This window comes from Anolis sagrei, chromosome 4, assembly GCF_037176765.1.
Source record: "Anolis sagrei isolate rAnoSag1 chromosome 4, rAnoSag1.mat, whole genome shotgun sequence".
NCBI lineage: Eukaryota > Metazoa > Chordata > Lepidosauria > Squamata > Dactyloidae > Anolis > Anolis sagrei.
In genome coordinates this window covers 128,580,686-128,724,864 of record NC_090024.1, presented here as the reverse complement: position 1 = coordinate 128,724,864, position 144,179 = coordinate 128,580,686, and the positions used below count along the sequence as shown (strand labels likewise).

At 39.6% G+C, this 144,179-nt stretch overlaps 1 protein-coding gene across 2 annotated transcripts; it reads right to left on the bottom strand.

Moving 5' to 3' along the window:
• Nucleotides 1–62,375: 62,375 nt before the first annotated feature.
• On the bottom strand, nt 62,376–141,539 carry COP1 (COP1 E3 ubiquitin ligase). 2 transcript variants are annotated; one of them, XM_060774409.2, is made up of 20 exons: nt 141,077–141,539; nt 129,517–129,576; nt 126,756–126,853; nt 123,809–123,885; nt 121,205–121,324; nt 120,901–120,969; nt 117,007–117,066; nt 115,852–115,928; nt 114,769–114,826; nt 110,302–110,416; nt 108,009–108,144; nt 103,397–103,540; nt 100,161–100,269; nt 98,898–98,979; nt 97,319–97,435; nt 83,206–83,323; nt 81,431–81,555; nt 79,432–79,592; nt 66,383–66,427; nt 62,376–63,485 (listed from the first exon to the last, which is right to left on the bottom strand). In XM_060774409.2, exons 1-20 carry the CDS (start codon nt 141,439–141,441, stop codon nt 63,468–63,470), a joined length of 2,154 nt encoding a protein of 717 aa, XP_060630392.2. In that variant the 5' UTR covers nt 141,442–141,539; the 3' UTR covers nt 62,376–63,467. The 2 variants fall into 2 exon arrangements, with proteins under 2 accessions (XP_060630392.2, XP_060630393.2); XM_060774410.2 differs by having other exon boundaries at nt 123,821–123,885.
• Nucleotides 141,540–144,179: the final 2,640 nt, after the last annotated feature.

Genomic DNA, 144,179 nt, shown 5'->3' with positions numbered 1-144,179 from the left:
TTTCTGGATATAATGAGCTAGCCTTGGGACTGATCTTTGGGAGAAAAGTATTTGTCTTATCTTGGTGGTAGATGCTGCTGGTTTTCCCCCAGGTTTGTGGATTTTTGGTGTCCTGATTTGTCTCCTGAACTTTGAAATCCTGGAACCTTGAATCTCTGGACTGGCTTTTGACTACGGTATTGACTCTTGATCCCTGGACTTCGCTCATTGAACTCTCGGCGTTTGACCATTGGACTGGACATTTTAACTACAGTGTTTGCTGTCAGGTTTTGTTTTATATTCTGTGGCTGAGTGCTATCTTAATGTTTTATATTTTAGACTATTAAAACAGCCAGAAAGTAAGTGCTGTTTTAATTAAATTGTTTAACTCAAATTGGGAATTTGTTTGGTTCATCTCTACCTGAATACGGCAGAGCCCTGGCAACATGACAGGTTGGCCATTCCAAGTCTTGGGGTGTCTGATTAAAAGAGTCTCCAGATGGCGGTTGCCAGTCAGGTTCTGGCTGTTTGGAGTAGTCGTCCCACCAGACAACCTAAGTAAGCGATGTGGATTGTACAGGAGAAAGTAATCCTGTAGAACAGGAGTCCTCAAACTTTTAAAACAGAGAGCCAAGTCACAGTCCCTCAAACTGTTGGAGGGCCGGATTATAATTTTTTAAAAACCATGAATGAATTGAGTTGTTGTAGGTTTTTTGGGCTGTATAGTCATGTTCTAGAAGCATTCTCTCCCGATGTTTCACCTGCATCTATAGCAGGCATCCTCAGAAGTTGTGAGGTATAACCTCTGAGATGCAGGTGAAACATCAGGAGAGAATGCTTCTAGAACATGGCCACACAGCTTGAAAAACCTACAACAGCCCAGTGATTCCGGCCATGAAAGCCTTCAACAATACAATGAATTCCGATGCACACTGCACATATCTTATTTGTAGTGCAAGAAACACTTAAAATAATACAATAATTAAAATGAAGAACAATTTTAACAAATATAAACTTATTAATATTTCAATGGGAAGTGTGGGCCTGCTTATGATTGATAAGATAGGATTGTTGTTGTTGTGTGTGCTTTCAAGTCATTTTAGACTTAGGTTGACCCTGAGAGAGGGCTGGTTAAATGACCTTGGAGGGCCGTATCCGGCCCCCGGGCCTTAGTTTGAGGACCCCTGCTGTCAAGCCCGTAGCCAGGATTTCGTTTCGGGGGGGGGGTGAATTTTTTTCAGGGCGGAGTTCAGGGGGGGCTGAGTTTTGGAGGGGGGCTGAGTCTGAGTGAAAGAGGGTCTACCCTAGCAAACCTTTTGTATCATTACCCCAATACACCCATGCATATGGGATATATTGAGTATGGTGATCAGATCATGATATGAATAAACATAGTTTAAATAATGCACCAGTAAGGCCTTCTCGCGGACCACCATGAGAATTTCGGGGGGGAGGGTGAAGCCCCTCAAGCTCTCCCCCCCCCCCCCCCCCCGGCTACATGCCTGCCTGCTGTAGAACTTCCTTATGGTAGGTTTGCAAGATTTTTAACATTACATGTTCAAGTACGTTTTTGCCTAGCTTCTGGGATTGTCTTTTATATATTAGATGCCAGTAGTCTGAAGCCACTCCTGTTATCTCTGTGTGTGTGAACACACATAAACACAGAGTGGGTCCTTGCTATCCACTAGAGCAGTGGTTCTCAACCTGGGGTGCCCAAATGTTTTTGGCCTACAACTCCCAGAAATTCCAGCCAGTTTACCAGCTGTTAGGATTTCTGGGAGTTGAAGGCCAAAAACATCTGGGAACCCCAGGTTGAGAACTACTGCACTAGAGTTTGACTCCAGGACTCCACCTCCCTCCCAAAGATAACAAAAAAATGGATTCTCAAGTTCCAAAATAGCACCCCCTATTAATATTAAAGTTTGCTTCTTGATATTTTTAAATATATATATATTTTCAAGCTGTGGATGGTTAGATCTGTGGATACAGAATTTATTAATGTGGAGGGTTCACTTATATGTTTGGATGCATATATCACATGATACTAATGCTGTAAGATACTGAAAGAGCAGGTATGCTTACTGAGGACAGAAAGGAGCTTTCATCTCATGAGAAATTATTTTTTCTATCGCTAATGGAGTTGAAATTTCATTGCCTGGATTTTATGTCTGTTTGTCTCCCAGGGCCCATTTGGCCAAAGAGCAGAGTGACCTTTGCATTCATTTATATCCCTCCAAACAACAACAACAACAAAGTGTCAGAAACAGTTTAGATCTATTATTCTAATATTATCATTTTTCTTCGGTATGATTTTAACATCTTTACCTGATGAAGAGAACATCAGGGTTTCAAAAGCTTGCCTGATGTATTTTGTGCATTTTTGGTTGACTCAATAAAGGTATTACTGTTTTGTCAAGTTTGGAAATACTATAACAATGTTCCATGTGATACGAAATGCCATTAAGGCTGCATCTTGTTCAAAAAATACATAAAGGGCAATGAACAGACCTAGACCAAGGTCTCATTTATATTCATGTAGTAAATAGTGTCTGTCTTTCTGTGATTCCTCTGCTGTATATGAGCATGTTGTTAAAAAGAACAGCAAAAGAGATTCTGCCCCTGAAAGGCTTAGACTCTAAAACCAATTCATAGACAGAACAATGGAAGGGACAACAGAGGCATGGGAACACAGATATCAGTCCAGACTCTATCCAGACCACAGAAAGTCTTCATGGCAGAATGTTCCTGCATACCCAGAAGAATCCCACCACAGAGAAAATTAAAGAGAATGCTTACCCTAGCCTTCTTTTGGATATTAATGATTTCCTTTGAGCACATCTTAGTAGGAGACCATTTCATCCTCTTATGTCCACCAGCTGCTTTTTGGGCTGCAGGTGTAGCTCATGATTGAAGCCCCAGGCAGGTGCTTAACCTGCTCACTCAGGGACTCAGTGTGGAAGCAGGGAATGTGGACATAGGCAAGCACTGCTGTGGTTTCTTTCCCTCAACCTTCCAGTACTGATAAGAGGTTTCTGAGAGGAAGAATCTGTCCACATTTTCTGGAATGCAAGTAGAAGTCTCCACATGACAATGAGCCTCATTAAAGCAAGGATGGACACAAGTCTTCTTACTACTTCTCAATGTGGGACAGACAAGAATGGAATGGGTGAGGAGATGGTACATCCTTACTTCTATGACTTCATCATATGTGTCTGCAGCAGCATTGTAGGATGATTTCACTCCAGTTTATCGACGGAGCCCAACGCCACTCATCAAACAATGCAGACTCACTTTCAGTGGGGTTCCATGGATGAACTGAGGTGACAGCATCCTATGATGCTGCACCCAGAACATAGGAAGCTTCCTGTGTTCTGTTCAGAACAATGGGGTCAGTGTTGAGGGACCCACTCAGCAACACTTCCCCATGTGTGATGGGGAAGCATCGCTGCGGGGAAGGTAGGGTTGACAAATCGTCCTACAGGACCTCATCAATGTGATTAGGTCGTTTATTCTCACAAGTGGGTGCTAGAAACAATATCACACGAAAGCTGACTGGCACAACCTGGGGATCACAACCAGATACAGTGAAGATATCTGCCCTTGCGCTGTGCTACTCTGCTGCTGAGTATGCATGCCCAGTGTGGAACACATCTCACCACACTAAAACAGTGGATGTGGCTCTTAATGAAACATGTCGCATTATCACGGGGTGTCTGCGTCCTACACCACAGGAGAAATTACACTGCTTAGCCGGCATTGCACCACCTGACATCCGCCGGGAAATAGCAGCCAATAGTGAAAGGACCAATGCAGAGACATTTCCAGCCCATCCCCTGTTTGGGTATCAGCCAGCACGTCAACAACTTAAATCTAGAAATAGTTTTCTAAGATCTACAGAGACACTCGCTGGAACACCCCAGCAAGCGAGAGTCCAAAAGTGGCAGGCTCAAACCCAGAACCTCAACCAATGGCTGATACCAAATGAGAGACTCCCCCCAGGGCACACAGAGGACTGGGCGACTTGGATGGCGCTGAACAGACTGCGCTCTGGCACCACAAGATGCAGAGCCAACCTTAAGAAATGGGGCTACAAAGTGGAATCCTCGACATGTGAGTGTGGAGAGGAGCAAACAACTGACCACCTGCTGCAATGCAACCTGAGCCCTGCCACATACACAATGGAGGACCTTCTTGCAGCAACACCAGAAGCACTCCAAGTGGCCAGATACTGGTCAAAGGAGATTTAATCAACTACCAAACTCTCAAATTTTGTATTTTGTCTGTTTGTTTGCTTTGTTCTGTTAGAAATGTAATATAATTGACTGGTTGCCCTGACACAACAAATAAAATAAATTCTCACACCAGTTAACTAAATACCTTGTTGCCAGTTCAGGAATTGGGCTGAAGAAGCAGAATTTTCCTGGATATGGCTGTAGAAAAAAAGACAACTTATAGCCCCGATCTACATCACTGAAGTATCTGCTGACTCCCCCTATTTTCTTCTTTTTTGCTTTTTCTGTTCGCCCTTTAAACATCTCAAGTTTAAAAAATGTAACATCATAGATCATTTTAAACACTTTTTGCAAACAAGATGGAACATTTGCTTGTGTTACCTTGAATTTTATGTGGGATTCACGTAAGCACCACCCACAGCAACATCAACCCAATCTCAACACCTGACAAATGTGTGGATTTAATAAATCCCAGTACTATGAGCAAATCAGTCCCATGTCTGTGCAGAAGGCTAAAAGGGGCAATTTAAAAAGCTGAATTGGACTTTGGGGACATGGCATGGGGTAAAAGTTTTCTTTCCCCTCATCTTGTTGTGAGAAAGAAGCTATTATCGGAGGAAAAGCTGGCTTGGGGGCTCCAAAACTGGAGCCCCCAATTTTAGGTATAAAAGATGTCAGAGGGTAATTTTCTTTGATATTGGAAGTGGGACTCTTCCATTTGGACTGACCCTAAATCCAATTGTATTGCTTCATGAGTTCTGTCTCAGAAAGCTGCATATTTCAACCCAAAAGTTGACACCTTTACTTATGGGCAAAAACTCTATGGTTAGACTTGACAAGAATATAGTTGTGTCTGTGTCTGACTTACCTGACCTTTTTTTTTTTTTTTTTTTTGGAAAATGAAAATGCTGAACATTTCAGCTCAAAATTTACAATGAAGATTTTGTGGTCTATGCGAGGAAACTTGGAATTTTAAAAAATTAACATTTGAGTTTTAGCCCTGAATCCAACATTTGCTACTGTATGCAAACCAACACTCAGGAAAGTTACTTGTCTGGACTACTAGTCCCAAGCTCTCACAACCAGCTCTAAATATACCTTCCAATATTGCATAGATCAGTGGTTCTCAACCTGGGGTCTCCAGATGTTTTTGGCCTTCAACTCCCAGAAATCCCAGCCAGTTTACCAGCGGTTAGGATTTCTGGGAGTTGAAGGCCAAGAACATCTGGGGACCCCAGGTTGAGACCCACTGGCATAGATGATAACATGTTGCTATGCATAATCAGAAAGGTATAGCCAGACAACAAGAGACTAAAAGTTTTCAATTATGAAGAGCACACAATACTACTATTTTAAGCAAATACATCCTAGAGTTTAAGTGTTTAGTTTAAAACAGCCTGAAAAAAAGGGGGAGCACAAATGAGACTAGTAGGAAAGGGGAAAAAAACTGGTCCCTACTTCTAGCTGAATTAACTGATTGGAAGTTAGAAAAACAAAAGGAAGAAACAATTTAAAAGCTGAGAAAATGGGACAGCAGAGAAAATACTAGTTTTGTCCCTGATAAACTGGAGCAGTTGGAACTCGTGCCAGCAGATAAAGTGCCCTACATTGGCTGGGTGATCCTGAAAACTGCATTTTCCTTGTTTTACTGTTGAAACACAGAGTCCATTCGTAGGGAGGAAAATCAGCCAGCTGTCACACTTAACTCATCGGACTTCTCCATAAAGAGACTCTCCCTCTGGTTCATTGGCCTGAGTAACTTTTGTTTCAGCATTTCATGCACAGCCGGCTTCAAAACTAGGACTGAGCCCAGCCAGGATGGCACTGGCAGGGAAAAATGGCTCATGGTGGGAAGGAATTTTCCATGTTCTCTTGTTTCTTATTATGTCAGCAAACATGGAAGTGTGCGGAGGCAGAGCAGGCTCTTACTTTGTTGAGAAAATGTCAAATTTGCTATGAAGAATTTGGAATTTGAAGAGGTGTGGCATTGCTCTAAACTTTAACTGGAATAATTCTGTTGTTGTGACAGCGCGAGTGGCGCCACCTATGTGTAGAACTGTTAGTTGCAAGATTTAAACTGTTGTATCATGCTTAATCCTGTCTTTTTACCCTGCTTATGTATAGTTGGATTGATTGGTTATTTATAGCTATCAATCAGTGTTGTTTGCACCAGTTGAATTGCTTTCTCAAGCTCAATTGTTTGGCTCCACCTCTTCCTGGAGGAGGAGAGTGCTTCCCTTTTTTCATTCTGCCATCAGAGTTTCTATCGGATGGACGTGAGTAAGAGACTTGGCTCTAAAAGCCCCTGCTTAAATTACCTCTCAGCACCAATTCTAAGGTTTTTTACCCTTGGGGCTCATGTTTTATGTCCAGATCGTCCTGGACAACATTGAGGAGACCCAAGCGCCATCAAACAGGTTCTTTGGCTCCAGAGGAAGGTCTTGTCCCTTCAACAAAGGCCATAGTACTGGGGTTGTGTTTATTCCAATATTCACAGCCATTGAGGAAAGAGGAAACAGGAAAAGCTTCTCAGCTGCAAACTCCTTGGACTTCAGAGATTGTAAAGTATATTTCCTTTATCCCTGTTGAAACATCAAGCTTATGCCTGAGAAAGATAACTCATTGTGAACAATAAATACAATTTCGAGTTATCTGTTGTGTTTTGGTCTTTGGGAGTTCCAGTTTCCTATAGGAGGGAAAGCAATCCCCTGGGGAAAAATGTCACGTCCACTACTCTTTCACTAAGAGCTATAGCCCCGTGGCGCGACGGCACAGTTGTTTTAGTCTAATTTGTAAAGTATTTACTGTAGCAAGAAAACAGTGATGTGATAAGGTAATTTTCAATCATGGACTTAAAAGGTTGCCTCCTCTATAGAAAGCCACCTGTACTCTTTGGCTTATTTCAAAATGTGTCCAAGGATACATACTGTGTGAAGCCAGAGAAAAGTAGACAATATTAGGGTTGTAATTGGATCCACTTAAAAAAAGATATTTGCCTTATTCGTCTTATTCGGACACCTGTAACAACAAGGGCTCTGCAGCCATTTTTTTTCCAACCTAATAGAACAGTGGCTGCTGGAAAATGGCTGCTTTTGGTTTCTTTCAGCTACACGTGGAGTGTGGGGGGGGGGATGCAGCTACTAGAAGGGAAAGGATTTCAGAAAGTGTGTTTTCATAAGCCTTTACCTTAAATCCAGATCTCCTTGAAATACTGTAGGGAAAGGATCCCAGGAAATGGTGTTTTCTTAAGCAGTTGCCTTACATCCAGATCTCCTTGAAAGACAGAAGGGGAAGGATCCTAGGACTGAGGGTTTCTTACCTGAAATCTGGGGGCCCTTCCACACAGTCCTATATCCCAGAATATCAAGGCAGGAAATCCCATATTGTCTAGGTGTGGACTCAGATAACTCAGTTCAAAGAAGATATTGTGGGATTTTCTGTCTTGGGCTGTGTGGAAGGGCCCCAGGTCTCATTAAAAGACAGCAGGGAAAGGATCTCAGGAAACCCTTACCTTAAATCCAGATCTCCTTGAAAGACAGAAGGGAAAGGATCGCAGAAACGAGGGTTTCTTAAGCCCTTGTCTTATATCCAGTTCTCCTTGAAAGACAGAAGGAAAAGGATAGCAGAAAGAGTGGTATCTTAACTCTGGTGCTTTGAAACCAGGGCCCTTCCACATAGTCATATAACCTAGAATATCAAGGCAAATAATCCCCAATATTGAAATGGGTTATTTGAGTCCACACTGTCATATAACCTAGTTCAAAGCAAATAATGTGGGATATTATACAGCCGTGTGGAAGGGGCCCAGATCTTAATGAAGGATATAAGGACAAATGATCCCAGAAAGAGTGGTATCTTAACTCTGGTGCTTTTAATCCAGTTCTTAATTAAGGATATAAGGACAAAAAATGCCTAAAATGACAGGAAGGGGAGCCTGGGAAGTCTCCCCCATTGCCACCAATGGGCAGGATCAAAAGCAAATCTTTTGGCTTCCCGGATTGAAAATGGATTTTTGTCCTCTCATATTCGGGAGGCTCCTGAAAAACAGATTGGAGACCCCACTGAAATCCCAGGCACGAAAATGGATCACGGTTTACCCGAATTCCACATCCCTAGTAGGCATAACCTTTTGAGCTTTCATTTGGAGGATGTTTTTGTACAGTCCTCAAGTCCAGTTCTGTGAAAGATACTGATGCATTCACAAATGAAAAGAACAAATTTATTTATTACAGTATTTATATTCCTCCCTTCTCAGCCTGCAGGGGACTCAGGACGGATTACAATGTACATATACGAGGGGTATTTTTTAAGTAAGGCCCGTTTTGTTGTAGACACTAGTAGTTCGCGCGCATACCGCAACGAGCATGTGCGTTGTGTACCGGTATGCCTCGGGAACAACTGTGCTCAGTTTCCGCTCTGTAGCTAACCTGTACGGTTCTGTTCTGTGCTTTAAAAATGTTTAAGACTATCAACTCACCCGCCGCATGTGAGGTTCGCTCAGTGATACGATTTTTGTCAGCAAGGAACCTGCTTGCTGCAGAAATTCATGGACAGATTTGTGAAGTGTACGGTGATACTGTTATGAGTGAAAGCAAAGTGTGTAAGTCGGTACGACAATTCAAAGATGGCTGTGACAACGTCCATGATGAGGACTGCTCCAGTCGCCCTTCTTTGATTACGGTGAACTCTTTGTTATAAGAGCAGGCAACAAGTTTTTATGAAGAGGGTATTTTAAAATTGGTTCAGAGGTATGAACAAACTTGGCAACTATGTCAAAAAATAGAGTGAAGTATGTACTTTCTGAAAATAAATTTACTATTTTGAAATAAACTTTTGTTGTGTACTTATGTTCAAACGGACCTTACTTAAAAAATACCCCTCGTACATGGCAAACATTCATTGCAATAGACACACAACATATATAGACAGACACTCAGAGGCTATTAACTGTCCAGCTTCTGGCCACCAGGGGAGCTGTCGCTTCCTCATTCTTTGCATATTTGCAAACTTCCTGGAGATTTTTATGGCCTCGTAAATCAGTTAATTTAGCCTCCCCACAAAGTGGTACCTAATTTTCCTACTTGACAGATGCAACTATCTTTCGGATTGCAAAGGTCGACAACAAGCTACACAATTTTGGTTGGGAGCTCACTCCGACCCGGGCTGGCTTCGAACTCATGACCTTTTGGTCAGTAGTGATCTTAATGCAGCTGACTCCCAGCCGGCTGCACCACAGTCCCGGTGCTAGGAAAGACAGGTTTCTGAAAGGCACCGTCAGTGGTTTAATACCTATCTGGAAGTGGCTAAAATCAGACACTGGAATCAAGCACTTCATTGGAATACTTTTAAATATTCTCCTTTTGCTCCACCACTTTTCTTCTAGACTTCTCTGAATCCCATCAGTTATCTCTACGCAAATCACTTGGGGATATAAAAGAGGCATTTTCAGAATGCAAACAAGATAGACTGATTAAAAAAGTCACCCATGCTGCTTTCCAAAGAACACATTTAAAGTGAGAAATTCAAAATGAAGATTTGAGTGCTGACAAACTAGGCTTTCCCCTGATCTTTAATATAATTTATCTTCTTTGATAATGTCAGCTTTTTTAATATCCACTTCTTCAAGTCTTGGGAATAGCAGTATGTGTGGGTGCGGAGGGAGGAGGGAGTCAACAGTAACTTCTTCAGAATGCATACAGGAAAATGGGCCTGCCCACCACTGAAATGAGTGTTCATTTATTCAAGCCACGGCAGTTGGATGCGCTGATAAACAAACAAACAAACAAACAAAGGAGGGGGCACAAAGATCTAAGGAGCAAATCAGAAAGATAGCTAGAAAGAAAGGAGTGATTGCTGAAATTCCTGATTAGCCCATTGCCAGAAAAAAAGAGCTTGTTGAATGGAGTCTTGCTGTGAGGAAAGAAGAGATATAAAATCAATTGCAGACAGGCTCTCTAGTCTCATTCTTACAAATAAGATGGTATACCTGTGTTTAGGCACCAAATTCTTCTTCTTTGTGTTATAAGAAAAATCATCCACGAGAAGAGCTCATCCTAAGAGTTAGAGTCATAGATCTTTGATTATCTTGGTTATTGTTCTCGGGACATGTCCCAGTTTATCCTAGATACAATATTCCAGTTCAGGTCTAATGAAGGCAGAATATAGTAGTACTTCCCTTGATCTGGACACTAATGACACCCAGAATTGCATTGGTTTTTGGGGCGCTGCACCACACTGTTGACCAGGGGTGGCTCAACCCATTACACAAAGTAAACATATGCAGTATAGTCGATTTTGCCCAGGGGCGCTCTTGAGGCGCCCTTTGGGAAAATAGACCTTGACATATGCGAGTTGTAGTTACTGGGATGTATAGTTCACCTACAATCAAAGAGCATTCTGGACATGGAAGCCTTCGACAACACATCAAAAGAAACCTATTTATTACTTATTATTATTATTATTTACCTTTTCTCAACCCTCAGGTGACTCAAAGCGGTTAACAACAGCAAAATTCAATGCAAAAACATCACAAAACGAATATGGCACAGTTAAAAACAGTAGCATCATCAACGATTAAACATCAGCTTCAATTGGTCCAGCGTGCGGCAGCCATGTTACTAACAGGAGCGGGATGCAGGGAGCATACAACGCCCTTGTTGTACCAGCTCCATTGGCTGCCGATTTGTTACCGGGCTCAATTCAAGGTGCTGGCGTTGGCCTATAAAGCCCTAAACGGTTCCGGCCCAAGATACCTATCTGACCGCATCTCGGCCTATGAGCCCACGAGGACTTTGAGATCGTCCAGGGAGGCCCTGCTCTCGATCCCGCCTGCCTCACAGGCATGCCTGGCGGGGACGAGAGACAGGGCTTTCTCGGTGGTGGCTCCTCGGCTGTGGAACACCCTTCCTGTGGACATCAGACTGGCTCCTTCCCTGATGATATTCCGCAGGAAACTAAAAACTTGGCTATTCAAGAAGGTGTTCGAACAAGAAGTGCAATAATTGGTAATGACGACAGGAACGGAACAATGGAAAATGATACTGGATTGTGGTTTAATGATGAGACGACGCGAATGGCTTTTTGTATTTTTGCATTACTGATATTGTGATGGTTTTGATGACAATTTTTTTGGTTATTGCTAGATTGATTTTAGATTGTGTCCTGTAATTTGTACCCTGTCCTTTCTATGTTGTACACCGCTGTGAGTCGCCGCCGGGCTGAGAACAGCGGTATAGAAGCACAGTAAATAAATAAATAAATAAATAACAATCATTAGCGTCTCATCAGTAAAATCAGAATCCAATCTCATCATCCATTATTCCGTATTCCTATATTCAATTACACTGCTTAATCGAATGCTTGTTCGAACAGCTACTTTCCTCCGAAATGCCAACAGGGAGGGGGCCAATCTGATATCTGTAGGAAGGGCATTCCACAGCTGAGGGGCCACCACTGCGAAGGCCCTGTCTCTCGTCCCCACTAGGCGTGCCTGTGATGCAGGCGGGATCGAGAACAGGGCCTCCCCAGATGATCTTAATGTCCTAGTTGGTTCATAGGAGGAGATGCGTTCGGAGAGGTAAGTAGGGCCAGAACCTTTTAGGGCTTTATAAGCTAATGCCAGCACTTTGAATTGTACCCAGTAGCAAACTGGCAGCCAGTGGAGCTGGCGCAACAGGGAGTAGTATGCTCCCTGAGTGCCGCTCCTGTTAACAACCTGGCTGCCGAATGCTGGACCATTTGAAGCTTCCGAGCAGTCTTCAAAGGCAACCCCACGTAGAGAGCATTGCAGTAGTCTATACAGGATGTAACCAGAGTGTGCACTACCGTGGCCAAGTCAGACTTCCCAAGGTACGGGCGCAGCTGGCGCACAAGTTTTAACTGTGCGAATGCTCCCCTGGTCACCGCTGAAACCTGGGGTTCCAGGCTCAGCAACGAGTCCAAGATCACACCCAAGCTGCGAACCTGCGTCTTCAGTGGGAGTGTTTACTTCCGAGTCTTTTTTTCATTCTCCAGTGGCTTCAACCATCATTATGTTTCTAAGATTTATTTATTGTACATCTAAAAATTAAAAATGTGAATTTGACTAAGCAAAAATTTGGAAAAAAAAGGATGTGACAAAACATGAGATTGTCAGAGCGTTATGTCTGGCTAAAACTCTTTCTCTGTAAATTCTCTGTATGGTGTACAGACCTCAATATTCTCCAATGGCAGTGTGTGAGAAAACGTTAGAAATTTTCAGCTCAGATCTTAGCTAAGGCCCCAATTATGCAGATATCTTGCCTTCAATATCAGGTCAGCATCCTCATTTCTATTCCTCGCCTCCATCCCAAAATGTTTTTTTTAAAGTTTGCTTGATGAAGAGATCTGGAGATCTTGCGGCTTGTCAGCTTTGCAATATTTTTGGAGCTGGCCTCATAAAGGTATTACACTGATACTAATTTTGAACTATGTTAAGCTAATATCAGATTCCAAGCTAAAATGCATAAAATTCAGACAACAACTAGGGGAGATCGAGGTGCGGAAGCAAAGGGCACTGGAGAAAGGACAAGAAAAATTTTATGTTCCTTCTCAGTGGTGGGTAGTGCCAATGTTAATGATACAAAATTATAGCATCAGGGATGCAGTGGTAATTTATGGTAAAGCAGAGGATGGCCAGCTTTGACACCCACAAAGAGGAGATGTCAGCTCGACATCTGTTCCTGACACTTCAACAACTAATTATTTCTCCACACGCTGCGTTCAGGTTGCTGGAAAAGCCCTGGGGTGGTCTCCACTCTGTCAATAAATCCACATTGGACTTGCTAAAACAAAAATAATAAAAGGCTTCACGACTGACATCAAACAATCAATTGAACTTTCTGAAGGTCACCCACAGCCAGAAGGAAGGAGAGGGGAGGGCGGGGGGGGGGGGGTCGCTTTGGAGAGATTTGGCTTAGTCAAGGGAAAATCCAGAGCCAAAATGCATATAGCTCAAACTGGAGTATCCTCAGAGAAGTGGCCTTGAAAAGATGAATAGTCAGAGAGCTTAATTTGTAAGTGAAATTGAAGGAAGAAATTATTATAATAATTATACTGAATTTATTAGAAAGAGGAAATGTAACAAAAACCAGGAGATGGAAAACATAAAACCACCCACTGAATTATCCTCAACCACTAAAGATATAATTGACGTCTGATGCCCAGATTCAGAGTCATATGAGCTAAGCATTTAAATTACTTCAGGGTCTGGAGACAAAGGCCCCTTCTACACTGCCACATAAAATCCAGATTATCTACTTTGAACTGAATTATATGGCAGTGTAGACTCATGTAATTCAGTCCAGGGCAACACAATATGGATTATCTAATTTGATGACCTGGATTATGTGGCAGTGTAGAAGGGGCCTAAGGTTCAAACGTCCACTTGGCCATAGAAACCTACTGTGAAGGAGGCTTCAAGGGTCTCTGAGTGAAATTAAGTAAGGGGCTTTGAATGAAATTAACAGCAAAAGAGAGACATACCCTTTCTCTGTAAAAAAAAAGAGCAATGCAGAAGAAAATGTTTTTAAGATGTGACATATAGAGGTACTTTTCTGACACAGGATGTGTTGTGGTTAACTTCAAAGGTTGTTTTTTGAAGCGCAGAGGCCGCATGTACAAGGAGGTACTTTCCATCAAAAGGTCAAGAGAGGGGGCTGGAAAGAGAGTACTTTCCATGACAAAAAATGTTCTTGTTTATTTGAGGTTATATATTTGGTGGTCAAAGGCCAAGGGGACGGCAGTCACTTGAAGGGTAACATCTGCGCATGTTGCCTGGCTGTCCGTCTTCTTCATGAAGAAACTAAAATAAAACCTTGGTTTTTTTATCTTTCATTGGGACTGTCTCCTTCCTTTCGTGCTCCCATGACATGGACCTAAGAAGACCCAATTTAGGGTCTCTAACAACTGGGCAAGTCACTCTCACACAGCCTCAAAGGAAGACAAAGGCAATCTCCTTCTGAACAAGTCTCACCAAGATGATAGGCTTGCCATAGGTCAGAAATAATGCGAAGGAACCTAACAACAACAAACATCATGCAAGTTGCATTTCCTAAGGCAGAGTACAACAGTTCTTCAGCCTATGAGAGAGACCCCAAGTTACATGTGTACATGTAAACACAATATATTTTTAGTTTTTTCACATATCTACAGCTTTATATATAAAATCTCGGTCTGTGTATGTTTGTGCTCACAAAACTTGAAAAGTAGTCAGTTGACTGACTTGACATTTTGACACAAGATTGCATTCCAATACGCACGTGTTTCAATAGTAAAATGAAATTATGACACAGCATTGCATTTGAATACATGAGTGTATTCAGAGTAAAACTAGCAGTCTTGGAATAGACAAAGTGGAATCTGTGATGCACAAAGCCACCACTCACAGCCTAGCTTTCATTTTACCTCAGCAGTATTAGAAATGAAATTGAGCTCAAGCAACCAATCACTACGCTGTTTTCCTTTTACCTCAGCAGTAAAAGAAATAACAGCCTTACACAGAGCAGCTATCATTTCACCTCAGCAGTAAAAGAAATAATCACAGCACAGCTTTCCTTTTACCTCAGCAGTATTAAAAACACTAACAAATTGAGGAGGAGCCCTTAATATGCATCAATGCTCTATGATTTGTGTAATCACTATCCAGGCTTCAACTGGTTCCAGGATTTCCTATGTAATCATCTGCACAGCAAAACTACATTCTTCAATGGCTAGTGTAGATGGGGCCTTAGAGAAAGAAAAGCCTAAGGCTCAAAATATACTAATACTGTAATGTGGCTTTGAGACGACTTAAATGCACAGCTGCCACAAAATGCATGTTGCTAATGCACACTTGCCACATGCATTTAAGAGTATACAATGCATTTTTAAAATCACAGGAAAGTCCAAGTTCAGCCTAATAATGTGCTGTAGTAGAAGCCAGGGTATTCCATATCCATGGGGAAATTGCCTCCAGAAAATGTGGAGTACATTGTAGACTCTCACTTCTGCTAAAGCACATCCATAGCTTCCAGAACAAGAGCTGCCAAAAAGTGCCCCGGGATTATGGCTGGGAAGTAGGATACTAATTGACCTCCTGGGAGGAGGTCAATTAGGAGGTCAATTACCTCTGTTATGATTGCCTGTAACTTTCTCCTTATCCCCCCTGCAACCCAGACCCCTGCATTCTTCCAGAGTGTTGATGTGCCTCTCTCCTGGAAAGAAGGGGACCCTGTAGAGCAGTTTGAAGCTAAGCTCTGTGCTCAATGTAATCACCCCACTGGCATCAAAGCAGTTCCAGACCTGTTAATCTAGTCACCTCCAAAGCTAAACCAAACTGCTTCCCAAACTGCTTCTAAACTGCATTATAAAGTGTAAAAAGGATGAGAGAGGACCCAGACTTTGGGAAGGACAAGAAGATTTAGTGGTGGACTGTCACGATGTCAGGGCTCTGCCTTATTCAGGTAGAGATGAACCAAACAAATACCCAGTTTGTATCAAGCAGTTTAATTAAAACAGCACTTACTTTCTGGCTGTTTAATAGTCCAAAATATAAAACATAAAGATTGCACTCAGCCACAGAATATAAAACAAAAACAGCAAACACAGTTGCAGGTTCAAGATAACTCCGTAGTCAAGAGTTCCAGTTCAGTGGTCAAATGCTGAGAGTTCAATAAACAAAGTCCAGCGATCAAGAGTCTATACCATAGTTAAAAGCTAGTCCAAAGATTCAAGGTTCCAGGATTCCAAAGGTTCAGGAGACAGGACACCGAAAATCCACAAACCTGGGGGAAAACCAGCAGCCTCTACCACCAAGACAAAACAATACTTTTCTCCCAAAGATCAGTCCCAAAGCTAGCTCCTTATATCAGTGGTTCTCAACCTGTGGGTCCCCAGGTGTTTTGGCCTACAACTCCCAGAAATCCCAGTCAGTTTACCAGCTGTTAGGATTTCTGGGAGTTGAAGGCCAAGAACATCTGGGGACCCCAGGTTGAGAACCACTGCCTTATATTCAGAAACACCCAGCTGCAACCTATCTCTTGCATACCTCCAGCCTTAATTGCTTTCACCCATGAACTCTTACTTACAGATTACTCAACCCTTTAGAACAGTGGTTCTCAACCTGGGGGTCGGGACCCCTGGAGGGGTCGTGAGGGGGTGTAAGAGGGGTCGCCAAAGACCATCACAGATAGTATTTTTTGTTGGTCATGGGGGTTCTGTGTGGAAAATTTAGCCTAATTCTATCGTTGGTGGGCTTCTGAATGCTCTTTGGTTGTAGGTGAACTATAAATCCCAGCAACTACAACTTCCAAATGTCAAGGTCTATTTCCCCCAAACTCCACCAGTGTTCACATTTGGGCATATTGAATATTCGTGCCAAGTTTGATCCAGATCCATCATTGTTTGAATCCACAGTGCTCTCTGGGTGTAGGCAAACTACAACTCCCAAACTCAAGGTCAATGCCCACCAAACCCTTCCAGTATTTTCCGTTGGTCATGGGAGTTCTGTGTGCCAAATTTGGTCCAATTCCATCATTGGTATAGTTCAGAATGCTCTTTGAATGTAGGTGAACTATAAATCCCAGCAACTTCAACTCCCAAATGACAAAATCAATCCTCCCATCCCAACCCCACCAGTATTCAAATTAGGGCATATTGGGTATTTGTGCCAAATTTGGTCCAGTGAATAAGAATACATCCTGCATATCAGATATTTACATAACGATTCATAACAGTAGCAAAATTACAATTATGAAGTAGCAATGAAAATAATTTAATGGCTGGGGGTCACCACAACATGAGGAACGGTATTAAGGGGTCGCGGCATTCGGAAGGTTGAGAACCACTGCTTTAGAACTAAGATTTACATTAACCCTTCCATCACCAACTGCTAGGCCTACCACCACCAACCACCATCAACTGCAGAACATGATACATGACATGGACAAAAATAAAGAAAAAGTGGCTGGCTTTAAAATGATTTACATCCTTTTCACTGTTGGAGCCAACATTAATTTGTGTTAGTCAAAAGTGGTACTGAGAAATAAATACACAAAAAAAGTAAACAGTTGTTTCCCAGAAGAGGTAAAGTATTTGATGCCTTATAGTAGTGAATGTTAAGTACAGTCCCAAAGTTATCATGCAGATCAATTGAACTTGTGCAGGAGATCTTCCTAATGAATTATACTTACTGCTTTTAATTTTGTAGAGTTCTATTTCAACATTCCACGGACGTGCCAAGATGAAGCCCTGTCTGAAAACTATTAAATGACTGAAACTCAGCTTTGTAGCATTTCTAAGCAATGACTTCATATAAAATGATGGCTGAAAGGAACAGGTTCACACTTCACTCAAATTCCCCACAGCGCTATCAATATTCAGCAGGGTGTGATAAATTCATTTCCAAAAGTACTTGCATACCCTTTTAGTGCTGCTATTATCCAGAGCAATTCATTGAAATGTTACCACATTATTAAAGGGCATATTAGAGCAATTAAAACCTGCATTCAGATCCTGAATCCAATATTAAGAAATGAAAAATTGACAATCCCGGATGGGTGAAGTTAGAAATGCATTCTTCAGGCATAAGGATAGTGGCATCACAGATAAGACCAGGCAGTGAGTCAATGACGCATATAACAACAGATAGTGCCAACTTACCTAGCCTGGCACTGTCTACTTGTGGTTTCCCAGATGGTTTCTCAGAATGGGTGTTAGGTCAGCCACACAAGATACTTAATACAACAATCAACACAAACACCTGCCGTATTAAAAACATTTTAAATATCCATTGTATTTCATATTCATCATTATCTTAAGGGTCTTTATAAACGACTTGAAAAGTTATTTTTTTGAACCACAAGTCCCAGATTCCCACAGCAATTACGCAGCCCAACAAAAAAGAGCAAGTGCTTCTATATAGCTTGACTAGGGCAGGCAAAGTGAAGGCTTGTTTACTTGTATTAGGACAGAATACAGGTGGGTTTATTTCCCTAAAGGTCAGAATAGTCTAGAGGAAACCTAGATACTCTGGAAGACAGCCAGGGGCGGCTGGTCGAAGAAACGCACTGTTACATATTACAGGATAGTGTGAGGAAAGTAGCTCATGTTAAGGAAAAGTTACTCCTTCTAAAGAAACCATTTGCTTCATAAGTCTGTGCTTCAGAAACAAATTATGCGTATGTACCTCTCAGTAGTCAGTTGTTTGCTTCAAATATTTCAATAAACCTGTTCTCTAGTTTACTGTTAATCTGCCTCAGCCTTGTTTCATCATATAAGTTTAGATCCAATAAGCCTTCACATCTCTACAGTTCAGTCACCAGAAAAGGAGCCAAAAGGAAGAACCGGTGTATAGGGACATTTTACCTCAAGTACAACAACAAGACAATTCCTCAAACTGTAATTTGGGGTGGTGGCAGCAAACCTACCATTACACACACACCGTTCTCTCTCATCACCTGTAATTCCCTCGTATATTTCTTTATATTTTGTTACAGTGGTGGCAGCGGTGGGATTGAAAAGAAAGGTTCCCCCCTGTCACATGCGATAACAGACCACTTATTACCCTTACAACTGTTTATGTTTGTAACTTCATCAAGCTGTGCCAAGTCTGTCAAGGACTTTGAAAAATAAATGTTCTGTTTGATGTTCAAATCTGGACTGGCCTCAGTTGCTGAGAATCGTGAGCTTCTAAGGAAGGCACCAGATAAAGAGAGAAGCACATCTTAGTTTTGACTTTATGGTGTCTGGGTGTGATGGCACAGGAGGTGCAAAGTCATGTGGCAAAATTGCCCAAGCAGAGGTGACTGAACCCCTGGTGAGGGCTCAATCGTTAGCTGGAAATTCCAACTGAGGAAGTTTATGTGCTGCTCCTCCTTCATTTTACCCTGCAAATGTGCCATGATCACGAGCAATCACTTGTGATTGATTGTCTTCCAAAGGTAGAGTCTTAGCAGTGCAACCACACATGGTCTTTCACATTTATAGATTTCCAGATGGAAGACAGTCACAACAAGGATTTGCTTGACATGTCTTCTTCTTGGCCTGTTTCTTCCTTTTGCTCTGTATTCATGCCTCTTAAAAATCCATAGCAACATAACAGTGCTGCTCCTCTCCCCTTTCACCCATTTTCAAGAGGCTGGTTCCCTGCAGAGGTGCCATGGGTGAAAGTTTCCCCAGAAATTCAGCCAGGTCTATCATGACATCAGGGGATGATGGCACAGTCTGATGATCATCTAACCCAGGGGTCCTCAAACTTTTTAAACCGGGGGCCAGTTCACTGTCCCTCAGACCGTTGGAGGGCCGGACTATAGTTTTTTTTTAAAAAAAAAATCAATTAAAAAAATTCCTATGCGGATTGCACATATCTTATTTTGCTGTGTGGAAGGGCCCTTAGAGGGGTTTTTTTCTAGCCCTCTTTAGGCAGTAATTCCAGGAGCAGAGAATGGGAAATCTTCCCATTTCTAGTCTGAACAAAATCTGGCTACCAGTATTAAAAAATCTCTAAAATTATAACTGTAAATAAAGAACAACACTCAAACACAGGGGAACTCCAGACAAGAAACAATCAGGGCCAACTAATCACCTCTCAACAAAGGATTCTCCCTAAAAACTGTCAGGCTATGAAATGTTAATCAAGGTGGCCAATTGAAACATTCATACCTACCTCTAACAGACAAGAGTTCTTTCTCCCACCCTGGATCTTCCACAGTTTTCCTAGTTAAAGGTTTTCCTCTGACATGAAGTCCAGTCGTGTCTGACTCTGGGGTGTGGTGCTCATCTGCATTTCTAAGTTGAAGAGCCGGCGTTGTCCGTAGACACCTCCAAGGTCATGTGGCCGGCATGACTGCATGGAGCGCCGGGGCAGCCTCCCTTGGCTGGCTCACGCTGTCCATCTGGCCCAATGAGCAGTGTCAGCCTGCCAAGGGAGGACCAGCACCGCGTGGCCTACTCACACATAAAGCACCTCGCGAGGTGCTTTATGCACGAGTAGGCTGCGCAAAGCAGCTGCCCTTGGCTGGCTCATGCTGCCCATTGGGCCCGATGGGCAGTGTGAGCCTGCCAAGGGAGGAGCAGCCCCGCGCGGCCTACTCGCGTGTAAAGCACCTTGCGAGGTGCTTTACGCGCGAGTAGGACACGCGGAGCAGCTGCCCTTGGCTGGCTCATGCTGCCCATCAGGCCTGACGGATAACATGAGCCAGCCAAGGGAGGGGCACTGTGTGTGGGGGGGGCGCTCCTCCTCCGTGGGCCGGATAAGTGCCCTTGGCGGGCCGGAAGTGGCCCGTGGGCCGTAGTTTGAAGACCCCCTGGTCTAACCTGTAAGAAACAGATGCAATGAAAGGTTGCTACCACAGTCTGCATATTTTGCAAGATATATGTCTGCTCCAGTAATTGCTAGTTGCTCCTTGAATCCTGAAATAGGAAACTGCTCACTACAGCTCTAAAGATGTTTTATACAACTGCATAAGAACTCCTACCTGTTTGCATAACCACTTATTCTGATGAGAGAGAAAAAAGGCTGGAAAACTGTAATAATCATTGATCTCTTGTCTTTGCTTTCAGCTTCTTTCCCAGCTACTGAATAACATTTTGTAAACTGTATGAATAAAATTGAAGTCAGTCTCCTCAGAATAACGAATTGTGTACAACACACACCCAAGGGAATGTAATAGTCATTTCATAAATAACAAAACAGTAGAGAGGTTAAAAATCCCTCTGGGATGTTTTGATTGGTACAGTCTTTCGGCACAGCAGCCAGCTACAGTCCTCCTTTGATAATATGGCATTCCCTTTTCCCTCTATGGGGAAGATTAAGGGTGCTTCTAAAAGAACACGTGTTATGCAACTGCTTTGCTTCATCTCTAGGATTTTTCTGGGTCAGAGTGGTATGTTTGTGTGATGCATCCTGATAATCTTACTCTCATAATCTGCCTTTGCTTTCCAGTCACTTCTTCCATCTTTCCTTCCCTACTAGTTGAGGGAAAAAAGTAAAGCACTACAACTGTCATTTGAACTGTATTCGTAGTACCTTTCTATATGATGGCACCAAGGAAGAGTTTGCAAAAGTTTAATTTTTGTATTATAAGGCACACTGCCATATTGATCAGGTGATTCTGGGAATTGCAATTCCCAAAGTCTGACAACGATCTGTATTCAAAACATTTGCTGAATGTAAGGCAATTGTCAAAAGTGAATAATGTTGTGTACAGGGCACTAGCATTAGATTTCAATTTCAGAGTAATATAGTATGGCTATAAATAGGGACAGATTTAATGGGGGGCCAGGGTTCGACAGGGTTGGGTTGTTGTAGGTTTTCCAGGCTATATGGCCACGTTCTAGAGGCATTTTCTCCTGACGTTTCGCCTGCGTCTGTGGCAAGCATCCTCAGAGGTAGTGAGGTCTGTTGGAAGTAGGAAAATGGGTGGAAAGACCAGGGTGGGACAAAGGACTTTTGTCTGCAGGAGCTAGGTGTGAATGTTTCAACTGACCACCTTGGTTAGCATTTAATGGCTTGGAAGTGCCTGGGGGAATCTTTCTTTGAGAAGTGATTTGATGTGCCTGATTGTTTCCTCTCTGTTGTTTTGCTGTTGTAATTTTTGAGTTTTTTTAATACTGGTAGCCAGATTTTGTTCATTTTCATGGTTTCTTCCTTTCTGTAGAAATTGTCCACATGCTTGCGGATTTCAATGGCTTCTCTGTGTAGTCTGACATGGTGGTTGTGAGAGAGGTCCAGCATTTCTGTGTTCTCAAATAATATGCTGTGTCCAGGTTGGTTCATCAGGTGCTCTGCTATGGCTGACTTCTCTGGTTGGAGTAGTCAGGGTTGTTAGTTGTGTGTCCTGCATTTGTGAGTTCTCTTGAAACCCTTAGCCATTAGTAACATCAGTAATGGACATCTATTTCTGATTCACAGGGGTCTTTTCATATCCATAATGTCTGCTACCTTGGCAGCCACCTCTCCACAAAAGTCAACATTGACACTGAAATGCAACACCGCCTGAGCTCTGTGAGTGCAGCATTTTTCTGAATGAAGCACAGAGTGTTTGAGGACCAGGACATCTGGGGGGATACCAAGGTTCTTGTTGATAAAGCTATTGTCCTCCCAACCCTGCTATATGCCTGCGAGACGTAGGCAGTCTACAGACGTCACATGCAACTCCTAGAACGATTCCATCAGCATTGCCTCCGAAAAATCCTGCAAATCTCTTACAAAGACAAGCAGACAAATGTCAGCATGCTGGAAGAAGCAAAGACCACCAGCACTGAAGTGATGGTCCTCCGCCATCAACTCCACTGGACCGGCCACGTTGTCCAGATGCCTGACCACCATCTCCCTAAGCAGTTGCTCTACTCTGAACTCAAGAACGGAAAACGGAATGTTGGTGGACAGGAAAAGAGATTTAAAGATGGGCTCAAAGCCAACCTTAAAAACTCTGGCATAGACACTGAGAACTGGGAAGCCCTGGCCCTTGAGTGCTCCAGTTGGAGGTCAGCTGTGACCAGCAGTGCTATAGATTTTTTAAATGATTTTTATTGAAGGTATTTACAGTGAGAGTTAAAAAGAGGGAGGGGGTTGAGGTGGGAAGGTGTGAGGTAGGAAGGGAGAGGTGTAGAGGGGGAGGTTTGGATCGAGGTGAGTGGGGCGGGTTTATGGGGAAGGAAGGGGGGAAAGGAGTAGGGAGAGGGGTAGTGGTGGTAGGACGGGGGAGGTTGGGGGTGGTGGAGGAAAGAAAGATGCTGGCTTCCAGTCGTCTCCATCTTGACTTCAAGTTTCTTGTTTCTTGTTCAAAGGTAGATGGCCAACCCGCTTAGGTCATGTCCAGTTGTAGTATATTAGTCTTTTGTCTTGTTATTTATGTTATTATTATCCAGTTGTAATTTTTTTGAATAAAATAGTCTCTTACTGGGGACCAATCTGTTCTTATTATATTCATCTTTTGATTCGCCTTCATCAGTTGGGTCAGTCTGTCCATATTCATGATGTCTGCTATCTTAAGTAACCAGAGTTCTTGTGTTGGGGTCTCCTTGGTTCTCCAATATCTCGCATAGCAGATTCAGGCAGCAGTTATTAGATAATTGAGAAGTTTATCTTTGTTAATTTCCAGGTCTGCCTCTGTGATTCCTAGTAGAAAAAGTTCTGGTTTGAACTCTATCTTTGTTACCAGTATCTTTTCAATTCTTCCATGTATTTCTTTCCAGAAAGCTTTCGCAACTCTGCATGACCACCACATGTGGAAAAAGGAGCCTTGTTGTTCTTCACATTTCCAACACCGGTCTCTTACATTTGGATAGCATATAGCCAGTGCTATACAATTTGAAGAGGTATGAATGGAGGGCAAAAAAGAGAAATGTGCCAAGAGGAAGGTGCATCAAGCCAACCCCGACCAGGACCGCCTTCCAACTCGAAACCAATGTCCTCACTGCGGGAGAAGATGCGGATCAAGAATAGGGCTCCACAGTCACCTACGGACCCACCACCAGTACACCGATCTTAGAAGACAATCCTACTTGGACAACAAGGGATGATGAAAATGAATGAATGTCAGCTGTAAATATTAAATAGCTGTGGTGGTTGAATAACTCCACAAACTTCCTATAGGTGTTTCTGCATGATTCCTGCAGAATTACATTTTTATTCATGCTTCTGATATAAAAATGCCCCCTTTCCTGGTACCCATTTTCACTGTAACAATCCTATTCCCCTTCAGGTCAGTATTAGCACCTTTTAGCACTACATACAACAATACCAGGCACCATTCTCTTTGCATTTGGTTTGGAGCAAGAACCGGGGCTGCTTTCCCCAGCTATCCAGTTGACTGATGAAAACACCACTGAGGATTTCTTGCCTAAGAAAACCTTAGGCAACCCAGTGAAATTAATGGGATTGCCAAAAGTCAACAGGCAACTTGAAGGCATACACACACACGCACGCACAGAAAGGCAGGCGAGGGGAAGAGCAAGAAAGACAAATAGGAGGGAGTCATCCATGGTAGCACCTGCTCCATCACTCCTGCCCACCCCGCTTTTGTCCCTAAGCAGATCAAATTATAACCTGAAATCACCGAATACATATTTTATTAGGCAGGTAATTTAAAGGATGAGGCCGAGTTAGGGAATTCATAAAACACAGTCATATCAGAAGACAAAGTATCGCCATTAATCTCTTAAGGTAGAAATGAAAGCAGAGAGAAAGGAGGACAGCAATAATAATAATAATAATAAATGCTCCCCTCTCTCCCTCCCCTCTTTGCAGGCTCCTGAAGGATGCTTACAAACACGACAGGCTGCAGCTCCAAATAAACCTCATTTGCATTGCATATTTTGCTCAGGAAATTCTCCCTCCTCTGTCCTTTCCAGCAAGCAAATGTGTACTTAAGATACATAGTTCTGCCAAAGTATTGTATAAATAATTCTGACCAATTTGTCATCCCACTTCAAAGCCCTTTAAAGTACCCCTAGACCAGAGGAATGGAAGTGTACCCCAACTTTCCACCCTTCAGACTGCATGGCCGCACCACGCTCCTCCTTGTTCACTATTCCTCTCTGTAAGATGGCTCAGGCAGCAAAATATTGGCAGCTTTTGCAAAACTTCAGGCTGGAGGTGGAGATGTGTTCAGTTTAGGACTTGTGTGTGTGGAGGGTCTATGGCAAAGCTTTTAAAACTGTAGGTTGCAACCACATTTCATAGAATCATAGAGTTGGAAGAGACCTCATGGGCCATCCAGTCCAACCCCCTGCCAAGAAGCAGGAAAATTGCATTCAAAGCACCCCCGACAGATGGCCATCCAGCCTCTGTTTAAAAGCCTCCAAAGAAGGAGCCTCCACCACACTCTGGGGCAGAGAGTTCCACAGCTGAACAGCTCTCACAGTCAGGAAGTTTTTCCAAATTTTCAGGTCGAATCTCCTTTCTTGTAGTTTGAAGCCATTGTTCCGCATCCTAGTCTTCAGGACAGCAGAAAACAAGCTTGCTCCCTCCTCCCTATGTCTTCCTTTCACATACTTATGCATGGCTTTCATGTCTCTTCCTAGCCTTCTCTTCTTCAGGCTAAACATGCCCAGCTCTTTAAGCCGCTCCACATAGGGTTTGTTCTCCAGACCCTTGATCATTTTAGTTGCCCTCCTTTGAACACATTCCAGCTTGTCATCATCTCCCTTCTATTGTGATGCCCAGGTAAATAAACAACATACAACAACAATAAAATATGAAAATAAAAAAAATAAAATACAAGAAACAATATAAATACACTTCAAGGAATGTAAAATCACAATAATTTAAACACAGAAATAAATCACAGTGGGCAGGACCGATAGCAAGGATTAAAAAGTTTAAAACACTGGGTGAGAAGGCAATGTATTGTCAGAGGGATCAGAGGGACGAAAATAGGGTTTAATTGCACTAGTAGTTAGAAAATAAAGTGCTTCCGAGGACATTTTTTGCAAGGTTTGGTCAGGTCAGAGGTTATAGTTCAGTTCATCATTCCTTGAAGGCACACTGGAACAGCCAAGTTTTCAAGCTCTTCCTAAAAACTACCAGGGTGGGGGCTTGCCTAATTTCTCTGGGGAGCGAATTCCAGAGCTGAGGGGTCACCACAGAGAAGGCCCTCTCCCTCGTCCCCACAAGTCGCACTTGCGATGGAGGCGGGAACGCGAGAAGGGCCTCTCTGGAAGATCAAAGGGATCGTGTAAGTTCATAAAAGGAAATGCGGTCACGAAGGTAGGTGGGTCTCAAACCATTCAGGGCTTTGTAGGTAAGTACCTGCACCTTGAATTAGGACTGGAATATAAACAGCAGACAATGGAGCTCCTTAAACAGGAGAGTAGACAGCTCCCTGTAATTTGCACCAGTTAGGAGTCTTATGGTGGCCCTCTTTTAGGATTTTCTTGGCAAGATGTGTTACACTGTGCTGTCGTACGCTGGGCCTGTGCATAAAACTGTAGACAGGACATAAATTCTGTGTGCCCAACGGGACGCCGGGGCTGCCTCAGATTAAAGGCCCTTGGATTTCCTTAAAACAGAGTCTTTAGATTGCTTAAAGGTTCAACAAAGTTCTTTATTAATGAAAACAAACAGATACTTTAAGGCTTTCTTAACAGTCTATTGGCTCTCTCTCAATCTTGTCCACAGGGAACAGGCACTATCTTCATAACTGTAGCTAATGGGGAAATCCTTAATTTCTAATCTGGGCAGTCTGTCTTTGCCTCTGTTGGCGTGGAGCCCCTACACCCGGTACCAACTGCTTCTGGCTTACTCGAGTGACCCTTACCAAGCAGAGCTTTGTAAACTTCCAGGGGAAAAGGAGTTCAGGTTTCAGTGATGGCTGACTGAAGTCCCTCAGCAAAGGAGCTGTAAGGTTGTATGATCCTCGGCCAAGCTGTGGGCTGTATAACCCCGGTCAAGCTATGGGGCCTTTTCTCCCCGGCCAAGCTGTAGAAGACGAAGCTTTCTACAGGAGCTCTTGGTATTATGTCCTGCATGAAAAGCTTCTCTGTGTGGACTGAACTCAAAATGGCTCCTATTCCCTCTAAAACCCAAAAAGGGGGCAGGACCAGGGAACCTAACTATAATTAACAGGTGGTTTGCCCTATGATTGCAGCCAAAAGAAGCCACCTATCTGCAGAGTCCCTGAAACTTAGGACTATAGCAAACATTAAATGCAAAGCAAACAAAATTGGAACTCCTGGTGCAGTTGTACCTGCACATACACAGAGGGTTCCTATTGCCTTCCTCAAATATGTCAAAAGATCACAGTGTGCCCAAGGTCACCCAATAGATTTCTTTCGGTGGGTGGGGGAGGGGGTCCCTATTTGCTCTCTTGTTTGGGGTTAACTGCTACAAGGCCAGTAAATCTAGAGTTTAAAATTACCAAAATGCACAATTGATGGAATTGAAAGGTAGGAGGCATTCCTGAGGAAAGAAAACTACAGTGTCAAAGAGAAAGTTTTGGTTTTTTCTTCACCAAAGGGATAATTGCTTTTCTTTAGTTTTTAATAGGTTGGTAGAGACGCTATGGGCAAATTGTTCTGCTATGGCTCTGCATCTAGAGGAGCGGACTGATCCACTCCAAAGCCACTGTGGAGCTAGAATTGAATGCCCTATGGCAGATGATTACAAGACAAGGACAAGGAAGTGAATTCATACAGCAGTGTATCGGAAAGCCCCTTCTCTGGGTTGCAAATTTAGTTCCATGAGAGCATTTCATAAATTTATCGAGCATAGCTGACTAGCAATTCCCTCAGAACACATTGATGTGCTCTAGCCTACAGTCTGGAAATTATTGCCCAAAGGATACCAAATTCTAGCTTTGAATTCTTTATGGCAACTTTTCCCAGCTCTCTATTAAAACTATTTTTGAACCCCCTGATTAATTGAAGGAGGGGAATGATGTTTTCAGTCCATGACATAAATCAACATCAGCAAGTTTTGAATTGAAAAAGAAAATGGAAGAGGAAAATAAGGAAAATATGTAGTCCTTCACGGGTTACTCAAGGGTTTGGCTACTATGTCTTAAGGGGAACTGAGACAATGATGTGAAGAATGTGTTGGCTTTTACAAAATGCAGGAGCTCACCTTTGCAATCGATTAACATGAGTAAATCTGGCCTGCCCAGGGCTAGATCTGATGACTTCTGAGCATTGGAAGTCCAAGGCCATTTTTTAAACAGCCAGGAAGGAAAGGAAGCATTGCCTACCCTTATCCGTACAGACATCCAAGAAAAATATCCAAAGGAAGGGCAATGCCTTGGTAGTAAATTGCCACCTTTGAGATGTTGTCCAGCCACAGCACTTCCCCTCTCCAAAAGTTTAAAGAACAATAAGAGGATTTCAAGCAAGAAATGCATTATTTCTTTATTTTAAAATATTTTAAGCTGTTTTGTTTTTCCTTTATTTTAAAACTAGCTGTTCCCCGCCATGCGTTGCTATGGCCCAGTCTGATGATCTGGAAAATAAAGTAATGAGAAAGTGTTGGTTTCTAATATATGTAGTTTATTTATCCTTGTGGGTAAACAGTATTTCTTGTTTTTTTCTTTGTTAGTGTTGATGTGGAGATTGTCTGATTTGCCTACTCTGGAACATGCAACATATAATTGCCCTTCTTTAGGGGTCCCTTTCAAATCTATAATACTATATGTGTGTGTGTGAACTACAATTCCCAAACTCAAGGTCAATGCCCAGCAAACACTTCTAGTATTTTCTGTTGGTCATGGGAGTGCTGTGTGCCACGTTTGGTTCAATAGCATCATTGAGTTCAGAATGCTCTTTGATTGTAGGTTACCTATAAATCCCAACAATTACAACTCCCAAATGACAAAATTCATATGTGTGTGTGAATCATATCTATCTATATCTATGGCTGGACGGCTTTTGTCAGGAGGGCTTTGATTATGTTTTCTTGCCTTGGTGAAGGAAGTTGGACTGGATGACCTTATGGCAGCACCCTTTGTCAGAAGGGTCACCAAAGACCACCAGAAAACACAGTATTTACTGTTGGTCAGGGGGGTTCTGTGTGGGAGGTTTGGCCCAATTCTATCATTGGTGGGGTTCAGAATGCTCTTTGATTGTAGGTGAATTGTAAATCTCAGCAACTACAACTCCCAAATGACAAAATCCATGTTTTTTTACTGATAGTCACTCCTTGGAGTAGTAGGTGTATTGTGTCCAAATTTGGTAGCAATTCGTCCAGTGGTTTTTGAGTTATGTTAATCCCACAAATGAACATTGCATTTTATTCATATAGATTACTAGCCATCCCATACCATGCGCTGCTGTGGCCCACATAGGGTTCTGTGTGGGAGGTTTGGCCCAATTCTATCGTTGGTGGGGTTCAGAATGCTCTGTGATTGTAGGTGATTTTATTTTCCCCAAACTCCACCAGTGTTCACATTTGGGCATATTGAGTATCCATATAGAGTTTGGTCCAGATCCATCATTGTTTGAGTCCACAGTGATCTCTGGATGTAGGTGAACTATGACTCCAAAACCAAAGGACACTGCCCACCAAATCCTTCTAGTGTTTTCTGTTAGTCATGGGAGTCCTGTGTGCCAAGTTTGGTTCAATTCCATTGTTGGTGGGATTCAGAGTGCTCTTTGATTGCAGGTGAACTATAAATCTCAGCAACTACAACTCCCAAATGACAAAATCTTTTTTTTTTTTTTGAGTGAAGGACATACATTTGGTTGTTAGGTGTCTTGTGTCCAAATTTGGTGTCAATTCGTCCTGTTGTTTTTGAGTTCTGTTAATTCCACAAACGAATGTTACATTTGTATTTATATAGATTATAATACACCCACAATACATATTACACATATGTACACATACACGTACATAGACAACCCACCTCACACAATGCGGTTTCAAAGTTTCAAAATATTGCAGCTACTAGAGGCTCTGGAACAGTGGGATCAAACAAAAAAGCATTCTCTACTCAAGTTAGCATTTTATAATCATTAATCCTTTTCATTATTTTATATCTTAGTAAAAGTTTGAGTTATTAACATAACCAATAAATGGCATTTAAATTTTGCTTTTAAAAACCAGAAAACTTGCCTAGCACAAATTCTGTGGACTTTCAGCTTTGAAATTAAACCAAGTTAATCCACTCTTCAGGTATGAAAAAAAAGTTATGGTAGCAAGGAATCATGATCTTGGTTTTTGAATCTGTTTGGATTTAGAGCCTGGATTGGAAGACTGGGTTCAGTTAATCCAGAGCTGAATCACTAAATTGAATCCATATCTGATCAGAGGATTGTGCAGATTCCTAGCTGTACTTGAGGCTGAACTGGAAATAGAGTGGTTTCAAACTTTCAGAGGAATCAGTGTCTGAGCAATGAAATATGAGCAGAGAAAACGGTGCAATCTGTATTTAGCCTAGTGTTAAATGATCAAAGAGACCTACTAGCATAGACATTTCCCTGGGCTGAATGATATTTCTGGAAACTCAGATCAGCATGTTAGTGTAATGTAACAAAGTACTGCACATGGAAATCATAATTGCAAAGGTTTTCTTCTTTATCCCTACTACTGTGAAGCCTTTGTTTGATAACACTGGTGTGCTGCAATGTAAAGGCCTGACTCTTTGTTAGCATTAGTTGTGCTTGTTTTCATCTGCAAAAACTTCCCAGTTGACATCAATTTGAAAATGCACTGAGTAGTTAATTTTTCCCAATTCTGATACTTCAAGGAATTCTGCTTTGTGTGGCTAGCGATAACATATACTGGTACAGTTATTATTTGGTCTGTGAATAGCTGTTTGCTATATTCTCAGTACTTTCTTTGTACTTTGAATCTATACAAATGTAGATGTTTGACTATGCATCCTTTTCCATACCTCAAAGGCTTTTATTTCTAGCCCTCAATTGTGCTAGACCTATACAGTAGGCTTGTTTAATGGGGGGGGGGGGGGTTCAAGACTCGTTTTGAATGTAGGGGGCACTGGTGGTTCAATTCTAAAGTTAATTCCGATTTTCACAGAAAAATTGTTCAAAACTTTTCGAAACTTCCGAGACTTCCAAATCTTTTCATTTGTTAATGGTTTGAAAGTGTTCTTTCCTGTTTCATTGGGTAGTCTTTACTTTGAAAGTATTTGTTTAACTCCATAATTGGGGGAAAGGAAGTGGACTAAATTCTTTCCTTTTCTGGTTCAAAATTGGCTTCTCTGGCTTGAGCCCAAGCCAGGGACTAGAAGCGGGAAAAAGCAAGTGGAGTAAATTCTTTCCTTTTCTGATTTAAAACTGACTTCTCTGGCTTGAGCCCAGACCAGGGACCAGAAGCAGGGAAAAGCAAGTGGACTAAATTCTTTCCTTTTCTGGTTCAAAACTGGCTTCTCTGGTTTGAGCTGAGGCCAGGGACCAGAAGTGGGGAAAAGCAAGTGGAGTAAATTCTTTTCTTCTTGTGACGGCGCATGTGGCGCCTCATATACTTAGAACTGTTAGTTGCAGGATTTTAAACTGCCATTTTATTTCTGTTTACCTTGTACATGTATAGTTAAATTTCATTGGTTACTATAGCTGTCAATTTATTGTTGTTGTGCACCAATTGGCTTGTTTCCCTAGTTCTGTTGTTTAGGCTCCGCCCCTTCCAAGGGAGAAAGGGAAGGTTTCTCCCTCACCCTTTTTACCTCAGTAAAAGACTCATTGGATGGACGTGTCCAAAAGCTTGGCCCAAAAGCCCCTGGTCAAGGCATTTTTTACTACCAGTTCTTAGGTTTATTTCCCCTGAGTCTTATTCTTTATGTTCAGACCCCCCTGAACGAACATGTGAAGATCTCAGGCGCCTTCACACCGGTTCTGTGGCACCATAGGAAGGTCTTGTCCTTCAGCTTAGGCCACTGAACTGGGGTTGTGGTTTGCTCCGGCATCCATAGCCATTGAGAGAGAGGGAACCGGAAAAGCTTCTCAGCTTATTACTCCTGGGACCCTGGACTTAGAGTTTATAAAGTATCTTTTCCCAGTTGAAACATAAAGTTTGTGTCAAAGAAAGAGAACTGTTAACAATAAACATCACTTCGAGTTAACTGTTGTGTTCTGGTCCTTGAGAGTTCCAGTTTCCCTAAAGGAGGGCAAGAAAGCAATCCCCTGGGGAAAGCAGTCACGTCCATGCCTCTTTCTCTATAGCCCCAGGCGTGACGGCACACTTCTCTGGTTTAAAATTGGCTTCTCTGGCTTGAGCCAAGGCCAGTAAATTCTTTCCTTTTCTGGTTTAAAACTGGTTTTTCTGGCTTGAGTCGAGGCCAGGGACCAGAAGCGGGAAAAAGCAAGTGGAGTAAATTCTTTCATTTTCTGGTTTTAAACTGGCTTCTCTGGCTTGAGCCCAGGCCAGGGACCAGAAGCAGGGAAAAGCAAGTGGAGTAAATTCTTTTCTTCTCTGGTTTAAACTGGCTTCTCTGGCTTGAGCCGAGGCAAGGGACCAGAAGCGGTGAAAATCAAGTGGAGTAAATTCTTTCCTTCTCTGGTTTAAAACTGGCTTCTCTGGCTTGAGCCGAGGCCAGGAAATTATTTCCATTTCTGGTTTTAAACTGGCTTTTCTGGCTTGAGCCGAGGCCAGGGACCAGAAGCAGGGAAAAGCTGAATAATTTCCAACTCACTTCATGAGTCGTAACAAAAATGGCGGAAAACCGTTTGGAAGGGCAAAGGGACTTCTGGTTTTCTTAAAAACTTCAAAATTGCTTCAAAAAGATAATTTTTTCGAATTTATTCCAAGTTACGAACATTCTGATGGTACCTAACCATGCCTACTATGCAACTGCCAGATCTTGAATGCCACTGGGAATGCAAGACAAAGGGCCTCATCATATGTGCTGGAGGAATTGCTGTGAACCCATTGCCCCATGCTCCGCATTGCCCTTCTCTCCTACTTTATCCCATGGGGGGGGGGGGGGGGAGTGTCTGCTGCCCAGCTTTCCCTGTTGATTCCAATGCCGCAGCAGCATACTCGAGTTCCTCTTTAGTTTTGCAATGGAGCCCCGCCAGAAATAACTGTGTATCGCGGGATGGGAGCGGGCAGGCTCCATCATAAAACTAAAGAGGAACAGTTCTGGCCCAGTTTACCTGTCTGAACGCATCTCTTCCTATGAACCATCTAGGTGCTTAAGATCATCTGGAGAGGCCCTGCTCTCGGTCCCGCCTTTTTCACAGATCCAATTGGCGGAAACAAGAGACAGGACCTTCTCAGCGGTGGCCCCCCGGCTATGGAACACCCTCCCTAGGGACATTAGACCCCTCCCTCCTGACATTTCGAAAGAGAGTTAAGACCTGGCTGTTTGAGCAGGCATTTGCAGACACAATATAACTGATTCATTGAGACTCATGGAATGACAGGACGATGCGATGGAAAATGATTTTAATGGTGAGATGCTGAGAACTGTATTTTATTATTTTAATTGTTTATTGTTTATTGTTTTTTTATGGTTTATACTATATGTAATTGGTTTTTTTACTGTATTTTATCTTGTGGGGCATTGATTGCCAAATGTAAACCGCCTCAAGTTGCCTCCGGGCTGAGAGGGGCGGTATACAATTGTAGTAAGTAAGTAAGTAAGTAAATAAATAAATAAACCAGTGTTGCAGCTGAAATCTATCCTGTCTGATAAGGTCAAAAGTCTTCTTTGTGATAGCATCCAAACTCCAAAATTCCCTCAGGAAGCCTCCCTACTCTTTTGGAGTCTCGTGAAGACACTTCCCATTTAGGCATACTTTTAATAGTTAAAGAATTCTTGTTTGATGCCTGTCATCTGTGGTTACTATTTTACTATGCAATTTTATTAACTGATTTGGGTTATTAAAAGTATGTAAAATGCATTTACTTCTAACTATAAGCCACTTTGAGTGCCACTATATGATGGAAAGCAGGCAGTAAAGTGTTATAATAAAGAAATAATAAAGGCCAAGCACCTACATAGGTCAATTATACTTGTTCTGCAGCTTGATATTAAAGGTGGTTATATGTACCAGCTCAGTAGTTCATTGCCTAGATGTCTGCTGATTATCTGTAAAGCACTCTGCTTTATTGGAGAATCTGAAATAGGAAGAACAAAAGAAAGTCATTGAGTGTGTATTGTCATCTGTAGCTCTGAGCTTATATTACTCTGCTCGTGCTGGTAGGATCCTCCCTCCTGGCTTCATAGAGCTGTTCATAAAGCTGGGAAAGGACATAAATTGCAAAAAGCATCTACCTGTAGAGACACACATTTATGTGTTGCTCCCATCAGGCTCACTTGGAACATTAAAGTAACTAAGAAGCTCTTTAAAATGCATATTAGAAGCTAATGCTGGAACAGATTGAAGGACCATCTGGGAGAGAGCAAACTTGTGTCCTGCAGCTCTGGAGACTAGGACTTGGAGCAATGGGTTCAAATTACAGGGAAAATTGCTCCATCTAACCAATGGGATATGCTGCTGTCTCAGACTGTGGTGAAGTCTTTTTCTCTTGAGGTGTTTAATCAGAGGCTGAATGGCAATCGGTTGTGGTCTCTGATGCAGCTAGTTAGTAGCCAGCTGCATTAAATCCCAATTCAAGGTGCAGGTGCTTACCTACACCTTGAATTTGGACCCGCCTACCTGCGTGACCGCATCTCCATATATGAACCCACATGATCTCTCCGTTCATCTGGAGAGGCCCTGCTCACGATCCCGCCTGCGTCGCAAGAGCATTTGGTGGGGACGAGGGACAGGGCCTTCTCTGTGGTGACCCCTCTGACTCTGGAACTCCCTCCCCAAGGACATCAGACAAGCCCCAACGTTGGCAGCCTTTAGGAAGAGCCTGAAGACCTGGCTGTTCAAGTGTGCCTTTCCAGAATAGGTAACTCCTGTTCCCAAATGCACTTTGTTTAGAGATTTAGGATTATCTGCACATTGCACCTACCTTCAAATACCTCTACATATCACCTGTCAAGTCCAGCACTTTTAAATTTTGTCTATTACATTTGGCCCGGCCTTTAGGTTTTAAATGCGTCACGGTGTCATTGTTTTTACTGTTTATTGTTATGCTTGATATTTTATTATTTGCTTATGATTTTTATTGTTGTATTTGTATGCTGTTGTTGTTGTGGCCTCGGCCTTTGTAAGCCGCATCAAGTCCTTCAGGAAATTTTGTGGGGTTTAAATAAAGTTAATAATAATAATAATAATAATAATAATAATAATAATATCACTACTGACCAAGAGGTCATGAGTTTAAAGCCAGCTTGGGTTGGAGTAAGCTCCAGACCATTAATAGAATAGAGGCTGCACTGTCCTGATGACATAAGGGCAAATGACATAATTGAATTCCTGTCTATGCTAGCACAGGAATAGATACTTACATAAAAGGGGTCCAACTCCCTTCTATTAGGCAGGAAAAGCACAGTCAAACCATCCCCAACAGATGCTTACCCAGCTTTTGAAACAACAACAACAAACAATAACAACAACAACAACAAAAACAGGAAACCTGCTAGGTAAACTTCCTCTCAAGTTTCCCTACCTCACAGAGTTGATTCAACTCCCAACAATCCCTTTTTATCTGAAAATCCCTTTAGAGAATGATCATGAAGAAGGCGGAGGATGCACAAGGTGGTAAGCCGAATTTTGGGAAATGAAGTTTGCAAAGGAGAGGACCTCTGTGACAGAGAGGTCAAAAGGCCCACCCTAAACTACAATTCCCAGAATTTCGCTCACTTCCCGTATTAAAGTACTTGGGTTTTCCCTCTCCCCTTCCCTTTCCCTCTTGGAGAAGTTACTTTTAAAACAGAGGTGCTGCATTGCCTCCAGATCAACAGGGCTTGGGTTTTCCCTAGCCAAGCTGTAGAAGTTACTTCTAAAATGCAGATGCTAAATTGCTTCCAGGTAAGCAGTGACAGATAATTCAAAAGGCCCTGCCCTAAACTACATTTCCTAGAATTCTGCTCGTTTTCCATGTTAAAGTCTCAATGTGAGTGTGATCTCTGTCTCTGGGCCAGACATGTGCTTCTCTGGGATTTTTCCTTGCCCGGTCATCCAGCCAGCCAGGCATCCCTCCCTCCTTCCCTCCCCCTTCACTGCCTCCTTTGGGTAAAAAACAGAGTTTCTTCCTCCACTCTGGCCTCACCATCGCCCTCAGGGCCCTTTGGGGGAACCAAACCCAACCTTTTTTTAGGAGAACTGGTGTTCCCAATGGAGACCTGGAGCCATTTACGAAACTTACATAACTTATTTGAAAGTCATAGTGTGCTGTCGCAAGCTGGGCCTGTGCATTAGACTGTAGACAGGACATAAATTCTGTGTGCCCAACGGGATGCCAGGGATGCCTCAGATTAAAGGCCTTTGGATTTCCTTAAAACAGTGTCTCTAGATTGCTTAAAGGTTTAACAAAGTTCTTTATTAATGAAAACAAACAGGTACTTTAAGGCTTTCTTAACAGTCTTTTGGCTCTCAATCTTGTCCACAGGGAACAGGCACTATCTTCATAACTGTAACAAATGGGGAAATCCTTAACTTCTAATCTTTCCTCTGTTGGCGTGGAGCCCCTGCTTCTGGCTTCTGCGAGTGACCCTTACCAAGCAGAGCTTTGTAGACTTCCAGGGGGAAAAGAATTCAGGTTTCAGTGATGGCTGGTTGAAGTCCTTCAGCAAAGGAACTGTAGGGGTGTATAACCCTGGCCAAGCTGTGGGCTGTATATCTCCCCGGCCAAGCCGTAGAAGACGAAGCTTTCTACAGGAGCTCTTGGTATTATGTCCTGCATGAAAGGCTTCTCTTTGTGGACTGAACCCAAAATGGCTCCTATTCCCTCTAAAACCCAAAAAGGGGGCGGGACCAGGGAACCTAACTATAATTGACAGGTGGCTTGTCCTATGATTGCAGCCAAAAGAAGCCACCTATCTGCAGAGTCCCTGAAACTTAGGACTACAACAAACATTCAATGCAAAGCAAACAAAATTGGAGCTCCTGGACAGTTGTACCTGCACACATAGGTCAGTGTTTTGAATCTTAAATTTTTCGATTGGGGGGTGTCCTGGTGTATCTTAATATAAAATTCATATGTACGAATCTTATGAAATAGATCTGAAAAACGAATTACAAATGAAGTGTTGTACACCCCTATTATATAGTCCAAGCAATAACTCACTAATGACTCCAACTTCATGCAACTGCATGATTATTATTTTCCTCCTTAAACACCTCAATTGTTTTATGGGAATTCTGACAACTTACATTGGATGCTCTAATCAAGACAAACTGGTTATTTAAGCAAGGTCCTTGCAGACAAATCCATATTCCTGAACGTTCATTTGTCACCTTTTCTGTCTTTCCCCAGGTTGATTATATGTAATTTTTTTCATCAGAATATCTTCTCTCTGCTATGCCACCTGCACAATCTATTTAATCAATTTTTGATATATCATTTATTACTCATGCTGTCTGCAATGTCCTCTCTGAAAAATTTATGATAACAACAGCACTAATAAAGCTGCTTTTTGGATCTGTATGTGTGCGTGCTTTCAGCAATATATTATATGAGTGTCTTATTTTGTTTATTTACTAGCCGTCCCCTGCCACATGTTGCTGTGGCCCAGTCTGTGTTCATGTGTTTTGTATGTGTACATATGTGTATGTATATATTTGTGTATATGTGTATATATGTGGTTATGTGCATACATTGTAATGTTTTTTTTTTGGCTTTTTAAGTCTCTTCTGCTGTTTTCCAGTGTTTTTATGAGTGATGGTTACTTGTTGGCATGATAGGTATATTGTGTCAAAATTTGATGTCAATTCGTCCAGTGGTTTTTGAATTATGTTAATCCCACAAACATTACATTTTTATTTATATAGATTTATTTATTTACTAGCCATCCCCTGCCACTTGTTGCTCTGGCCCAGTCTGGTGATCCAGAAAATAAAGTAATGAGAAAGCATTGGTTTCTAATATATGTAATTTTGTTATGCTTGTGGGTAAACAGTATTTTTTGTTGTTTCTTTGTCAGTATTTATGCGGAGATTGTCTGGTTTGCCTACTCTGGAACATGCAACATATAACTGTCCTTCTTCAGGGGTCCCTTTAAAATCTATGATAATACTATATTTGTGTGTGTGTGAATCATATCTATCTATATCTATGGCTGGATGGCTCTTTGTCAGGAGGGCTGTGATTACGTTTTCTTGCCGTGGTGAAGGGAGTTGGAGTGGATGGCCTTGAGTATTTTCTGTTGGTCATGGGGGTTCTGTGTGGAAAGTTTGCCCCAATTCTGTCGTTGGTGGGGATCAGAACGCTCTTTGATTGTAGGTGAACTATAAATCCCAGTAACTACAACTCCCAAATGTCAAGGTCTGTTTTCCGCAACTATATCTGTGTTCATATTTGGGCATATGGAATATTTGTGCCAAGTTTGGTTCAGATCCATCATTGTTTGAATCTATGGTAGTCTCTGGATGTAGGTGAACTACAACTCCCAAACTCAAGGTCAATGCTCACCAAGCCCTTCTAGTGTTCTCTGTTGGTCATGGGAGTCCTGTATGCCCCGGTTGGTTCAATTCTATCATGCTATTTGATTGTAGATAAACTATAAATCCCAGCAACTACAACTCCCAAAAGACAACATCAATTTTTTTGACTGACGGACATACATTGGATTGTTAGGTATATGATGTCCAAATTTGGTGTCCATTCGTCCAGTGGTTTATGAGTTATGTTAATACCACAAACGAACATTACGTTTTTATTTACGTATATAGATTTATTATATTTGTATACCGCCCTTCTCAGCCTGCAGTCAACTCAAGGCTGTTTACAGAGGCAACAATGCAATGCCCAAGAACACCATAAAAACATTTAAAAACATTTAAAAACATTAACTTATAAATATAAATCCATAACAAGATCAATAAGACATCAATCATTTGTGTCTCCTAGTTAAAACGTTGTCCAATCTCTTCAGTTGTTCCATATTCTTATGTCTGTTACACTACATTTTCAAATGCTTGCTCAAACAGCCAAGTCTTGACTTTTTTCCAGAATGTTAAAAGGGAGGGGGCTGATCTAATGTCCCTAGGGAGGGTATTCCATAGCCAAGGGGCCACCACTGAGAAGGCCCTGTCTCTCGTCCCCGCCAAATATATTTGTGACGCAGGCGGGATCAAGAGGAAGAACTTCCTGACTGTGAGAGCCGTTCAGCAGTGGAACTCTCTGCCCCGGAGTGTGGTGGAGGCTCCTTCTTTGGAAGCTTTTAAACAGAGGCTGGATGGCCATCTGTCAGGGGTGATTTGAATGCAATATTCCTGCTTCTTGGCAGGGGGTTGGACTGGATGGTCCATGAGGTCTCTTCCAACTCTTTGATTCTATGATTCTATGATTCTAAGAGCAGGGCCTCCCCAGATGATCTTAATGTCCTAGATGGTTCATAAGGGGAGATGTGTTCAGATAGGTAAGTTACTGGTGAAGGAGCAATTAAAAACTTTTTTCCTTATGCCAATCATGCATAGCTAGCTTTCCTTTACTCTAACATAAGGTTTTATAAAGTGGGTGATATTGCCCTCTGGGAAGTGCTGGTATGATCCAGGTGGTGGTAGTAGCCTCATGTTCAATTGTAGGGAAGTGAATAAATACAAAGGGAAACGTGGAATCATAAAGAAGAGAAGCTTGAAAAATATTGATATGTGTTTCATCTATTGTGTAACATAGAGGTATAGTGATTACTTTATTTTCCAAATATACACACAGAATACATGCCATAACCAATCAATGGCCGTCCACTGACAGGTATTAACATTCAAGTTTTGGCGGACAAGCATATTGCACATTGTCCAAACATTAGTATGCAGGGGAATGTGTGACTTGTTTACAATATGATACTATAAATAGGCAACATGTATGAAATATGATTTACATTGTTTCAAAATCACATGACAAGCAGTTAACAATAATGCAAGTATAATAGGTATTTGAAGCCCCCGGTGGTGCAGTGGGTTATAGCACTGAGCTGCTGAGCTTCTTGATGGAAAGGTCGCAGGTTCGATTCCGGGGAGCGGCATGAACTTCCGCTGTCAGCCCTAGCTTCTGCCAACCTAGCAGTTCGAAAACATGCAAAATGTGAGTAGATCAATAGGTACCGCTCCGGCAGGAAGGTAACGGCGCTCCATGCAGTCATGCTGGCCACATGACCTTGGAGGTGTCTACGGACAACGCTGGCTCTTCGGCTTAGAAATGGAGATGAGCACCACACCCCAGAGTCAGACATGACTGGACTTAATGTCAGGGGACTACCTTTACCTTTACCTTAATAGGTATTTATATTTTTACTTCATATTTGATACCATCAATCTTTACGGATTACAGATCACATACAAAGCCGATTGTGTTATTGTTGTTTCAATAAAACAGCAATTCACCCATTACTATTTTTATACATTTTCTTATAAATCTGCCATATGTTTCTGAGTCTTCTAGTGCTTGCTAAGAATAAAAGCATATTGTGCGTCAATATATTTTATCATTTTTATCATAATATTAATGAAATCATTAAAAACTCTGAATCATTCACATTTCTTTGTAGCTATCAAACCATATGTTAATTGGTAAATAAGGAAAAATATTTAAATAAGGACAAACTAAATTAAAACTATTAACTGATTTTTAATTACATGATCTATTTTTTTTAAAAATACTTTTTTATAAATTTAGTTTAATATTTGTCAATTTAATATCTCATATATATATCTAACGCTGATCAAAGAACAAAACCCAGTTTATTAGTTCAATTAGCATTTTAGTTTGTTTGTATACAAAACAAAAACGGTTGTATACATGATGTCATGGGTACTATTCTAATAATGCAACTATTCCCCAAAAATTGTTTTGGCACTTTTTGATCATATAAAATTTATTATTATTATTATTATTATTATTATTATTATTATTATATGTGTGTCCCATTTTAATGTCTTGATTGAAATGCAAAGTGGCTCACAGCATTAAAAACAAAGATGATCCTTTATGAGCCAACTTGAAAAATGACATAGCTTATTTGACAGGCTTGTTTAATAAATTAAGCAAATCTGTGGTTCCAAAGTAATGAGCTGAATTTAATCAAAATGAAAAACTGCTATTTCCATAGAATCATAAGAGTTGGAAGAGACTTCCTGGGCCATCCAGTCCAACCTCCTGCCAAGAAGCAGGAAAATCATATTCAAAACACCCCCAACAGATGGCCATCCAACCTCTGTTTAAAAGCCTCCAAAGAAAGAGCCTCTACCACACTCTGGGACAGAGAGTTCCAATGCTGAACGGCTCTCACATTTAGGAAGTTCTTCCTTATGTTCAGGTGGAATCGCCTTTCCTGTCGTTTGAAGCCATTGCTCCGCGTCCTAGTCTCCAGGGCAGCAGAAAACAAGCTTGCTCCTTCCTCCCTATGACTTCCTCTCACATATTTATACATGGCTATTATATCTCCTCTCAGCCTTCTCTTCTGCGGGCTAAACAACTCTTTAAGCCACTCCTTATGGGAGCCAACAGTTCTGGCTGCAAAATCAAATGCCTACATTTTATCATGGATTACGGTCTATAGTACAATTTTTTTTACATTGTATTTTCTTCTGTACGGTCATAAATCTATTAACCAATAAGAAAACCTTGCAAATAACTAATCACTGTAATTTAAGAATGCTGCTGTCAAAAATAGAACTGAGTATTAATACATAAATTGATAGTAGCACCCCAAATTAATCCTTCTTATTAGTATTATTTATAGGCAATTGTTATTTTATCATCTGTGTTTGTTACTATGGTTGATTTTAAGAAATAATTTTATAATTTCATGCTTTAAGGTGTCTTATTTACAACACTATCTTCCTTACTACATTCTAGGACAAAGATAGGAATATAGATATCTTTGGGTGAGGATGATTGAATGGAAGGCAACCTCAATTGGACTATCTGTAGCCCTTTTGCTCCATTTGGGATTCAAAATGGCACAAAAATCTCTGAAGCAAAGGTTGCAGGACATTGCTGTGAGAGAGTTTAGAGCAGGCGTCCTCAAACTATGGCCCGGGGGCCAAATGCGGCCCTCCAAGGTCATTTACCCTACCCTCGCTCAGGGTCAACCTAAGTCTGAAACAACTTGAAAGCACACAACAGCAATAACAATCCTATTTCATCAGCCAAAAGCAGGCCCACACTTCCCATTGAAATACTAATAAGTTTATATTTGTTAAAATTGATCTTCATTTTAATTATTGTAAGGTTTTTAAGTGTCTTTTGCACTACAAATAAGATATGTGCAGTGTGCATAGGAATTCATGTTTTTTTCAAATTATAATCTGGCCCTCCAACAGTTTGAGGGACTGTGACCTGGCCCTCTGTTAAAAAAGTTTGTGGACCCCTGGTTTAGAGTCTGCTCAAACTCACCATGCTCCCCCAGAGTCTTAAACCTACCATACAACAGTGGTTCCCAACCTGTAGACTATGGACCACCAGTGTTCCGCAGGAACTAAAATATGTTCCGTGGCCCCATAGTTTCTACACTGTTGCAACAAGAATGGCTGGTTTCGCAAAGCCATCTAGAGTTGATGTGGCCTATCCAATACAATTTTCTGAATCAACACCCCACATTACCAAACTGAATCTAAAGTTGATCAAAAACTGATTTGTAACCCTTTTGGTACTAATATTGGAGAGTGGTCCCTGGTCAAAGTGGTTCCCTGGTCAAAAAAAGATTAGTAACCACTGCCATACAGAGAGCCATTTAAGACATGTAAACACCTAAAAAGCCTTACAACAACAACAACAATAACAACAACAACAACAACAACAACAACAATGAAGACTGATTCTTGCAGCTCAGGAGCAAGCCATCAGAACAAATGCAATTAAGACCAGGATTGTAAAATCAGCCTATGACTCAAAATACAGACTGTGCAAGGAAGCTGATGAAACCATGGATCATATCCTCAGCTGTTGCAAGAAAATCTCACAGACGGACTACAAACAAAGGCACAACTCTGTGGCCCAAATGATTAACTAAAACTTATGTCAGAAGTACCACCTGCCAGCAGTAAAGAATTGGTGGGATCATAAACCTGCAAAGGTAGTGGAAAATGAACATGCAAAAATCCTGTGGGACTTTCGAATCCAGACTGACAAGTTTTGGAACACAATACACAAGACATCACAATTGTGGAAAAGAAAAAAAAAGTCTGGATTATTTATGTTGCCATTCCAGGTGACAGTCACATTGAGGAAAAACAACAGGAAAAACTCAGCTGTTATCAGGACCTCAAAATCGAACTGCAAAGGTTCTGGCATAAACCAGTACAGGTGGTCCCAGTGGTCATCGGCACACTGGGTGCCATGCCAAAAGATCTCAGCCGGCATTTGGAAACAATAAACATTGACAAAATCATGATCTGTCAACTGTAAAAGGCCACCTTACTTGGATCTGCGTGCATCATTTGAAAATACTAGGGCTGGGTAACCACGGAAAAAAATGTTTCTAAACTCGATTCGTTTCCAGGGGACGCTACCGTTTCCAAATTCTAAATACTTCCGAAATTTTGAGATTTCAAAATTTTGTTATTTATGAAATTTCGTTAATTTCGAATCGATTCGTTAATGGCGGACGAAATTGCGCAATATGCTAAAAAAACCTCCAAATGGGACAGGGGGAACTTCTGAAGCTTCCCTCTCCCTCTGTTGTTGAACTGTTGGTGTGATAAAACAAACAACAACTATAAAACTTGCACCAGACATGCGAAAATAATTACAAAATAATTACGAAACAATTTCGAAACAATTACGAAACAATACGAAATAAATTGGAAAAATTGTTTCGGTTTTTAATTACTCCTCACACTATTCCTGCATGGCTCAATATCGGATTGTAAGCTAATTTAAATACGAATTAATAACGAATTACGAAATTAAGGAACAAAACCGCCCAGCCCTAGAAAATACATCACACAGTCCTAGACGCTTGGGAAATGTTCAACTTGTGATTTTGTGATACGAAACACAGCATATAGATCTCGTTTGCTGTGACATACTGTGTTTTTGTGTCAGTAAAATAATAATAATAATTTATTTATTTGACCAGTCATATGACCATTTCAAAATACAACACAAATAAAAGACAACGCAAAAGAGAGAGGACAGCAGCCTTACAGTGATCAAATATCGCAGATTCTTTTCAAAAGCGGGATTAAACTTATTTCCTTCAGAGCTGCTAAGAGACAGGCTATCTGGAATTCTTTACTCCCAAAGACTTTGTCCGTGTGAGAGAAATGAAGTAGAAACAATAGAACACATTTTATTGAAGTACCGCTATTACCCAGTGCAACATATCCAACTATTATAACCAATTTTCTCCCATATCCCCCACAGGGGATTGTTAGATACCTTTTAGAGGACAAGTGTCACAGGGTGATCCTCATAGTGGCAAAGTTCCTCGTAGTTGTAACAAGACTGAGAAAGAAACTTGGATAGGGGTATTACTTGAAACCATAAATATTAATCTTGGACAATAAACTTCTCCTGATAATTTATTAATGGGATAATGGGATAATTTATTAATTTATTAATGACTGTTCACTGATGGGTCTATGGACTGTAATAAAACTGTTGTGCAGAAGCGGATTTTAGCCAAGTCCCATGCAAAAGACACACAGGCAAGAGGAAAAAGGAACAGAAAAACTTTACTCTTATCATCAGAGGCAATAAACTTGCAGTGTTGCATACAAAATCAAACAGTGCAACAAACTTACATAATCCTTTAAGTAACACAGAATAAGGCTTCTTCATCTTCATTCAAATGAGAGAGCAAAACATAAACGTTGGGTAAATAGTAGGGCTGGGCGGTTTCGTTCGTTAATTTCGTAATTCGTTATTGATTCGTATTTAAATTAGCTTACGATCCGATATTGAGCCATGCAGGAGCAACTAAAAATCGAAACGAATTTTTCAATTTATTTCGTAATTGGTTCGAAATCGTTTCGAAATCGTTTCGAAATCGTTTCGTTATTATTTCCGTATGTCTGGTGCAAGTTTTATAGTTGTTGTTTGTTTTATCAGTGATAAAAAAATAAATTATCACACCAACAGTCAACAACAGAGGGAGAGGGAAGCTTCAGAAGTTCCCCCTGTCCCATTTGGAGGTTTTTTTTAGCGTATTGCGCAATCGCGTCCACCATTAACGAATCAATTCAAAATTTATGAAATTTTGTAAATAATGAATTTTTTTAAAGAAAAATTTGGAATTCTTTTAAAAAACGAAACGCAATGGACCCCCTAAAAACAAAACGAGTTTAGAAACAAATTTTTCCGTTGTTACCCAGCCCTAGTAAATAGCTATTCCACCATAGCAAAGAGTATCGCTGTTAGGGCATAGCAGCATTACAGCTTATTGCATCTCCTTCAGAACAGCATATTGCTTCTCCTCCTCAGAGTAGTGTATTACTTCTCCAAACTGGATTCTAAAATCCATACAGTTATACCCCACCGGGTTGGGCCCAAACATGCTGGCTGACCTACATTACCAGCTGCACATAATAATTAACATCATAAGGCTTTTCTTTAACACACACACTTGATCCTACTATAACTTACTGTAACAAAAACTGTATAAATGTATGTATGTATGTATGTATGTATGTATATAGATATATAAAATAGCACAAATTTCTAACTGCATATTTTTGTTTGTTCACTAAAAAGGAAGATTTCCAGGAAGGGTGCTGAGATTTTGTTTTTGTTTTTGGAAAAGGGGGTGGAAAGACAAATAATTTTGTAAGGCTCTAATCAGAGAGCTTTTCCTGTGAGTACAGGATGGATATTCCAACCTACAGATAGGAAAATGCCACCATGTCATCCCAGTCATTTTACTATACACACATAATGAGTGTCATATGACATTAGTTGACAGGACCTTAAAGCTCCATCCACATATACCTCTAATTGTTTTTCTCGTTGCGCAAGTCTCATGTGTGAGTTAATCCCAAGATCCAGAGGAAGAAAAAACTCTGGAACTACACACAAATTCACGCAAATGCATATATATTATACACTAGCTGTACCCACCACGCGTTGCTGTGGCCAATCTCCTCTCATTTGTCTCCTTTCTTTCTTTCTTTCTTTCTTTCTTTCTTTCTTTCTTTCTCTCCTTCCTTCTTTCCTTCCTTCCCTCCCTCTTTCCTTCCCTCTTTTTCTTTCCCTTCTTCTTTCTTCCTTCTCTGTTTCTTTTCTCGTTTCCTTTGCTCTTTGGTTTCATCATTCCTTGTCTCTTTCCTTCCTTCCTTCCTCTTTCTGTCTTTCGTTCCTTCTCTCCTTCCTTCCCTCTTTCACTTTTTTATTTCCTTCTCTCCTTCTCCGCCTCTTTCTTTCCTTCTCTCCTTCCTTCCTTCTTTCCCTTTTTCTCTCTCTTTTTCTCTCCCTCCTTCTCTCCATCCCTCCGTTCCTCCCTCCTTCCCTCCCTCCCTCCCTCCCTCCCTCCCTCCTTCCTTCCTTCCTTCCTTCCTTCCTTCCTTCCTTCCTTCCCCCTTTCTGTGTATGTGTTTTGTGTGTGCATATATGTGTGTGTATATTTCTGTATATATTTCTGTATATGTGTATATATGTGTGTTTGTATACATATGTGGTTTTGCACATGCGTTGTAATGTATTTTTTGTTTTGTTTTTTGGCTTTTTAAGTCTCTTCCTCTGTGTTTTTCAGTGTTTTTATGAGTGATGGTCACTTGTTGGCCTGACAGGTGATTTGTGCCCAAATGTTGTGTCAATTTATACAGTGGTTTTTGAGTTATGTTAATCCCACAAATGAACATTACATTTTTATTTATATAGATTTACACATTGAACAGGGCTCTTAGACTTGATTCACAGACATGAGTAGATATCAAATACAGATAGCAAAAATGTGGCTATCCAGTGAGTTTTCCTACCCATAAGGAACATCTGGTGATATTCAAAATCAGATTTTAAAGCGCCATAAATTCAGGGAACAGATTTGTTCCAGTTGCAATTCTCATAATATCTGGAGTACCACTTCATGGAACCCATGTAAGCTAACACTGAATGTAATTTTGTTGTGCATCTGATTCATAGTCTTAAAAACACCCCTGAAAAAAAACCCTGAATTTCTAATGTGTTTGTAATTTATATACATTTATGCATGCAAAATAGGTCATTGCAACTTCAAAGGCTGCATGCATAACATTTAAAATATTAGGCTGGATTAACATTGTTTAACCCTCTGGGTGAATGTTTTCAAATGTAGGCGCAGGAACACTATCGATGTTTATGAGTATCTACTATTGTTTCACTGTGGGACATACTTAGCTTGCATATCAGTCAGGCAGAAAAACAGGTGTTCCTCCCCTGACAAAATTGTGTTTCGTATTAATTTGTACTAACTGTTAAGTGCTCTGGCTATTTTTGCATTTTGCCTGAGACACATTCTTAGTGTGCGAGTGTGTATCTAACTACAAACCATAAAAGACTAACTATCTTTTGTGAAGGAGAGGCTAGTGACCTCTGTAGAAAGACAGCAAAAAGACTTGAGAATACGGATCAAGGAAATGGAGAGATGAACACAAAAGGGCATACATAACAACAACAACAACAACAACAACAACAACAACAACAACAACAACAGCAACAACAACAATTTTATTTCTTATCCACCTCTCTCTATGGTTTGAGGCAGGTCACAGCACAGTCAAGAAAACACAAATTCTATAAAAAAAACAACAAATAAACATATTAAACTGCAGTTCCATAAAAGATACATATCAAAGCATTTCTGAAAAATACACATGCATTCTAGAGTCCCCTCTGACCCTGATTAAAATATGCAAGTGTTGATGCTGCTTTGCATCCAACAAAAAGAACATGCTTAATTAAAATATGCAGATTATGCCATCTGACTAGTTAAATTTGTAAAAAATTGTGAAAAGTTATGAAAGTGTAAAATGATTATTGTAGCAGAGTTTTAACAAAATAAAAATAGCCAGTGGATCTCAGATTACATCTGCCAGGCTTTTTGAAAATACCCTTAGAATACCGCACGCTCCATCCGATCATCTGGAGAGGCCCTGCTCACGATCCCACCTGCGTCGCAGGCGCGTTTGGTGGGGACGAGGGACAGGGCCTTCTCTGTAGTGGCCCCCTGACTCTGGAATTCTCTCCCTAAGGACATCAGAAAGGCCCCAACATTGGCTGTCTTTAGGAAGAGCCTGAAGACCTGGCTGTTCCAGTGTGCCTTCCCAGAATAGGCAACTCCTGGCTTCAAGTCCCAAACGCACTTTGTTAGAGATTCAGGATTATCTGCACATTGCACCTACTGCCAAATACCTCTATATAATACCTGTCAGGCTCAGGCTTTGTCCATTACATTTGGCCCGGCCCTAGGTTTTTAATTGCGTCACAGTGTCATTGTTTTACTGTTCTATTTATTTGCTTATGAGTTTTCCTGTGTATTGTATGTTATTGTTGTTGGCAGCCTCGGCCTTTGTAAGCCGCATCGAGTCCTTCGGGAGATTTTGCGGTCTAAATAAAGTAAATAATAATAATAATAAAATAGTTCATCTGGTCCTGGAGACTTGAATTAATTTAGATTAGTCAGATATCCCTGTATTACATCTTCACTGATTTTACACTTCATTTCCTCTATTGCATTATTTGCTCCATTTTCCTCAGTTTGAGAGAAGACTAAGGCAAATAAGTTATTGAGTCGTTCCGCCTTTTCTTTGTCCCCTGTTAGCATTTTGCTATCTTCTCCATGCAGTAATCCTACCATTTCCTCCTTTTTGCTATGGATTTAACAAAAAAGCCCCTTTCATTGTCCTTAATCTCTTTAGCACATCTGAGTTCATTCTGCATTTTAGGTTTTTTCTGAATTTCTCCCTATGTGTGTTGGCTCTTCGTTTGAATTCCTCTTTGGTGGTTCCCTCCTCTTTCCATTTCTTGTACACGTCCCTTTTCAATCTTAGCTCAGTTTCTTTAAACACCTTTTATTTTCCCCTTCATTGGAACGGCTTGAAATTGTACTTCCATTATCTCATTTTTTAATAAAGTTCCACCCACCATGAAATGTCTTCCATTTTAGTATTTCTGTCCACAGGATAACATCCAATATTTTTCAAATGTAACAGTAATGAGATTTACTTGAGAATGTTCTCTGCCTAAGTTAGAAGCAGTTAGTTTCGGACAGGAAAAAGACAACCTAGATTTCACTGGAAATTACTTTTCGGATGTTAATGGAAGTTAATAAAAATATTGTTTATGAGTTTTGTATATATTTTGTTTGTATTTTGCTGTTTGGCCCATGTGAAATCCTGGCTTTGGAATCAGGCATTCACAGATTGATGGATTGAAAGACTAAGAGTTATCAAAATAACTATGAGAGACATCCAAAAATAATTCCGAAAAATTGGTAAGTGGTTTCAATTCGGAATTGCTCCTCCCACTATTCCTGCATGGTTCAAAATTGGTTCAAAAGTCCAAATTCGTTGAGTTTTCCGAACTTTAGGATTTTCCGAACCAAACTTAACAAGCCTATTGTCATATATATATATATATATATATATATATATATATATATATATATATATATAATTTATATATTATGTATGTTGTTTTAAAAATGTTATTTATTGTGTAGCATTGAATTTTTGCTGTTCTTAGCTGTTCTGAGTCCCTCCATGGAGGTAGAGATATACAAGTTCCAAATAAATAAATAATAGCTACAATCATTCCTCCACAATTGCAATTTTGATTTTAGAAGATTTGATTACACTATGTCATCTAATATTTGTTCCTGGGTTATAAATGTCATTTTCTAATAGGATCTGTCATTAAAATGTGGGAAAAGTTAAAAGTTTTTGCAGGACATTCTGTAGCATATTTTGCTATAGTTTTTCAATGAATATCTCATAGAGTCTCAACCAATTCAACATAGTTTTTGACAGCCACAAAAACTGAGTTTCTGGAGTGTAACAACTACTTTCAAAGTAAGTACCGCACAATTAAACAGGAAATAACACTTTCAAACCAGGATCAGAAAAAAACTAAACTAAATTTTGTTATTCATGGATTTGAATATTCACAGATTTGAATAATTGGATTTTTCACAGATTACTCCCAGAAGCGCTAGTCCAGTGCTTCTCAACCTTGGGTCCCCAGATGTTTTTGGCCTACAATTCCCAGAAATCTAACAGCTGGTAAACTGGCAAGGATTTCTGGTAGTTGTAGGCCAAAAACATCTGGGGACCCAAGGTTGAGAAGCACTAGTCCGTTTGTCCAATTCTGGGAGTTGAAGTCCAAAACACCTGAAGGTTGTACAGGCCGGATCTAGATGTTTTTGGGTGAATCTATGGCCAACATCCTCCTGTCATGCTGGAGAACCAGAGAGAACACCTCTTTAAGAATCTCTGTGTCTTCTAACAGAAGATGACCATAGAGTGGTTATGGAAGAAATTCTTTTCATGTTCATGGAAAATCAATGCCCCCAGTCCCAAGTGAATGTGGCGTACTGAGGCATTTCTCTCTTCCTTATCCTGAAATTATAGACATATGATAGAGCCACACCACTCACTCATCTTCTTTTCTATAACTTCCCGACAAGCTTTATAATTATGATTCATATTTATTATATTCTTGTCAATGTACTTCATTTTCTGGAAATTTTCGGACTCCATAGTCATTTTCTTCTCATTAGTGCCTTGTAGGGCACTCTGATTCCCAGACTTACCTGTGCTCAGAATCTTGTGTTACACAAAAGTCTACTATATTGGAAAAGTTTTATTGTCCAAACATTTCCTCTGGCAGAATAGGACCAGGGTTGTATTGGGGAATAATTCCATTAATACTTTATTTGCATTCTAAAAAGATGTGTTCTCTGAAAAAAAGAAGAGACAGATGTGTTTAAGGGGACATATTCCAAGGAAGTCTGGACACATACCTGGGTATCAATACATTCCTCTGAAGTATTTCTCCAGATTCATCTGGATTTAGAGAAGAGGCCAGAACCTTTTCAGCAGTCTTGATCAAAATAGTGTTCTTCTTGCTTTTCTTTCTTAAAATAAGTGGATCTGGAAAATTCCTGGAATCTCTTATTTGCGGGGAAACATATGAAGCTTCAATTTGCAAATAAAACTATGAAATGCACAGATATGCATATCGTTTTCATGGGTATTTGATGATGATGAAGCAACACTAAGAGTCAACAAGATGGTCATGCTTGCAGAAACATTTAGAAGAGACAATGGAGGGGCACAGAACAAGAATGTGTGTGTATGTGTGTGTATATACCCACACACATATATACAGTCAGATGGATGTGATGCATCATCATGGAATCTTGGCAACTTCTCTTCCTGGTTTGTTGTAGGTTTTTTCAGGCTATATGGCCATGGTCTAGAGACATTCTTTCCTGACGTTTTGCCTGCATCTATGGCAAGCATCCTCAGAGGTAGTGAGAAAAAACTTCTCTTCCTCTTCTCTTGCTTTCTTTCCTTTTTATGGTCTGCTTTACTGTCAGAGTGAATTATGGTGATCTTAGAAGAGTAGGCATGATACAATCCAAAAGACCTTATTTATTCAAATTTATCTAAAAACATGAAGATACACACTACGATTCAGTGGATGTCATTTCTTTCCATTATTGAAGTCCCTCTCTTTGGCTTTTCTCGTTTTCTAAAATTCAGGATTCACATCACTGAATTCTTCTTCACTGAAAACAAAACTCCAAAAGAAAACTAGTATGTTAGACTAAACTGTTACTTATCTATGGGAAGGATTTTTATGGAGCAAAATTCAAATATCTGTTATATTGTAGTATAGAATGATAGACTGATAATGTGTTTTCCAATCACGCAGTGGATTAAACCCTTGTGCCGACAGGTCGCAGGTTCGAATCCGGGGAGAGGCGGATGAGCTCCCTCTACCAGCTCCAGCTCCTCATGCGGGGACATGAGAGAAGCCTCCCACAAGGATGATAAAAACATCAATTCATCCGGGTGTCCCCTGGGCAACATCCTTGCAGACGGCCAATTCTCTCACACCAGAAGCGGCTTGCAGTTTCTCAAGTGGCTCCTGACATGACAAAAAAACAAAAAAACAAAAAACAGTGGTATAGCTATAAATTTTGAAGTACTGCTCACCATAACAGACTACCACTATGTCCCCGTCAGAACCCAAAATACAGGTTGTGGGGTAGATCTATATTAAGAAATTGGTCTTAGTAATTTTCCTTTCTACCAGGAGCAGGTCATTGTTTAAGCGGATGGGGCTTAAAGGTCATTTCAAGATAAGGACATGCCCAAACACTTGCAACATGTATAGCTTGTAAGTATTTATTATTATTGAGAAAACTCAATTCCTCCAATGACTGTGAAAATTGCAAGTAGACTTAGAGAAAACAAAGAAATATAAAGAGTGACACCGCATGAGAAGTTGGAATTGTCCCTTTCAATCAAGTACTCCAGGCATGTCAAGCCTTCCAGCTATGGCTTTACTATACCACCAATCAGTGAAAATGGAATTGGAGGAAAATTTGCCAGCTTTGGTTTATATTAATTCTGTCACCTAAGGCTGTGGGACACTGAATGAATTCACAGCTCTTCATTCCATGGGAAAACATGTTTTTTTTTCAAGGACTTGAAGTGCAATAGCATTTCAACAATAGAATATGAGCGTGAACACTAGGCCTGTGTGATCAATTAAAAAATGGGGGCAAATCATTTCTAAAATGTTTCCAAAATTGGACAGGGTCTGTATCGTAACGATAATGAGTTAATTACTTTTTTGTTACTTTTCGTTAAGTAATTAATGGTGTCAATGGGGAAAATTCAGGGGTGCTTTCCCATCTCATTATTAGAGCTATTGATATGAAACTTGTTACAAATATAGAACACATTTACTACTCTTAGTCTATAAAGTTTCAGAAGATTTCACTCATCCGTGGATTTATTGGGAATTTTGCAAAACAACATTTAAAAAACTATAAGAGCTATCTCCTTGAATTTTCTATACAGTGACATAAAATAACAGGAGATCATTTCCCCTAAGTTTCAGAAATATGCATACATCTACTGATTTGGGGGATTTTAAAAAAGTTTTGACAAAAACCTTTTTAAAAGCCACAACAGCCATCTCATTGAATATCTCTCATATTAAACAATATAACACACGCACACACATACATACACAAACTCATTATATCAGGAGTTGAGAAGGAACGGGATAGGAATACCAGAAATAAATCTATATAAATAAAAATGTAATGTTTGTTTGTGGGATTAACAGAACTCAAAAACCACTGGACAAATTGACACCAAATTTGGACACAAGACACCTAACAACCCAATGTATGTCCTTCACTAAAAAAAATGATTTTGTCATTTGGGAGTTGTAGTTGCTGGGATTTCTAGTTCACCTACAATCAAAGAGCATTCTGAACTCCACCAAAGATGGAATTCAACCAAAGGTGACACATAGGACTCCCATGACAAACAGAAAACACTAGAAGGGTTTGGTGGGCATTGACCTTGAGTTTGGGAGTTGTAGTTCACCTACATCCAAAGATTACTGTGGACTCAAACAATGATGGATCTGGACCAAACTTGGCATAAATATTCCATATGCCCAAATATGAACACAGATGGAGTTTGGGGGAAGTAGACCTTGACATTCGGGAGTTGTAGTTACTGGGATTTATAGTTCACCTACAATCTCCTCCTCTTGGGAGGAGAGCAATGTCCAATCTCGATAAAATAGTAAAGAGTAGAGACATCACACTGGCAACAAAGTTCCGCATAGTCAAAGCCATGGTATTCCCTGTAGTCACCTACGAATGTGAGAGCTGGACCTCTGGGAAGGCTGAGCGAAGGAAGAGAGATGCTTTTGAGCTGTGGTGTTGGAGGAAAGTTCTGAGAGTGCCTTGGACTGTGAGAAGATCCAACCAGTCCATCCTCCAGGAAATAAAGCCCGACTGCTCACTGGAGGAAAGGATACTAGAGACAAAGTTGAAGTACTTTGGCCACATTATGAGAAGACAGGAAAGCCTAGAGAAGACAATTATGCTGAGGAAAGTAGAAGGAAAAAGGAAGAGGGGCCGACCAAGGGCAAGATGGATGGATGGCATCCTTGAAGTGACTGGACTGACCTTGAAGGAACTGGGGGTGGTGACGGCCGACAGGGAGCTCTGGTGTGGGCTGGTCCATGAGGTCACGAAGAGTCGGAGGCGACTGAACGAATGAACAACAACAACAAACAATCAAAGCGCATTCTGAACCCCACAAATGACAGAATTGGGGCAAATTTCTCACACAAAACCCACATGACCAACAGAAAATACTTAAGGCCATCCAGTCCAACTCTCTTCACCAGGGCAAGAAAATCTAATCAAAGCCCTCCTGACAAAGAGCCATCCAGCCATAGATATAGATATATATTATTCACACATACACAGATATTACATCATAGGTTTGAAAGGGACCCCTAAAGAAGGACAATGATATGTGGCATATTCCAGAATAGGCAAAGAAACAAGAAATACTGTTTACCCACAAGCATAAAGGAATTACATATATTATAAACCATTACTTTATTTTCCAGATCACCAGACTGGGCCACAGCAATGCGTGGCAGGGGACGGCTAGTAAATAAAATAAAATCAGAGGTGCTCCTGCTTTTTAGCAGTTTCAGCTATTCTTTTGAACATATTCGTATTTTTCTGGCTTCATTGTCATTCTTGTGGTTTTTGATGAACTCTTATTTAATCAGATTTGCTATGGCGCCCATGTACATTTGGGCATATCACAGTAAAACACCTAAAAGATGTTTCAGAGTTGTAATAACACAATATAGATACTTGCATAGAGAACCAAATGGTAACTATGGATAAACTAATTTTACAGCCATGAAAGCAAATTAGGCAGAATAAAGAACAATAGAATTGTAAAGCAATAGCCAGAGGAGCAGACGGAGGTTGAACAGTATCAAAGGAACAAAAACGTTTGGCAATTTATTTTTGATTATTTTTTTCCATATATGTTAACATCAGAATATTTGGTGTAGTTCTCTCTCTCCCAAATCCTTCTTTGCCATTAGCATATCTAATGCTGTTGTAAATTTTAAGTATCAGGCATAAATCTAGTGAAGGCAACAGAAAAAACTAATGATCCTATTCAGTGACAACTCACAAGGCAAAAAGAGCAACTAGCAAGGCCCTCAATGGTATCTCAAGAGCAAGTAACTTCAATGCACAAAACGTACATAAAAGCCTTTACCTGAAGGAAAAGGAAATTAAGGAAATGTAAATTAAGGACTCGCCTTCTTTAAGGAAGTATTATCCCTTTGGTCAGGGAGTGCTACAATTCTAATTAAAGCCAACCATGAAATTTGAATATAGCTTGACAGAATAGAAATGGAATTTAATGTAAAATTGCTTTCCATTTCATCTGAATGCCTCTATAACACTTTTTTATTTCATTTTTTAAATGAACATTACATAAAGCACTGGCAAATACAAAAATCAATGAAGTTTCATAGAGCACAAAGTGTTTGGAAAAACACTTACTGTTCTATGAATGCAATGACACACATATTGTTAAGACTCCCCAATTTTATTGAAGAAAATAGTATTTGGGCAAAAATAAAGTCCCTCTAAAACTAGAAGCATTAAGAGATGGCTTTCCACGTGATGGTAGACAGCATGTAAAGCAGAGTGTTGGAACACAGACGCCTTAAAGGGCTAGAGTCAGAGTTAATTCCAAAACAAAGTTTATGAAACAAAGGAAAAAGACTCAGAGACACTTCACTCAATGTCTCTGGTCAAAACTCAAAGATAAAAACCAGTCCTGGTTCAAAAAGGTTAACCAAAGTTATAATCCGGATTATTCGGAGAAAAGAACCGGATTAAACAAAGTACTTCCGAAAGTCACACAAAACAGCACAGCATGCAAATGGTTAACAAAACAGAGAAGCCGCAGGGAAGGAAGAGTAGTCAAAGTCCAGGGTCATAGCAAGCAGAATCCGAAGTAGTTCCAAAGTCCACGGAAGCAGCGTTGTAGTCAAACCGGTCCAAGGTCAAGGAAGGGGGAAATCTACACTCACGAAAATCCAAGCCGAGACGAAGCACACACGAACAGGAGCAGCAATCTGCAGATCCCAAACCCAATGCCAACACGGAACAGGCAGCAACAAGTCCAGACAATACCCAATGCACGAACGTGACCAACACCTTGCCTTCTGCAAAGATTAATTAATTATATTATATTATATTAGATTAATTATACAAGAGAAGAAGAAAAAGATTTTATAGAACAGAGCAAAATGGGAATAAGAATTAAGAACAAACTAAAATACTTGGGAGTAATAATAACTAAGGATTTAAAAGAGATAGAGGAAGTAAATGTAGTAACATTAAGGAAAGAAGTCCAGAAAAAGTTAATAGAGTACGAAGGTACACGCTTATCCTGGTTTGGAAGAATAGCAGTAGTAAAAATGAAAATACTTCCAAAAATAAATTTTATATTTAGGATGCTACCACTTCAAATTACAGAAGAAGAACTGACTAGATGGCAACAAATGATTAATAAGTACTGTAATGGAAGTAAAAAAAACAGACTAAATAAACAATTATGTTACAGATCGCAAAAGGAGGGTGGACTGGCGTTACCTAATATAAAAAAATATTATGAAGCAAGTAGATTAAGTTTGGTTATAGAAGGAATGGTCAAAAAAGAGGGAATAGACTGGCTTAATAATGATTCAGGAAAAGTGGAAGATGAAACTTGGAATATATTTTTTAAACAGTTTACTAGAAAAGAAATGAGGGAAATTAGAAACCCAATGTTGAGCAACATACTGAAAGTTTGGAATAAATATAAGGGGAGGTTAATAAAAGAGGGATCAATCATAACCCCAATAGTGATGGAAAAGAAGTTCCCAAAAAATTTAAAAAAAGTAATGGATAAAAAGGTAAGGGAAATAAACTTAGATAGGATAGGGGATTGGATGAAGGTGGAAATGAAGAGGGAAATGATGTTGGAAGAGTTTAAAGAAATAAAATTGTCATGGTTTCATTGTATACAATTAGAACAATGGTTAATAAACTGGAAAAAAATTAATAGAAATGGAAGCCAACTCAATCAATTCGAACAAATAATACAGAAGGGAAGGACTGTAGAAGAATATGAAAACTTGAGAGGTATAATTAGCAAAATTTATAAGATACTAATTGAAATGAAAGATGAAAAAACAAAAAAGTACACCCTTAAAGAGATTTGGGAGGAGGATTTAGGGATAAATATAAGTGAAATAGAGTGGCAACAATTATGGGGACAAAGACATTTAAAAAATTTATCGATACGAGTTAAAGAAAACTATTACAAGTTAATATGGAAGTGGTACTTGACACCGGTAAGAATAGCATATATGAATAAAAATAACTCAACAAATTGTTGGAGAGGGTGTCAAGAACCAGGAACATATATACACATGTGGTGGCAATGTAAATATGTAAATAATTTTTGGGAGAAAGTATTTAGAGAAATAGAAACTATAATGAATATAGAATTAGATAAAAGCCCTAGTATAGCCTTACTATCAATATATAAAGATAAGCAATTGAAAAAGGAGGATAAAGAAGCGATAACAAACTTACTAACTATAGCAAGACTGCTTATAGCAAGGAATTGGAAAAAAGAAATGAATATACAAATAGAGGAGTGGTATAAAGAAGCATGGAAAATAGCAATAAATGATAAATTGACATGTATATTAAAGGTTAAAAAAGGTATATGGAAACAAAGCGATTTTGATGCTGTATGGGGAAGATTTGTGGTAAATGGATTAAAAAATAAGGAAGGAAAATTACCGTCACAAGAAGAAATGAAATTTTGGACAGATGAAATGTAAGAATGGTGGCTTGAGACGGGTGGAGGGGAGCACTGTGGTGAAAAAGGGGGAAAAAAAAGAGAAAAGGGGTGGAAATGTCAGAGCAAAACAACAAAACAACATGTTAAAGAGGTTGATGTACAAAATGTAATAACATGTAATAAATGTGATAAAACAATAAAAAATTATTAAAAAAAAAAAGCAATCTGCAGATCCCAAACCCAATGCCAACACGGAACAGGCAGCAACAAGTCCAGACAATACCCAATGCACGAACGTGACCAACACCTTGCCTTCTGCAAAGATTCCCCATTTCAGAGCCTACTTTTATCTTACATATTATCATCTGAAGATGAGCTGACCTCCGCCCCATCATTATCCCTTGCAGCTGTTCTTGATTCCACACATGAATTCCTACTCTCATTTCTCCAACTTCTCCATCTTCAGTCAAGACTTAGGTCCCGTCCCCCCCCCCAAGACTCAGATGTATTCCTCAATTGCCAGTCCTCATTACCAGAGAACCCTACAAATGTATCACTAGACGTTGGCTCTACACATACAGCTTAGTCCAGTCCAATGTGTCATCTTCGTCTTCATCACTCCCTAACCCATCACCCCCAGAGAAACCCATGAATGATTCCTCATCTGTAGGAGCAGTAAGTATATCCCAGATCTTTTTCCTCTGTTGTTCCTTATCTGATTCCTGCTCATGAGTACCCCTTTTGCCCCTTCTGGCGCCCATACAACTGCTTGCAATGTTACTTACAGGCTCTACTACAACACAGAGTATATAAACAGTCATTAATAAGGACAAATGAAAAAAGCGGTAAGAATTTTGAAATGCCTGAAGTACAAAATGTTTGAAGAGGATCTATCAGGATAATATACATTTACCAAAACTCTAATGAAAGGTTGGTTAGTCTATCCACAAGTGTACGTTTCACCTTCAAGCTACATGACGTATGATTCATTATCAATCCACAGCTGGAAGCCAAACAGGAAAACATTTTAATAACATTATTTGCCTTTCCATTCCTCTTCCTCCCATTGTGTGCATAGGTTTCTGCCATCTGAACTTACACTGTAAACACCTAGTTAAGTGAGATTGACTCCATGAACACCTATACCAAATAAAATGTATTAGTCTTTAAACAAGTCTTCTGTTTCACTGCAATGCATTGATACTGCCACTGTGATTCAAAATTTACTGTATTTTATTGAATCTATGGTGCCATTGAATGAAAGGTGCACATGAATTTCAAGCTTCGATTTCAGGGGGGAAAATAAATTTCAAAGAGTGTCACAAACCAGATCAGGAGGGCTTTAAACAGTTATTTGCAGGAGAGAGACTATTTGAGTTTGCAGGAGATTGTCAGGAGAAAATACCCCAACAGTTATAGAAAGAACTGGGCAAAAAAGTACAAGAGCTTAACAAAGAGAAGGAAAATAACTTAAATAAGCAGCTAGGTGGTATGGCTCATACTCTTTGGTGTCTCTACCACAATAATGCACAAAACATGTGAAATAAACAAGAACTTGAGCCCTTAATACAAGAAAGCATATATGTTATCATTGGTATCACTGAAACCTGGTAGGATGAGTCTCATTTATGTAGTAAGTAATAGAGTGATATAACCTATTTTTGAAAAATAGACCAAACAGGGAAAGAGTTGGAGTAACATTGTATATCAAGGATGTGTACACCTGTGAGGAGGTCCATGATGCCAACCTTGGAAGCCAGGTTGAGTGTACCAGGGTAGAATTTAAGGGGAAAAGAAACATCAGGGATGTCATTGTGGGGACTACTACAGACTTCCAAGGCAGACTGAGGATCTGGATGATGCTTTCCAATAATAGATGCCCAACAATTTACAAAGGAGAGATGTAACAATTGGAGATTTTAACTAGGCTTTAACATACCCATACCTCTAGAGCAGCAGTTCTCAAATTGTGCTCAGCAGAGTCCTTAGGACTCCGTGAAGCATAATCAGGAACTCTGTGTTTTCCTCCTCCTCCCCCTCCAAGCATGCGGTGGCAGGAAGGAGGCACTAGTCAGCTGCCCCCCCCCTCCACACATACACACTGCTGAAGTGGCAGAAGCATGCATCACCAAAAGTACAGCCACCAAAAGTGGGACAGCAAAGGGTGATGGCCCCACTGGTGGTGGCGGCAGAAGGCATGTGGGAGCAGGCCCAGGAAGGGAGGGGTGATGCCTCCACTGGGGCTTTGCGTGAAGAACAGCCTGGTGGCAGCCAGGACAACATACAATGCGAGCTGGGCCCCTGGGGGTGCAAAAGCAGTGCTGGCGGGGAAGGCGGTCTCCGGGCCCCAAGGAAGGTAGCCCAGGGTCAACAGCTGGGCCCTTTTTGGAAGGAGCAGGCCGTTGCCAACCAAGCACTTGGACCCTACTGCTGCTGTCATAGTGGGCTGGAAAATGCAAAGGCTGGCAACCTGAGCCTTAGCATGTTCCAGCCCACAAAGGGTTTTCCTCCCCTTCCTTCCTTCCTTCCTTCCTTCCTATCTCACTCCACGTACCAACCCGGGCCCTTTGTTCCTTGAGAGAGGTCCTCCTTTTGCCTTTACAAATCTCACAAGCTCGTCTTGTGGGCACAAGGGAGAGATTCCTTACCTGGGGAGATTAGGAAAGCCCCTTCACTAGAAACATTTAAAAAGAACCTCAAAACCTGGCTTTTCCGCTGCGCCATTGGTGTGTAGGTGCACAGATTATCTGTGCCTCTTCTCTGGAGGCCATTTTATCATATTGATACGTATGTGTGTATGCACAATCTGCTCTGATTGAGGGGAGCTTTTTCATACTTCTTAAAACATGGGATAATTACCTCCCATCTGAGAATGTTAAAAAAAAAATCCTTATGGAATGCTTTGGTGGTAGCAATGTGATTGCCTTTCCAGAATTTTTTTTATTGTTTTGAACTGGAAAGTTTAGTTAGTGGCAATGAGGAGGTAGAGCCCTTGCCCATCCTAATGCAAGCAAATATTTTAGCCACTTGGTTAAATAAAAATAATTCCCTCATGATGATGCAAAAACAACATTCATGGTGAAAAACAAATCAAAAACTACAGTGATATAATTTTTAATCAAACTAAGAAGTAAAAATAAAGTCAGCTTGAGATGTGGATGTCTTTTCTTTTGAGGAATAATATGTAGCATACAAGTTCACATGTGTAAAAACCTTTTCCAGCTTTGAAAAAACATCTTATTTTAAAAGAAAAGCTGTGATTCTCAGAATGATTTAGTCATAGCAGGTCAGAAAGTATGCTTTTGGTGCGACATGTCTGCATGTTGATGTCTTTTCATTTAACCTGCAGTTCAATTAGAGAAGATGGAATTCAATTTGCATATGAGTACCAATATTTCCGAAGCAAAAAGCATACTTTTTAAAATGCAAGCCTACACTGTAATAAGCAACATTCATTTTTATGCACATATTCAAAGAGGTATTCTGCTCTATGGAAGAGAAGAGGGAGTTTCTCTTTATGGTTTGCCATTGCAGATTTATGGGTCCTTTTACAAAATTGTCTTCTCCTTAGTTAAGAGCATTCTTAACATCTTTTTTGTTTTTGTTTTCATTATAAAGGTCATGTAGAATGATGCTGCAAAATAAATAAATGCTAATAATAAAAAGGAGGGGACTGATACAATCACATAATTGTTAGATATTGCAATTAGGCTTATGCACGGCTTCAGAGTGGTTGGTTTCCTTCAGCCAATCCAGCTTGTTTGGATGGCCGTAACGGCAAGGGCTCGGCCGTCATGCTTTTTGTGTCCATAACAGGACCAGGTGGCAGCGGATCATGGCTCCTCCTCCCCTATTCGGCACCAAGCGGCACATGGAGAGGCTACCACATGCTGCTTGCCTGGGGTTTCCTTGTGAGCCCTGCCTGTTGGGCCACTTAGAATAGAAGAATGCCGTGACATGTTTTACGTACTGCTTCCTTAACCCCGTTGCTCAAACCCAGACTTCCTTTGAAAGGAAGATAGGAAAGGGTCCCAGGAAAGATGCTTCCTTAACTCCATTTTTCAAATTCAGACTCCTTTGAAAGGAAGATAGGAAAGGGTCCCAGGAAAGATGCTCCCTTAACCCCATTCTTCAAATCCAGACTTCTTTGAAAGGAAGATAGGAAAGGGTCCCAGGAAAGATGCTTCCTTAGCCCCATTTTTCAAATTTGGACTCCTTTGAAAGGAAGATAGGAAAGGGTTCCAGGAAAGATGCTTCCTTAGCCCCATTTTTCAAATTCGGACTCCTTTGAAAGGAAGATAGGAAAGTGTCCCAGGAAAGATGCTTCCTTAACCCCGTTCTTCAAATCCAGACTTCCTTTGAAAGGAAGATAGGAAAGGGTCCCAGGAAAGATGCTTCCTTAACCCAGTTGCTCAAACCCAGACTCCCTTGAAAGGAAGAAATGAAAGGGTCCCATGAGGGGTGCGTCCTTAAACCCTTTCTTCAAACCCAGACTCCTTTCAAAGGAAGATAGGACAGAGTCGTTGGAATAGAAAGAAGTGCCTCGCAAGTTCCCCATTCCTGCCAGTGGGCCAGATCTCCCCGGATCATTCAGCTGTCTAGCCAAAAAACAGATTTCTCCATTATCCGAGTTTTGAAAATGCTCCTGAAAACAGATATGGTTACCCAACGAAAAACGGGTAACAAAAATGGATCACCCTCTAGGTGAATTGCACAAGCCTAATTGCAACCCCATTATTTTACAGATGCAAATTCTTCCAATACATAGCAATAGAAGTACTCCTCAGGTCAATGTAAACAGGGCAAAGCACACCCACAAACAAGAATTTTCTTATCAGATGACAAATTAACAATATGGAGTATTTGGAATCACAGTTTATTTCCCCATTCTCACCATTGGTACAACTAAATGTATGCAGTTTTATTAAAAAATAAGGCTACCATAATGTGCTTCCCAAGTATATTACAACACTGAAAATGCTTGGCTTCTACAAGTGACACAGATGGGGAATGGGGTCATTAGGGGTGAACAAATTGGATTGTGTGTGTATAGGCATTCTTGTTTTTGCCTCCAGTCAAACAATTTCAGCATTACTCAGAATGAAAGAGACAAGTAGTCATTATTTATTGACAGTTTGGTGGCCTATAAGGGAATAATTAAGTAGTGTCAGATCTGCTTCCAATCACCATGTTTGCATCACAGACAGCACTCTTACTCAGTTGGTAGGCAAGAGATGTACATCAAGGCGCAGGTGGAGATCAAGTTGTCTGCATGCCCTGAGAAGTGGTCCTTTCACATCAGGATAATGGAATCATTGGTTATTCGATTGTAGAAAGGGCTCCATTTTTTTCCGTGAGAAACGTGCCTGACAACACAATTCATTTCACAAATAAAAACAAAGATAGCTAAAATAAAGTTTACTTGAGGGCCTCAGATGAAAAGACACATACTCAAGGTGTTTCCAGTTGTGATGTGAGAGTTTCTTCGTCTCTGGTGGAAATGAAGAAAAAAGCTCAGTAGTAGTAATCAAGAAGATAACGCCAACCAGCCCTTGAACATAGTCTTGCTACAAGGGCAAACCTGGGATCATGCCTATCAACAAAAATATGTCTTATTTCCATATGTGGCTCAATGAGGTTTCATCATTCTTTATTCAATATCTGTTTTTATTTAAAAGAACCATTTCTCCTCCCTCCCCCCTTTTCATAAAAATTAGATAAGCAACAGAGTCAGCAGCAGCAAAGTCTGTGGGGTTAATGTTGATGGTACTGATTCCATTGGTAATTCCAAGTCCCAGGATAACCTAAGAGTGTCCGCAATGAAAAAAAAATCTCTTCGAAAGATGATTGCTCTCAGAAGAAAGAGCAAGTTAGCTTCAGTTCTGTGCCCCACTGAGAATCCCAGATGAAAGCAGGATCAAGTATTAAAAGCCTTGATAGACAAAACACCTTTCATACCAGCTCCAGGACCTGGTTAAAAGAAAATAAGAAATCAATTAATATATGAGTAACACATATTCTTCATACACAAGCATGTAGCTTAGAGGCAAACTGGCTACAATGGATATATATATATATATATATATATATATATATATTTATTTGTTTGTCAGAAGGCTACATATGTATAGAATGGGAAGGAGGAAGAGCCAAATTTTATCAGGAGTCAACATGGATTTCTCAAAAACAAGTCATGCCACACTAATTGTATCTCTTTTTTTGATAGGGTTACAAGCTTGGTAGATACAGGGCATACTGTGGATGTAGCATATCTTGATTTCATGAAGACCTTTGACAAGGTCCCCTATGATCTTCTTGCAAACAAACTAGTAAAATGTGGACTAGGCAATGCTACTGTTAGATGGATCTGTAATTGGTTAAGCGACTGAACCCAAAAAGTGCTCACCAATGGTTCCACTTAATTCTGGAAAGGATGGTAAAACATACAAAAAATTCTGGGCATTTCCCGTTCAACATCCTTGCAGATGGCCAATTCTCTCACACCAGAAGTGATTTGAAGTTCCTCAAGCCACTCCTGACATGAAAAGAAAAAATAATCCTGGAAAGAAGTGATAGAAGTGCTGCAGGATTTGGCCCTCAACCAGTGCCGTTCAACATCTTTATTAATGACTTAGATCAGGGGTCCTCAAACTTTTTAAGCAGAGGGCCAGGTCACAGTCCCTCAAACTGTTGGAGGGCCAGATTATAATTTGAAAAAAGCATGAATGAATTCCTATGCACAATGCACATATCTTATTTGTAGTGCAAAAAACACTTAAAAACAATACAATAATTAAAATGAAGAACAATTTAAACAAATATAAATTTATTAGTATTTCAATGGGAAGTGTGGGCCTGCTTTTGGCTGATGAGATAGGATTGTTGTTGTTGTGTGCTTTCAAATCGTTTCAGAGTTAGGTTGACCCTGGGCTGCGTAAATGAGCTTGGAGGGCCGTATTTAGCCCTTAGTTTGAGGACTTAGATGAAGTTTTTGAGTGTGTGTTTATCACTTTTGCAGATGACAACAAAATGGGAGAGATAGCTAATACTCAGAAGACAGGATCAGAATTCAAAATGACCTCAACAGATTAGAGAGCCTGGCCAAAACAATGAAATGCACAGACACGGGATGGGCAACGTCAGGCTTGACAACAGTACATGTGAAAAATATATTGGAGTCTTAGTGGACAACAAATTGAACATGAGCCAACAATGTGATGCAGCAGCTGAATTAAAAGAACTACAGTGTCTAGATCAGGGGTCCTCAAACTTTTTAAACAGAGGGCCAGGTCACAGTCCCTCAAACTGTTGGAAGGGCCAGATTATAATTTGAAAAAAACATGAATGAATTCCTATGCACATATCTTATTTGTAATGCAAAAAGCACTTTAAAACAATATAATTAAAATGAAGAACAATTTTAATAAATATAAACTTATTAGTATTTCAATGGGAAGTGTGGCTGATGAGATAGGGTTGTTGTTGTGTGTTTTCAAGTAATTTCAGACTTAGGCTGACCCTGAGCGAGGGCTGGGTAAATGACCTTGGAGGGCCGTATCCGGCCCCCAGGCCTTAGTTTGAGGACCCCTGGTCTAGATCGAGGGAAGTCATTGAGTCTCTCTATTCTGCTTTGGTCAGACCTCACATGGAATACTGTGTCCAATTTTGAGCATCACAATTTAAGAGAGATATAGACAAGCTAGAATGTGTCCAGAAGAGGGCAACTAAAATGACCAAAGGTCTGGAGACATACTCTATGAGGAGTGGTTTAAAGAGCTGGGTGTGTTTAGATTTCAGAACAGAAGGTTGAGAGACATGACTGCCATGTTTATATATCTGAAAGCTGTCATAAGGAAGAGAGAGCTGGCTTGTTTTCTGTTGCCCCGGAGATGAGGACTCGGAGCAATGGGTTCATAGGAGTTGTTCAACAGGGGAACTCTTGCCTCACATAGTGTGGTGGGAGATCCTTCCTTGGAGGCTTTTAAACAGAGGCTGGATGACTATCTTCAGGAGTGCTTTGATTGTGCTATTCCTGCATGGCAGGGGGTTGGACTAGATGGGCCACGTGACCTCTTCCAACTCTAGTATACTATGATTCTAAGCTGGAACTTACTCCATCCACCATTCAGAAGATATTCTTTCAGTCTCTTACTCCAGTGGGTAAGAAAACACGGGAGAGTGAACAAATGAGGGTATTACAATGGGAAAGAACCAGGAAGTGATGTTATTTCCACAATATGGTTTCCAGGACCTTGGGAGCTGCATATGTATACTTTGGCTAGAAAATTGGCCACAATGAAAAAGGAAAGGGACATATTTGAAAAGGAAACCATATATCACAGAATGTGGGAGGGTACAAACAGAAGCTATATATTAAGAGGAAATTGCCACCACAGAAGATGGAAAAGGCAGAAAAACTTAAACCATTGCTTCTTAAAGGGATAAAGAAAAGCTATACATATTAATGAAAGATAATGAGACCTTTTTATGCATCACATCAACAGAAACATGGAAACACCAACATGCTATTAGGTATAGTAAACATTTCAATCTACCCACATTCTTTATCTTTGTCCTTATTCAATATTGCAGATTTCCAGTTTCTTCAATTCCAAGACACAATTTTTTCCTATATAAACATCTCTAAAAATGGCAGGAGTCGGAGAATCAAAGGCATATATTACAAATTCTACCTATTGGTGTCGATATTGAAATGGGTGTGTGTGTGAGAGCCTTACAACTGAAAAAATATGGTAAATCATATATTTTCCAGGATCTCTTAGAAAAACTTCCTACATTTTCTGTGACACTGTGGTTACTAATACCCACCCCCCCCTTTAAAAAAAGAACACTATAGATTACTTTACCTTAATTGTACCTTGGCTGTTAGCAGCAATTAGCACATTAGACTCCTGCAAAAGAGGAAAACACATCAATGCTACATCACATATAAATCTTGGATTGTTAAATATTAACCAAAACAAGGTAGGAAAACTCCATGCAGAAATTTTCACAACCCTTTGTATAAGTTGAGCTCATGTATAAGTCATGAGTCAAAATTATGGTTTTTGATATGACGGTCACGGAGAGAGGAAAGCATTAATGTTGACTCAAAGGACCAGCCATCCCTGGCCACCACCTCCTGCATGGCCACCATCACATCTAATGTGCACCCTAATTTAGGTGACATAAATTAGCCCAAAATGGTATGCATTAGAATCAAGTAAAGATGGTAATCCTCTTAAGATGGTCCCTATGTGGACCAGTGAATGTGTTGTTCTGTGGGATAGAGAGCAAACCCTCTAACAAACTTAGTAGGAACAGGCAGACACAATTGGACAAAGGGGACAAACAAGAAGGATACTAGGACACATTTAGAGAATACATTAACCTCTGAACTATTTCATTATTCATAACTTTTGTAAAGCCTTATTTACTTATTCTCTTGTATTTTTGCTGTGTCTAGGCCATCTTCCCCCTATTTTTCTTTTGTCAGAGATAAGCCTGAGTTTTACATCATTTCTACTATCAGCAAGGTTGACCAGTACATCCATTTCACATGCTACTGCTTCAAAGTCATTGCTCCCACAGGACTCAACTATGGTCTCATCTACACTGTCATATATTGCAGTTCAATGCAGGTAAACTGCATTCTGGAACTGCATTATATTGCAGTGTAGATGCGGCCTAAGAGCAATGAGATCTAGCACTTCAGCATAAAACATTAAAATTATCACCATACTGATGTATACTTTCAAAATGTTATATATAACATTATGTAACAAAATTTGAACACTTTTCTGTTCCTAGTTCAAAGTGTTATTTCCTGTTTAATTGTGTGGTACTACTTTGAAAGCAGTAGTTATAATCCAAAAACTTTGTTTCTGTGGCTGTCACAAATTATGTTGAATTGGTTGAGACTCTGAGATATTAAATGAAAAACTATAGCAAAATGTGTTGCAGATGTTCCACAAAAGCAAAGTTTTTTAAAGTTTAATAAGCTTTTTCCATGTTAGAACCAATTAGGAAATGACATTTATAACCGAGGAACAAACATCATGTTACATAGTGTTATAGTAACTTTAACTTCCGCACATATAACTTTAACTTTAAATAACTTTAACTTCCGCACATATCTCTCACAGCAACGTTATCCATATTAATATAATTCCCTTTCCTTTTGCACTTTACACCATTTCTTTTTATGATATATCACACACACACATTACATTAACACTTTATTTATTTATTTTATTTATTGCAGTTACTTATACCCCGCCCTTCTCACCCCCGAGGGGGGACTCAGGGCGGCTACTTTACACAATTTAATACAAATATTTCCACTTTCTAAGCTACATTCTATAACATTTATCAAGTAACTGATCATTTATGATTAATTTACCACATTCATATGGTTAATTTGAACTATATAAGTGTGACATCAAAACATTTTAGTAGAACACTAAACCTTTCAAAAGTCAAAGGTGGTTACAAATTAACATGTATGACCCTTCTTACCAAGTATTAAATAAATAAAATGGTTTCCCAAAAATCAGCTTCACAATTATTAAAAGATAAATGGAATGAATGCAAGACAATAATCCAAAACATCTATTGCTTACAGTAGCTACCATATTTAATTACATAATAGTCACAATTTTCCCATTGGGGCGGGGGTGTGATTGCTAAATGATGAATTTTTTTTTTGCAGTTGAGAGAGGTCTCATAGCTCTTGCTCCTTTTCCTGCCCATGTGTCTTTTGATCCTGTGGGTTCCTTCAGCCATTCTCCGGCTCACCATACCACACAACATATACGGTTCCTGCCCAGCTTACTTGTCTGAACATATCTCCCTCTATGATACACCCCGGAGCTTAAGATCATCAGGGAAGGCCCTGCTCTCTATCCCGCCACCCTCGCAAGTGCAATTGGTGGGGACGAGAGGCAGAGCCTTGTCAGTGGTGCCCCCCCCCCCCCCCCGTCTGTGGAACATACTCCCCAGTGAAATCAAGTTGGCCCACCTCTCTCCTCTCCTTTAGGAAAAAAAAAAGCTCAAATCATGGCTGTGGGACCATGTATTCGAGTAGCAGGCCTAGCAGTTGACAATGGACAAACCTCGGACTGCGACTCTGGACGCTAAGTTGGATTTGGTGGTTGTATTGTTGTTTTATAATGTTTTAATGGATATTTTATAATTTAATGTTTTAACTAATGTTTAACTAATGATTATATTGCTTTTGTTTGTTTTGGGATTTTTTTTTTTTTTTGGTGTTGGCATCTAATGGCTGCCGGTTGTGAGCCGCCCTGATCCCCCTCTCCCACGCGGGTTGAGAATACAGTAAATTTCTCAGTTAACTGGAACTCAAACAATCAGAATTCTCAATCAACCAACAATTTTAAAAAAGAAATAATACTATAAATAAAAATTAAAATACACATATAATGCAGCAAAACTTACATTAAGTTAAGTTTGTCTTTGTCTTAATGTATTTCAATATTAATATCAAGTTTATGGTATGATATAGTATTAGTTAGGCCTATTTTTAATATTAATTAATATTAACTACATTTATCCGGCCTATACCAACCCACACGAGTGCTGGTTAACTGAGAGTCTAATGTATACATGTGTATTACTATAATGCCAGATTTTTGTTTAAAAAAAAACCCAACACTTTTTTATTCTTGTTCTTCAATACTTCCTTCCAATGTTCAGTAAGACTGCTAATATGGATATTCCAAAATTAAATCAAATTTAATTACATGTTATTTAGTAGATTGATTGATTACAAGTAAGATTATTAACTAAAATTATTGATTTAGTTTCCAAGTAAATAAGTTAGAAATGGAGAAGATGATATGAGGAAGAATGTTGCGAACTTTATATCTAGACTGATTTGTATCAAACCATGCAGTTAAATTTTGAGGCAACTGTGTTGAGGGGTTGCTATTGTTCGCTTTCATACTGCTTCCTAAGATTCAGCCATTATATTTATCCACTGGAATTCTGTAAAGAAATTATAGGATTTTCTTGCTAACATTAACATTGGCAAAGCAATTGACCTTTGGGCAAGCCAGACAATACAGGATCTTACTCACTGATGTATGAAGACCCAATATTGCTGCTCTTTGCAATCTCTGTATATGGATATCTTCTCAAACACACTGCAATAACCTGAAGTATTATTTTACAGACTGGATAGTTAATTAGGTAGGCTTATATAACTGACTGATTGACATGATGGTATTGAAATTTAATAATTAAAGGTTAAATCAACTGAGAACCTTCACCATCATCCTCATTAGAGGGTAGAATATCAACTCTAATTGTAGTATTAAAGCAAAAGTTTGATTAGTGGAGACAGGAAAGGGCTTATCCTAAGACCCCTGCCTACTTTTTTTCCCCGAACCACTGCATACTTTCCCAATCAGATCTGATGCTTGGGAAGGACAGGATTTAGTCTCCTCTTAAATAAACAAACAACTCAAACCAAAATGAAAAAGGATTCATCCCCCTGAAGGGCACTGAAAGTTTCTAGTTCTTGGCTGCCTGTAGCCCTGATAACTTCAATTCAAATAGTAATAATCTGCAATATTTCAGGGGAGGCCTATTTGTCATAATTTAATCGAAAAATCATTAAGAAATACTTTAAGTGGACACTGAGAGTTAAAGTATTTGAGTTAATCCAAACTATTTGTTGCAATCCTTGCCTTTCCTGCAGGCATACCCAGTCAACTTTGAATAATTAGTTTTAGGTTGCATTCTTTTGCTATTTTATGTTGATCTTTGTACCCTGTGTCTGATGGATTTTTAAATTTTTTTTTATTATGGTGTGTTTTGATATATGTACATTATGTTCATATGTTTTTCATTTTGTTGCACCCCATCTCCAGCCGAAAGAAGAGGTAAGAAATATACATATTATCATCATCACCATCATCATCATCATCATCATCATCATCATCAGGCTTGGTTGATCAAAAAATGGTTCAAAACTCGTTTTGGATGTAGGGGGTGCTGGTGGTTCGATTTGGAATTGAATTCTGATTTTTTTTCCGAAAAAAATCAGAACTTTCCAAAATTTCTGAATCGTTTTGTTGATGCCGGACGTGATTGCACAAAGTGCAAAAAGTATGGGATTTGTACTGTCTTTTTAGGCAACTCACAGCAAACAAAGGAAATAACAAATAGCCCTGAGAGCTTTTGGGGCCTTGTGAGCCGATTTCACAAGTTAGAAGAGTATAGGCTCTAAAGTATGGGCTTGTAGTATTTTTCTAGGCAACATACAGCAATCAAAGAAAAATAAAAACAGCCCTGAGAGCTTTTGGGGCCTTGTGAGCTGATTTCACAAGTTAGGGAGGTTATAGACATGAAAGTATGGGATTTCTAGTGTCTTTTTAGGCAACTCACAGCAAACAAAGAAATAACAAATAGTCCTGAGAGCTTTTGGGGCCTTGTGAGCCGATTTCACAAGTTAGAAGAGTATAGGCTCTAAAGTATGGGTGTGTAGTATCTTTCTAGGCAACACACAGCAATCAAAGAAAAATAAAAACAGCCCTGAGAGCTTTTGGGGCCTTGTGAGCTGATTTCACAAGTTAGGGAAATATAGACATGGAAGTATGGGATTTCTAATGTCTTTTTAGGCAACTCACAGTAAACCAAGAAATAACAAACAACTCTGCCCTTTTTGCCTTGGAAGCTGATTTCACTACTTTATGAAGGAGAGTTTGTGTTCAAAGAGTCGCTTGAATTGATGGGAGATCTAGTTCTCTTGAGGCAATGTGCAACACAAACTAAAAAAAACAGAGGCCAGAGAGACCAGCTACAAAGTTGGCTTTTGAAAATGTTGGAGTGAGTGCTCTGGTTCCTTCGTGTTGCTCCTTCCACCCACGCCACTCACCCACACACCACCCTCGTGGTGCCCACCCATCCCAAACCCCAACAACAGGAACAACACACAAGTGGCAACACAGGCTGCCCACTGCCCAGCCAGCCAGGCACAGCAGGCTACAGCCCTTCTTCCTTTCTGCTTGCTTGCTTGCCTGCTGTGCTTTTTCCAACCTCCCTTCAACACAACCTCCCTTCCCTTTGTCTTTCCCTTCTCCCTTCCCTTCCTGGCTCTGAATGAGCTTCTGAGCCACGTGCTCCCCTTTATGTACAGCAATGGCTGCCAGTGCTGAACCCCCCCCCCCCCCCAAAAAAAAACTTCTCCCCTGATTGGCTGGGAGGCAAGGAGCCCCCCAGTCTCCCAGCAGGCTGAAAATACGCTGGATCATTTCCGACTCACTTCCTGAGTCATTACAAAAATGGTGGAAAAAGCTTCGGAAGGGCAAAGGGACTTACGGGTTTTTAAAATGCTTCAAAATCACTTCAAAAAGGTAACTTTAACAAAATTAATACGAGTAACGAGTTATCCGACGCGGCTCAATCCATGCCTAATCATCATCACCACCACCACCGCTATGCTTCTTAACTCTTTTGGACTGCCAGTGTAAATCCAGCAAGTCTTCCTGAAGAAAAAAATGGACCCATCCTATTGTTATAGCATTTTCTAAAAAGCTACATATCTAGTTACTTAAAACTAACATTATCTTGTCCTAACAGTCAAAGAGTGTGGTTTTATTGTCATCAACTAGCTGTAACAATGGCTGAAGAATTTAAAATTTAACAGACCCAAAAAATGCTTACTGAATGATATGACCATTCTCATTTACACACAAATTTTCACTTTAAGAAGGTTGAAAGGACGGAGAAAAAATAATAATTTCCTTGCACCGGAGGTCTATTCAGCTTACACTTTCACTAATAACCATAATTAAGAACCCACACATTACATTCCCCTTTTCATTCCAAGCTCCTGACTGCACCATGTCAAATTAAACACACATTAATAAAAATAAAGAGCGAGGAGGAAAATTAATTAAGTTTAAATCAGGTCACAACTATTGTTAACTCATGCAGAATTTTCTCTTCAAGAACAAATGCATATAAACACCACCATCAGCAATACTCTGAGCAATTTGGGCATTTTCACAATTAAGTTAATTTAGAGGAAGTTTGTTTAATTCAGGTTTTTTTCTGCTAAATTGACTCTGACGAAGTATTAGTGAACAGAAATGCTTCAATTGAGCTGATTTTTCAGACACATAAATGTTATTCCTATGCTTCCGGATTCCACAAGAAACTCAAGACTACATTTCTTTTAAGAATCAAACCAATCTTAAAACAGAGTGCATTCAGGAGTTGTTTAATGGGTTGCATAGTTACACCCATACACCCCAGCTTCTGGAAACATCAAATGCTAAAATCAGGACTAGTTATTTTTTAAATCCTCTTAATCAGTGGTTCTCAACCTGGGGTCCCCAGATATTTTTGGACTACAACTCCCAGAAATCCCAGCCAGTGTACCAGCTGTTAGGATTTCTGGGAGTTGAAGGCCAAAAACATCTGGGGACCTCAGGTTGAGAACCACTGCTCTTAATGATGAAACCTAAAAAAATTCAAAAATATGAGAGTATTTGGATACTTTATTCAAATTCACCTGCATTCTGTATACTTCACATGTGGTGCTACAGTCCATATGAATTATTCCTGTGCTCATGATAAATGAAAATTGTGTAATATTTCATTTTTTATCTCACAAAAAAATGGGATCTGATAGAATTGCAGTCATCTATTAAAATCCTCCAATGACTACTAATATGTACATTGGTGCCATCTGGCAACATTCCTTGGTTTTGTCCTTTCAAGCTGTTTAATTCCTACACAAAACCATTAGGAGAGGTTATCTAGGGTTTGGGAGTATATATACTGATGACATCCAACCCTCTCCCCTTTCCATTAAACTCAAAGGAAGTGAATTTGGTGCTAAATCATCGTCTTCTGTGAGTAATGGACTGGAGAATGTTGAATAAACTGAAGTTTAATCCAGAGGTGTTCCCAGAGAGTCAATTAGACAAATCAGGAAATATGGATTTGACTTGTCTTGCATAGGGTTACATCCCCCCTGAAATCTTGGCGTTGTAGCTTTAGTGTACTCTTGGATTCAGATCTGAGTCAACAGGCCCAGGTTTCAGTAGTGGCCAATGTACATCTGAGCAGCTCAAGCTAGTACACGAGCTGTGCCTATTTCTAGAAATGTAAGATTTGCCCAGGATAACAAATACCTTGATTACACCTAAGCTGGTTTATTGTAGGCTACACAACATGGGTCTACCTTTGGATGCTGGAAATGTTAGTAGTCCAAAATGTCAAGTGATACTTACTGACTACTGTTTCTGAGCATAATTAAAAATGCTTGTCAAACCTTGAAAGCTCCATATGGTTTGATGACCATATTTCCCTATATAAGCCAGCATGAGTTTAAGATTTGAGGGAGAAAACATTCTCTCAGGGCCAACACCGCCAGAAGCGGATTTGGTGAAGAATAGTGGAGAACCTTCTCCACAGTCCTTATGAGAAGCTCAGTTGGCCTTCTCTCCCCTCTTTCTACTAGCAGACAAAAATGTTTTCATTGAGGAAGGATAATTAATGTAGCAGAAGGAATTTTTAATGCAGCTGTGCTTTTGTCTTTTCTATTACACTTTAAATGTGTTTTAAATGGTTTTCACACTGTGTTTTAATAGAATGGGTTATTTAATTTTAAAAAATCTTTTGTACTAATAGCTTTTCAAGCTGTAGTATGGTTTAAATTGGATGCAAGATGCCTTAGCTTCCGTGAAAGAAGAAAGGTAGGATATAAAATCAATAAAAAACCCAACAAACAAATATTATGCAACATATAACACAGATTCTCCTTCTGCCCTGAATCAACAGACTTCTAGAACATGGCTTCTTAAACTGTGGGTCCTGACTCCAAATGGGATCCCCCACAGTTCAGTGCTGGGGGTCACAAAGAATTGGCAACATTAAAAAGTTTTTGAATGCCAGCCATTTACACAAATCTGTTAGGAACAATGTGCAGTGTTTAGAGTGGAGTCTGCATAGAATGGAAGAGACCTCATGGGCCATCCAGTCCAACCCCCTGCCAAGAAGCAGGAATATTGCATTCAAAGCACCCCTGACAGATGGCCATCTAGCCTTTGTTTAAAAACCTCCAAAGAAGGAGCCTCCACCACACTCCGGGGTAGAGAGTTCCACTGCTGAACGGCTCTCACAGTCAGGAAGTTCTTCCTCATGTTCAGATGGAATCTCCTTTCTTGTAGTTTGAAGCCATTCTTCCATGTCCTAGTCTCCAGGGAAGCAGAAAACAAGCTTGCTCCCTCCTCCCTGTGACTTCCTCTCACATATTTATACATGGCTATCATGTCTCCTCTCAGCCTCCTCTTCTTCAGGCTAAACATGCCCAGCTCCTTAAGCCGCTCCTCACAGGTCTTGTTCTCCAGACCCTTGATCATTTTAGTCGCCCTCCTCTGGACACTTTCCAGCTTGTCAACATCTCTCTTCAATTGTGATGCCCAGAATTAGACACAATATTCCAGGTGTGGTCTAACCAAGGCGGAATAGAGGGGTAGCAATACTTCCCTAGATCTAGACACTATGCTCCTATTGATGCAGGCCAAAATCCCATTGGCTTTTTTTGCTGCCACATCACATTGTTGGCTCATGTTTAACTTGTTGTCCACGAGGACTCCAAGATCTTTTGCACACATACTGCTCTCGAGCCACGTGTCCCCCATTCTGTATCTTTGCATTTTGTTTTTCCTGCCAAAGTGGAGTATCTTGCATTTGTCACTGTTGAACTTCATTTTGTTAGTTTTGGCCCATCTCTCTAACCTGTCAAGATCGTTTTGAATCCTGCTCCTGTCCTCTGGAGTATTGGCTATCCCTCCCAATTTGGTGTCATCTGCAAACTTGATGATCATGCCTTCTAGCCCTTCATCTAAGTCATTAATAAAGATGTTGAACAGGACCGGGCCCAGGACGGAACCCTGCTTGTGGCACTCCGCTCATCACTTCTTTCCAGGATGAAGAGGAAGCATTGGTGCGCACCCTCTGGGTTCGTCCATTTAACCAATTACAGATCCATCTAACCGTAGTTTTGCCTAGCCCACGTTGGACTAGTTTGTTTGCCAGAAGGTCATGGGGGACCTTGTTGAAGGCCTTACTGAAATCCAGGTACGCTACATCCATGGCATTCCTCGCATCTACCCAGCTTGTAACCCTCTCGAAAAAAGAGATCAAATTAGTCTGGCATGACTTGTTTTTGATAAATCCACGTTGACTATTAGCGATGACCGCATTTGTTTTTAAGTGGTTGCAGACCACTTCCTTAACAATTTTTTTCCAGAATCTTGCCTGGTATCGACATGAGGCTGACCAGGCGGTAATTGTTTGGCTCATCCTTTTTTCCCTTCTTGAAGATTGGGACCACATTGGCCCTCCTCCAATCTGCTGGAACTTCTCCCGTTCTCCAAAAACTCTCAAAGAAGATTACCAATGATTCTGAAATGACTTCCGCTTGGGTGTAGTTGATCTGGCCCTGGGGACTTGAACTCATTTAGAGCGGCCAGGTATTTCTGGACAACTTGTTTCCCAATTTGGGGTTGGATGTCCTCTAATCTCTCATCCACTCCATCTTGCTGAGTTTGAAGATGACTTTTGTGAGAAGACTGAGGCAAAGAAGGCAATTAAGTAGTTCTGCCTTTTCCCTATCCCCTGTCAGCATTGTCCCATCTTCTCCTCGAAGAGGCCCTATCGCCTCCTTGTTCTTCCCTTTTCTACTGACACAAGCCCTTTTTATTATTTTTAATGTCCCTGGCAAGCCTGAGCTCGTTTTGTGCTTTAGCCTTGCGGACCTTTTCCCTGCAGAAAATGCTTCAGCTGTACTCCTCTAAATGGAAAATCAGGCAGTTTAGCATGCCTTGCAAATGCCGATTCATTACCAGTAAACGGTTATTTTTATACACCTATATACCTGGGGTCACATAAATATTTATCAGGTGGAAAGGGTAAGTAGAGTTAAAAAGCCCTGTTCTAGAACGATTGAACAGGTCACATAGGTTATCTTCTTTTAGAGAACATTTCATTTGTTATATATGCAATAAGAAGAACTCTTTCATCAATATATGTAGTGTCCTATGAAGCCGTTGGCTTTCTTGATGCCTCTGCTGATGGACTGGAATTTACAAATGTAATTCTATTCAACAGTTTCTCTTTTGAGTCTCCCTTTGTGATTTCCTTGTTTGAGGATTGTAACCTATAAATCACTTACTGTGTAAGTGTGTATCCAAGAAGATGGAAATGCTCTACTACTGGTTTTTGGATACTGCCATTTCTAATGTCAAATTTGTATCCATTAATATCTTGCATAGAGACCATTCTGTCTTTCCAATGTAGAGTATTGCTGGCATAGGATGTCATGTACCTCACTGGAGGAAAAGCAAGTAAATATACCTCTGATGTTGTGACCATTGGACTCTGTAATATTTCTTCCAGAGTAAATGTGGGGACAGAGCTGGCATCCGGGTTTGTGGAAGGGCCTTGTCCCTGCATTAAATTCAATTTAATGTATCTGATCATAAATGAGTAATTGTTTAAGATTTAGTGCTTGTCTGTATGCCAATAAAAGCCTGCCTTTTAAACCTTGTGAGATGGCCCTGATATTCTCCAGAATTGGCTGATGATACATTTGAGGCTTAGCTCTTCCTGGCTTTTCATGTGGGCAGGCATGGAGACAAGAGACATACATTTTGTGGTACAGCAGCATGTCTGTCTTATTGTGCTATATAAAGGTGTTTCTGTCATCCATCCTTGTTTATGAACAATATTTTTGATGTCCATATAATCTCCCAGTAGTTTCCAAGGATAAACAACTGGGGGAGTGGAGAAGCATGCTGATCTACTTACAGCAAGCAAATTATTGACAGGAAACTGAGATGTAGGCCAGTGGAAAATGCATTATTTGACACATTTTGCTTTGCTCTAGGTTTCCATCCACTGGAAATTTTAAATCATGGCATAGGCCTAACACGGATCTAAACAAAGTTTATTGGGTTTTTTTTTATTTCATATATTCTGACACAGACATAAATGCTCCATACTGCAGATAACCATACTCAGAGGTATGAACTTGAAGCAGTTATTTTCTAAGCAATTCGATTGTTGAATTATGATATAATTACCAAATAGTGTCCTTAATGTATTTGGCCTAATTTACATAATTAAATTGCTTATATGTTCAATAATGATGATGATAATAATAATAATTTGTTGGCATCTAAGTAGACAGAACTGAGACTAGATTTCTAACATATTTTAGAAGGGAATCAACTTTAAGACAAGTAAGGCAGAAGCATAAGATGAGCTACCCCTCAATTAAATGTTGATCTAGAATGAATATATATATATATATATATATATATATATTCTATATCAACATTTAATTGAGGGGTCGCTCATCTTATGCTTCTGCCTTACTTATATATATATTGGTTTTGGATTATGTCCACCTGATTCCTCCTTCTCTGCATCCTATCCCCTAATAAGGTTTCAGCATGACTGTTGTTCTGGGCAGAACCTGGAAAACTTACTTTGTTGCACTACAAATCCTTGCATTCCCCAGAAAGTATGCTGATTTATAATACAACTGCATCTATTCCATGAAAAATGAGGTAAACAAACATGGGTCTTAGGTTTGTTATCCTGTGAAAAAAAATAACCAGAGTTCTGATAATTCTACTCTTAGGTAGAAAGTCAACCCTAGAAAGCAATGGCAAGGAAATGCTAGTTGGACACTTGGCTATTTATGTTATGATGTCTCACAAATACCATCTTGTTTCTATTGCTTTTTCAATATCTACATGATATTTTACTCTGACAATTCCACCATAATTCCATCATTCCTAGCTAAGTCATTCACTAAAATCTGACAAATAGTAGACATTTCCAGTACAATTTGCAAAATAAATAAATAAAATGGAATGATTGTGATCTCCTGGAACTACCACTGAATGCCACCAAAGACTTTCTGGTAGGACTCATTCAACTGTAGTTAGGACCTGCTCTCTGTACACAAGGTGAAGCTGTTACAAAATTATGGTATCCGATTCTAATTTTAGATGGTAGGAGCAAATATTTATCCATTGGAAGATTTGGGCAAATTATGATTATTTGTAACATCATACTTCATATCAATAAGTGTTGCACAATTAAAATATTAAAGCCCTTTTTGTTTTAGCCACAATTCAAACAGCAGGATCATATAAGAAAACAAAATAACATATAAAACAGAGCTGTTGGCATCATTCAAAGTACCTATGGCATTAAAAATAAGAATAGAAAGCTTTTAAGCTGAATCATGCAAGTACCAAATGCTTTTTTTTTTTACTTATTTAATTACATCCTACTACAAACAAAGAAATGATAAAAGAAGCATGCCACCATTAGAAAGGCCCTTATTAATTTTTCACATCTTAACCTTTCGGAAAAAGTGGTTGTAGCTGATGGAGTTTTCGTTACGACAAAAGTGAAAAAGCCAAGTATGGGGGAAGGGTGCTTTTCACTGTTTTTATTTCTCCAAATCATATCTGCCTGAATTTATTTCCTGTTTAGAAGCCACTATTTGGGGGCAGGATTTCAAATGACAAGTGAAATATGTTTTCAAGAGAACTGTTTGAAGTGGCAAAGCCCACTGAAGTTTACTACTTCAATGATGAGTAATTAAGCATTTGCCTCCTCCACAGATATGACACTTGAGCATTTTGCACAAAAGTCATCCTTGAGCTGCCTTACGTTATTCAAACTGATGTTGCTGCTACCTGAACTGAAAGGAAATCTTCAATACCATGAGACAGTTCAAGTACCTGTTCATCACTGAACTCAAGATGAACCAAATAAATGCCCTGGCAAAGCTGTTTTAAGAAAACGATCTTTCAAATATATATAACTGGAAGAGAAATCAGCAAAAAATGTTTACCCCATCTGGCAGCGCCCTCCAGCACACAGCACTGACAAATTCATTTGTGTCATCCTCCTTACGATCCTTATCCAAGACACTTTTGACAGTATCGAATTTGAAGGTTAGTAGTGTCTTTGAGAGGCCCTTGTAGTACAGGTAGAGGGAATTATTTTCACTTCCTATAATCAAAAGTAAAAATATAGATGCAGGTTGACAATATCCATAGGTTTGTAAATATTTGTTTTAACTGTTCTATAAACTAACTGCTAAAACAGAGAACTCAAAGGCAGGAATGAGTAAGACGACCATGGCTGTATAACACACCTAAAACTTATTATAGTCAATCCTTCTAGAAATGCATTATTCAGGAAGTATAGTGAATTATTAAGGAAGTGTGAAAGGCATTGGCTTTCAAGGACAATACAGATTTATGATGCATACAATCCAAGAAAAAGTATCGTACCCTATTATGTAATGGCATGTTCTATGTTCTGCTATGACCCAAAGCTTCTTAAACTGTACATCACAAGATCTATTTGGGTCCCCTTACTGAATATGGGGGTTGCGAAAGATTTGTGCAGGCTGCCACCTAGTGGCTGTGTTAGTCATTTACATGAATCCAGGAGAAAAAAAGAGATCCAACAGAGTATATTCTACCACGTGAAGCTGCAAACTAATGCTGAAGATGCTCTATATCTTGCAATATCAGGTATTTAACTAAGATTTAATTTTTTTTACTTTAAAATGCAAAAATATATCAATCTCAATAATATGCAAATCCGTCTTAATCTTTAATGAATGGTAAAATTATAAACAACAACATTTTATTATTTATTTACCACATTTATATGCCGTCCTTCTCACCCCGAAGGGGACTCAGAGCGGCTTACAAGATATACATACATACAATATATTATATTAGTAGCATAGTACAATATCAGTATTATATATTACTATATTGTACTATACCATTATATTGTAATATTATTAGTAATATTATGGTCTGAAGTCCCTTTTACTCCAAAGGTATACAAGGTTAACAGCAGCCAACTGATTAGACACATCGTTGGAGAAAAATTACAACATTTAAAACTGCTTGGAATACAGGGTTAAAACTGCTTATAAGTATCCAAAAGAATTGTTTTAAAATAAAATTCTTTATGATTTAAGTATATAAATAGGTATACAAATCAAACATTTACTGATATTAAATCATAAAGAAATTTATTAAAAACAATTCTTTTGTATACTTATAAGCCAACATCCTATGAGGATTATCTTAAAGAACTGGGCATGTTTAGCCAGCAGAAGAGAAGGTTGAGAGGAGACATGATAAACATGTATAAATATGTGAAAGGAAAAGAAAAGCAGGCTTGTTTTCTGCTGCCCTGGAAACTAGGGACTCAGAGCAATAGGTTCAAATTACAAGAAAGGAGATTCTACCTGAACATTAGGAAGAACTTCCTGACCGTAAAAGCTATTCAGCAGTGGAACTCTCTGTCTCAGAGTATGGTGGAAGTTCCTTCCTTTTAAACAGAGGCTGGATGGCCATTTGTCAGGGGTACTTTGTGCTTGTCCTGCAGGGCAGGGGGTTGGACTAGATGGCCCACATGGCCCCTTAAACTCTATTATTCTATTATTCTAATTTTCAAATATTTTAGAGAGATGGAATGAATAGTTACCACATTCTCCAAAGTTTTGGCATTATAATAATTTTGCTTTTGAATAAACATGAAAAACATAAAGAACAAATTCTCTACAATTGGATGGATTGGATGTTTCATATTATTTTGTTATCTTTTGCTTTAAAAATAGCCAGTTTATCAGCTATTAGGATTTCTGGGAGTTGAAGGTCAAAACATCTGGGGACCCACAGGTTGAGAACCACTGCCATAAGGCTTATGCCTTTTTAACAGGATGCAAGTCACAATTTTCTGTATTCCTACAAAGCATTGTGCTGGACCTTCATTAAGATTTGAATCACACAGAAGATTATTGGTCCCTCTATGTCACTTACCACAGGCGATATAGTCTCCATTAGAAGCCAGACCTACAAAATTCTTCTCATTGATATGACCCTTAAAGGAGCGCAAGCAGTGTGGCTTCCCTACGTTCCACAGCTTTAGCTGACTGTCTGTTGACCTGAGAAAAGACAGATACAAACTCTGGCTAATTTATACGTTGCCACCGTGTGTCAAAGTATTATGAAGGCCATTCAATTAATATATAGACATGTCTTAGCAAAAAAGCCATGACATTGATAGGTATCACAGTCTACCTTGGGTAAATCAGAAAGCAGATTTCCAAAATGATGTGCTCATTACATTATGAAGCAATGTATTTTGTATTCATCTGCCAAAGTTCTTTAAAAGTGTGATTTGTACCCACAAACCCATTGTCCCTCTTTGAATAATCTATTTTGATTTTCAGATAACAGAATATCCAAATCTATCAAAAGCAGCACTGCAACAAAACAACTGAATGAAATGATCAGAACATTAGTAATAATTGAATGGTCATGTGCTTTTACAATATCAGATTTCTATAGAATATTTATTTATTTATTTCAAACACTTGTACCCCACCCTTCTCAACCCCCTGGGGGGACGGACTAAGGGTGGCTTCCAATTGGCCATAATTCGATGCCACATAATAAAAATACAAATCACCAATAATTATAATTCGACATTTTTACCTTCTTTCTAAAAGTGAGGAGGGATGACGATGACCTAATCATTACCCGGGGAGTGATTTCCCCAGGAGAGGGGCCACCACTGAGAAGGCCCTGTCCCTTGTCCTCGCCAAGCGTGTTTGAGACAGAGGCGGGGTCGAGAGCAAGACCTCCCCAGAAGATCTTAAATTCCGAGGTGGGATGTAGAAGGAGATAGGCAAGTAGTGGCTTGCTTATGGCTTAAGATCATCATATCACCATAGGCGATCGAGTATAACTGTCTTTCATGGTTAGAGTATTGGTAGTGAGTCTATAAGTTAATGCGGAGACCTATTCTGGATCCAGCTATGATCTTACAAAGGTTGATTTTGTTCCCTACATTTTTATTGGAGCTGTCATGCAGTGAAAATAATATCCATTGTTTCTCTGGAGGGGCAGAAGCCATTCTGGGATTCAGGGAGGATGTCTTCTAAAGGTGGTTTGAGGTAATTTTGATAATTTCCACTGTATGTTCTTTCTCCCTTTTTGAAAAGGGTGAAGATAATGGCATCCTTGAAGTCCACTGGGATCTTCTTGGTCACCTACACTTTTTCAATAAACTTGTGGAGTTGTTGCATCAGCTCAGGCCCACTTACTTTAAAGATTTAAACAGGAATCCCATCAGATCCACTAGCTTTGTTATTTTGAATTGGTTTATGGCACTACTAACTTCCTCCAAACTAGGCAGTGTTGCAAGCTCATTCTGTTTGTTTTTTAGGAATCTGCGAGATCTGCCTCTTCAGCCACGTTGGAACTGTAGTTATGGCTTTTCATTTTGAATGTGTGATCATCTGTTCTAGGAAAGTATCATCCAAGTCTGGCTTGGAGGTCCGTAATATACCCCATAATGCCATCTCTGTTATTTCTTTCCCCAATTTTTACTTAGAAATTCTCAACTTGGTTTTTTGGATTTTCATCATGGATCTCTTCATAGATGTAAACATCTTTTATATACAATGCTACTCTTTCCTGTGTACATGGGATACACATACACATCTAGATCCAATGTACAAATCAAGTATTTGGGAATTTTGGAGAAGAAACTAGAAGCATAGAAACTTGGCAAAAACATAAATACTTACGCAGAGACTATTTCCTCTCCACTAACAAACTTTGCATATGAAACAGCTTTGCGATGCCCTTTGAAGACCATAATTGGTTGTTTAGTGTTCCGAAGATCATAGTAGTGAACACAGTGATCTGGGGAAAGATATATGGAAAAGAAAAGATATTAACATTATTTGTTACCTAGTTATCAAATATTACTGCAAAGAAGAACAGAGATATTGAACCAAGTCAAATTTTGTTCTAGACAAAGTTTTGTTAGTCAAGCATAAAGACTGCTGTGGTGGGCAGTTAGCTCCTGATCAAGTAAGTTCTTACCCACCTGTTTCTGTTTTTTCTTGCCTAATGAGAACACACTTCTGTTATTATAAAAGCAGTTCAACTCATAACTGCCCCAAAGCAATTATTTCACAGTTGCTTTTAAAGTGCTACTACCACATAATCAGAATACTGTACTACAGAACTTCCAGTACATTTTATTTTCTATCAAAATAAACCAAAACAGAAGCTAGGCACCAGAATCTTGGAAGGTTATATTCCAAAACGTATATAACACCCTCCCGTGCTCATATACTTAATTGTTTTAATTAGACATTTCTATAGTGGACAGAAATACTGACCACAAGCAAGAAAACCTATGTTTCATAGAAAGATATTTGTGGATAATATGGAAAGTCACATCTAGGTAAGTGGTTCCCCCCCCCCTTATTTTTTTGGTCGTGGAACCCTTCAGAAGATAAAGTACCCTTAACTGTATACCTAATTTGTTTTTCTCAAAATATAAATTATTTATCATTTCCCAGAAAAAGGAAACTCCCAGCAATATGTCCCTAATTGCACTTTATTAGTGATCTAGGACTGTCTGTACGCCCCATTCTTTTCCGAAATTCTATCCTAGTTATATTTCAGCTGGTGCTGCTCAGCATTATTTATAAAATTTTAATCATTACATTTGGCCCAGCCATATTTTTAAATGTTATTGTGTTATTGCTAATGTTTACTGCCTATTTTTTGTTTATGAGTTTTATTTTATTGTTTTGTATTACTGTTGTTGTTTTTGCTGATGTATTGTGGGCTCGGCCTCATGTACAAATAAAGTTATTATTATTATTATTATTATTATTATTATTATTTATGCTATTTCAAATACATCTCCCAATTTCCTATATTACATCCATTTTGGAGGAAATTTCCATCTATTTTATGAATAATATCCCAATATCACAAAATTGTACAAGAAAAAATAATAAATAAATATGGATTCAATGTGAAAAATAGACTATGTAGGAATTGCTCTTGTAATGAAATGATGAAATGTGCAGCCAGTAACTACATATCTCATGGCAACAGTTGTCGCACAAATTTGTTATTAATAAGACTAAATTAAACAGTTGGAGGGTTGTTGTGAGTTTTCCGGGCTGAATGGCCGTGTACCAGATGCATTCTTTCCTGATGTTTTCTGGAACATGGCTATACAGCCTGGAAAACTCACAGCAACACAGTGATTCCAGCCATGAAAGCCTTGGACAATACATCAAATAGTTGGCCTCATATGGTTTTATTTTAAATTCTATTTTCAATATTTTTTCATGGAATTCTACAATGTTTTTGTGGAATCCTAGGGATTTCTGGAGCACTGTTTGGGAACCGCTGCTCCAGATCATTACAGCTTATGGCAGCAAATCTTTAGTTCCTTTTTTACAGGCTATGTTCTGTAAAAAAAAAGAAATGTTTATTTGTGGCTTCTATGCTTAAAATATTAATTAAATTCTATTTGAAAACCACTCTTTCTTCTAGTTAGAAAACCTAGTACTTATAACAGGAGTCATATTCAGAGTGGGCCAATTCTCATGCATCAAACTATAACAGGATCAATAACAATGACAGGACATGAATAAACTACTGGATTGTTGTAGACAGGGAAAAGGTGGAATGCGGCAGAAACATCTGTTTGCAGTTTTGAATAAGCTTTCCAAATTCTGCAACAAACAATCAAAAGCCTGATGACACATGACCACAGCTCAGCATGCCTGTTTGTATAGTCAATATGATCAATCAATTTCTCTTGTGGTCAGTAAGAATCCAGGGAACAGTATGTTGAGCGAGTCCTAAAATTAATCACTGGTTCATTGATTGTTTCAGCAGCTATTCTCTATTCCCAACAGAAGTTTCATTATGATTTTATTAATCCCAAGTCATAATTTTAAAGAACCGCAGCAAGTATAATGGTCATCACATTCATTAATGACTGAACAGGTGGCCATATTTCCTAATGAAAGAGATTCTCTTTCCCTCTCAGACCATATGGACCTTTCACTGAACAAGATAAAAGTACTATCTGCTACGAAAGCCAAGATCTTAAAGCAGGCTAAATGAGAGAAGAAAAATCACATCAATCTCAAATTGATTTACGAAGTCTGAAGCTGTTCACAACCGGCACAGTTCCAGCCAATCTTGTCCATCTTGAATTGTGTGTTTTCATAGTTCCAAAATATTCAGGCAATTCCAATAATAATGAGTGCCAAAGGAGACCAAGAAAATAATGAAAGTTTTGCCGCCAATCTTCATTGAGCTTACCCCATTAGTCTTTCCGTCATGTCAGCAAGGAACTTTAAATGAAAATACATCAACTGACTTACAATACACTATACACTTACAATACACTGCTGAAAATCAGATCACCCTGAATAGAATAACTTTATTGTCATTGTACATCATAAAACAAAATTAAATCAAATATCATATTCCGCATAGGCACATCTAATCCATTTGTGTGAGTCACAGAAATTATGAAGAGGATTTTTCATTGTTGTAACTGCTCTATACTTTTAGCTGTAGACTCTCAGTTAACCGGAACCCATGGAGATTGATAGATGCCAGATAAACGTAGTTCCTGGTTGCTTGAGAATTACTATTAAAATAGGCCTAAGTAGTGCTCAGGGGCGGCTCAACCCATTACGCAAAGTAAGCATTTGCAGTATAGTTGATTTTACCCAGGGGCGCTCTTGGGGGAAAATAGACCTTGACATATGCGAATTGTAGTTACTGGGATGTATAGTTCACCTACAATCAAAGAGCATTCTGAACTCCACCAATGATGGAATTGAACCAAATATGGCACACAGAACTCCCACGACGAACAGAAAATATATATCAGTGATTGGTTTGGGGGGGGGGGCAAAATACTGTTTGCTTACCGTTGAACGTTACCTAGGGCCGCCTCTGGTAACGCTATATCCTACTTTCAGGGCTGTAACCAAGAGCGGTGGGGGGGGGGGGTGTCAATTTTTCAGGTTAAAAAACTCTGGTTCTCATTGCTACAGGCCTTTGCCCCAAGGAGACACCCTACAATTTGGACAGTTACTGCCCTCGGTGGATATCCCAGCAGAGCATAAGGGCCGATCAGGCTCATGGCCTAACAAACTAGAATGCATCAGATCTGCTCTGTTCTGGAAGCTGTGAAGTCATACTCTCTTGACCTCAGAGCAAGGCACAGACACACTATTGGAAGTATAAATCTTCATAATGTGACCGACTGCCTAGTTTGGCGAGGGAATCAACTCTCCCCCCCCCCCCCCGCCCCCAATTTTTTTTTCTGGCTACAGTACTGCCTACTATACCATACCATTAACATGAAATACAGTGCTTAAAAGCAAATTAAGACAAATAAAGACTTAATATAATACAGTTTTACTGCATCATAGATTATTATTTAAAGTATTATTTCTTAAATGTTTTGCTGGTTGTTTGAGTTCCAGTTAACTGAGAGTTTACTGTATATTTATTTATTTAATTATTTAATTATTCGAACTTATATGCCACCACTCCCCTGGGGCTCGGAGCGGCTTACAAGAATGACTAAAATCTAACACAATTTAAAACAATTTAAAAACAGCAAATCAACAATCAAAGGCCTGTCGAAACAGGTATGTCTTGCATGCCCTGTGGAAAGCTAATAAGTCCCGCAAGGCACGGAGATCAGTAGTGCCATCATGAATTTAGCTTTTAAAAACAGCATTACTACAGGAAAACTGTGAAATGTGAATGTGGCTGGCAATCAGTTTCTGTAGATAACAATGTCCATTTTCATCAACACTGGCAAAGCAAACAAGTATTCTACTGTTATGCCAACAAGTTAAGTATTTCTCATTTCATTTGTTCTCATCAGTTTACGTATATAAATCTTGGGGAGCATTTTTTCAGCTGAAATGCAATACTTTTCAAATAAGTTGGAGGGGGGGGGGAGTGTTAACTTAAATCACCAGCCCCCTTAAACTATGATACCAAGTGTATAGTGTTCTTAAGAACTCTCTTTCTCTCCCGCTACAAGAATAAAAGTTAATTGTATAATTTCCTTTGAATTACCCACTGTTAAAAAGAATTTATAATGTTGGACAGATAAGACTAGAGGTTAACGCATTATTATAGCATTAACTTGTAGACTTATTTTTCAGGAACATATGTTATTCTGTTCTTGTTCAAATTCTTTTTAGCATTTAAAGACTGCCATCTGCATCATCTTTTTCTTAATGAACTTTATAATGTACTCAATTCTTTCTTTTCTCAAATGCTTTGTCCTTTTGATCCTGAAATCCTCCACAATCTTTCAATTCCTGCTGATTTGCGAGAACAGTATGATGTTTGCCTAATGCCTAGGAGAGCAGCAATAATACTCAAATCTTAATTACAATGCATCTGCAAAGGCAATCCATAAGTATAGTGGTTTTCTGTGATGTGATATTATATGGAGTCATGTTGTTTATTACAGAAATGAGACCTTGCACTTTGAGCTAAGGAATTTGATTTGATTAACAAGTCAGATAAAAAGAAGATAATTTTACCCTTCTCACTTGTGGCTGATTTAGTCACATTATTAATAATAATTCAATTTATGAAAGATTGTTTCTGATTGAAGACCTATTACCAAGATATTACTGTAGGTTTCAAAGTAGTAAGTGAAATTTAGGTCCATGCTTCTCCATCTTTTCAAAAGCCCACATTCAAGTTTCTTGGATTTCCCGTCTTCCTTTTTACTTTTTATTCCTGCCCATGCCATGTTATGCCACACCATACCTCTTGCTTCTTCAAACATTTCCCACATCCAGCTTCTTAATAGAGATCTTCTTTTCAGTTTTTGGGAAAGTATACAGACAATTTTATCTGGGTCCTTAATGATTGATCTCTAAAATAAATAGAACTAAATAGTCACTGTTGTAAGTTTATATGTTGAATGTTTTTATATTGTGTAAATGCTATTTTAAATTGTAAGTTGCTCAGAGCACCTTGGTGGAGAGCGACTAATTAAGAAATAAAGTGAAGTGAAGTAAAGCTCAAGTAAATTGGAAACTGTACCATCTAGTACAGGTATCCTCAAACTTTTTAAGCAGAGGGCCAGTTCATGGTCCCTCAGTACTGAGGGCCAGTTCATGGTCCCTCAGTATTGAGGGGCCAGACTATCGTTTGAAGAAAACAGCAACAAATTCCTGTGCACACTGCACATATCTTATTTGTAGTGTAAAAACAAAACAAAACAAAAAACAAACAAAACAATATTTAAGGTAAAGAACATTTCTAACCAACATAAACTTACCAGTATTTCAATGGGAAGTGTGGATCTGCTTTTGGCTTATGAGATAGGTTAATTTGGACTGTTGTTGTTAAGTGCCTTCAAGTTGTTTCAGATTTAGGTCAACCCTACATCTAAAGTTTAGGGTGGGGCAGGTAAATGACCTTGGAGGACTGCCTCCAGTCCACAGGCCTTAGTTTGTGGACCCCTATCTAGTGGTCTGATTTTAGTCTAACATGTTCATCATGCACAGGGCTGAGCCATAAAGTTTACCTAAAATCCAGGACACTGACTTTTCACCAGTTAGACAAACTATTTTGATCTCAAGGCCTACATCCTGTGCAGGCTGGAGGAGGGAGGCAGCCACTACACATTCTTACACTGAGTGCATTTACTCTCCCCTCAACATCTCAGCATGCAGATTTAGACTTAAGCTCACAGGCTACTGAACATGATAGTTTATATGTATACAATGATCTCTGGTACTTGATTTCTGTTAATGGTGATGATACAATTAGAATTACAGGGAACATACCACCCCTCTGCTACGTCAGCTCCACTGGCTGCCGATCCAGTTCCGAGCACAATTCAAAGTGCTGGTTTTGACCTACAAAACCCTATACGGCTCCGGCCCAGCGTACCTGTCTGAACGCATCTCCCTCTACGTCCCGCCTCAGAGTTTAAGATCCGCTGGGGAGGCCCTGCTTTCAGCCTCGCCTCTATCACAAGCGAGATTGGCGGGGACGAGGAGCAGGGCCTTCTCGGGTTGTGGCCCCTCACCTGTGGAATACGCTCCCCGGGGAAATTAGGTCATCAACATCCCTCCTCTCTTTCAGAAGGAAACACATGGATATGGGACCAGGCCTTTGGGTAATCTGGCAGACAGACATAGGACAATGACAACTAGAGTTGGATAGGATTATGACAATGCGGAATGAACTTATGGATTTTGAACTTGGCGAACGTTGATCATTGGATTGGCTTTTATTAGTTGTTATTGTATAATTGGACTGTTTTAACTATTTATAACTGTTGCTATGTATTTTATCTTACTATGTGTATTGCTGGCATCAAATTGTGCCTTTTTTTCTAAGCCGCCCCGAGTCTCCCTTCGGAGGTTGAGAAGGGCAGGGTAGAAATGTTCGAAATAAATAATAAATAAATAAATATTTGCAGCAGGATGATGGGAAGCAAGGGGAGGTGTTTATTTCACCTTCTTCAGCCTGACAGTTCCATCCCAGGCCCATGCTGTCCAGATGTGTGCCAGGAAAAAGTGGTTGGCGGCTGTGCTCTTTGTGTGCTACACAACTGTACATGTCTCTGGCTGAATGATGAAGCTGAGGATCCATTCTGAATATGAGTTTAAACCCCGATGAAACTCCGTAAAGCTTAGGTGAAACCTCATCTAAGCAAAAACTATATTTATATCACAGCAATTACACTGAACATCAGTATTCTATGTCTCAGCAGTCAAAATCAAAAGTCATGATGTTCTGCAGCTAGAATGTGTTATCAGCTGCTCATACAACACCAAAGTGCTAGGGCCAATCGGGCTTGCCCTGAAATTCTAAACACATATACTAGTATGTTCCTGTAATCATAGTGTGACATCTGATGAAATATGCATAGGACTGTGCTGTTAAGCAATTCAATAGAAACTGCCTGAAATTATATGTTTGCCCATATTTGGTGCTTAAGTATCCCCAATCCTGGAAAGTTTTAAGTCAAAAGCTCAGAACACATTCACTTTGATTGGTAAAGAAGTGTACAAGTTACTAGTACAAAATGATTTTGCAATAAACATTTTGTTAAGATTGGAATAACTGTGTTTGAAAGTATCTTAACATTCTATAAAATATTTAAGAATTTTATTTTAATCTTACTCGCATTCACTACACATTATCAATGTATAGTGCTGATATGCCTTTATAAATATTGGAAATAAACTATGAAAGTAGCGTGAACAATACAGAAATTGCAATCTGAGCCATAGTGCATAAAGAGCTGTTTTTCCTATGATAACAAGTAGCAGTGGGAGGACAGTTAGGAAAGCAGCAAAAAACAAAAAACAAAACAAAAATCAAAAAGAAACCCTGTGTTGCAAAGTATTAAAACACCAGACACATCATCCGTTCAGACAGGTAACTGGAAGTGTAATTTCATCAAGCAATTTTTTTGAGTCAATGATTAGGAGGCCCTCAAACATGACTGCAACCTTGGGAATTCCTGAAGTGGTGAGACATTATTTTCGCTAATGGAATCTGCAATAGCAGCCAATGACAGTAATTTTGTATTTAGGAGAGGGGAAATGAAGTGGAATGAAGTTTAAACATTACTCACGCATCAATAACTGTTTTTTTTTACACACTGGGCTTCTTATGAAAAGTAACTTTTTAAACGAGGAAAAAAAACAGCATTGCTTTTAGACTTGGAATTAGCAAATAATCAAAAATGTAACAAAAAGCCTGCTAAACAACCATCTTCAATTGCAGAACACTTAAATAGGAACCTTCAGTTTCATCACCTCTTTCCTATTAGTCAACCAGACAAGCTGGCTATTTAACCACTCTACATGCACATCAAAGAAGCAATATTCATTCTACCCCCTTTCACTGAACACTCATTAAAGGATAAGCTCTGATAGAACCTCTCCCATTAATGCTCATGTGCCAGATACAGTGTTGTTTCATTCCCAGCATAACGTATAAGAATGATACAAGAGGGGTTACAACAATCAGATGTTGAACATGAGAGATCCCTTTAATATCATACAATTACCATCTCATTTCCTATTTATTCTTGTTCTCAGTTAAACATTTACCTCAAGCTGGAATGTGTCCAGAGGAGGGCGACTAAAATGATCAAGGGTCTGGAGAACAAGCCCTATGAGGAGTGGCTTAAGGAGCTGGGAATGTTTAGCCTGAAGAAGAGAAGACTGAGAGGAGATATGATAGCCATGTATAAATATGTGAGAGGAAGTCACAGGGAGGAGGGCGCGAGCTTGTTTTCTGCTTCCCTGGAGACCAGGACACAGAACAATGGCTTCAAACTACAAGAAAGGAGGTTCCATCTGAACATGAGGAAAACTTCCTGACTGTGAGAGCCGTTCAGCAGTGGAACTCTCTGCCCCAGAATGTGGTGGAGGCTCCTTCTTTGGAAGCTTTTAAACAGAGGCTAGATGGCCATCTGTCAGGGGTGATTTGAATGCGATTTTCCTGCTTCTTGGCAGGGGGTTGGACTGGATGGCCCATGAGGTCTCTTCCAACTATGATTCTATGATTCTAATATAGTAAATATAAATACTACTGATATAATAATATATGATGATATATTGTTTTATTATTATGTATTTGTATATTTTAAGTTGTAATGTTTTTTATTGTAAGCCGCTTCAGTCTCCATATGGAGATATAAAGTGGGATATAAATAAATAGATATATGATGCAGTTTCAGAATGCAGATGAACGAATGAGACTTTGTTTCTATCCCGCCCTATTTCCCCAGTGGGCTCAGGACAGTTTACAACATATAGAGAAACCAACATTCAATGCCTTATAAAAAATACAAAATAACATAAACCAAGAGATAAAACCCATTATCAAATCCAGGGACCTTACCACATTAGGAAATACTCCATTTCTGAGACTGTTTGACCCATGGGTTTTGAATCAATGTCTTGACTTTTTTCAACTTATACACAAATATATAAACTTGGAGCCACCCACAAGATAAGCTACCATTTTTCTTGGTTGTTGTGTGGCCCAGACTATTACAATAGCACAATGTACCAACCAGATTCTGGGTAGAAATCAAGGAATCCGCTTTCACAGTAAGTTCCATTATCAATATCAAGAGCAAGACTAATGAGTTACTCAGTCATGCCTGATGCTAAGGGTCAAGTCCCGAGAAGATGGTGTCATAGGCAGGCTGCTGGAGACTGCTGTACTGCTTGTATAAGGACCAGAAAAATGTGTTCAACTTGGGTAACAATATTGGAAAAGTCCAAGTGAAGTAGGCCTGAAAGGGCTTAACAGCTTTGATCTCACCATTTATAATGAAACAGCTTGCTACTATATGGATTTATGCAATACTGATGCATCTGCCTGGTGAAATATGGACCATGTAGAGTAGGCAGTGATTGTACCTGACAGAGAAATAGGGATTGGGGCAGTGAGAGAAATTAACTATAACAAGCAAAGTAAATTTCAGTAAAAGAGTACAGAAAGCACTAGCTTACTCAGAAACAGAGCAAAGTGAAAATGAAAAGTGAAAGACATGATTACTGCAGTGGTCAATAAGCAATGAGTAAAGATTGTAGCATGTGGGCTTCCCAACAAAGCTTTTAGTACCACATATTTATCACAGAGGTATAAAAGCTATAAATAAAGCTGTATAAAATACATCAAGAGAAATGTGGGATTCTGAGAAAGGTTTGTAAGGAAGAAAAGATGTAGCACCATATAAATATTTTGGAAGTGAGCTCGAGGAATAAGTGGTAGTAGTTATATAACAGATGGCCAAGATAGAAAAGAAGAAGGAATAAAAGTTATACAAGTAAGAACATATCAGAATATGAGAGCGGAAAGAAAAGATGGGCAATTATATTGAGAACTTTTCTTTCGTCTTCACATTTTAGTAGTAAAGTTTCCTATATCTCTGGATATTTAAATAAAATTAAATTTGACTTATGTGCCTTGTAGAGTGGGATATTCTCTGACCAGAAGGAATATGTGTTACCTCAATGAAAGAAACAGATTGGAAAAATGTATTGTCGAAGGCTTTCATGGCTGGAATCACTAGGTTCTTGTGGGTTTTTTCGGGCTATATGGCCATGTTCTAGAGGCATTTTCTACTGACGTTTCGCCTGCATCTACCTCTGAGGATGCTTGCCATAGATGCAGGCGAAACGTCAGGAGAAAATGCCTCTAGAACATGGCCATATAGCACGAAAAAACCCACAAGAACCTAGACTGGAAAAAGGTTACTGAATATTTAAGACAAGAAAATAAGAAGATTTTGATTTAGTAGATAAGACTGGGAAAAAATAAAGAAAAAGTTTGCAAAAAAGGAGGGAAAGAAGGCAATAAAGAGGGGAAGGAGAGGAGGAGGAGAAATGAAAAAGTAAAAAGACTTCTGGAAGATGCCAGGAAGTCAAAATATCTATCTTTCTATCACTTTTATATTATATATAATTTGTTTTCTCTACTTTTTCTTTCTTTTTTCAATATTTCTCTTTTTTATTTTTTTATTATCTCTTTTTTTAAGTTCTGTCATTAATTGAAAATCTCAAATAAAGATTATTTTTTAAAAAGAAAGAAATTTCAACATCTCACCAATGGGGGAAACCTACTCACAAGACACGTACATAACTTCTGCTTCTTTACAAAATGGCTTGTTGGGGAAAAAAACATAAAAGGTCTGTCTCCTCCTACCTTTTTTTGAATAGGATAAAAATTTACTTCAATGGGGGAAAGGAATCAATTTGTTGGGATATTTGTTGACCCAGCTGTGGTTTTTATTTCTTTACACAAAAATGTATCTGATAAGAGGCTGAAATCTGGAGTTGCTGTTTATTACCATTCCTATGAGAAAGACATGCAATGTCCACATTGTAGGTCTCTTGGGAAAATGTGCTATCTAGGAATAAAGGTAGATGAAGAAGGGGATGTTTTCTGATATTTGCCTTTGGATATCACGTCTTTTGACAGGTATACTGCAAAGCCAATTCTATACCCTTAGGGCAACACAAGTATTAAAGTTAAAAATAAAATTGCTCCTGTCATTTTTAGCTTGGGGCATTAAAAGAAAATTAAGATAAGAAGTATTTTTCCTCAATGCTTTTTAATCTGTATTTCTGAATGCAAAAAAAATCCAACAAAGGTATTTTTTAAGTTATAAAAACCAAGTATAATAAAAAGAGGTTCAACATGTTCTGAACATGGGAAAGAACCGAAAGATGGGTGTGAACAACAAAGGTGTTTTGACTGCTAGGCATAAGAAGGATGCACAGAACTTTAGAAATACTGTATTTCATCGAATAATAGTCATTACTGCATAATATTCACACACACCCCTTTTGGGGTCCCAGTTTTGGTCTTTTATCATTCTTCACATAATAGTTTCACCCCCTGATGACACGGCTGCCCTTTGAAGAAGCCTTCACAGCTCCAAGGGGCAGGCGCATTGGTGGGTGAAGGCGTGAGAACTAGAAGGCTTCCCTCGGCTGCTTTCCTAATTCTGTCTGGCATGCATGCAGGCCTATAGGCCTCCATTTTTTCATCCCGGCCTTCCTCGGCTGCTGCATTTATTTACTTTTTCTGCATCTACGTCTCTGCAGATAGTATAGGAGAAAACATTAAAAATGAGTTGGTAACAGTTCATCCTCCTTGGCAAAGGGAAATAGCGTGCAATTTGGCTCTTATAGTAACTTCCTCTTGCTTTCGCTTTGTCTACCCAGCTGTTATAGTCAAGGCAGAATTATGCTATTTTATTTACTAGTCTTGTCCCTCGGTGCTTTGCCAACACTTCCTGTATGCTTTTATTATTTATTGATTCTATCTTTTGTTGGCAATGTTAGCGGGAATATAAAGGGGCAAAGCAATGTGACAAACAATAATGCATGTGGAATTATCATTGGAAGAGGGCTGTGCAGTCACACAGATTGAATCTTTAAAAAATATATTTTAAGTAATTTCCACATATTATACCTCTCAATTTTTTTAAATACAAGGTGTCCCAAGATATATACACCTTTTAAAAGCTAATAGTAACTATTTTGATTATTTGAAGTCCAAGTAAATACATATATATTGAAGAATAAATTTTATAATGATTAAACTGGAATTACAAATTCCATATTAAATAAGGCTTGTTCAAATTGTCATCCCTGTGCAGCAATGCACTGTTTGCATTCTCAAAACACAGAGTTGCAAACTCATTCAAGCAAGGCACTTTTCTCCTATTGAAATTTTAATCCTATTAGGGATGTATACAGTTTTTGGAAAAAATGCAAAATTATAATAATCCAGAATTGTAAGAGGCAATAAGTAAACAGCTAAATCTCTCTCTTTGCAAATGGAAAATATCCTGTGTGAGTCTGAAATCCATTTCCCACAGAGTTACCTGCTGATGTATCACTGGTATGCTAACTTTACACAGGAACAGGCCAGAACACATAGTAAGTGCTTAATACGATCAAACATGTATGGCCAATGCATCCATTACATATTTTTGAACAAAACAGACCTATACTGTTTAATATATTTCTATCCCACATTTTCACTGAACAGGTCACTAACAGTGGGTTGTTGTAGGTTTTTTCGGACTGTATGGCCATGTTCTAGAGGCATTCTCTCTTGATGTTTCGCTTGCATCTATGGCAAGCATCCTCACTACCTCTGAGGATGCTTGTCATAGATGCAGGTGAAACGTCAGGAGAGAATGCCTCTAGAACATGGCCATACAGCCCGAAAAAACCTACAACAACCCAATGATTCCGGCCATGAAAGCCTTCGACAATACAGGTCACTAACAGCTTAAAACAATTTTAAAGATAGGGGAATATCAACACACAAGCATTATTAAAACAAAATTAAAAAATCAACCATCCCCAAAACCTCTGAAATGTCTTGAACAGATGCCTGACTAGAAGATTTATTTATTTATTTAACTTGTATACCGCTTTTCTCACCCAGAGGGGTGGGGGGACAGGACTCAAAGTAGTTTCCAACATATATATGGGAAAATTTAATACCTCCCATACATAAAAACCTAACATAAAACAATAATAACATACAACTATCAAATAAATCATAAAAACACAATGACATTTAAACACAGAAGTAGAAACACAAGACAATTTTCAGAAGAAATTCGGTATAGTAGAAATATTATATTCTGTGCAATACAGTATTCATCTGTGAGGCAGAACACAAGAGTATGACTTTGTTAGATGATTTACCATATACTCATGTATAAGTCTAGAAGTTTTAGTCAAAAACTCAATCCCAAAAACCTGGCTTGACCTATTCACTGTTAATGTGAGTACTGTACTGTAACACTTATCAAAATAAGGTACCATTCCCTTCTTAGAGGGGAGTGGTAAAAGGCAAGAGCCTAATCTGTCCTAGGAGAACATAAAAAAATCAATCCCCTCTACTACTTCTGACCTATTTGAATGCCTGGTAGGGAAGGGGCAATGGTGTTTCCATGGAATGGACCTGGACATTTACCACTGAAGAAACCTAGAAACCTCTCCCATAAGACCATTCCCCTAAAATGGCATACCATAGGAACTAGTAGAACTATTTAGTTTCTTTGGTCAGCCTTTTGCCATATTTTTTTAAAAATAATATGGCAAACTATTGAAAAGTAGACATTTCTCCTTGTTTTGACAACTTAAAAAGGCCATGTGGAGTGAATGCTGGAACAGCATTTCTCTTTTTTTACTTGCCAACCTGATACAGATGGAACGAATACATGAAAAACCAGGAAGCAACTGAACATTTTTAATTAGTTACTACCATCCTGTTCATAGTGTCCAAAAAGTCAGTTTATCCACCTACCTGCACAACCAAATGCCAGATGATACCTAGATGATGGACTAAATTTCACACAGCACACATTTGCCTTGGCCTCAATACTTGCTACTGAATTGTCCAAGTTGGTCGACCACAACTTCACTAAATGATAACAGGAGAAAAAACAAACAAAAGAAGTAACTGATTTCTGTACTTATTCACGTGACATATTAACCCTTTTTATTATTTCACAGCTAAATACAGTGGATAACAGTAAAAAAATGTAGCCTTTTCTACTTTTTTTTTCCTAAGGGACTTATAATAACACAGCAAATGAAGTGCAATTTAAAGATATGGCACATCAATAAGTACATCCTGTTGGAAAGGACCCTGCTCAGATGTGCAACAAAGTATTCCTGAGGGACCGGCAGCCCACCCCAGCAGCAAACATAACATTTTCTGTTGCTCTGAAGCAAAACATGCATGACAGCCCCACTTGCACTGGAGAAAGCTGGACATCATTTGTGAAAAAACATTTATGACTTAACACCATAAACTGATTGATGACAATGTATTTCTATTAAAGTAATGCACTTGCATATGTGCCATCTCCACAATGCACTTGCATATGTGCCATTTCCACAATTGTAGAGTTAGTTGAAAAAAATGATCAAGATCTTGTTCCTACTTGTTGAGTAAATGCTCTGATGACAGGTAGAAGCTCTAGACTAGAGAATTTTTGTGTATTCACTGTAGAGGACTATTTCACATGTACATCCAAACAAAAGCAGTGAGCTCTCCATATATGAGAGATATGTTTATTAGAAGTGTGATTTCTGGACTAAGTTGGTTGAAAGGCATTTCAGGAAACTGCTTTGCATTGTCCACTGAGAGAGCTCTCAAAATTATTGCATGTATTCACAATCTCCTTGGCAGGGAATTTAACTCTAAATCAGGCCTGCACAACATACAGTCCGTGGGCGGATGTGGCCCACAAAAGCCTTCCCTGAGGCCTCCCCTTCATTGGTGGGCCCTTTTGCTGCCTGCCTTTCTGGTCAGGCAAACAAGCTTGCAGCGTGGCCTGCAGATTTCCTTTTTTAAATATTGGCCACCACCATGACTCTACCCTTGGAAGACAATCATACTCATCCATGAGTGATCACCTATGCTTTACATTTTTCTGCAGGTCTACTCCAGACTAATGATGGAAGAAACCACTTCTGGTTGTATAAAATACCAGGATAGCAAAAGGGAATTGTGTACTGGATGTCTGTCTGTTCCATTTCAGGAAGCCCTGAATATATCGGATTGGGAATTTTGTTATCAATCCCTATGGCTTCTACCAGGAAATTGAGAAGACGGACATTTCATTCTATGAGAGGATTTATCTCTTCTAGTTGCGGGTGACCCACAATAACAGTTTTCTGGTAAGTTCTTCCAGCTAGGTTTTTTCAATGCTGAATGCTGCACAGCACCAGTGATCAAAATTCTTACAATACAGAAACCTCTTTATGGATAATGAATGGAGAATATTCCCTATCTGCTAACTAAATGTTAGACAGGAATCAGTGAGTCAAATTCTACTAAGAAATACCAGAATAATAGTAACTAGAAACAAACAAACCTTTTGCATCATCAGAGCCTGAAGCCAAGAGTTTAGGATCCATCAAGTTAAAGTCTACACTCCAGCATCTTTTCTCATGCTCCTGTTTTGAGAGAGGGGAACAAACATTCAACACAAGCAATTTACCATTCAAACATGCATTAATTAAAAATGATGCAGCTTTGATTAAGTTAAAATGAAACAATTTACTATATACTAAATGAAACTCAGATTAATTTTTTTCTCTCTCTTGCAAAATGCATTATCTACTATTTGAAAGCAGTCCCCAGAGGAGACAGTAAAGGAGTTAGAAGAATGCTTCACAAAAAAAATACTTATTTGCATCTTGAAAGACAAAGAGCTCAAATTGTTCTTGTTAAAAATGTAGTTTGGCTTATTATTGCTCCCTGGTGGGGATGTCTTTCCATACTGGAAGAAAATCAACAAATACTAAGTATCTATATCCTACTCATAAATGAATATATTAACCTCTTGATAGGACATTCTAAGTAGCATTATTCCCTAGATATCAATATTCTTGAGAGCTAGAAGAATCCCATTTACCCTTTACTGAATTTCTCATCATAGTGTATCTTTCTGCATACTGTTCACACATACATTAATTACACCCATGTAGAAATATTGTGGAAAATAATGTAATGCAAAATAAGACCCGAGGAATGACTGACAAAGGATGGTCAAAGAACTGAAGAAATATTCCATAGTATGGTCCATTCTTGTTACACAGGTGTTTTAACAAAAATCAAAAGGAGTTTTTTTCCCCAAAAAGGAAGCCTGGAATAGATATATCACATTAGTATTCTACCCATAAGTACTTATTTTCTACAGCCATCAGGCATATAAGGAAACAGGCTGACATGCACTAATTTGCTCCCTTTTTCATCTCATGCATTTTAATTATTTCTGTATTGTACTTTATATGTATCTATTAGCATTGTTCCATGGGTGTATGTTTATAAAGCTGAAATCCTTTTAGTGAAATCTGAATACATGGACAAAAAAGCAACTTGATTCTTCATAGTCATGGGTACTTCTCATCTCTACACTGATAAATGGTATTTATTCATAAATAGCATAAAGATACAAAATGTTTCTGGAGATGGTTCTTCAGATATACTGAGAAGTATTAGAGAAGGCAGATTCCTGAGAATTATTTTCCAAATTGATGCAAGGATCATGATAAACATCTATTTTCATTATTAATTCCAAGTTAAGTATACTAAGAGCTGTTTTCTGAGAATTGAAAAGCAACATTGTTTTTACCTGGTAGACTTTTGACCGCTGCCCTGTGAACCCATCCCACAAGATGACGGTTCCTTCATAGTCACTGCTGGCCAATAGATTTTTATGGTAACTACTCCAGCTGATACAGCTGTAAGAGAGAAATAATCCCAAGGTAAGAAAACAATTTCCTTTAAATTTCCTTTAAATACAGCTGCAGGCATGACAATATGAATACTGCAATACTTCAAGGTAACTCATTTATCAGTTCCATACGTCTATGGAACGCACTCTCCAGTGAAATCAGGGTGATTCCCTCTCTTTTCTCCTTTAGAAAAAAGCTTAAATCTTGGCTTTGGGACCAAGCATTCAGGCAGCTGACCAAGCAGGAACTGCAATGACTTATGATAACTGTCAACAAATAGACCTTGGACTGGAACTCTGGATTACGATTTGGATTTAGGGATTTAGGCTCGATTGTGTTTTAATACTTAATGTTCAATATTTTAATGTGCTTTTATAATCTTGTTGGTTTACTTAATGCAAATTGTTGGTACTGTGATTGTTTGTTTATTGGCATCTAATGATTGCCAGTTGTAAGCCACTCTGAGTCCCCTATGGAGGTTGAGAAGGACAGGATATAAATGTTCGAAATAAATACATAAATATGTTGGCTAGTTAATGAAATTTTCTCTGTTCATTTTTAAATAATGTACTCCTACTTATTTAGGTTTATATTAATCTACATTCAAATACTGTAAAAAAACCCTAACTAGTCATTTTCTGATTACCTGGATCCATACATAAGTATCCAGACTTGATTGTCTCTGGTTCTTTTTGTTCGACGGTCAATTTCTGTGGAGAGTGTATTATACAACACCAGAAATGTCTGTGTAAAGGTATGTATATACACTGTGTTATGAAGAATAGTGTAATCTATGCTTTTAGAGAAAATAACTAATTTTGTATTGTCCTTGTTCTATATTAAATGGAACTATATTTGTATTCTCCTTGTTAATGTTGTTACTATTAAATGGAACTATATTTGTATTTTTGGTGCAGCCCTTATAGAAGGCCAAAATGCTTTGGGCTTTCTAAACAAATAAAGTGATCATCTATCAGCACATGAAGCTCTTAATTTGCCTTGACTTTTCATATGTGCTCATCAATTCTCTCCTTAAAATAGAGAGTTGTCCTCTGTTAACTCTTTTGTTCCTACCATTTGAATGTCTATAAAAACAATATTTTAAACAAGACTCTGTAATTTTGATGAAGTCAGGAAAAAAGGTTGGTTGAGCTATGAAACAACCAAAAGGGGTAGAAGGCTATTGTTCAGTGGTACTTTTTGTTGTTGTTGTTGCAAAACTCAGAAAAATCTAGTTGCATTCCCTGGAATCATCAGTCAGCAAAGAAATAGGCAAAGTAAAGAACTACCTGGGATCTTGGGAGAGTAACTTTAAGACAGAGTAGAGAGTTACAGGTCAGACAGACTGCTAGTCTGACTACAGAAAGGTGATTTGTAAATTTACAATAACTTCGCTTAAAGTTCCTCCTCTCACCAACCACTTCATGAGTGGAAGGAAGAAACAACAGATAAAACATTCTTACCCACTAGATTGTGTTCTAAGGAACAGTATCTCAGTTACAGATTTTCTGTCCTTCTACAAAAATCAGAGCAATGAAAGGGAAGCTGTTTGCAGTCTGAACATTAGGAAGAGGAGACAGGATGCAGTTCTCCAAAAGAGAAATGCTGGGCTCCTTAGAAAGAGGGCCAACAACTTGTTGTACAGCTCAAGTGTAGCTAAGATGTAGGCCAGTGTATTGTCTAAATATCTGAACAGCACATTTAAAATATACTACCTAATTTCTAAGAGGCCCATTAACGCCTATTTAAGTTTTTCACACAACATAAACTTTTAATACTAATTTTTATTTTAAATCCAATTACCACAATAAACAAAGCACCTTCATTTATACTTATTGATCTTTCTTTTATCAGCTAAATGTGGAGTGAATTTTTAATTGGAAAACAATTTATTTAGAGAGCTTACAGCGCTGCTTTCATTACATCAACAAAAAAAAGCCTAGAAGGTGTTTTACACAAGCTGTTTTGCATCAAGATATCATTTTGTTTATATAACATGTTCAGGCTAATCCAGGTATTTAGCAATTTCAGGAAAATACAGCTGAAATACAAAAAATACAGAAAGATGAGGTGTAAGTTCAATAAAGAAATGAATAGAAATATAAATATATAAAATAAGGAAAGCCTTCACATTATAGTAGCAACTCACGGCTACTATAAACACTTGACAGCATAAACATACACAAATTGGATTCAGATATCTCAAAGTATGTATGTTTGCTGGTTGGTTGGTTTGTACCACAAAGGTGCCTACACGGTATGATGAATCTGGACTGAACATGGTACAGGTACCCTTCATTCTCCAACTTAAAATAATTGTGAGGTTCAAATTTCAAAATCAGCCTTTTGGGGGGCAGGGCCCTTTAAACTAACAAAACATGTATGCGGTGCTCAGAAGGAACCAGAAGAGGAAATATACAGATAGAAAGGATACATCACAAGAAAGAAAACAATAAACAAAGAGAGCCGATTAGAGGGTTATGGAGACACTTGAGGGAGGTCTTTTCTGAGGGCCAGGTGAACATGGACAGGAGGTAGAGAATGGAGAAAGCAGCCAGGTAGCAGCCCTCCAACATCCGGGCAATGCCATTTATATGTGCTAGATTTGAAATGAGTGAAAGATGCTATGAAAACCCCTTTCCCTTACTTGCATTTATAAGTAAGTTATTTTACAGTCCTATGTCACACCCAAACCAAAAGAAACAATTCAGAACATGGTCAATAGTTTAGAGCAGTTCAAACATGGCCAAGAATAGGAGTAGCCTGTCCCTGTGCCAAGATCTCTCCAAATCAGTGGTTCTCAACCTGTGAGTCCCCAGATGTTTTGGCCTTCAACTCCAAGAAATCCTAACACCTGGTAAACTGCTGGGATTTCTGGGAGTTGTAGGCCAAAACAACTATGAGAACCAAACTATGGCAATGTTATCAATTCATGCATGAATACCCATTTTGGTAGCAAAAGAACTGGCACTTTGGCATAAGAACCTGAGGCATGGGCTCTTTCATTTGTTTCTAACAGTCATAATTCAACAGTTCCTTTGAGTGTACAAATTCACTGAGCTGACTAATAAGAGATTCCCAATAATGGACATGGGGTGACATATCCACAAAACCACTAAGCTGCAATACATACCTGATTTTGGAATTGCATGTCATTTCATTTTCAGGGTAATGAATGTCAACTGCATCCTGAATGACTGTGCCATATTCATAAACTTTAATCTTCTTGGTCACTCCAGCAATGGCAAAATAGTCACAATCCCGGTCAAATTCAATACTAAGAAACAAAGATCACAGAAAGGCAGGAAGAAAGGAAGGAAGGAAGGAAGAAAAGAATACATGTGTAAGTTATTAAATGGGAAATGGGAGCTGGTTGATGGCTTTGCTGTTATCACATACATTTTCATCAAAATTCCTCAGAAATAGTATTCATCAAAATTGCTTTGTGCAAAATATTCTTTTCACTTATATCCCTTCTTAGGAAATCACTTCTCACAAATGAGTAGAGTTACGGAGGTTTAACTAGTGAAGAAATAATATGTTGTGTGCCTTCAAGTCATTTTAACTTATGGACAACATAGAGCAAAACTATTAGGTATTTTCTCAGCAAAGAGTGTTTGCCATGGCCTTTTATTGAGGTTGAGAAAGTGTGACTTGGCCACTGGTAGCGAGATAAACATAAAGTATTGTGCTGTGTCACACAAAGTGAAATATGAGTAACAGTGTATTACTGCAGTGATGTTTACATGATACCCCTTCAAAGGACTCTGGTAAAAACTGCAAAGTTGTTCTATGCCAAAATTGGGGCATTCTATTACTTCCTCTGACATTAAAAAATTAATCAGTATCTCCTTCACTGAGATGGCAATTTCCCCAATTTTACAGAGTCATAGCGTTGGAAGAGACCACATGGGCCATCCAGTCCAACCTTCTGCCATGCATGAAAAGCATAATCAAAACACCCCTGACAGATAGTCATCCAGCCTCTGTTTAAAAGCATCCAAAGCAGGAGCTTCCACCACATTCCGAGGCAGACATTTCCACTGTTGAACAGCTCTTACAGTTTCAATGTTCAATGACAAGAATCTGTACAAGATCACATATTTCAAGCAGGAGAGCCAGTCTGGTGTTGAGGTTTGAGTGTTAAATAGGTCACTGTGACACCAGGGTTCAAATCCCTGTTCAATCATTGACTGATCCTGGGCAAGCCACACTCTCTCAGCCTCAAAGGAAGGCAGGGGCAAACCCCCCTCTGAACACGTTTAGCCAAGAATGCTCCACAATAGGATTACCATAATTAAGAAATGGCTAGAAAGCACATATCAACAAATCTGAAGCACAAAGGACTCTAAAATAATCATGTGGAATCTAGATCCATCAATCCTTATCAGGTTCATCTAGCCTCCTAAGCTGCACTTTGCCCAAAGAAAAAATAGTGGATGCTTTAATCTATATAATTTGACATGACCCTGGCACCTCTACTCTTCACAATACTGAACTGAATTCTTAAGAACGAAATATTGCTGATATAGGCAGAAATACCAGCCCTTTAAAGGGCTGGTATACTATTTACTTTTTGAAAGTGAAGAGTGTCAAAGTCGACAAGATCCTTCATAAATATTTCAGAGACTGTCGGAATATTTTTTCAAAAACATCTGTGGAGTAAGCAAAGCATAAAAGTTTCTTAAAACCTCAGCTAGAGCTGGCAGAGTCCAGAGACAAACGTTTGCCAATAAATCCTGCAAAGATCCAAATCCCAATACTACTATCATTGGTCCAGGATGTAAAATGCTGCATAATTATTTTCTTATGCAGATGCCCACAACCCCCGGGTGTTAATCTCTGTTGAAATACTTGTTCTCTGGGCCATGATCTAGAAGATGAATGGTGTCCTTTTTGAAGTACAGATAAATGCCATGCAGAAATAATAATGATTATGGTTCAGTGCCATTTCAGGGGAAAATTAAGAAAAAAGTATGCTTTCAGGATTAATTTGTAAAAGGGTTCCCAGTGGAATTGCATTTTGTGGTGCACTTGATTGCTTTGTAGTGTGCTGCCTGTCAATTCTAAAAAAAAAGAAAGGGTTTTTACAACCAGGAACCTATTCCACCACAAAGGATTGATTTGTACCACAAACCTAATTGAAATGCTGTGTCAGCTATTATTTTGTTGCCCTGTGGATTTCACTATACAATAACTAAACTCATGCCAGCTATTCATCGACTGAGATTCATTTTACACCCTCAGACTTCCGTTGCTGAAAGAGAAACTTTACTATGTCTAGTAAAATAACAGGTTATCAGAAAAGACTTCCTTACCTGAGATTTATTTTACTATTTGTTACTACTATTTTGTCATGTACACATTTTGATTAGTTACAATAGATGCTTCTTAATAATAAATAACTTGCCATCACTAAATCAACATTTAATTTGCATTTAAAAGCCAATGGACAGTCACAATTATTTTAAAAACATGCTGACGAACATGACTACCAATCAATTTCATTTTTTTACTTGTAGGTCAGAAGACCAAAACTACAAACAAGGGAAGAGAAGAGTCTATGTGCTTATTGGTGGTACACATTTTGTTCTTTAAAATAAGTCTCAATTAGTATTTTATGACAAAAAGCCCAATGAGTTTGAAACAATAAATTGAACTGAATGGCCTTCCTCTGTGGCTACAACAGAAGCACAACCTCCAGGACATCAAAGCTGACATAATACCTGTATTTGTTGTCTGCCCTGTCTGTTTAACGGCATTGAATGTTTGCCGTGTATGTGTTCTGTAATCTGCTCTGAATCCCCTTTGGGGTGAGAAGGGCGGAATATAAATCCTGCAAATAATAAAAAAGAACTAATAATAATCTTCTTTTTCTGGTTGCCTTCTACCTTGCTCTGCATCTTTTCTTGTGAATCAGGTCTCCTGATCTTATATCCAAAATACAACAGTCTTGGGTTGCTGTGAGTAGCATGGCCATACAGCCCGAAAAACTCACAGCAACCCAGTGCTTCCAGCCTTCAACAACACATAGTCTGAGTTTTGTCAGCTCGGTTCCTAGGGAGAATTCAGGCTTGATTTCCTCTAGGAATAATTTATTTGTCCATTTAGCAGTCCCAAGTATACAATACTGTATTGTAGGGTATTGTAATTTCATTTATTCTAGCAATACATAGAACAGAAAGGGAGGGTAGCAGCTGAGGTGGAAAAATAGGTCAATTACTGTCCACTGACCAATATCACACTCTGTATCTCAAGAAATATAAGCCAAGGTTGTAAAAAAAAAGTAAATTACCAAAAAAGAGGTATGCTCGATGTTATACAAAACAAGATAAATTATGCAAGTTTGCCTAAGCAGAATTAATTTTTTTTGATACAAAACTTGGTTTCCTTGAAAATACTTTTTTTTAGCACACGGCACACAAAACATTGAGACTTCAGTCAGATTTGGATTTTATTTAGGGTTTTTTTTTTTTGCAAATAGATAAACTAAACAAACAAGCACAAGTTTATTTCTTCAGAATGAAAATGATAACCTCCACAAAATTTTAATCAACTTCTGAAGCATGTTTTTAAACTGGCTACAAATTAAGTTTAAATTAAAACTGTCATATAAATATTTACAAAAGGAGACTCCTTTCAAGCATTAACAGTTTTAATAAGAGATGCCATCTCAAAAATAACAGGAGCTACAAATTACCAGCTAAAGCTAAATAAAAGAATCCTACTGGCAGCGCAATAACTTTCTTTTATTAACTTCCCAAAATCACAGTATGCAAATGTGTTTCTGAAAAATTAAAACTCACTGAAGCATACATAATGTAGCCATCTTCTAAGTCAATACAGAACTATAAACAGCCTCAATAAAAGCCTCATATAACAACTGTTTCACACAAGAAGAATATACCAGAACATGGTACAAGAATTTTACTTTGTCAAGCCAATTCTGTTAATTAGAATGTATGTTTTAGAGCACAAATCTCAACTACGGTCCTCTATGTCTTTACTCTCCAAATCATAAAAATCCGAGCAATGACTGCAAAAGTTGAAAATACCACTTTAGAACCATTCTGTTATTCAGACAAGTATTCTTGAGTGGAAAGTGTACTTTCACCTACACAAATATCAGGATCCCATCAACAAGTTGGAGCAAGAACTTCACAAATCTAGTGCTACTCAGACACAGCATTAAATAGAAATGTGAACAGCATATATATGAATACCAAGTGAATTCTCCTGTCATTGCTCAAGTAAAAAAGCATAATTTACATACAAAAGGGAGATAACAGCATATTTAGGGAACCATCAACACCTGTAGTACAAAAATATGGATCGAATACCATAAAAAGAACACAGGTGGTTTGCCAAAAAACTGAACAACAGAATGTAATATTGCAATATTTCATTGTAGGGCCTATCTGGTTATATTAATGTACAACACAAAACTTAGGATAGATTAAGTAATATAAAAATGGATTCAAACTAGATTTCCAGATTTTAAAGTTCTCAATTGATCATTTCAGAATTTAGATTAGGATACTGGTAAGAAATCATATAAGCAAGTGTGGGCCACACTAATTGTTGAGAGTGAATTAACTAACTTTTAGAAAACAACCTGTGGATAATATTAATCTAATCAAAGTTTTGAAACCAGATAAGCACTGCAAGTAAAAGACTTTTACAGATATTTAGCTTTTCAAACATTCCTAAAATATTTAGTATTTCTATGATACCCATCTTATTACCTGGATACTATACTGGATCCATTGTAGAGGTCACTAGCGTAAGACAGTGTTGCCAGAGGTCGGACAGAATTGTAGCGAGTGAATTTGGAAAGGCACTCCTGAAATTCATCCAACTGGCTTGAGGTTCTGCTGTCATCTAGAAAAAGTAGCGAGAAATGAGCCTTTTAAAGACCACAACCAAAAGAAAAATATTACAAAACATAACCTCTCAGTTTTGTTCCAATGACCAGTGATTTCTTATCATTCTCAGTTTTTATCTCAATTAAATACAAAGACAAATATTTAAATCAGTAAGGTTATGTTAGGAAAGGTCATTTATGCTATTTATCAATGTCTTTTCGTGTTCTGATATATGTCACTGTGTATTAACTTAATTCAGAGGCAGGATACATGAATAATATATACACAGCAAGCTTTTCAATATGCATAAGACCAGTTTACAAGACTAATCAGTACCTCATTTGGGGGAGATGGGATTCTATCACTCAGCTATTTTTAAAAAAGATACAGATCAGGATATCCCTATATAGCTCGGGTCCTGCCTATTTACATGACTGCATCTCTCCTTATGAACCTGTTCAGGACTTAAGATCAGCTGGGGACACCCTCCTCTCGATCCCACCTCCTTCACATGCAAGGTTAGTGGGAGGGAGGAGGACTTCCAAGTAGTGGCCCTCTCAGTAGTGGCCCCCTGACTCTGGAATGCTCTCCCCAAGAAAATAAGGTAAGCACCCACTCTTCTAACCTTTAGGAAGGAGTTGAAAACCTGGCTATTTAAGCAGCTTTTTGATAATGGCTAGAGTATTACCTAATTATTGGAAAGGACTTGAATAACCATTAGAACGTTAATAATAATGCTGGATATCTTGATAACAGGAACTGACTGGTTTAAACAGGGTTTATATTTTTATTGTTTTTAGAGGGCAAATAGTTTTTAAACTGTTATTTATTAATGTTTATACTACTGTGCCATTTTAATTGTATAAAGTGATATTTGTTTATTGTTTTTATTGTCTATTGCTTATATTATTTTCTGTATCTGTTGGTTTTTGTAAGCTGACCCGAGTCCCTTCGGGGAAAGAGGGCAGGGTACAAATAAAACTTAATAATAATAATAATAATAATAATAATAATAATATCATCATAATCATCATCCCTCCATTAGGCTGAGAAAGGCAGTACATAAATACAGTAAATAAATAAATCATCCCCCTAAAATTAATCTAAAACTATAATCATTATATGAAAATCAAACCAGTTTGAAGTAAAACCCATTTTTATCATGTAACTGCTTGCAGGCAGTTTTTCTACAAAACAAGTGTCTGAGAAAGAGCCAGTTGTATTGATTCTACAAAGCAATGTTAAAGTTTTAATACTGTAGCTATCACTACAATACATTTAATCTCAAAGCCATCTATAAAATATGAATAAAATGTATTGGTGGATGACCCCACATCACACACTTCTAGAATTCATTCTGGTCAGAAATTATTTGCAGCTGCTAAAAAATCTGGTTGATTTGTCCCTAGTTTCAAGTTTAAAGAAAATTATTTAAAACAGTGATAATCAGAGTAGCACACAGTCATAGAAGCAAGGGCCATGTGAGGGGTGCTACTGGAGGAGCAAATAAAAGAGGGAAACATTTCTGATAATTTTGAAATTAAGGGAAGGAATGTACAATAAATGCAAAAAGGACATATAGTTTGAGTAGGAAATCAAGGACAGCTACTATATGTAAGTGTAAATTACAGGAGAAGAATTGCAGAAGTGGAAAGGAAGATATGGAGGATAGAACTGGGGATTTTTTTGACATTTTTATTCCATGACGATTCCATATGAACCTTTGGGTGACCCTAACATGTAATAAACATCAAAAGAGGGTAAAGGAAAACTGCAGCAGTCAAAGCAGAGAAGAAGAAGATATTAAAGAAGGCAAAGGGGGGCGGGGGGGGGGGGGGAAGCAACATGTATGTCTTTGAGAGAAGTTAAATACTAGGAACAAAACCTGAGGGAGGAATCAAAAAAAGTGTTTGGCGACAGAGAGGGAAGTGATGATCAAGAACAGATTCAAATAAAAATCAGAGTAACAATAATGTTAGAAGTCAGACAAAACTAAAAACAAGAAAACAGAGTGGAGTTACAGTTGTGTGTATCTTTTCTTGTTCATTTAGGAAATGTTTTACTATCCTCAGTGTATGGTAAACTGCCATGGTGGATTCTGGGTGAATGAAACCAGGAAATGGATGCATGATAAAAGCATAGCACCTCATTTAGTAGCTAAGATATATTCTACCTGATACTCGAGTCATCCTGGTAGAAAAATAGCATTGCTCCAAATCTTCAAAATGAGCTGTAAGTCTCTTTCGCCTTGATGCTAACGTACTGTTATACCATGGTTGTTTCTTAGTCTGAAATGAATTGCGGAGAGAGGAGAATCAGTATGTAAAATCAATGCGAAGACATGTACAATACTTCCAAAGCAGATACTAGTGGCCATTGTGCAAACAAAGGCTATGCATTTCAGATATGAAAAACATCAAAACCAACAGTGATATTCGGGCTGTATGGCCATATTCCAGAAGCATTCCCTCCTGACATTTCACCTGCATATATGGCAGATGACCTCTGAGGATGCCTGCCATAGATGCAGGTGAAATGCCAGGAGATAATGCTTCTGGAACATGGCCATACAGCCCAAAAAACCTACAGCAACCCAATGATTCTGGCCATGAAAGCCTTTGACAATATAGTCAACAGTGATATTTCTGAATTCCTTTTCTGATTCTCCCATGTGATCTACAGACCAAGAATTACTCATCTGCAATACTCATTTTTGTTCGAAGGAAATGCAGCAGATACATAATAATTCCACAGGCATGACTCAGAAGGTAAGTGTCACAAAGTGTCTTAAGTATTCAAATCAATTGATAAAACAGAAACTTTAAGTTCTCCATTACTTCAGAAAAAAGAAAAGGCATCCAGCTCTCTAATCTGAGAATAGTGATAAAAAATAAATGACCTGGAACGTATTTTTGTTGTATACCTCTACTTTAAAATACCTTCAAGAATGACAGTTAATTTAAATTATATATTCAAGAGTATTATTTCCTAACTTGAGAACTTTTTATGCATTTAAAGGGGCTTGTATCCTTAACATCTTTTTATTTAGCAGAAACTAAGATTAGGTGCATATTCACCAAGTATTGTCAATTGAGTATTGTCTGCATCACAATAATTACAAAACCATTCATCTCAAACTGGTCAAGTGTGAACAATGCAATACTGATTTGGCAGTCAAATGATACTATATCCAGCTTCATAAAATTTCTGTCAATGCAAACCTGATTTTATAAATGCAGGGTTGTGTATAAAAACACAATTTTTCTAGTCTTATAACCCAAAGGATTAAATTCAAAAGAATTCTGCAGAAAAGTCTAGCAGTTTTATGTTACATGATTCAAATAGGAGGGGGAAAATACAGCAAGACCTGCATGTTTTCCAGAAAGTATATGAACCCATATGGACCAAGATTTAAACCATTAGTTACAACTCTGGGACTCATTTGCATTACCTTTTAAAATCCTAGAGAGTTCTGAGTTATGTATGGTGTTTATGTATACATTTTCTTCACAAGCTAAAACTTTTTATGCTTTCTTATGCAAAAAAAAATTGCAATCACATGCTGCAGAATTGCAAGCTATATTTCAGTAGTAATTGACGAGATGAGAGCAAACAAATTGAAACTTGATCCAAACATGACAGAGGTGTTGCTGGCCAGTCAAAGAAAGATCAGGGAATAGGGATTCAGTCTGGGCTTGATGGGGTTACACTCCCTCTGAAAACCCAAGTCTACAGCTTGGGGATACTCCTAGACTTGGCGCTGAACCTGGAGGCCCAGGTTTCTACGGGTCTAGGGGGTGCCTTTGAACATTTAAAACTGGTGTGCCAGCTGCGCCTGTTCCTTGAGACAACAGATCTGGCCATGTTGGTACATGCCTTAATTACATCCTGTTTGTGTTATTGTAACATACTCTACTTGGGGTTATCTTTGATGTGTTTGGAAACTGCTGATCCAATGAGCTGTGGCCAGATTGCTAACCCAGGGCTGGCTACATGGAGCAAAGAACTCCCCTGTTGCAACAGCTCCACTGGCTACCAGTATGTTTCCGGGCACAATGCACAAGGTTGGTTATCACCTAAAAAGTCCTACATGGCCCAGAATTATGGCCCTATTTGGCAGATCATATTTCTCTTGCTGAACCTGCTTGGGCTCTGAGAATCTCAGGAGAAGCCCTTTTGTCAGTTTCATCAACAGCGCAAGCATGTTTGGTGGGGATGCCATCTCAGTGGCTGCCCCTTGACTCCTTACTTAGTCAAGACAAAATGCCGTTCTACCTTCCTGTCCTTCTGGTGGCAGGCCAAAACCTTTCTATTCAGAGAAGCTTTTAAAGAAGATTTTTTTTTAAGACCGAGACAGTGGGTGTTGAGTAGTGTTTTATGAGCCCCCGGTGGCGCAGTGGGTTAAACCCCTGTGCCGGCAGGACTGAAGACCGACAGGTCGCAGGTTCGAATCCGGGGAGAGGCGGATGAGCTCCCTCTATCAGCTCCTGCTCCTCATGCGGGGACATGAGAGAAGCCTCCCACAAGGATGATAAAAAACCATCAAATCATCCAGGAGTTCCCTGGGCAATGTCCTTGCCGACGGCCAATTCTCTCACACCAGAAGCGACTTGCAGTGTTTTATGTATTTTGATCAGTTTTTAATACTTTTAGCGGTTTTAACTAATTATTTTTAATAGTCCTATGTTTAATTCTACTTTAGTGTTTATATGTTTTAGTTTTTAAATTGTATACGGTATTGTTTTTAGTATTGTTAGCTGCTTTGGGTCTCTTTTTTATATATAAAATAATCATCAGCAGCATTCAATAAGATTACATCTTCTCATGATATGTGCTAAAGACTTCTTTCAACTCAAGATGTAACTCTAATGATTCCTATCAACATAAAATAGACAATCAGATCAACCCTTGGATTCCTCTAAGTTAAAGTGTTGATACAGTCACAGAAAACTTAACAAACATTAGAAGCATAAAACACAAAATAAAGATATAAATATAACCCTACATTAAAAGTACATAAACTTCAGAGGACTTTCAGTGAAGGTGTCTTTCACATAGATGTACTGAAGATGCTTTTGCGTCCTAACCAAAAAAAAATGGAGCTGCCTTTCAAGCTTTTACCGAATGTCACGACATGTATTTGGTCAAATTAACATGGCAATGACTATTTTCTTTCACATCTTACCTTGATTTGTCCACTCCCTTGTTTGTGTATCTTGTTAATTATTGTATTTGTAAAATGAATAATATTCACTACCCACAATAAAGCAGTCTACTGGGCCCAAACTAAATGAAAGAGGATCTGCTAAAGGATTTTAATAGATTAACAACAACACAGAAAGGAGCAGTTGAATCATAACTTTAGCACCCACCATGGGGACAGCTAAAAAGAGTGAAAACCTGGTTCTTTGAGCAAGTGTTTGGAACTTCAGCATGACCAGATAAACTCAAATTGGAATATGAACTAGGAACAGCTAAGACGATGGAACGGTTGAGGATTTGAACAAGAAGACATAGTCTTTATAATTTTTATTGTTATTGCTTTTATGGTTTTAAAATGTATTGTAATGTGATTTTTTTTTTACTTTTAACCGATGTATGTATTTTTATATGGCATCTAATTGTGCCGATTTGTACGCTGCGCTGAGTCACCTTCGGGCTGATATGGGCGGGATAAAAGTGACATAAATAAATAAATACATTTCTTTTCAGTGGAAAAGCTTCTTCCCCCTCAGCTGCTATTTGTCCTATAGGCAAACACATACATACCATATTTACTTGAATCCAATGCACACCTTTTTGGGCTGAATTAAGGTGCATATTAGATTCTATGGTGTGTTAGAATCACACATGCAAACCTCACTTTCCTGCTCACGTTGTCCTGAGGGATACAGGTTCCTTGCAGTCGCTGCTGTCACCTCCTCCCTCTTCCTCTCCTCAATCCAAAAGCTCAATAGCCTGGCTTCATGGAAAGGTGCAACTTCCCCTTGCCTGCCAAATGAGCTCTCAAGCTGCTGCGTTGAGGTAAGAAGTTGAACTGGGTGAGGCAAGATGGCTGATGCATGAGTGATCAACCAAACACAAGATGATGAGGAGGAGGAGGTGATAGCAGTGGCTGTGCCAGTCAAGAGCAAGCAAGAGAGTAGGGAGTAAGCAACTACCAACCTTCTTCTCGGTTTTGAAGGTCTCAAGAATGAGCCCAGTTGAGTGAGGGGACATGAAGCATTACATTCGATGGCAAATCCTTTTTTGTAATGCACACCTTCAAAATTGAGGTGTGCACTACATTTAATGGTGACTTATACTCGAGTAAATATGGTATTTGCATCCCATAGGATAATTAGCTTGAGAAATGGCAGATCTACACTCCCCTACTTCACTCCATACATCAAGATTCAGACAGGAACTGAGTTCTCTGAGGTCACTGTTAATCTCAAAAAAACAGATCTGAGAACAGACTCCGACCCAACATTTCTGGCCCTTACATGCTTCAAGCTTTACCAACTTGTACAGGTGTTAAAACCATAAACTAACTATGACACATCCTTGAAAATATTAGAAGTAGCTAGAGTAAGCTCCTGAAAAATGAAGACTTTATGTTCCATGTCTTCACATACCACAGGTTTTTGTTTTTTGTTACCTGGGAACTGCCACTGAATCCTGGAGGCTGGCTGTATTCTGTAGAATCAATAATGCTACTGTAAAAATAAAGAGGAGTATCTGTGTAAATACATCAACAAAATTTGTTTTTAAAACTGCTATAACAAAACACAGATGATAAGCTTAAAGTAAGTAATACTACAATGTTAATCTGAAAGTGTGGGGGCAGTGTTACATCCTGTTTCCCCAGGTTTAGCCAGCTTTGACTAGTCACAATAAGAAGCAGGCTGGACAACTACTTTGACAGGAGCTTTTTTGTGGCACTGGCAGATTTTTAAAAAGATTTGCTTGAAATAAAAACAATTCCTGGGGCAGGGAGAAAGACTTTTAATATTTCAAAACCAAGCTAAACTATGCAAGAAAATTTTCTAAAACTTTGATGAAGTTAAGGACACATAGGATGACTGGAAAGGGTCTGAATTTGGGGGACCCGCACCAGCTAACCATGACTAATGGTAGATTACTACTACAGAGGACCCTTCCACACAGCCATATAACCCAGAATATCTAGGCAGAAAATCCCACAACATCTGTTTTGAATTGCGTTATCTGAGTCCACACTGCCATATATTCCAGTTCAAAACCGATATTGTGGAATTTTCTCCCTTGATATTCTGGGCTATATGGCTGTGTGGAAGGGCCCTAACATGGACAGACCACCCTTGATAGCATATCAGACCCCCTGGAGTGCTCCTAAAAGTCTTATGCACATGCGCCTGGCAACATTCCCTCTTCCACTCAGTTTTTACAGCTATAGGGGTCACTCAGTTCTCTTTTGTATCTGGTTATTCTGACTCTTCTTTCTTGGCATTCTACCCCCTTCATTATCTACCCCCCCACTGTTATACATGTGCAAACACACATGAACAAATATAATGGTGTCACCATCTGTATTAACTCTCATTTCAAATGAGGACACTGGGATATGTAACCCACCAAACACCACTTATGAACAAACAATAATTTCTATCAGAAACATTAGCAAAACATTACATGTGGAATGTTGGATTCAGGGGAGAGAAGATAAAGAGCAGGGCAAGTTTTGCATCTGATAGATGAGTACCTGGGTGAAGGTGAGGGAGCTTCAAACTGAGGAACAGTGCTATCTTCACTGACAGGTGAATACAAACCGCTCATTTCCTGGAAAATATACACAATCACATTGGAATATTTTTATCTCACATTAACAACATGGACCCTCAAGATCATATCACTTTACTCAATTTTTATTTCCATTCAGGGAGATAGGGCGGAATATAAATAAAGTTGCCATTTTCTTCTTCATCTAATTATTATTATTAGTAGTAGTATTATCATTTCAATTCAGATACATTAGCAAAACATTCTCAACATTTTCTAAGGATATTCAAATCAGTCAAAAAAGAGAAAGTCAGCTACTACCTCTCAAAAAGTCTAAATGTTAACCCATTAGCAAAATTATTTTAAGACAGGAACTCTGAGATAAAAGTTATATATTTCATTTACAGCTCAGCATTTTTGATGAAATTTGCAGGAGGTGGGTAAGAAATAAAATGTATTATTATGATTATGATTATTACCTTTCAGACTAATGCATTTATATTTTACCATGAACTTTATCGAGTAACAATCTACTTTAGTGGATGCATTGATGAAGCAATATTGAAGTCATAGGTTTAAAAGCATAAGTTGGAGAAATGGGATAGAATGTAATAAGATTCAGGAAGACACATTGTGACCAGGCTGTAAATCTTCAAAGACCTTACATAGCTCTTTTGAAGATTTATGGCCAGAATTACAATATGCATCTTTTAAACCTGCACTTATACTTTCACCTCATCATTAAATCTGATAAAGTGGATTGATATTCACAAAACAGTATGATAAAATATGTTTTTGTCTCAAAGGTGCTACTAGATTCCTTTCTTCCCACTCTCTTTCAACCTTTTTGTGCTATAGTAGATTAATATGACTGTTGTCTTGAAAATGACTTAATTATGGAGTTCTCAATCACTCACAAACATATAATGGATTATTTAAATGAACCAGCTATTGTGAAGGCACAAAAAGTGTCCCCCTCCCCCAAGCAGGAAAAAACACACATATTCAAGCGGACAGATTAAACAGAGAATTTAATCTGTTCACTTTCTCCTTTCCTGAAGCAAATGCCATAAATTTAACTAAGCAGCTCACAAACAGGCAGAGAGTTTGACAAAAGTGAAAAACCTGAGTACCTTACCTCCACCCGTTTAATATCTTCTTCCAGAACACTCAGCTCCTTCTGGATCTGTTCCAGTTGCTGTGGATGAAAAAAAATAAATGATCAAAAGAAACCTAAAGCAATGTGAACTGGCAATACTACCACTAGAATAAATTTATTTTCTTTTATAAGAGAGTGGGCAGTTATGCTAAGTAAGAAAACCACACATTCCAGATGCCACTGTGTACAAAACATTCGATACTGAGATGCACACTGGAATTATAAACTACATTAAGAGCATCATCAGCAGGAAAAATCTATCCAAGAAGCATTAATAAATTGATTGCACACTATTACATTCTACTGTTGAGTTCTGAATTGTAACAGTCATGGTTTGTAAGTGATTTTAAAAACAATTATACCCCAAATAATGATCTAGCCACCAACAATTCATCCATTCATTCCTTTTAGGAAAATAGAAAATATAATTAACTTGAACTCAACTGAAACAGAGTTCACTCCGCAATAATTACTGATTATTTCAGAACTTGCAAGAGTATCAAGGGTGTCAACATGATCTGAGTGTTGGTGGAGGACTCTGGGAGGGCAGGGTTCGAAGCCATGGAAACCTACTGGGTGACCTTGGGCAAATCATAGTCTCCTGGCCTCAGAGGAAGACAATAGTTACAAAGCCCACTGAACAAATCTTGCAAAAAAAAAAAAACCCCAAAAACAAAACAAAAAAACAAAAAACACCTGCAATAGTTTCACTTTCAGGCCACCATACATCAAAAATGCCTCGAGGCAAAAAAAAAAATAATTAGGATGCCTGCCGCAGAAAAATGATTTGTTTACAATAAGCAATCACATATCTAACAGAAGACAAAGACAGATGGCAAAACCTCCAATAGTCAATTTTCATAGTGGTTTGGGGTAGGTTTTTGGCTGAAAGATTAACCAGAATTTTGAGGGGGGGAAAATTGGGTCTTGGGGGTCAGAAAAAGGGTACCAGGCTGGATTCTTCCTTTCCCATCCTTACATCAATGGACAGAGAAAGCAGTTGATTCAAAAACTTTTGTACAGGCAGTCCCTGAGTTACAAATACCTAACTTACAAATGACTCATAGTTATAAATGGGGGCGAGACAGCAGGAAGTGGGAGTAATATACCCATTATTATTATTATTATTATTATTGTATTTCTTTATACCTTTATACCTTGGGGATTCAAAGCGGCTGGACATAAAAGCACTCATATACAATTTAAAATATACAAACATGCAACCATTGAAACAGAATTAAACACAAACAGAACTAAAAAGATCATAGTTAAAATCCATCAAAACATATTCAAAGTTAAAAACCACAGCACCCTACAACTGGATCTTAAAACACCTTCATCTTTAAAAGATGTTTGGATAAAAAGGATTTAGCCTGCCAGAAGAACAGCAGAGAAGGGGCCGTACTAGCTTCCCTGAGCAGAGAGTTCCAGAGTCAAAGGGCAGCTTTCTCGTTCCCACCAACTGAGCTTGAGGTGGAGGTGGGACTGAGAGAAGGGACTCTTATGATGTTCTCAGGGCTCGGGTAGGTTTGTACAAGGGGATGCGGTTGGCAAAATAGCCTGGACTTGAACCATCTAGAGCAGGGGTCCTCAAACTTTTTAAAGAGAGGGACAGGTCACAGCCCTTCAAACTGTTGGAGGGTCGGATTCTAATTTGAGGAAAAAAATTGAATTAATTCCTATGCATATTGCACGTATTTTATTTGTAATGTAAAAAAAACCACTTTAAAACAATACAATAATTAAAATGAAGACCATTTTTAACAAATATAAACATATCAGTATTTCAATGGGAAGTATGGGTCTGCTTTTGGCTGATGAAGTAGGGTTGTTGTTGTTGTTGTTGTTGTGTGCTTTCAAGTCATTTCAGACTTAGGTTGACCCTGAGCGAGGGCCGGGTAAATGACCTTGGAGGGCTGTATCCGGCCCCCGGGCCTTAGTTTGAGGACCCCTGATCTAGAGCTTTAAAGGTCATAACCAGCACTTTGAATCGTACCCAGAAACAGACTGGCAGTCGGTGGAGCCGATGCAACAGGGAGGTTGTCTGCTCCTTGTTGCCAGCCCCAGTGAGCAACCTGCAGCTCTTTCAAGCGTTCTTCAGACGCAGCCCCACGTAGAGCTCATTACAGTAATCCAGATGGGATATAACTAAGGCATGAACTACCATGGCCAGATCTGCTTTTTTAAGGAATGGGTGCAGTTGGTATACAAGGTTATAATTGTGCAAAGGCCCTCCTGGCCACCACAGATACCTGGGCTTCTGGGTTCAGCGCTGAATCCAGGAGGACCCCAAACTACAGACCTGTGTCTTCAGGGGAGTGTAACCCCATCTAGCACAGGCCGGATCCCTATTCTCTGCTCTGCCTTTTGACTAAGAGTACCTCTGTATTGTCTGAATTAAGTTTCAATTTGTTTGTCCTCATCCAGTCCATTACTGATTACAGACACTGGTTTAGGGTCAGGACAGCTTCTTTGGAATTAGATGGCATGGAGTAGTAAATGATCGGTTGGGAGGCCCCTCCCCCCTCTGGCACCAATTGCTGCTCTGGACAGATTGAAGAAAGAGGGGAGCAGAAGACATTTCCATCTTGTCTTCTGCCTATATCATAAGTTGAGAGGCCCCTCCCCCTCTGACACCAACGGGCTGCTCTGGCCAGAGTGAAGACAGAGGGGAGCAGAAGACAGTTCCATCTTGTCTTTACTAATAATATAATATAATATAATATATTGTATATACATATACTATTTATAATATCATAATGTAATACAATATAATACTAGTAATAATACAATATTGTAATTATAATTATATATTTACATTACACGTAATATTACAATATAATGGTATAGTGCAATACAGTAATATATAATACTGATATTGTACTATGCTAATAATATAATATATTGTATGAAAATATATCTTGTAAGCCGCTCTGAGTCCCCTTTGGGGTCTGAAGAGCAGCATATAAATGCCATAAATAAATAAATAGTAGAGTTGGGCGTCATCTAGATATAAGTGGCACCACACTCCAAAACTCTGGACCTCTACCGACAGTTTCATGTATATGTTTAACCTCTACCACCAGTTTCATGTATATGTTTAAGAGCATGGAGGACAAAATGGAACCCTGGGGAACCCCATAGGTCAATGGCCAGGGATTCAAACAGGAGTCCCCCAGCACCACCTTCTGAGAACGGATCTCCAGGAAGGATTGGAGTCACTGTAAAACAAATCAATACATACAAAACAAAAGAAAGGACTAATACAAATGAACAGCCAGTTCTTGTGGGGGAAAGATGAAAAAGTTAAGGTTCAGAATGTGTTCAGGTCCAACAGAGACCAAAACTAACAAAATAACATTCAACAAGGAGAAATTTAAGATATTAACTATAAGCTAAAAACAGCCAGAAGTAGGAGCTCTGCCAAACATTTTCATTTGCTGGCCAGAGAAGATGGGAATGTCATCCACCCTAACGCCAAACACTAGCAGAATGAACCTCCTGTAAGATCAGAGGCTGCGCAGAAAAGTACATTTAGTGGGATGAGGGCAGAAGATGCTGTTTTGTTAAAAGTATACTTAACTATCATAAGCAGGTGATGTAGAAGTCTGCATTCTAGACCCAATTACAGCTTTTAAAAAATACTAATAATGCAAATTCCAACAGTTACACTTACCATTACAATCTTATCCCCCAAAGTAGTTTTAAACAACTAATTTGTGTTCTAAAATGCCCTGTCATGTTTCAAATATTTCGATCTGCAAGGCTGCTTCCTAGATACAACTATTTAAAAATACAAAGTGATAAGCCAAGCTATATTGTAGCATAACACAAATGTTTTCTATTGTAGTAGGATGAAACAATATATCCTACCTCTTTTTTATTTCTCCTGGCAACCTTCAGAAATTCAATCAAAATCTGTAGCTGAGCAGCATGGGACTCCTGTAATAGAAAGTTTACAAGTAAAAATGAGAATTATGTGGGAAAATGTTACACAATATAGATACATTTTTCTTTTTGGAAATGCATATATGGCTTTGGTATATTAAATGACTAATGTAAATTGTGACATCACAGTGCAAGGTAAGAGTTGAAATTCAACTCTGAAGTAGAATTGTATTGAGTAAAACAAAATGTGTATTTGACTTCTTATTAAGAATGGAAAAAAAAACCTTACTGCTTCCAGCTGTTTCTTCTTCTGGACCAGGAGTTCTAACATTAAATTAACATTGGCCAAATCAAGGTTGTCTTGATCTGTTCCCAGCAAATCTTGAAATATCTGCCACCTGTGACCATTCTGAAAGAAAAATAAACAAATTGTCAAGTTATATTCAAAAGTAAAGAGCCAAAGTAATATTACAGTTCTTTATACATTGCACAAAATCCTAAGGCTCATTTGGTTCTGCACCACTTACAGCAACAACAAATGGGAGCACATGGCTCTTCCACCTTCTGCCATTTTGTATTCTGAATGTGTACTTGAAAGACGTAGGACTTGTTTTTGAGGGTCCAATTATCTCCCCTAGCCTAAGCTGCATTTCTTCATGCAGTGAAGCCCAACATTTAAATTCCAGTTGCAACTTAGAATATCACTATCTTAATTTCATAACAGAAGGATTTTAGTATACAGTCATTTTACTATCAAATATGAAAAAAAAATTCACTATCCTGTTCAATTCCCTTGGGAAATTGCAATGTCAAGAATCAATATATGATAGCATTTAAGATATTAAACAACTGAGTCTAGCATTTTACTGTGTTTGGAAATTTCAAATTCAACAGCATTTGAACGTATTTATACCTGTGAGTTTAGTATTACATTAGATTTAAAACTGTAATCTAAATTTGATACCTCATGCCATTTGAATGCTTGGCTTATGTTACAAACTGAGGAGGAAATAATCTGGTTCTCAATATAATTTATGGAATCTCTACTGCCTGAGCCAACATCCAAACTGAAATGCAATTATATTCTGAAACCTGCAGATTTCAACCTTTGGTGATGTCACACACCCCATGGGTTCAAACTCTCATTTATTCATGAGTTTGAAACCAGCTGTCTCCCAAAGTTGTTTTTTATCATGTCAGAAGCAACTTGGGAACATACCCAAAGCTGGTGAGTAAGGAAGCTGTTCAGAAAGCATGAATGGCAGGATTCTCTATTATATCTGGTATCTCCCTTCTTTTCCCAGGCAAAACAGAGACATAACACACACAAAAAAAGGCAAAGCTGGCCCTGCACCACTGTATTTATCGGACAGATCCAGCTTTCTCATGCTCCCTGTATTATGTGAAGCTCTGTTCTGCCCAGACAAAGGTAGAGGAATATCGAGGGGAGGGCAGAGAGGTAAGAACAACCAGCTCAGAGGAAGAGGAGGAACTGGTCTGAAAGGTAAGTGAAGCACATATGCAGCTGGTTCTTTCTCTTTGTCCTGTTTCCTGTGAGCCTATTTTGCCCAGGGAAATGAAGAAGTGTACTGGGAGGACAGAAGACACAAAACAACACAAAGAGGAGGAGGGATTAATCCACAAGGTTTTGTTTCTTCCTCTTCTTCTGTTTTGCGGCATGTTACTGGTCCTCACTTCTTTTTTGTTTTTACCATGGAGGAAGATTGGAGCTGGGATGCACAAGGTAGGAGAAATGGCATGCAGGACCTCCTTCCCCCCACTTAAGAGACCACACTGGTGGCATCTCATTCTCTACCACCACATATATTCATGGTTTTTCCACTTTCACAGGCAAGTTACATCCTTAGCACCCAAGAAAACAGAAGAACTGTGTACACTGCAGCAAGGCAATAGAAAGAAGTACCCTACACAAGATCAACTACTAGTCTTTTCCACTATCCTCGGCCTCTGTTCTTGTTAGTCTGCGTATGTTTGATTGATATTTTAACTACTTAAATCCACAGAATTTTTAGTACAGGAACAATATATAATTAGAATTAATTCTTAAAATGTATAACCAGCTCCATTCTGCTACAGTATCTTCTGAATTATAATCAATTTTAGGAATCAATAGTCTTTGAGAGGACTTTAAGATCTCCTTTGTGTTTATAATATTTCCAAGTGAATCCATACAAATAATTGAAATTGACTTCACCTCTGTGGTAATAATAATAATAATTATCATCATCATCATCTTAATTTATATCCTGTCCTATCTCCCCGAGGGGACTCAGGGCAGTTTACAACAGATATTGGCAAATATTCAATACCATAAGAAGCTGAAAAAGACAAAAATAACCAACTCTTCAAATCCCAAAAACAAATCTACATCTACATCAAAAAAACCCCCCCCACACGTTATCAAAATTAAATGATAAACATAATAAATGTACGATTTCAAAACTAAGACTTAAAGAGACAAAACAGTATAAAGTTTTTAAAAAGTTTTAACTGTACTGTAAGTTTGTCTTTGACTTTTTTTGTTCAATGTCAAACCCTGTGATGTTACTGTAGAAAACCACAGACTAATTGTATTTAGGAAGAGAGGAAAGCTTTGATTTTATATTGAAACATCTATAGTCCATCTTAGCTGTATTAAAAACCAAATAAATTATATAATTTATCATAAGGGCTCTAAAAGTCACCTCGCCTAGACAGATTGTGGAGCAACCTATCAAACAGAAATATTTCCTTAACTGCTTGGAAGAAATAAATATACACCTTCAACCTTATCGTAACATCAGCTATCATCATGACCCACAAGCACACATAAACTTAAACGTATTCCCTTTAAGACAAGTAATAAAAAGAGAGTAAGAAAATTGGGACATACGGTGCTACTCACTGAATGGTCCAGTTTGAATCTCTTTTCATCAAATCTTTGCTTCTGTTTAAGAATAAGTTCATTCACTAAAAAAAGAATGGGGATAAGCAGTGAACAAATGGGGAAAGCACAGTCTATAAGTATATTCTTTAGGAATTCAGTTCTAATGAGAAGACTAAACAACTGAACCTTCCTGATTTTGCATTTATTCTTTTGATAAGACTAAGTTCAAATTACTGACAAAGTAAATTCATGATGGAATCAACTATTGAACAGCCCGAAGTAACATTTTCAAGCATTAAATCTTTTTCAAAGCAAGAAAGACATTATCACAAGAGCATCTGGACTACCTGATTTTTAAGAAAAAGATAGTGAATGAAACAACTACACAATTCACTCTAGGTAACTGCTACTGTACCACATAGCAACAGGCAGACCCATTAAAGTGTATCAGAAATGCTGCCAAAATACTTTTCCTACATCCTGTAAAACTACTAATATGGTTTCTTGGGGCTGCAGGAAAATGGCTGTGAAAAGCACTAAACACTTTGATTCATCTCACTGATAGTTGTATGTCATGACATCTCAATATAAAATACATGCATCCAAGGTTCATAATCTTTAACAAATAATTCTAATGAATACTATCCTGATTCTTACTCTAGGTGGGAGTACCAACAAGAGTAAATTCAATAGGATTTATTTATGTGTTGATTCAGTACTTTATTCAAGGGATCTAGTTGGGAATAAACAGAATTTAAACAATTATTAAGCTATTAGATTCACACTGTCCTAGTGTAAAAAGGTTTGCAGGTAGAACGTAAATAGACAGACCACAGAGATAGCAACTTATAGAGGGAGTCAAGTGTTTGAAAAAAAAACCCAACATCTCTACACACTGTCCGAAACATTTCTGTCTAGGAAAGGGATTGAACAGAACATATACTTTCAGATTAAATTATTTTCTTCTTCTATTTCAGCACAGGCAGAAATTAGATACATTTTAATGTGCTGTTAATGTCTGGAATGGATGCACCCTTTTCTTTAGCACTTATTTAAAAATTTTACATTAGATCAAAATGTTTTAAATGGTTTGGGCCCATTATTATTAATATGTGACCCACCTCTCAAAAATAGGTTATGACAACTTTTTGAATGTTTCTTGGGACAGATGAACATGAAGAAATATGTTCATATGCTTTCCACATATCCAGTTTTTGTATAAAAGACCTCTCTGTAAATCATGACTTCACAGTTTTTGTATAAAAGACCTCTCTGTAAATCATGACTTCACAGGAGATTAAGGTTATATTCCTATAGGTTTATCCTGGATGATGTTCCACTGAAGTCAATATAGTTTACTTTTGAGTGTATCTGTACAGGATATGCACTAAGTCATACACAATCCTCAGACACATGTTTGCAGATGTGTTCCTCCTCTTTAAAGGTATGATGATATGAGTTGCGAGGGGAAGAGAGAGGAATCCCAAATACAAACTCAAGAGTTTCAATTGAATTGTTGTGCTCTTTTTTAATCAGAGTGTTGGGGCTAATGTAAGCTAACTATGCACAGGTAAAGCTCGACTTCTAGTTGTCATCCAACCAGATTCTATTAGTGAATTTATTGCATCAGCCATCCTGGCACCTTCTGTGACTTTATTCTTGGTCATGTTTCGGGAATGTTCTCTTATCTTGTTACACGTGAGCAGGCATTCTGCCCGGCATTAGCTTGTCTCTTTTTAACATATACATTCCCTAATGCACAAGACTTGCTGATTTCTGTTGCCTGCACGAGTTGTCAGTAGTAAAGGACCAAAATTAAATCGGCTAAACCTCTTGGGGCCACAGATAAAGTTTTAGCATCCCCCTTTCCAAGTAAAATAGAATTAATGATGAGTTAAGATTATTTTTGTTGTGTGCTTTCAAGTCATTTCAGACTTAGTGCAATCCTAAAACAACTCTATTAGTTTTCTTGCCAAGATTTATTCAAACAGGATTTGCCTTTGACTTTCTCTGAGGCTGTGAGAATGTGGCTTGCCTAAAGTCACTCAGTGGGTTCTTCCTTCTTCCTTCCTCTTTTTCATACCTCTTTCTCCCTTCCTCCTACCCTTTCTTCCTTCATTCCTCCTCCTTCCTTCCTGGCAGGGATGCACAGTGGGGGCATAAGGGGGCGGTGGCACTCTGCAGGCTTCACCAATGGTTTGTGCTGGCCACATGTTGTGTAGTCCTGCTCTATATCTTATAGTCTGTAGACTGTACTCTCTATGTATGTATGTAGGATTATTATTATGTTTATTTATATCTCTTTTTTTTTCTTTCCACTGGGAGATTCAAATGGCTTACATTAAAAGCATTTCTATACAACTGAAAATCTACACTTTTCTTGTCAAGATTTATTCCAGGTCTCAAAGCTGGCTACCAAAATAAGACATGGATTGATGAAATTTTCTCTACTGTATAATCTGCATTGATTCACTGTGGCTATAGTTAATAAATGATTTTACACAAATAGCTTAAACTACTCTTGGTTATCTGTAAATCACAATTATGATTTGTGATTTAGGTCACCAAATCAACTTCTAACCGTGTGATCCCACTGTTGTTTGCACAGAACAAAAAGCAACCTAGTCTCCTTCTACCCCATTCCAACCTTACTACCCTACCCAAGTATTCCTGACAGAATTGCTGCTTATATGCCATCATTATCCATGCTGAAGCAGCCAGCATGGTTGAGCCAATCAAGGAAAGGGATTTAAGTTATTGTGAGACCAGACATGCTGACTGAAAACAGCGGCTCATGCACCACTACCCTAGCAGTTAAATGATAAAATGTTTTTAAGCACATCCTGCATTTAAAGTAAACAACCGTACCAAATAAGATAGCAGTCATTTAGCTGATTCAATTTTTGACTATCTGCTTACTGAAATTCTAGCTGAAATGTGTAAGAAGACTTACCTAAAAAGTTTGGATAAAGATGGTCAATGTTATCCACAACATAATTACATTTTGGACATCTATTGTTGTCTTCCAGGCTTTGATGAATACATTTATAACTGTTCAAAGGAAAAATAAACAAATTAGAACTACAGAAAATAATGGCAGCCTGTACAATGGACTATCAGCTCAGTTGCACATATAATTATTGTGCCAATGTATCATGAGGAAGTACGGCTGTGAGAGAGCCGTGCCTTCTGTAATTAAAGGGCAAAAACCAAACACAATCCAGAGGCACGCAGGGGTTCACACAGGAAAAATTAATATTTTCCAGAAACATTTCTGGTCAAAACTTTAGTTTGGTCAAAACTTTAGATCCATAAAATAGATCTCAACTTTATGTTCTGATCCTCAAAGTTACAACAACACTACTTGCCAAGGAAGAGACTGTACCGTGAGATAATATCATTTGCATTCAAAGTACAATTTATTATTGACATTGCGTTATATCAAATTGTCAAGGCATTCACTGCAGCTGGATTGAAGAGGAGAGAGGATGGAAAAGTCTTCTTTCCCACCTAGCATAGCAAAGGGAACTGAAACTATGTGGTATAATTTTGGAGAGATACAAAGGTTCGCTCTGGGAGAAGAACATCAGGAATAAGTATTTCCTCCCTCAAGAAAATCTTCTGCTGTCAATGTGCCTTCTGTAATTAAAGGGCAAAAACCAAACACAATCCAGAGACACGCAGGGGTCCACACAGGAAAAATTAATATTTTCCAGAAACATTTCTGGTCTGCAACCTACCAAAAATGCCATATATATGCTAACGGTTGTAATGCCTAGAAGCATGAAGGCCAGAAAAAACATTCAGGGTAAGTGAATCATTTTTTTCCTAAGAATATGGATTCAAGAATATTTGCTTTTCAGAATGATGATTGTGTTTACACTCAAAATATTACTGCAAAAACTATGTAAGAAAATCTTAGTGAAAAAAAAATATATGTTAGGTTATATATAGTATCAGATCACTATAATCCTTAGCCATGGTTTATTTTTGCCAATTCTTTGTTTCAGAATGAGTGGTTTATGTCTGTTTCATGCTATGAAGACCTAGAGGAGACAAAATGATTTTGTTTTATTCATGTTGGTGCCTTTTTTTTATAAAATGGCAGAAACAAAGAGATTGCTTAAAATTCAAGTACCGCTCCTTGTAACAATGTGTGTGAAAGAGAGTAGAGTAAATAAACCTGTAATTATTATCTGACTAGTATATCAAATTATACCAAATAAGGTAACTTTATTCCAATTTGTGTTACTTTGCTAATATGACGTGTTATTATGACAATTCATATTACTTCAAAGTACGAAATGTTTATATGCATACCAATTTCTCAGATCCAAAAATAAATTAGAGCACTCCTTAATATCAACAAACATGTATTGCTGATCATATCTAAGCATATCTGAGGATAAGCTGATTTAAAATTACAAAAGCCACAACAAGCATTATTGCTGAGGTTGAACCAAGATACAGATTAGGCAATCAACTCCGTAAATGAACACATGAAGCTGCTTCGTATGGAGTTACATCACTGGTCAAACTTCCCGTTTTTCAAAACTGACTAACACTAGCTCCCCAGGGCTTCTTATTTATTTTGTTTTTTAAATCACTTGCGCATAGTATTTTAAAATCTTTAAATCCATCTCAGGCAGAAATAAAATAATAAGTGCTATCTCTTCAACCAAAATTTAAAGATACTTTAAATCATACCACTTAACCCATTTTAATTCTTCAATGAAACATAATTATAGCATTTGAAAAGACAACAGACTCTAGACTATTAGGAAATTAATAACTGATATCCATTATACTTCAAGTAAATAACTATAAGCAGTTTCTTTGTAATCACTTCACAAAGGAAGATAAGCAAAACACAAGAGAAATTACTGCAACTAAAGAGGGCTTCCCATTTTTTTCTTCATCATGTAACACCCAAAGCCACTCTTTCATGTTGAATAATTTTCTGTACATTCTTGTTCTTGCTTTCAAGTCCATATTAAAAGTAACTCAAGTTTTCTTCTATCATGAGCATACCCAGTAAATGCTGAGCATAACCGGTAGATGCTGTTGCATGTGCTGGACATTTTTTTCAATGGCCTCATAATATGACAGGTATGTGCTACTTTCAATATGCAGATTGGATTCTGTTTAGGTTTCAATATTCAGATTATTTCTGTGTCCTATAAAATTAATTGCAGCCTTATGTCAAGAATTCACATGGATGCACCAATGAAAATTTGATACATTTTACAGGATGTCCCTGAACTACAAACATCAGATTTATATATGACTCCTAGTTATAAACAGACAGTGAGACAACAGGAAGGGAGACTAAATCTACTCCTAGGAAGGGAAAATCAGTCCTAGAAGAGTTATCACGGGGAAAGGGATCTCCACTGAAGCTTCCTCAGCAATTCTTGTTTTACCAGTAAACCAAAATTTTCAAAATCCAATTGTCACAGGCACAGACACTGAGGTGAAATCTTCTTAACAGGGACACAAACAAAAAAACAAACAGCACAGGGGCATTAAGCATATGCTAGCCAAAGATAAACAATATATATTTTTGGCTGGAGTTCCACTTAAGAATGTAGCTGTTCCAACTTAAATACAGATTCAACACAAGAACAAACCTACAGAACCTATCTTTTTTGTAACCTGGGGACTGTCTGTATAAATAAGTCTCTTATGCTGGAAGGTTTGTGAGCAAATCTTACCAAAAGCTGTGTCCACATTTTGTCATGTATGCTTCTTCAATCATATCAAAGCAGATAGGGCTGGAAAAAAGAAAAAAACATTTCAATATTGCAACATGTAAGTTCAAAATAGTCAGTCTTTAAAATGTAGTTAAGAAAGGGGGAGTGAAAAAGAATTGAATTAACAGTAGCTAAGAAACATGTTAAATGCCATCACTAGAAACCAATAAAAAATATGAAATTACACAGAGTTCACTTCACATATTCTGATAAGTTCATATGCCTATAAACTAATAATGAGCTGACTGTTTCTTGGTTAATGGAGAAAACCCCCAAATGCAGTAATTTCTCCTTTAGTATGATCCATAAATATGCTGGGAAGAAAAAGTATGCACCAAATCATAAAAAGATTTATTGAATACAAGCCGTCCCCTGCTACACGTTGCTGTGGCCCAGTCTGTGTATATGTATTTTGTGTGTGTGTATATGTGGTTTTGTGCATGCGTTGTAATGTATTTTTTGTTTTTTGGCTTTTTAAGCGTTTTCCAGTGTTTTATGAGTGATGGTCACTCCTTGGCCTGATAGGTGTGTTGTGTCCAAATTTGGTGTCAATTTGCCCAGTGGTTTTTGAGTTATGTTAATCCCACAAACGAACATTACATTTTTAATTATATAGAAGATAAATAAAAGGCAGATTTTCTTGAATACTGAACGTGGAAAGGGTACACAGTAAACCTATAATAGTAGTATGTCATTTCTAAAAAGTGTAAAAGTAAGTGAAAGAAAGAGTGGTCACTCATGAACTGCCAAAACTGATCAATTTTAGCTGAAGCATTACATAAGAACATTTTCATACAATACAAACTCATGTTTAAGTGTTTTCTTTACATTTTATAGATGCATGGAAAGTAAAGAACTGTGATCAAATCTCTAGAAGCAAATAAACTGTCAGTTAAATATATAAGAAATTAAACTGTGGAAATGGCAAATATTCCTGAGTCACCCACCCTGATATATTTCCTAAAAAGCAAAAGATTGTGTTTCATGCCACCCTGTCATAAAGCAGGTTATGCCACTGCATACCACTGCACACATTTTGCATAACATTTCTGAATGTAAGTTGAACCTTCCTAATTTATTTCATCCCGATTGGTCGCTGATAGGCCACACTGAGCTATTTTAATCAAATTTAGTCTAATGGACCCCAGTAAGGAAACATGTCTGGGTATCCAAATACACACTTCACAGCTCTCTGGGCAGCAGTCAAAAGAAACCTTGCCAAACTCATTAGGCATTTGTAACAGTGAAACTGAAAATGTACTTCCCATCTGTCTGCCTTCCCTTTGTATCAATGTGACTCCACAGGAAGGTTCCAACTTCTTTACAACAGCCTTCTTTAACCCCCCCCCCCCAAAAAAACCCCAACAACACTGCATGTGTCCTCCAAGGACTGGTTTAATTAGCCCTGATTCTTGCCTATTCCATTCGAATCATGGAAATTGCAAGCCTCTACTAATGGGTGCTGGTGCTTCACAAACTTCCCCTCCAAGATTACAAAATACCGAGCCATGGCAGTTGTAGTGACATCAAACCGCATTAATTCTACAGTGCATTCTGATGGCTTTTCGGGGTTTTTTGGCATATTTTCATAATTATGGCAAATTCTAGTGTTATTTATTTATTAACTCGTTTTTCTCCTCAATGAAGTGTATGACACTTTTAAAGAAAACCTAAATACTGTAAAAATGCCAAAATCGTTTTGTAGTCCATTGAACCTCTCTATTATCAGAATACAGATAAAACAAAGTGTGTATTTTGATAATGAAGAGGTTCAGGAGGCTAAAACAAGAAACAGCAACTGCATCTTATATTAGATTTGAAACTATTTCCCCCAAAATGATTTCAATGAAGTTATATCTGAGAAGCAGCACTTTACTAATCACAGTGAAGTTCAAAGATTACTTCTCTCAGAACATATGTAAGTTGAAAATGTTCACTGTTATCTCCAGATTTTGTGAAGTCATTCCAACTATCTCCTTCATCTTATTTGACTAGCTACTCATCTGTAGACAGCTTAATACCACATATAACTACTATGTTTGCTATGAGTTAATACATTTCTATATATAAGAAAAAATCTGACATTTTTATTGTAGCATGTATGCTTCCAGCTCCCTTAAAAAGGGTAGGCAAATTCTCAGAGTTTCTCAACCTGTGCTCCTCCAGATATTTTGAACTTCAGCTCCCACAATTCCTAATAACTGGTAAACTGGCTGGGATTTCTGAGAGCTGAAGTCCAAAACACCTGGAGGAACCCAGTTTGAGAAATACTGATCTATGCCAAAGCAGTGCCATCAGCAATGGTTTTATCTTGAAATCCAAATAGAGATTTGGTTTAAGAGACTATATGAAAATTTACTGAATTACTCTAACTCTGTGGAGCTCTGTTGTACCTACCCAAAATGATTGTGTTTTCTCCAAGAATCAATTAATGTGAGGTTGAAAAATGAAACTGCTGGAAAGCAACAGAACAATCTTTAAATGAATCCTGCAACTGATGGACACCCAATAAATAATAATAATAGTAATAATAATAATAATTTTATTTTTATGTGCCTTCATTTCTAATGTATGAGTACCCTCAGGTGAATCTATCAATTACAGCGTTAGATTTTGTTCAGAGTAGGTTTGCCCCTGACACTGAGAGTATGTGACTCTCCCAAAGTCACTCAGAACATTTCCATGGCTGAGCATGGATTCAAAGCTTGATCGCCCTGTGTCCAACACTCAAACCATAACTCCACAGTATCTCTCCACAATAAATTATACAGCCTTAAATTCTTAGCACCAACTTGGTGATTGCAAGAATCAAGTCACTTCCTGAGAGACTACAGACAAATCAAGAACTTTGGCCCAAAAGCAAGACGCTGGCTGCTGGAGCTGATGAACAACTGCACTGCATCCCGTCAGATCCCCAAAATCTGGAGGAAAGAAAGAGTCATCACCATCTTGAAGCCAGGCAAAGACAGTAATGATCCAAAAAGCTACAGACCAATCTCCCTGCTGTGCCACCTCTACAAAGTTTTGGAGAGACTTATTTTGAATAGAATTATGGAAAAAATAGACCCGTCTGATTCCACAGGAAGCTGGCTTCAGGAAAGGCAAAAGCTGCACATCGCAAGTACTGAACCTGACTCAGCACATAGAAGATGGCTTTGAAAGGCAGATCACAGGAGCTGTCTTCACAGACCTAACAGCGGCTTATGATACTATGAACCACCGTCTCCTCCTGAGAAAAACGTATATCACAAAGGACTACCATCTCACCCACCTCATAGGAAACCTGCTACAAAACAGGAGCTTTTTTGTTGAGTTCCAGGGCCAGAGAAGCAGATGGCGGAAACAGAAGAACGGCCTGCCTCAAGGGAGCGTGCTTGCTTCATCAATGTTCAACATTTACACAAATGACCAGCCACTGCCAAAAGGGACAGAGTTTCATATATGCTGATAATCGTGCCATTACCGCTCAAGCAGGGAGCTTTGAGATGGTTGAACAGAATCTCTCCAAAGCTCAAGGTGCTCTTACTGCCTATTACAGGGAAAACCAACTGATCCCTAATCCATTTAAAACACAGATATGTGCCTTTCACCTTGAGAACAGACAAGCATCCCGAGCTCTGAGGATTACTTGGGAAGGAATCCCACTGGAGCATTGCAGCATACCCAGATACCTGGAAGTCACTCTGGACCGTGCTCTGACCTACAAGAAGCACTGCCTGAACATCAAGCAAAAGGTGGGTGCTAGAAACAATATCATACGAAAGCTGACTGGCACAACCTGGGGATCACAACCAGACACAGTAAAGACATCTGCCCTTGCGCTATGCTACTCTGCTTCTGAGTACGCATGCCATCTCACCACACTAAAACAGTGGATGTTGCTCTTAATGAGACATGCCGCATTATCACAGGGTGTCTGCGCCCTACACCACTGGAGAAATTACACTGCTTAGCCGGTATTGCACCACCTGACATCCGCCGGGAAGTAGCAGCCAATAGTGAAAAGACCAAGGCAGTGACATCTCCAGCTCATCCCTTGTTTGGGTATCAGCCAGCATGTCAATGACTTAAACCTAGAAATAGTTTTCTAAGATATACAGAGACACTTGCTGGAACACCTCAGCAAGCGAGAGTTCAAAAGTGGCAGGCTCAAACTCAGCACTTCAATCCGTGGGTGATACCAGATGAGAGACTCCCTCCTGGGCACACAGAAGACTGGGCGACTTGGAAAGCGCTGAACAGACTGCGCTCTGGCATCACGAGATGCAGAGCCAACCTTGAGAAATGGGGCTACAAAGTTGAATCCACGACATGCGAGTGCGGAGAAGAGCAAACCACAGACCACCTGCTGCAATGCAACCTGAGCTCTGCTACATGCACAATGGAGGACCTTCTTGTGGCAACACCAGAGGCACTCCAAGTGACCAGATACTGGTCAAAGGACATTTAATCAACTACCAAATCTGCAACATTTGTGGGGTTTTTTTATCTGTTTGTTTGTTTTGTTCTGTTAGAAATGTAATGCAATGGTCTGGTTGCTGATGACATGATAAATAAATAAATAAATAACACTGTAAATAAATAAATACAGAGGAGTTTCGCTTATCCAATATTTGTTCATTCAACATTCTGTATTATCCAACGCAGTCTACCTCCTGCCCAGATACACAGCTGTTTCAATACATTGTGAAATTTTGCTACTAATTTCGTAAATCTAGAAATTGCTACATAATGTTACCATGTACTGAACTGCTTTTTTCTGTCAATTTGTTGTAAAACATGTTTTGGTATTTTATTTGTAAAATCATAACATAATTTGACATTTAATAGGATTTTCCTTAATCCCTCCTTACTATCCAACATTTTAACTTATCCAACGTTCTGCTGGCCCATTTATGTTGGGTAAGCGAGACTCTCTACTGTAAATAATGTTGTGAGCAGCTTTGGGTCCCGCTGGGGAGAAACACAGGATATAAATAAAGATTTATAATTATTACTAGCCATCCCCTGCCACGTATTGCTGTGGCCCAGTCTGTGTATATGTGTTTTGTGTGTATGTATGTATGTGTACATGTGTGTGTGTGTATTTGTGTATACGTGTATATATATTGCACATGCGTTGTGATGTATTATTTATTTTTTGGCTTTTTATGTCTCTTCCACTGTGTTTTCTGCTTTTTATGTTTTCTGTCCGCTGCCATGCGTTGCTGTGGCCCGGTCTGTGCATATGTGTTTTGTGTGTGTATGTTATAATGTAATACAATATAACACTACTAATTATAATATATTATAATTATATATTTATATTACATATAATATTACTAATAATATTACAATATAATGGTATAGTACAATATAGTAATATTTAATACTGATATTGTACTGTGCTAGTAATATAATATATTGTATGGATATATATCTTGTAAGCCACTCTGAGTCCCCTTCGGGGTGAGAAGGGCGGCATATAAATGCCATAAATAAATAAATAAATAAATGTGCGTGTTTGCATATATTACCTGAAGAGATCCGGAAAGCCTCTTCTCTAGAAACATTCAAAAAGAACCTTAAAACCTGGCTCTTCCGCTGCACCTTTGGTGAGTAGGTGCACAATATGACACCCCTCAACGTTCTTCCCACTGGAACACACGCTCTCCAAATGGGAAGTTTAGCTTCACAACTATGTACGTTTTTCCTATCCGACCGCATCTCTGCCTATGAACCCACCAGGACTTTGAGATCTTCCGGGGAGACCCTGCTCTCGATCCCGCCTGCTTCTCAAGCTCGGCTGGCAGGGATGAGAGATAGGGCTTTCTCGATGGTGGCTCCTCGGCTGTGGAACGCTCTTCCTACGGACATTAGACTAGCACCATCTCTATTGGTATTCCGCAAAAAAGTGAAGACCTGGCTGTTTGAGCAGGCGTTCGAATAATTAGTGCAATGATTGGTTAATGAACACTGGAATGGAACAATGGATGACGAATCTGGAACATGTTTTTGATGATGAGACGACAGTGAATGGGTATTGTAGTAACTGTTTATTAATTGTGTAATGCGTTAGGTTGTTACTGTTTCTATACTGTAGCACTGAATTTTTGCTGTTCGTATTTGTTGTGAACCGCTGTGAGTCGCCTTCGGGCTGAGAACAGCGGTATACAAGTAAGGTAAATAAATAAATAAATAATAGTTCCCTGCAGGTAACTTGCTCCTATTTTTATCTCATTAGAGTTTTAGAATTGTTTTTATCCTGTACATGTGGCCCACCCATTGTTATTGTGATTGTGCTTATTGGAATGTTATTTTATGACTGTGTTTATATTTTTTTTGATGTAATTTGATGATGTTGTTTATTGTTTATGCTCTGGTTTTATTTTGTTGTAATATGTTGTCCAGGCTTGGCCCCATGTAAGCCGCTCCGAGTCTCCACTGGGAAGATGGTGGTGGAGTATAAATAAAGTTTATTATTATTATTATTATCATTATTATTATTATTACTAGCTGCCCCCTGCCACGCATCGCTGTGGCCCAGTCTGGTGACCTAGAAAATAGTGTTGGTTTCTAATATATGTAATTTCTTTATGCTTGTGCGTAAACAGTATTTCTTGTCAGTGTTGATGTGGAGAGTGTCTGGTTTGCCTACTCTAGAACATGCAACATATCATTGTCCTACTTTAGAGGTCCCTTTGAAATCTATGATATTATATCTGGCATATATATATATGTGTGTGTGTGTGTGAATCATATCTATTAGGCCTGTTTGATCAAGAAAAAATTTGTTTCTAAAATCGATTCTTAATTGGGGTGTTTTTTTGTTTCGATATTTAAAATATTTACAAAACTTTTCAAAAAAATGTTTTGTTATTTACGAAAATTCGTAAATATTTACAAAACATTTTTTAAACTCCATTTGCCCTAGTATTTTAAATATCGAAATTTTTTCTTGATCAAACAGGCCTAGTCCAACAGACCTCTGAGGATGCCTGCCATAGATGTGGGCAAAATGTCAGGAGAGAATGCTTCTGGAACATGGTCCAGCCCTGAAAACTCACACAAGCGGCCTCCGCGCGCCATCCGGCTCCGGCTTCTGCGCCCTCCTTCTCCTCCTCGCACTTCCTGCAAATCAGCTGGGAGGAGGAGAAGGGAGGGGGCAGAAGCCAGAGCCGGATGGCGCGCGGGGGCTCCGGCTTCTGCGCCCTCCTCCTCCTCCTCCTCCTCGGGTGAGCGCGCGCGGGGGCTCCGGCTTCTGCGCCCTCCTTCTCCTCCTCCCAGCTGATTTGCAGGAAGTGCGAGGAGGAGGAGAAGGAGGGTGCAGAAGCCGGAGCCCCCGCGCGCGCTCCGGCTTCTGCGCCCTCCTTCTCCTCCTCCTCGCACTTCCTGCAAATCAGCTGGGAGGAGGAGAAGGGAGGGGGCAGAAGCCGGAGCCGGATGGCGCGCGGGGGCTCCGGCTTCTGCGCCCTCCTCCTCCTCCTCCTCCTCCTCGGGTGAGCGCGCGCGGGGGCTCCGGCTTCTGCACCCTCCTTCTCCTCCTCCCAGCTGATTTGCAGGAAGTGCGAGGAGGAGGAGAAGGAGGGTGCAGAAGCCGGAGCCCTCGCGCGCGCTCCGGCTTCTGCGCCCTCCTTCTCCTCCTCCCAGCTGATTTGCAGGAAGTGCGAGGAGGAGGAGAAGGAGGGTGCAGAAGCCGGAGCCCCCGCGCGCGCTCCGGCTTCTGCGCCCTCCTTCTCCTCCTCCTCGCACTTCCTGCAAATCAGCTGGGAGGAGGAGAAGGGAGGGGGCAGAAGCCGGAGCCGGATGGCGCGCGGGGGCTCCGGCTTCTGCGCCCTCCTCCTCCTCCTCGGGTGAGCGCGCGCGGGGGCTCCGGCTTCTGCACCCTCCTTCTCCTCCTCCCAGCTGATTTGCAGGAAGTGCGAGGAGGAGGAGAAGGAGGGTGCAGAAGCCGGAGCCCCCGTGCGCGCTCCGGCTTCTGCGCCCTCCTTCTCCTCCTCCCAGCTGATTTGCAGGAAGTGCGAGGAGGAGGAGAAGGAGGGTGCAGAAGCCGGAGCCCCCGCGCGCGCTCCGGCTTCTGCGCCCTCCTTCTCCTCCTCCTCGCACTTCCTGCAAATCAGCTGGGAGGAGGAGAAGGGAGGGGGCAGAAGCCGGAGCCGGATGGCGCGCGGGGGCTCTGGCTTCTGCGCCCTCCTCCTCCTCCTCCTCCTCGGGTGAGCGCGCGCAGGGGCTCCGGCTTCTGCGCCCTCCTTCTCCTCCTCCTCCTCGGGTGAGCGCGCGCGGGGGCTCCGGCTTCTGCGCCCTCCTCCTCCTCCTCCTCGCACTTCCTGCAAATCAGCTGGGAGGAGGAGGAGGAGGGCGCAGAAGCTGGGAGCGCCGGATTGGCTCCCAGGCACCAGCACTGAGTCAGCACAGCAGCCGCCATCCCATTAACGACACGAGCTGAAGCTCGTAAAAAAAATGGGGCTGCTGTTTCGATATTTTTAAACCCTTCCGGGTTTAAAAATATGTTTTGAAATCGCTTCGGATATGGTTAAAATAACGATTTAATTACGAATTAACGAATTAACGAACTAAAACCGACAGGCCTAATATCTATTTATCTATATCTATGGCTGGGTGGCTCTTTGTCAGGAGGGCTTTGTTCATGTTTTCTTGTCCTGGTGAAGGGAGTTGGACTGGATGGTCTTAAGGCAGCATTTCTCATCCTGGGGGTCAGGACCCCTGGGGGGGTTGTGGGGTCATCGAAGGCCACCAGAAAACACAGTCTATTCTGTTGGTCATGGGGGTTCTGTATAGAAGGTTTGGCCCAATTCTCTCGTTGGTGGGGTTCAGAATACTCTTTGATTGCAGGTGAACTATAAATCCCAGCAAATACAACTCCCAAATGTCAAGGTCTGTTTTCCGCAAACTCCACCAGTGTTCACACTTGAGCATGTTGAGTATTCGGGCCAAGTTTGGTCCAGATCCATCATCGTTTGAGTCCACAGTGATCTCTGGATGTAGGTGAACTACAACTCCAAAACTCAAGGTCAATGCCCACCAAACCCTTCCAGTATTTTTGTTAGTCATGGGAGTTCTGTGTGCAAAGTTTGGCTCAATTCCATTGTTGATAGAGTTCAGAATGCTCTTTGATTGTAGGCGAACTATAAATCCCAGCAACTACAACTCCCAAATGACAAAATCAATGTTTTTGAGTGATGGTCACTCGTTGGCCTGATGGGCATATTGTGTCCAAATTTGGTGTCAATTCGCCCAGTTGTCTTTGAGTTATGTCAATCCCACAAAGGAACATTACATTTTTATTTTATAGATTACCATCATATGTGTATGTTGTTTTGCATGTGCGTTGTAGCATTATTTTATTTTATATTTTTGCTTTTTAAGTCTCTTCTGCTGTATATTTCAGTGTTTTTAGGAGTGATGGTCACTTGTTGGCCTGAAAGGTGTGTTGTGTCTAAAATTGGTATCAATTTGTCCAGTGGTTTTTGAGTTATGTTAACCCCACAAACAAACATTACATTTATCTATCTATCTATCTATCTATCTATATATGCTCTGTGCATGAGTACCTTAAAAACAAAAGAACTAATGGGCAAAATCACACCAAATTTGGCAACAAAATGTCTCTCTACACAAGGAGTGACCATCAATCAAAACATTATGGTTTTGTCATTTGGGAGTTGTAGTTGCTGGGATTTATAGTTGACCTACAATCAAAGAGCATTCTGAACTCCACCAACGATGGACTTGAACCAAACTTGGCACACAGAACTCCCATGACCAACAGAAAATACTGGAAAGGTTTGGAGGGCATTGACCTTGAGTTTGGGAGTTATAGTTCACATATATCCAGAGAGCACTGTGGACTCAAACAATGATGGATCTGGACCAAATTTGGCATGAATATTCAATATGCCCAAATATAAACACAGATGGCGTTTGGGGGAAATAGACCTTGACATTTGGAAGTTGTAGTTACTGGGATTTATAGTTCACCTACAATCAAGGAGCATTCCAAACCTCACCAACGATGGAATTGGGACAAACATCCCACACAAAACCCCCATGACCAAAAGGAAATACTGTGTTTCCTGGTGGTCTTTGGTGACCCTTCTGACACCCCCCTGGTGACCCCCCCCCCTTGGTGTATTGACTTCCCAGGTTGAGAAATGCTGCCTTAAGGCCATCCAGTCCAGCTCCCTTCACCAGGGCAACAAAACAAAGCCCTCCTGACAAAGCGCCATCCAGCCATTCACACACACACATATATATATGTGTGTATATGACAGATGTATATCAAAGATTTGAAAGGGACCCCTAAAGCAAACCAGACAATCTCCACTGGCAAAGAAACAACAAGGAAGCTCCAACTGGTCCAACGGGCGGCAGCCATGATACTAACAGGAGCGGGACGCAGGGAGCATACAACCCCCCCTACTGTACCAGCTCCACTGGCTGCCGATCTGCTACCGGGCTCAATACAAATTGCTGGCATTGGCCTATAAAGCCCTAAACGGTTCCGGCCCAAGATACCTAACTGACCGCCTCTCGGCCTATGAGCCCACGAGGACTTTGAGATCTTCCGGGGAGGCTCTGCTCTCGATCCCGCCTGCTTAACAGGCACGGCTGGCGGGGACGAGAGATAGGGCCTTCTCGGTGGTGGCGCCTCGGCTGTGGAACGCTCTTCCCGTGGACATCAGGCTAGCTCCCTCCCTGTTGATATTCCGCAGGAAATTAAAGACCTGGCTATTTAAGAAGGCATTTGAACAAGAAGTGATTGGTAATTTGACCATAGGAATGGAACAACGGAAATGATACCAGATTGTGGGTTTGACGATGAGACGACACGGAATGGCTTTTGTAGTAATGTTGATGTTTTTGATGATGATGTTTTTGATGATGATGTTTTTGTTTAATGCTGGATGTGAATTTTATATTATGTCTTGAATTGTTGAATTTTGTTCTTTCTATGTTGTACACCGCTGTGAGTCGCCCCCAGGCTGAGAACAGCGATATATAAGCAAAGTAAATAAATAAAGTAAATAAAACAAAGCCCTCCTGACAAAGGGCCATCCAGCCATTCACACACACACACACATATGACAGATGCAGTACCAAAGATTTCAAAGGGAACCCCGAAAAAAGGACAATGATATGTTACATGTTCCAGAGTAGGCAAACCAGACAATCTCCACATCAACACTGGCAAAGAAACAGCAAGAAATACTGTTTACTCAGAAACATTAAGAAATCACATATATTAGAAACCAACACATTCTCATTACTTCATTTCCAGATCACCAGACTGGGCCACAGCAACGCGTGGCAGGGGACAGCTAGTATTTATATATATAGATAGATTAAACCTTGAGGAATTCTGGGAGCTAAAGGACCAAAGATGGGGCGCATAGGAGTGACCTGCAAGATGGGTGTATGTAAGGCCAAGACTCGCTGTAGCAACTGAAGAGGAGGCAGGTAAGCAATGGCTAGCCTTCTCCCCCTCCCCCGCTCCTTCCCCATCTGGGCGCCCCTCGCTCACCACACGAAGTCGTTGCTTTTGTCTTCGTAGGAGTTCAGGAGGCCATTGCAGAGCGGCGTCAGCAGTGGCCTCTTCCTGCTGCTGCTGTTGGCGCTGCCTGGGCCGCTGCTCCCAGCCCGGCCTCCCCCCGCCAGGCGAGCCAGGCCTGCACTGCTGGAGGAAGAGCCCGAGGCAGCGGCCGCCACCAAGACAGGCCGCGCAGGGGCCCCCAGCCCCACTGAGGCGGAAGAGGACGAGGCGCCCGAAGCCGCCGAAGCAGTGCCCGAAGAGGCCGAGGTGGTGACCGAAGGGGAGGACGTGGAGGAGGACCCCGGGGGAGGAGGCCCGGCCGCGGAGTGCTGAGGCGGCTGCCGGCTCCCCGACATCCCGGCTCCGGCTCAGCGCATCTCCCCCGACGCTCCGAGAGGGGAGCGGGCCGCACCAAGGCTTCCTCTCAGAGGAGGAGAAGGAAGGAGGAGGAGGACGGGCGCCTGCTTGGGAGCGCGTGCGCAGCACCTGATTGGCCCCTACGCCTGCCAGGGAGCGCGTGCGTGGCACCTGATTGGCCCCTGCGCCCGCCCTCAAACCAAAGGGGCGGGGCGGAGGCTCCCAACACCCTCCCTTCTCGTCGGAACTTGATTCAGGGGCCGGCACTGCGCGTGCGCAACCTCCATAGCGTCTTCAACGCGTCGAAGTTGTTTTTGTTTTTTTGGGTCGTCACGTCGTAACGGAGCAGGCAAAGGTCAACGCGCCTGCGCAAGAGGGCTGGACAGCGGTAGCCTAGCAACCACAGCGGCCTATCACATTTGGTCAGCGCGTGGAGGAAGGCTTGTGTTTTAGGGCTGAAAATGGTTCAAAAGTCATTCCAAAATTAGGGGACGCTGGCATTTCATAGAATCACAGAATTGGAAGAGACCTCGTGAGCTATCCAGTCCAACCCCCTGCCAAGAAGGAGGAAAATCGCATTTATTTATTTATTTATTTGCTTTATTTCTATACCGCATTTTTCAGCCTAAATTAGGCGACTCAATGCGGTTTACACAATGCAGGTTATCACAACAATAAACAGTTAAAACACATCATACACAGCAACAAAATCAACAATTATTATCAATTCATAACGCCTCGATAACAGAGCAAAATCCATTCTCATAATCCTTGTGCCATTCCTATGTTCAATTTTACCGTCTTCCTGTGTTCAGTTGCACCGTTTAGCCAAACGCTTGCTCGTAGAGCCAAGTCTTAACCTTCTTCCGAAACGCCAGCAGCGAAGGGGCCTGTCTGATGTCTACAGGTAGGGCATTCCATAGCCGAAGGGCCACCACCGAGAAGGCCCTGTCCTTCGTCCCCGCCAGCCGTGCCTGATCTTAACGTCCACGTCGGTTCATAGGTGGAGATGCGTTCGGAGAGGTAAGTGGGGCCGGAACCGTTTAGGGCTTTGTAGGCTAACGCCAGCACCTGAATTGTGCCCGGTAGCGGATTGGCAGCCAGTGGAGCTGGCTCAACAGAGGAGTGGTATGCTCCCTGAGTGCCGCTCCTGTTAACAACCTGGCTGCCGAGCGCTGGACCATCTGAAGCTTCCGGGAAGTCTTCAAGGGCAGCCCCACATAGAGCGCGTTGCAGTAATCTATACAGGATGTAACCAGAGCGTGGACTACCGTGGCCAAGTCAGACTTCCCAAGGTACGGGCTCAGCTGGCGCACAAGTTTTAATTGTGCAAATGCTCCCCTGGTCACCGCCGAGACCTGGGGTTCCAGACTCAGTGATGAATCCAGGATCACACCCAAGCTGTGAACCTGTGTCTTCAGGGGGAGTGTGACCCCGTCCAACACAGGCTGTAACCCTATACCCTGTTCGGCCTTGCGACTGACCAGGAGTGCCTCTGTCTTCTCTGGATTCAATTTCAATTTGTTAGCCCTCATCCAGTCCGACACAGCGGCCAAGCACCGGTTCAGGACCTGAACAGCCTCCTTAGTAGTAGGTGGAAAGGAGTGACAGAGTTGGACATCATCTGCGTACAGATAACACCGCACCCCGAAACTCCGGATGATCTCTCCCAACGGCTTCATGTAGATGTTAAACAACATGGGGGACAGTATTGAACCCTGCGGGGCCCCACAAGACAATGGTTGTGAGGACGAGCAGTTGTCCCCCATCAACACCTTCTGGGTACGATCCTCTAGGAAGGACCTGAGCCACTGCAAAACAGTGCCACCAAGGCCCATTCCCGCGAGGCGTCCCAGAAGGATACCGTGGTCGACGGTATCGAAGGCCGCTGAGAGATCCAACAGGACCAACAGGGACACATTCCCCCTGTCTAGCTCCCGGCGGAGATCATCCACTAAGGCGACCAAGGCTGTCTTGGTACCATGCCCCGGCCTAAAGCCAGACTGTGCCGGATCCAGATAATCCGTGTCTACCAAGAATACCTGAAGTTGTGAGGCCACCACACGTTCCAGGACTTTGCCCAAAAAGGGGAGATTGGAAACAGGATGATAGTTGACAAATTGAGTGGGGTCCAGTGATGGTTTTTTCAACAGCGGTTTTATTACAGTTTGTTTTAAGCTGGCTGGAATTTTGCCTTCCCGAAGGGAGGCATTAACCACCACTTCCACCCACTCGGCCAATCCCCCTCTGGCTTCCTTCACGAGCCAGGATGGGCAGGGGTCTAGGATGCCTGTGTTTGCTCTCATTCCTCCAAGTATCTTGTCCACATCCTCGGGTTTCACCAATTGAAATGAATCCATCAAAATCGGACAAGCAGGTGCTCGTGTTACATCCTCAGAGACTGCCGTTAACATGGTATCCAGGCCAGAACGGATCAAAGCGACTTTGTCCGCAAAGAACTGAGCAAATGCTTCACAGCGGGCCGTTGAGTTGTCAGGGTTCCCCTCCGGAGTGGTGTGGTTTAATAGACCTCTGACAACTCAAAACAGCTCCGCCGGACGGTTCTTTGCGGACGCAATATTGGCCGCAAAGAAAGATTTCTTTGCCGCCTTTATTGCCACGGCATATGCCCTTAGAAGCACCCCCGACAGATGGCCATCCAGCCTCTCTTTTAAAGCTTCCAAAGCTTCCATTTTATATTGCTTACTGTGTTGTTGTTGTTCATTCGTTCAGTTGT

Bases quoted from the DNA above. Each gene is read 5' to 3' on its own strand.
- COP1 (XM_060774409.2), bottom strand. From the start codon at position 141,441: ATGTCGGGGAGCCGGCAGCCGCCTCAGCACTCCGCGGCCGGGCCTCCT. The intron at 110,417-114,768 runs GTAACAAAAAAC...AATTCATTTCAG, and splicing joins GATTCAGTGGCAGTTCCCAG to ACTAAGAAACAACCATGGTA. The intron at 100,270-103,396 runs GTATGTATTGCA...TCTCTCTTACAG, and splicing joins ACATGCAATTCCAAAATCAG to CTGTATCAGCTGGAGTAGTT.